The sequence below is a fragment of the Tenebrio molitor genome, chromosome 1, assembly GCF_963966145.1.
Source record: "Tenebrio molitor chromosome 1, icTenMoli1.1, whole genome shotgun sequence".
Taxonomy (NCBI): Eukaryota; Metazoa; Arthropoda; class Insecta; order Coleoptera; family Tenebrionidae; genus Tenebrio; species Tenebrio molitor.
This window is the reverse complement of record NC_091046.1, coordinates 10,554,002-10,665,081: the sequence shown is the minus strand read 5'-3', so window position 1 is coordinate 10,665,081 and position 111,080 is coordinate 10,554,002. Positions and strand designations below refer to the sequence as shown.

The window sequence follows — 111,080 nt, the reverse complement described above, 5'->3', positions numbered from 1 at the left end:
AAACATTCCGTTTTAGCGTTTTACTAATGTCCGCAGTTATTTTTGTACGTATAAAGTAACATAATGCATTTTTGCATTTTTTTTATTACTCTGTAATCATGACCTATAAGTTGGCTTCCGAATGTAAACATCGTGATATACGACCAATATAAAATATTGCGATATGATATAAAATTGTAAAACTTTCCGCGACGCCTATGGATAAAATCCAGGGTTCTGTTATTTTTGCAAACTTAGGTTGGCGATCGTGATTTGAAGTTTGCCATTTGACGCATGTGTACAGATCGTGTTTTGTCCGTGTCCGTGTTGTGTCTAGTGGTAGGCAAATTTTATGAATTTTGTCGAAGCACTTCCGACAAAAATTACAATCGTGGCGGCAAGCTCTCGTTCATAAAAAAAATAACCAACTCATCAAGATGGATAACAGGTCATCGCCGTTGTGGGACGGTAATCGTGAGACGCCGAAAGACCTGCGACTTCCAAATACACCGCCAAGTCGTCTTCTGAAGGAAGAAAATAAAACAAACACGAATACCACAGGATCTACAACAAAATCCACAAACGTGACACCACAGAAAGATAACAATTTAATGAAGTCCAGTTTATCCGTCGATGCGCCAGAGTTTTATCCCTCGTATTATAAAACTTCAACCCCAGTAAGTAACACCACCAGTTCGATACAAGAGAGATTAAAGAGACACAAAGTGGCGGAGCCGAATTCCGTTACCGAGCCAGTTGCTAACGACTTTGAATCCAACTTCATTGGCTCCTCGGACGACAATCGCCTCAAACATCTCATAGACACTCTTACCAAAGACCCGGGACAGTTTAGTGACTTACTGGACATATTTATGGACACGTTGTGCCCCTATTTCGAGGACATTTTCGTGCTTTCGCGCGCAGCACTACTTCTAGTCGAACAAGTAATTTTTGTCCATTACTTCTTCTACATTTCATTGTACACTGTGTGTTGCAGGCCATTGACCATCCAAGTTTTAGATATACAGCGGCAAGACTGTGTTGCTACATTGAACAATACTGTCCAAAATTTAGAGCCGAATTACATTTGACTTGCCAGAAGGAACTGAAAAATCACTCCAACAAGTCTGGATTGCTCTTATTTGTGGCAGAATTGTACACTCAATTGCATCACGAAAATATTTATGGCAATTACTTAATTGACGCCTACAAACATTTACTTGCAATTGGTGGAAACGAAAATGTTAAATCTATTTGTCAAGCATTAAAGGTAGGTCATTGAACTGTACATAGTGTAAATCATGACTGCACCAAAGTAATAATTTAATAATCAGTCATAAAATTAAAACGTTTTTCACAGTTGACAGGGTTCTCACTCGAGTTATACAATAAGAAAGCGCTAGATGAAGTCTTTTCTAAATTAAATGAAGTCAAACCTACCGTAACTGGAACTGCCTCGAGCTTAATTAATTCCGTCATTAATTTAAGAAGTTCACAATGGGGTCACGACAGTCCAGTAAACTCTAGGTGAGACGCGTGCAATTACGAGAAAAAATAACTCAACGTTTTTTCTTCCAAGTTCCAACTCCGAACCGGAAAATACGTATTGGAGTGAACCTCCACATACAGTATTTTACAATGCGGACGGGTCAAAGTTCACATCGGAAGAAAACGACTTTTTGGCAGCAAACATGCACTCCACCGAAGAATATCTAACGTATGTGTAGAGGTTTCTGTTGGGAAACGGTGAACATGAGATTGTTTGCAGGGACGTGTCGGATCCGGATGAGCTGTGCGACCCTGAACCGGAAATGGACGAAGAGATTCAAGCTGCATTTAAAGATTTTGTCAAGTTGAGCAAACGATAGTTTCTATAAACTTTCCATATTAAATGTAACTTACTGAAAATTAAGGACGTAAGTTTAAAAAGTTTAGCTCCCTGTATATAAATAAAACAACAAAAAAAGTCTATATGCTGGTAGAATAAGAGCCAAGCAAAAGCCTTAATTGTAAAAACATTCAGCTTTCGAGACGCGACGAGGTGGCCCATTGTGTAATTATCTATTTTCTGTACAGGCGGGTTACTGTCGGAAAGTGGGGGTGTTGCAGACCAGGTGCACGATTAAAATACGAACGTAGACAAATACGTTGCTGCGCGCCACTTGATAATTTCTTGTTGAGAGGTCTGTAGCAGCCAGTGTTTTTACAAATAAGGTTATTTGTATTTTTGAGAGATTGTATTGGAAGTGTTTATTCTCGAATTACGCAGGTCAAGTCGCCAACTCGTACTCCCAATTTATGAAATGAATTGGACCAAACATAACTTGTCTAGTTGTGTCATGTTTTTTTTCCTGTTCATATTACTGACTAAAAAGTAGGTATGTAAAATGTAATTTTTAATTTGGGAAAAAATATTTAATGCAGGGAATTTGTAATGCTTTGAGTGAGGGATTTTTTTGCAGTGATTTGTTAAAAGTGATGATTGTCAAGTTGTTAGCATCGTGAGCAAAGAGAGCTGTCTTTAAACGTAGGTGTTTATATTTTTGTACCTCATTTAAAAGACGGCCACCTGCGTGATTCTAATGCGAAAACTCCCGGAAGCTTTTTGTCATATTAATTCATATAAATAAAATATATGTTAATTTATAGTTATTGCATTTTGAACGATCAATTCTCGTAACAAACAAGGAAACATGGAACGACGAATAAAATCAAAACGCATTTTATGAGTAGTAATATATTTTCAAATACGTTTACAAATGGTAGTATATACTCGCATCTAAGCACAAAACATCTCTGTACATAAACTTAAAAAAAGAAAACAAAATGCAAATCATATTTAGGTTAAACGCCTTAATTACAACAAATCAATTTCAAGATCGAACAAGTATAACAGAAGTGCCAAAAGATGAGAAATTTAGGAAATAAATAATGCATTTGCGTCAACAAAAAAATCTATATCTATGAAATATTGAGTAAGGTTAACTATTGCATTTGTGTGTACATTTATCCTGAGGAATTTTTAATCTAATTATAGAGATTACAGTACTTCCATGTTGTAGCCCTGAAAGTGTTCCAAAAATCGACCGAGAGAACCGCCAGAATACTCAAGTTCGTGTGAAATTTGTGTTGAAAATTTTCGAAATGTTTTCGTGTAATACCTTAATCTCTACGTTCTCTACAATTTTTGCACGCGGCCCTATTTACCCAACTATAAAGTGTCTGTTAGTGTGAGAGACGTTTCTGTAAAATGAGGCTGAGCTTTGTATCATAATAACGGCAAAGATGAGCAGTTTAGGTAGCGATGAATCACAGTTAATGTTAACACGATAAATACGGCCACGCGCACATTTGGCAAAAACTTGACAACAAATTTACTCTTGTATAAAACTCTGACATGAATTTGTACCTTGCAAACAGCACTATTGTTATTTAAAAAATATTTTACCATTTAATGGTTAACCACTTTCTTTATAATGAGGATAGCTACATCTGTATTTACATATTGACAAAAGACAAGAACCACGTCGGTTTAACCATCTACACAAGATTGTTGTATATAACATTCATTATTACTGTATAATGGTATGTATAGGTAGTGAATAATTTGTGCAAAGAATGTAACAAATTATCGGTCCACATTACTAATCTAATCAATATAAAAAATCTAGCTATTACTTTAATTTTGTAAGAAAAATTATTTCAAATCAGTCTTAATTTCGCACCAATTTTATATTTCCAATACTTATTTTATTTTAATGTTTTCCTCAACGCGCAAATATACCAAAACCTCGAGCACAACAATTAACAACTGCATTCTTTTCTGAACATCGCCATTCTGAAATTGAGGTATGAAAGTTTACATTGACAATAAATAAATTGAGGAAAAAGGTGTCGTGTCTATATGGAAATCAATCGTATTTTTACATTGCTAACTTTGCTACGTAACTGTACAACTTAAAATTATCATATTACATGATTAGAATAACTATATATTATTATGAGTATACAACTTTAACCACTTAAAAATATTCTTATGCAAACTATATTTTGTCAATCTTTTTTAAGGTGCACCTTAATGTAGTAGACACTCTTTGTTTTCTTTTTTATTAATTTTTTTCGCAAAACTAAATATGTTAGGCTCACAACAATTACATATTAAATTTTTATAAATATCCTTAAAAATATAGTTAGCACAATTAATTTCTTATACACGTTAAAATTACAATTTCCTGACGTAAACTTAAAAGTATATTTACAAATCAAAAATATGCAACAACTATGATAAAACTTTTTACGTTTTATTACGTTTACACGCTTCCATTAGTAACTAATAACAAAAGATAACCGAAAAAATATTTTATCAAATGTTCACATCCACTCATCAACGAACGGTCAAGTGACACGTACTCCGGACACCGGACTACGAACACCACTCCGGAAAATGAGTGAACGTCGACTTTTGTAGGAACTACGAAATTTTTTCATACCTATCTACATTCACGCTTGCACACCGTTAGAAATATAATCTTGGCAACAAGGCGTTCATAAAAATTAAAAAAAATCTTTAAACACGCCGCTAATCCTTGATAAAAATTCTAAAGTAAAATGTCTACGTAACGTCCCGATAAAACTTTTTTTTTTGCAATATACAGTTAAAACCAATTTAAAAAATCACACCAATAGCACCACCAACGATAAAAACGTAACATAATAAAAAATGTGGATTATTTAAAGGACCCGACATTTTTACTTTCCTATAAAGTTGATATAAAGAAACAATTTATAATCTGCCTGATTAACTTGAATTTTACAATTTTCAATTAATTATTTAAATTGCAAACTTCGTAAAAAACGAATTCGTCGATTGATTCATACAGTTTTAGCTTATATACTTTGCACACCTACAGGAACAATCCGCAGAACTTTTTGACAGCATGAATGAATGTTCCATCTGCTCAATCTACGACTGAACTGTTACTTCTCGGGACCAACCGAACTGTCAAATCTTGTCATACGTTTAAAATTTTCCGTCGACACCAAGATTTCTTTTTATCAGCATGAACACCCCGCATAAATAAATTTTAACCGACTGTACTGTTTTGTTACCATCAAGTATGTAATCAGTTTTATATTCTGCACTATTGTTGACTAGTAGAGCTTTTCGACTTTTTTTTAACTGAACAAAAACGACATGAAAATAAACCGGAAGGCATTAACTGAAACTACTCAACAGAAAACAAGAAAATGTACAATAATTACGTACTATGTATCTACAATATGTATAAAAAAAAATCTCCGCCTGTAGGATCACCGTGTCAGTTCGTCCGGAGGTTGCGCATTAACAATTCAATAAAAAATACTGTCTTTTTTAACTCTATTACTTTGTTTGTGTAAAAAATAATTGACATTGTTATGGCTTTGGCATGTCGGCAGTCAACTTGAGTGAAGTGCTGAACGAGCGCAACCGTCCGTACGACTGGAACGGGGACGGCATGCGGCATAAACGGGAAGGATCACATTGTGGTCGAACTGTACACGGAAAATAAACTTGATCAGGAAGAAGCTGTCGATTGTTATAAACTATGGAATGAGTGGACAGGCAGTACGGTATTGTGGATATGAACTGAGCCAGGCAGTGGGCTGAATATTTTACACGTTCATGCAGACCTTTCTCGCTAGTCCCGTGAGACGTTTCGATCGTTAATAAATCGAAGTGATCACACAGGATCGATTTACACTTGTAATACTCCAAAGTAAATCACTGTAATATTAAAACGACTTAGCATGTAATAAAAATGTTCACGTGAACGTTCTTCTATCACTTCACACTGAGTTTAGCACACCTGGAAAAATCTAATATGTATTACATTAAAAAAAACTAGAAACTTATCGCAATTATAAAAGCACATTGTCATTCCGAGTTAAGCAAAAGTCAGTTTCTGTATTTGTTCTAACTCGACATTATGATTAATTAATCCAGCTGAAACTTAATTCAAGTGTTTAAATGAACTTCCCCTATGTCTTTATAAACTCAAATCCCATCTTACAAGTACCAGTTTTGTCTTCTTTGGAAATATAAGTCCGTCAGAATTTTATATGTACAGTTAGGGACACGGAATTTCGGGCATTACTGTTATTTCAAAAAATTGCGATCTAAATCACTCTTTATTGTCAACGTAACATTTAAAAGTCAAATTTTGAAATTTATTTTTTGTTCACGTCAGTCGCATGTCAATCAAAATCGTGGCAAACGGTAAAATTGAGGTTAATAATGTTAAGCCAATTTTACATTTTTTGACGGTATATTGACAGTGATGCCCGAAATTCCGTGTCTCGAACTGTAGGTACGGTCGGTCGACAAATAAAACTGGGACACTTAAAATTTAAGCTATGTATAGTCGAAATGTTTTGGATATGGATTGTCAAACTCAAGGTTGCTTAAAACTTATGATTGAACTGTACATTAGTAAGATCTGTCATAAATTCCAATAACCTTATTGGCGCGTTTAGTTACTTTTGCTGCTGGTGCCAACTGAACGACAAGTCCCCAGTCCACATCCATAACGTTCCAGCTATAAATCAGACCACTGAATTGTCAATATATTTGTCAGTGTCTCTATAATATGTCATACCAAAGTTAACCTATTTGTGATAAAACCGTAATTAAACGATGCAAATTTGTAAATGTTGACTTATGTGATTGTCATTTTTGTCCCAGTTTTATTTGTACATCGACTGTAGAAGTAAATAAAAAGGAATAATCTTGATTTTAACTAAAAATTACTCCCGAAATGTTAATTTCACGTAAAATGTGTTGTAATTATATTTTAAGAATATGAAATTTTCTCGTGAAAGGAGAACTGAGGGAGTACCTACTTAAGAAATTCTATTCAATTTGTCTTAACTTTATGAAAAAATGTATCTAGTAAATAAAATGGGTTGTGGATTAACAATTTAAAATTCAGAATCAGTTTTACATAAAGGTGTTTTTGAAATACACAATAATGTACAATAAAATGGGTATCGAGAGCCATATATCCCGTCCACATTCTAAAATCATTTGTAGGACGAAATATCTTAGCAGAATTTCTCAGAAAGCCCTTATTATAAACACCGTTCACGTTGTTGTGGCCTAATAGACCATGATTTATTTTTTTTTTAATGTTGGACACAGTGTTTGATTTCCGTCACCAAAGTGTCTGACATGCGGACCTAAGTATCAAAATGAACATAACATATTGCTAAATTTTCGGGGATGTCCGAGTATTCTTCTATTGCAAACTAGTAAAACTGACAACCACGACCTGCTGGAGCGCGTTCCTAAACATTCCGAGTAGTGGGAACAGTTTTCCAAACACAGTTCATAAATTAAAATTGGGGGAATAATCACGCTACCCCAGATCGTTCACGAATGTTTAGAGTGATACAAGGAGTGTGCCCATGTTACCGACGTCAGATTTGACATCTGTCAAATATCTGGCCGCAGTGAAGTGGCGCTTGACACGGAAACGCTTTTGAAATTGTCTGTTGGTTAACCCCGGTACAATCCGTTCAACACATCCAACAATTTTTAAAGGTTTATTCCTTGTGCAACCACTTATATCCTCTTCTTGCATTGAAACCGGTGGTATAAAAATTAAATGCAAAATTTCCATGGGTTCCCAGTATGCCAAAAAAACGTGAATGCATTTTACGATGAATGTGGATAAGGGGTGGCTGTGATTTATTTTCATCATGTTGGATAAACTGACTCAATTTTTTGCCAGTGGTGTGATAAGCTAAATGGATATAATAGGACTTGATTTTCCTTTAGATGTTTGATTTCTTAGAATCCCCAAATAACTCCCAATTGTTTGTACATGTATTTCGATAACACCCCGTATAGGTATTTCACCTAAGAATTATAGTTTGATTTTATATAAAAAAAAAAGAAAAGGTTTTCACTCCAGAACACAAAATAAATACCTAATATGTATGTACGTGAAAAAGGAAAACTCACAAGTTTTCATTCTCGTTCTTCAACTTTCGTAAATAAAATATCGATAAAATATTATGGGTCTATATCAAATTATTTAATAGTATACGATGTTCCATTTTATGTCTGGAAAGACCTTTAGCAGTGTTCAATTTGATTTTTTAAAACCAATTTATTTTATTACCCATTAATTTTACTTTGCAAAAATAATATGTAGGTATACTCATAATCTATTTGGCGTCGCTTACCTTACACATACATTCAACAATTTCACATTTTAAGTTCCTCAGATGTTCTGAAGTTAGAGAGTGTCTTTTTAATTCTTAACGCTGTCAGCCTAGCTGTTGCATTGTGATACCAACACTCTTTCATCAATTTTAACATGACTCTGAGAGCTTCGCAACTCTGCCAGCGATTTGGTATATTCGGTCTCTGTTTGTCCACACAAACAACTCTGAAAACGCACAAATTTCATATTACAGATTTCAAGCCCCAGCTACCCACCTTCTCATTTCTTCTATGGTGGGATCAGACGGTACCGCATCGTAGAACGGTAACTGATACTCGTCGTAGATGCCACCGACGTTACATCTCCTTGCGATTTCCCAAAATATTAGGCCCAGGGCGTAGACGTCGGCCCGTTTGAACGAATCGAAATGATTGACGTTCATTGTCTCGTCCAGAACCTGAACAATAAATGGAATTAACGTTAAGTGTGACAGGTTGCGCATTTATTACTTCCGGGGCCATGTATCTCTTGGTGCCCACCCGGTTGTTTAGTGGGATGTCGACAGTGTCGGTGGTGGCGTCGTGCCTCACGGCCAGTCCCAGATCACCAATGGCGCAAGTGAAATTAGACTTGACCAAGATATTCTTCGACTTCAGGTCACGATGAGCTATGGCGGGCTTACCTAAGCATCCAAATATGTTTTAATCTGCGTTCAAACATTTCCGATGACAAACCTTGTGTTCCCATAATGTCCATGTGCAAATGCGCCAAACCCGTAGCGATGGACAGAGCCATGCGGATCATGCCGTTGGTATCCATCGTGTTCCTGCCCAAGAAATCGAAGAGGGAGCCGTACTCGTGGTAGTCGGTAATAAGCCACAACTGAGTCCACGTCCCGTTATCTATAAATATAAAAATTGATTGGTGAAAGCGTCTCGTAAAATTTCGTCAAAAATATTTAAATAATACTAATAAAAGTTGATGTGGAAACCTTTATTATCGGCTGCGATAAATCCCAATATATTATCGTGCCTCAGCATAACTGTTTGGTATATTTCGGCCTCGCGAAACCATGACCTCTCCTCTCTCGAGCTGAATATTTTAACGGCAACATTCTCGCCTCTCCAACGGCCCCTCCAAACTTCGCCAAATCGGCCTTGACCGATGATTTCAACTAGCTGGATTTGACGCGCTATGCTGCGCTGCACCAACAGAGGCAACCCTAGAATAGAAGCAAAACATCGCTACAGAACTGTACAATTTTTTACAAAACTTCAGAAAAAAATATAACCGACGCAATTAATAAAATGATCACTGGTACTTCCATGGGTGGTTAAAATATTTTTCCAATTTAAGGAAGGCCCTCCGAATGATTTAAGTTTTTTTTTTATAAGTTACGACACATAAGACTTATTAATAGGAGAAATATTAACTCTAAAAATGTGAGAAAAACAAAACAGAGAATCCGAAAATAATTTAAATTTCTGGAACGGTTTGATGGATTTCGCCGAATAAAATATGTTTTAATTGGTCACGAGCCGTTACTTAGAAAGTTAGAGGAACATCCGAAACTAAGTGGATAAGAAAAAAATGTTTTTCTTCAATTTTTTTTTTAATCTAAATCGCCTAGTACCGCTACCGCTTCCCAGAATCTTTTGACGTCATTCCATAACGGCCACCTTTTAACATTTTCCTCTATTTTTATTCAGCGAAATTCATCAAGCCATAAAATTATTTCAGAGTTTTTGATTATTTATTTTTATTCTGCAGTGCTTACTATTTAGAGCTAATACATATTTCTTCTACCAGTAAGTCATAAGTAACTTACAAAAATTCAATTCAACTTAATTCATGCCAGGGCCTTTGTTATCGGTTTTTGTAACAGGTGTTGCATTTGTATTAGTTAATTATTGACTATTTACACTTCAATAATATTTAAAAAACCGTGGATAAAAGACAGCAAAATGTTGAACCTTGGGAGACAAACTTATGAAGTGATTTTTCCTGACAATTTTCAACGAGTTTATGTACGAAAAAATGTTTTGAAGAATCTCTTGCACATCTGACGAAGACTGTCTCTTTGAGAACGATTGAATAATCTCATTCGGTCAATGAAAGAATCGTCGTTGTTTTTCAGTCAACGGAAAAATAGTATTGGATCAACAGAGGACAGTCATAGACACCTGATGTTGATACTTGCTAGCTTCAGGTTCTTGAGGCCTTGAAAAATCTCCGTCCGCGATCACGGATAAATACTTGGCTTTTTCACCACGATAATCACCCGGGAAAAAAATTGCAGAGACCAATATAAAAAGAAAAAAAGTCATACTCCCTATAGCCCCAATCCTGTGTCTTGTGACTTCGGTTTATTTCCTTTTGTCAAGGAAAAGTTGAAGGGACATCCTTTTTCGACCGAAAAAAAATTGGGAACAAATATTTAATGATTGGTTTATACAGAGTTGGAAAACTGTAAAAAATAAAACTCTACGACCAAACCTTCCTAGTACCCTTACGTATGTACGTGTTTTAAAATAATGAAGACAGTTTTAGTAACTTGTCCTCCTTCTTTTTTAAATTTAAAGTCTGTTTAGGAACGACGTGATCAGCCAGCACAATAATTCCAAGTTTCACTTCTTAAGCCTGTTTGACACGATGCTAAATTTATGAGAAAATTTACTAGTAAATGAGAGAGGACCAATGAACGATCAGGATCTGACAAAGACAGACTATGATCCTGATCGTTCATTGGTCCTGTCGAGGGTCTCTCTCATTTTCTAACAAATTTACTACGAAATTTAGCATCGTGTCAAACAAGCTTTAGTCAATTTTTATTAAAACAACAATTTAAAAAATATTTCCAACGAGAAAGAACATTTTACAAAACTACTTTTAAGTCAATAGTTCAGTGCAAAACCACAATCTACATTACGAATGATACTTCTGAAAGTTTATGAAATACAAGAGTTGGTACTTTCGAAAAATGTCCACAATGTCACGTTATCTGATTTTGAAAACCGTTTAAGCCTGGTAAAAAAATTCAATTTGTTTATTATTGTGTTATGTCTGAACAGTTCTCATAAGTTTATTTAATCTAGATAGTGTTTGACCACACTCAATACTAAGGACATTGAACTACATTGAAAAGCACAAAAATAATTTAAGAGAGGTGCAAGATACGTCTGCATGCTGTCTCTCTATAGCACTTACAGTTTTCGAGATCTAGTTAAAGATAATTTTCGTTCTGGTTTTACAAACTCGGATAATTTGCGCAGATCTGCAGTAAATTTGTGTAAAGGTTGTGGAGATTTTTAACACCCATTTACACCCAATTTGTGAAAAATAAAAGGATCTACTATTGCAGGCAAAAAAGTGGGACATCAAATTTCTGTCAGTTTTGAAAAATTCGATGTAGTTCAAGCTTCATTGTCATTTTTTTTGACACTATTCCAGCTGACAGTTTAAACATTTATTTTATACTCCTATTTTCGTTTTCCAAATGCCCTCTTCTTTTGATAAAGGTAGATTTTGATTGGAACTTTGCAGAATAATTAAAGTGTACCGTGTACTAAAATGGAAGTGAAATAACACTGCCTTTACGTAACGTCGACAAAGTAAATGGTCTCATTATCTTCGTAGCTAAATTAACAATAACATAGGGTCAGAGTATGAGATTAACACCAAAATGGAACAACAAGATTATTACCTTTTTTTTAAATGTGGTTTAAATTTGTCACATATTAAGTATGTCGAAAATATCATTAACAAATTGGATAATTGAAGAAGTAAATATGACTATGAATCAAAATATGTTTGGCGTCAAAAATTTGAAGATTTTGATCATTTTCAGCAAGAAAGAATGAAATATTTTACTTATATTAGCATAATAATAATAAAAACAAGCACAAGACAAAAGAAGATGTGCTGGTACTATAGACTGAAGTGGTGCTTGTCAACATCCGATAAGTAGACAGAATAGACAAAGAAATGATACCTACTAAAAGACATCGATAAAATTTATTTAAAAAATTTGGTCGCCCAATTTTTTACTGATAAAACGTGTTTGCATGGTTACTTGAAACGTTCTCACAAAGTTCCAGACTTGTTAAACCACCCCTGCATGGAAATTTCACAAGAAATGTCATCTAAATCTGGTATTTGGTGTTTATCTGTGATGATGAGTTTTAAATACCGGGACATTTTTTTAACTCTGAACATAGCTCATACTTATTCCCTATGTTCAGTTTTAAAAAACACAGGTCAATGCATGTATGTAATCACGTAACCAAGGCAACGAAAATAAGTACTTGACACTTTAACAAAATGGTCAAGTTGTTTGAAGAAAAAATACACATAATGCAGTTATTCTATGCCAATCAGAGCATTAGAAATGTGCGTTACATTTCCAGTGCAACACATGATAGACCAATTCCATCAATCGGAACAATTTTTAACATTATTTCAAAATCCCTGGTGTTCGGTATAGTTAGTTGCATAGCAACTCACAATGCATTGATCTGTGTTTTTTAAAATTGAACATAGGGAATAAGTATGGACTATGTTCAGAGTTAAAAAAATGTCCCGGTATGGCAACTATGACATAGTCTATGTCTAAGTTGCCATATTTATCCACAATAAATTTTGAATCACCCAATAGATGACAATTAACAAGAGATGACCGTTCTGAACTGTCTCAAACAATATCAATAGCATTTCCATCAAATGCTAGCTTTACATAAAAGCTCAAAAAAGTAAAAGAAAAGGGACAGAAAATTTACAGAACTCTATTCCGAAACTACCGCCTGAGCAACAATTACTGTTTGAGTTGGCAATAAAACTATGGTGACTTCTTTGCATCCCTGTTGGCTCAATTTGTCAAATTAGGTTATGTGTGGTGCGAACAAACGGTTTATAGGGGATTCCAAAAACATTCGTGCTGTCAAGTGTCACAATTTGTGAAAATTTATTATTCGCAATGTACCCGGCTGAAAGTTGAAACACAACTTTTGCTTGAAGTGTACCATGCTTAATTTTTTGTGAGGTTATCTATGATTTTGATGTTTCTGTCAAATTTCGGTCAGATCAAAATTTATTTTGGCTGTTGTTGGGTTGTTTAAATTTAAAAAAGACATGAAACATTAAATAGAAAAGAAATAGCTTGCTTTTCTCTGGCTCTAAGTACTGTTCTCTTTTGTTTTTCGAATTTTTTCGAGTTACTGATAAATTGTAGTAGTCATAAAAATTTGGCGGGGTTTGTATTGCTGCAGGGTGGTCAACCAAATACATTGAAAAGTATTAGAACTTTGATAGTTCGGATGTTTTTGAAATTCACTATATTGAAAAATGAGGAGTTTTAAAAAACAAACAAGTTATAGCGAGGAAGAGACATTTAATTAAAAGGTGCTGCTCCAAATGACTCCAATTATTATCAATAAAAAATTACAAAAATCAAGACGTTTAAATTTGAAATTTATGTCAGTTGTCAATAGTGACAATGAAACAAACGGAAGTACGTAGGTACAATTCAGTCTTGCCAATTTCAAGTAAATTTTTTATTACCCACTCAATCAGGAACTGATGCTCACAACGTCTACCACCAAATCTAATAATTAATGATTGATATTAATCAATCCGAAAGATGAAATTGAATAACAAATAGTTGATAGGCGTCATATTTTGCTGCACACCTGTGTCTATATCTAATAGTCTATGGCGATGAAAAAAATTAAATCCTTAGGGCCGGTTGCAGCAACGAAAGTTAAAGTTAACTGTAGGTTACAATGCTTTGTTAGTTTAGTTACCTATTGTTATAACAATGTTTTCGTATATTTTAATCTGTAGTTAAATTTAACTTACGTTGGTGCAACCAGTCCTTAGACAAATAACTGTTTCAAAATTCATTATTTTTTTTTAGTCTTTAACTGCAAACGTCTCGCATATTAACATTTTTAATTGCAGCAAATATTCATTACAAAGATTGGCAACGTTTATGACTTTATTTGACGTTGCCAACGCTCTTTTCTTGTACAATTTAAAATTTCCTCACCTGATCCGCTGCCACTAGTTGTCATTTCGAGCATGTGTTGCAAACTGACCCCCTTTAAGATGGGGTGATCCGGTGCTTCAATGCTGTCTTCGCCATGTCGAAGATGATGGTGTGTTCCACCCCTTTTACGCTTCGTCATTACGCAATAGCACAAGACGCTTCCGATGACAATAAGCAGTATTACGGGAATGGAAGCCAGTAGTAGGATTTCGAGTGACGAAAAGCTCGAATACTTGGGAGCTAATCAACGACAGACAATATTAATGAGATTGTTTTTAAACGATCTTCGATTAGTATAGTGAGTATTCAATTAATTGAAAAAAAAACTGCCTGAAGACTTACCTTCTCATATTTTTTTGTTAATATGTAATAGCAAAGACACACCAAAAGCAAAGCAAATAGCAAGCAAAATATGAACGCAAAATATTTTACGTGTATTGCATAATTTTTGTTCATTTTTGCTTTTGCATCCACAACACACATAGAATTTTTTCCGTTCAAAGCAAAAAGAAGTTACTCGACTCAACGTTACTTCATGTTCGATTCTGTAAGACATACTAAAGCAGACGTCACAATACTTTGAGAGAAAAATCTGATCTAAAATTAGTTTAAAGATTTAAAAGCCAGTTTTCTAAGGCTAGTGTTAAATATAAAATATTAATGTGATTATTTTCTACAAAAAAAAATATCTATTGCTCTTTTCAATTTACCAAAAGCATTACTGAAATTCGTTAAATTGTATGCACTTTAACTGAAAACTCGATTCTACCAATGATTTTTTTATAATCGTCATTTAGTTGAATTCTTTGACAAAATCTATAAATTTTAAGTTTCAAGATAAATATATACAAAAAAATGCACCATCTCATGCATGGAAAAACTGGACTGCACTTGACACAATGAAATTCCCACAGTTTATGACACTGAAACAATGAAACAGAACATATTTGCAGACCAGAATTTTGATAGGCCCAATGAATGTAAGAACTTATATAAACATAAATCGAAGCCCTTTTAATTTTGTTTAAATATCTAACCTGGGGTGTATAAAGTGTCGTTTGGTAACTGCAAAGTTAAATTAGCATTACAAAAGTCCCTATCGTTACAGCAGGATGATGCCATTTTGGTAAAATCGGAGCGATTTGTAATCACGCTTTCGTAACAAAACCCGGTTGATATACCGGACGATTGTACTATGTCGGGTATATTTTTTTTGTGGAGACATCTATAAACAAAGAAAAAAACAATTTTAGAACTTTGACATAAAAATTTGATTGCTGGTAGAGAATTTACAGTCAATGTTTAAAAAGAAAAAAATTTGAAGTTTTTTAAACTTTGACAGTAGCTCAGGCCAGTGGATTTCTGAAATATCGTAACTTCCATACAGAGCATGCCCATATGATTACGTAAGCGAGGTTTGCGCAACTGCCACCTGTTACTAAGAAGTCTGAAATTAAAAAATAAACTAAACAAGAGTGTACCACATACGTGCATGTTATCACTGACTTAAATATGTGTATGTGGTGCACCCTTTAAGACATCGGTTCTATCTAGAATGTGAGTCGCTACTTCTAAACAATAATTACTAAGAGGTGAATAGATCAAAGCGAACGCTAATTACAGCAGAAGTGACTGCAACCTTGTTAAAAAAGAAAGAATAGGCGTATTTATGCTAAATAGTGCTGCTGAAGTAAAAAAAAAGTTGGAGTAAAAAAAGTAGAATGTCTGAAGGGTGGCACTGCACATTTTACCTTGGGGCTTTTGCATTAGTTGGGGTGAAAGGCGTACATTGCAGAAATCTTCGTTTTTGCAGCACTCCATGACAAATGTAGTATTGAGGGGGTTCTGCCGATGGCAGAACAAAGGATTATTATGAGGAACTTGTAGGACTCGATCCAGGCACCTAAATTTTATTTCAATGATCAAGTAGTGTGTACAGCCAATTACATAATCACAGATGAAAAAGTTGAACACGTCCTTCGCCAATTTATTTATGCTAATATATTTTGTAATTAACACATATCCAAAAAAAAAAACAACATTTTTTAAACGTTTCATTTTCATTTCGTAGCCACATATTCGAAGAGATATTTTTACGTTTTTTTATTTTAATTTGCACAAATTTTGAGACGTTACGCTGAACTTTCTTCTTGATAGCCAGTCTTGGGGAGGAAGGATTTAGGGATGGATTCGGTAAGTGGTCGAAGACTAGCGCTATAATAAAAAGTAATACCAAAAATACTAGATCACTCTTGTCAATTGCAAAATTGTAAATCAATACATTGCAACTGGCAAACGTTTCGTTAACAAATAAAGAAAAAAAAAAAATAGAAAAACTGTTAGTGTGAAAACTTGCATTTAACACAGAGGTTAAACCGTTAGCTGTATTATAATATATCGGGAGTTTGGGATGACCACACTGTTACCTGTACGAATGATTTCGTTATTATGAGGCACCATTGCTAGTTGTGCCTCGAGAACGGCATTACAAAAATCCCTGTCACGACAGCACAGTTGAGCAGATTCTGCCGTGGGTCTGCTTCGGCACCACTGCGGTTCTTCAGGTGGGAAAAACTGGAGTTTGTCTAAACAGCTGGCGTGGTTTTTGACAGCCCGTTAGTAATTTAGCAATGCTTATAAGAGATCTTCTTTACAACAAATTGTTACAATGAACATAATTATCAAATGGAATATGTTTAAAAAATACACGCTCCAACAGTTTAAAGAGATAAAACTGAAGTTAGGCATGGGTATCGACCGACAAACATACCAACCACTAATACTACACAATATCAAGATAGCTTAAAACGGTTTCAATTGTAGGAAATTCCAAAGGTGAGATAAATGCAACAGTTACTAGAGTTATGAACTTATGACAATAGTTTCCTCGAGTCTATTCTGTGATCAAATCCAACAGATGTTAGGAAATCAATTGTCTCTCGAACTCTAAAGGTTCATTTAAACAACTTGATAATCAGTCTAAAAAATAAAATACGTTTCGTAAAATATTATTTCATTCATTTAGTTTTAATAAGTGAACGAGAAAAGAAAGAATTTTCTTGTAATAAAAATAATTCATAAATGAAAAAGTTCGTCGACCCAATGCCTTACGCAAAGCGAACTCATCAAACTGTTGAGTGATTTTGCATTAATAAAAAATAAAAATAAAGACCTATGGGATTTCAGGACTGTTTCGGTTTGTGGTCAATACTGACTGGCTACCAGCTTATTATTATTTGATATTACATTCGAAGTTTGGATCACAAAACAATATAAATTCTAAAAATAACAGTTACAAGCACGTTAACAAACCTTTCTAGACAAAAATTGAAAGCAAACAGCTTAGCTGCTGCCCTATACGGTTTAATATATTTTTTTAAATAAATATAAAAACGGGACCGTTAGCAAAACGGTATTCAACGATAACTACGACCATTTTGTAAGGTTATAGTATACTCCGTCTAGGAGGAGAGATTGGGACATTTTAAATTGTACACTTGTAACCCAAGATTAAACAATGCACTAGAATACATTAATTAGAGCATAATTTCAGGGCGAAAAATGTTACTGCTTGAAGGTAAATAAAGAAATAATTTACGCTAGATAGTAGGTACTTTCTAGTGATTTTTATGTCAATCAATCTCTCGCTGGACAAACTATAGAAGGTTCTCATTCACATCAGTATCATTATTCATTACCATAAGTATCATATTTTACAATTATTTATTATTGGTTGCTCGTTTGGAATTTGACTTCTCTTAAAGAAAATATGACCCTTTTATTTGTTTTTATTGGTTTATTGAATTAGACACATTTCTAAAAACAAATAATTCTTATAAAGAACAATTGCTTGTATACAAATCTTTTAATTTTCCATCAACATTGTACGTTCTTAATCCACAAAGTGGTGTCGCAGGATATTTGAACGCATGGTTTTCTTGGTTGCAATAATTTATAAATTCCTCTACCCAGACCCAACACACACATAAACCAGTAAGAGTTTTGTGTTTTTGACGATTACGCTTCGTGCAATAATAGCGACTTGGGATGTGCTGTAGTCCCACAAGATGAATTTTTTCCTTTTATTTGAGGAAAACTGTCTACATTTACGCAAAAAACAACTCAAAAGCGTACCCGAAACTTTTATGGAAGAGAGTAAAGTTAAAACAGAATGTTTAACTTGAAAAAAAAACTGTATTCCCAAACGGCGACATAACGTACAGGATAGGAAAATTTAATTAAATCCTTTAAAGTTGCATAAAAATGGCAAAATTAAAAATGTTTAATGAAATGTTCGGCTTTCTCAAGCATCTTTTTTAATAATAAATAAATCAGTAGTTCCTGTTAAACTAGCCGATCTAACAAATTAATGAATAGCTTTATTGAAAGAATTCTTTTAAGTAATTTCCAAAAATTAACATTTTTTTAAACGACTACATAATTATTTTGTTAATACATATTTGAAATATACCGACTGGTACTTGGAAATATTTTATTGATATTCAATAATACAACCATGTTTTGATAAAAACACCAATTAAAACTTAAATAATCCACTTTTCTACGGAATACTCAGCTCCATCTCATGGAAAAAATTCTTACCACTATAACAATAATACCATCGTATTTTATTGTAAGAGACTTTTATACAAATCTGAAAAATGGTAGCCTAATCAATCCAGAATCAACCAACTCTTCTCCATTAGTGCAAAAACTCAATTCAGTTTCTTTAACTGAAATTATTTGTCATATTCGCTGAGGGAACACCGACAAACATAGAAGACAGTGTAAATGTATTGGTCATTTATTAATAGAATGTATTAAATAAGTTATCTGGAATTATTACTTATAAGAAAAGTGTTTTCGCATATCGTATTGTTTATTATTGCATAATTATTTAAAAAATCAAACACTTTACGATAATTCCCCATTGTAACCTACATAAATGTGACGACTCATACTCTTAAACCTTGTTCAGATTTTCGACATAAAATTCTCTCAGGAATGTTCGTGTATTAAACTTAAACAAAATTGGCTTCAGAGTTGTCTATCGTGTATCAACAGATATTAATTAGAAAATAATACAAAAACGTAAAAATATTTTTAAAAAACAACCTTTAGTTTAAAAACAGCTTCTTCAAAAACTTGCACGCTAGCGCGAAATTAATCAAACACGTGGTCCTCCATGACGTAAAAATAATCGCAGCAAGAAGACAAATGGCTCACAATGTGCCAGTTTGATAAAGCTTTGAATAACAAATTTGGTGTATTTAAATTCGCATTAACATAATGTCATGGTTCTAGTAAGCATAAAATATCAAATACTACATTTAAAAATGAAAATTTAATCACGTTTGTGTCTGAACCATCTGCCAAGTTTTAAATTTACAAATTACTACAATTATGCAATTTTAAACAAATTCATTTTAATAGAATTCAAGATTGTAGCATTAATAAAAATTACATTGACAACCAGACCGCGCGCCACTCAACATGTCATGTCTGCACAGACTCGAGTTATTCAATTACAGACACATGTTGAACCAGATTACCCCAGAAACAATTGCTATTTTAATTCAATATATTGATAGTAATAAAACTTGGTCTAAACTTGACTGAACAATTGACACATTACACTTATGGTTTAAATTCTTGCTATGCCACAGTACAGCAATGGGAAATAGTTCTGTAAACAGGGCAGTATTGTGATTCAAACTTATAGGTTCAACCTGTACATTTTGAAGTTAGGTCCAACTTTTTTTATTCTCGTTCCTAATGAAATAAAGATTTAGGGTAGAATGAAAAAGGACATACCGATAATTGTGTTCGATGCCTCCTGTTTTACCAAAGAAAGTCGTAGTAAAACAGTATCCATCTGTCTGACAAGTATAGTTGGCCTCTGGACACACATCACATTTACATTTGAGTGATTGAACCCCTGAAACAGGTCAATAAATTACATAAAGAAGCACATAACATGTGAGGAAAGGGACCATATGTGGGTATGTTTTTATTGGAATGAAATATTAATTGTTCAATAACCTTGAACTTGTTTACGAAAATTTGGTGAAAAATTATGTAAACGGTCTCCAAACGTTGTGTTGGCTCATCGAGGGTTTACGCAACGGCAAAATCGGATTAAAGGTGAGTGATGAACAGGAACTGTGGTGATGTTTTGATGTAAATGGCCAAATGTCAAAAATACTAGCACTTACCATTAATAAATTGGCCCAGCCAAAATATACAACAAAACACAAATAACGCAGTTCTAGACATGTTCTGCTGTGTTCTAGGGTGCATTATAAACAACAAAAAGTCTGTTCCAATTACAATTCACGTGGATTAGCATAATTATTTACATGTTCGCAGAAAAAAATTCGGCGAAAAACCACAGTTGTCTGCCATTAGGAGGACACTTCAATTATTTGATAATTGTTTACACTTCCACTTTGTACTTGTCGTTGACATTATGTATGTCTGTTATGCTGGACCACAGTGCTTGTACAAAAGCATGACATCAACAAAACACCACTTTTTTTAAATAAAATTAAAATCATTTAAAAACTAGAATGACCGAATCAAAAATATCAGCCATGTCAGTCTTGCTCTTCACCACTTGCTACATGGTACGGACAGAAGAGGGCGCGCGCAAAAAACAAATGTCAAATCGACGCGCCAAATTAAAAAAAATGGAAAGTGTCATCCATCACACTATTTTTAATTTGCCTTTTCTATTTTTTGCTACTTCTTGTTTCGTCAGTTTTCTAAAATAGGTAATAAGTGAGACGTGAGAATGAGTTAAATTACACCATTACCACTACAAATTTACCATGATAAAAGAAAATCTATCTGTATATTTATTTCTTTTCGTTGTTAAGTGATAAAAACATTAATTTTAATCTTAAATTCTACGTTCTGAGGTCTACAAATTAGGTGAATTATACTTAATTAGAAACAATTTTTGGAGATGTAGTTGAAATTTCTTTTTACTTTCAAAATATTATCTTGAAAACAAAAATTATCTATCCATTGAAAACTGAAATAAACCTGAAAGGCGATTGACAGATATTTCTTATTCAAATTCGTTATTTAAAAGTTTCAAGAATGTTTCAAAACATGTTAATTAAAAGGTGCATATTTAATCAACTCCGTCCACTCATATCTTTATTCAGCCATTTTAAGAATAATCCACGAAAAATTAATTACGTCCATAATAATTTATTATATCAATTGCACTTTACACATTATGTTTATAAAAATATTTTCGCTTGAATAAATTCTTATTTTAAAATTAAACAATACTGGAAATAATACATAAAATAATAAACTTTATAATATTGACAAAAATATGGAAAACCATTGATTTTAACTATGTCTTTATAAATAACATTGTAAGTTGTTCCCAATACTTAATCACTTAAAAATATGTGCTACGCAGAAGAGGGAGTTTTTGTAGATTTTTACGAACGCAATGAAAGTACAGTACATTCTGGGGCCTCATCAAAATCATAACGTGCAAATACTCCCCCACAACTTAACATTAAGTATGCTTAATATAATTGTTTGTTAATATATTGTTTAATGTTCTCAACGGCACTACAGTCAATAGTTTATAGGAAGTGTTTTACGTTGTTTTATATTACCATAGAAAAATATACTTAACAATACTGAATTTAAAAAATACTTGGAATACTAAGTATTGATATATAATTTAATAGAAATTGTTCTTTAAAATCGGTTAAAACGAATTATAGATTGCACAATTATTACAACTACTACATTTATACAAATTATAATTTTCACAGGTGATATACATATTTGCATAAAATGTTTTTATACAATTTTTTCAAACTTTACTTACTCTGGAATAATGATTAAAGCTATTTAATAATAACAGGTAAATAAAAATATTTATACAGTAAATCTAAATCGTCAACGTTGCTCAAATTTATAGTTACATAATTACTCAATCAACAAAAGTGTAATTAACTTTTACCAGATGATTTTATTTGTATGATTACTCGGTTTTCAACTATATTTTTTTCATCATAATAGTTTTAAAAGCATTTACGGACGACAATATCCAATAAAGAATGTTTTACATCTTATTCAAATTTGAGCAACATGAATGTACTGGCTAATGTAATGATTAAAATAATGTACCGGACTTTTAAAGATGGAACTTCTTAAAAAACCTTCCTCAGTCTTGTAGATGACGTGTTAGTACATTGACAAGTTCATATCTTTACAAAATTTGGCCTGATACATTATAAAACATAACTATATTAATGTTATTTTAATTTCTTTTCTAAACAGTGAACATTAAGTTTTTATTGACATAGAAATAACGGTCACATGATTTGTCAAATGAATCAATTTTTAATTTTTAAAATAAAATATAACTCATTTATTGGCAAGAAGTCCTAAAAGTTTTTTTTAACGTCAACGAATTCATGTGATGTTCTAGATAACACTCTCGGGTAAACGGATGCTATTAAAAACAAATATTTAATGCATGCACGAAGTACCACCACAAAACCTTGTTAAAAGAGGTCTTTGAAGACATTTTCCGATAGTTTGAACGTGGAATCCTAGATCGATGAGTGCTTTATGGTCCAAAATTTTCCGGCCGTCAAAGATATACGCCGGTTTCATCATTTCGTGGTAAATTTTGTGATAATCTAATGTCTAAAAATAAATAATAAATACATAAAATATCATCAAAACGTCCACTCACCTTAAACTCGTCCCACTCGGTACAAAGTACGATCGCGTGCGAATTCTCGCAGGCCGAATACGCATCCTGATACACCGTAATCGCTTTCTTCACTTTTTCAGGCGACTCGCAAACCGAAGGATGAGTCAAGTCGCAATAAATCTGCTCTTCTTCCACTTTCGGATCGTAAATCTTCAACGTGGCACCTTCGTCGAGAAGAGTTTTTGCCACGTGTATCGCGGGAGTTTCTCGGGTATCTCCCGTGTTTTTCTTAAAGGCGAATCCTAAAATCGTCACCGTCTTGCCACTCACTGTATTGAACAGAGACTGGATGACCTTTGCGGTAAATCTGGATTTTTGGTACTCGTTCATGTCGACCACTTGTTGCCAATAGGCGGCCACTTCCGGCAAGTTCAAGCACTCACAGATGTACACCAGGTTGAGGATATCCTTTTGGAAACAGCTCCCGCCAAAACCAATAATTAAAAAATTATAAATTCACAGCAAACTTGGATCGTGGGACAGTCGTGGAAAATAAAGACCACAATGAAACCTAGCAACACGAATCTCGATAGGTCATCTTACATAGTTCGAAAAAAGTTCTAGGAATATTGTTAACAATTTACAATTGTAATGTTTTCTTCTTTATTTTCCATGAAAACGTTAACAGCTGTCCCATCACGGACAAATATTATAAAAACGGTTTTACATTTCTTTCCGCATTCCAAATTGCATCATTAATATTTTTTGTCATTAATTTTGTTGAATTTAAAGACGTAAACATTTATAAGGAATCTTCCGTTCTACTGAAATTGCTTGTTAAAAATAATGAAATATTTATTTGTACAACATTGGAAACTTGGAAAGATAAAAATAAATTTTGATTAAAATGTTTAAATCCACTAAGGCAATGTTGTTAATTTTGTAATTTGGAAGACAAGAAAAAATAAAATTCCGTCATAATGGGGTACATCAAATAAACAAATATTTGGATAGGTACCTATGGAGGCTTGGAGAAATTTGGAACCAATGCGAGAATCCAAGCCAATAGCGGTGGCTACTTCTGATACGTCGGCTCCAGTGGCTTCGCAAACCGCTGACAAGGAATTTATGCTAGATATTCGCTGCGCCAACATGGCATTTGCTGCCTGAATCACAATAAAAAAACAATATTTGTACTGGATTAACACAATATTTTGTCATTTGAAAGAAATCATAAAGTCTGACCTCCTTTTACATTGTCCTCATAACAATAAGCCATAAAGAAAAATGTAATGGAATGCAATAAGCAACAAAACAATATACTCATAAGTTATGTAATTAAAATTTACTATGCAACTGTTACAACGCAAGATTTATTACTTACTAGTTTTGATAATTCAGAAGACCACGTGTTCGTCGTAAAAATCTTTTCTCGTGGAATCCAGTGCTCGTAGATCGAGCACAATTCTTCTATGGCGGCTTGTCCAGCGGGACTTTCCTCACCACCGATCAACACTCGATCGGCGTTAATCAAATCATTGATTGCGGTTCCTGGAGACGGACAATTAAAAAAAGAATTCGATTAATTTCAGACGGGGATGCGCTAACCTTCAGCTAAAAATTCTGGATTTGAAAGTATTTGATACGATACTCCTGGTTTCTGATTGGCGCTTAAAATTTTCAAAATGCTTTCCGCCGCTCTGACAGGAACTGTACTCTTTTCGACGACTATTTTGTCGCTTTGCGCGATCTCCGCGATCATTCTCGCAGCACCTTCAACATATTTCAAGTCTGCTGCTCTTCCCTAAAATGTCATTCGTCAAAAATTCCACTGTCCACATTATCGAGTATTAAAAGCGTTTACAAATCAAACGAGAAAAATATACATAGTTAAAATGGTCTGAATTCGTCAGTAAGACAAATAAAACGCGATCAAATGCAATTTATTTCTTCTGCAACTACATAGATTATAAGTTGTATAAAATAACTTTTTTATTTAATTAAATTGTTTCTCCTAATTCCAAATTTCATGATTCTCTAAATTTGTGCTAATATTCTTTACTCCTCTAATCTTTTAAGCGTGTTTATACGTCAAACAAGATTATGAGAATCAAAATTTCCTGAAATGCCAGAAGTAATTATTTATGACCGAGTTTATGACTTAGCTTAGTAATAAGTTGATATTAGTCACTATTCTTTCTTGTCAATAGTAATAGGAGTAACTGTCACTGTTGTTAGACAATTATGAAAATGCAAAATGTAACTTAGATCTTATTTATTTAATTCAAAACAGTTAAAGTTCTTGATTTTTTTTTCATTCTTATAAATAATTCTCTATTGAGCTCCATTGAGCAAACCTTCATTATACACTTTTTTTATTTTGTAATTGATCAACAGCAAAAATTAAAACATTGCACAATTGTCTCATCAAAAAGATGAACACAGACATTTCATCATTGATTTTGTGGTTATTGAATTTAAACATAGCTTTCAATGTGGTCAAGGTAACCAATACTCACCTTTCCATTCCCTATTGTTTTTGTTGGTGTGTTCACAGAAATAAATATTAGATCAGCTTCTAAAATTGCGGTATTTATATCTGTGGAAAAAAATAAATTTTTTCCTCGACAAGCCTTAACTACATTATCTAAGCCAGGCTGTAAAATATACAAAAATGAAGTAATGGAATTTTAACTATTTTTACTTTAAATATTACTTCATAAATAGGAAGTTTGTCAGAATTCCATTGGGCTATCCTGTTTTTACACAAATCTACGACAGTAACCTGGATTTCTGGGCATTTTAAAGCAATAACACTGCAGGTAGGACCCCCAACATAGCCGGCTCCAACACAACAAATTTTTTTAATCACCATCGTTTATACTTATATTTAACTGCAAACAAAATAACTTAGCATTACATTGGCGATTACAACTAATAATGTTCTTTTTCAATTTATAAAATAAAATTTACAAAACATTAAATTCAAAAATGTACTTGACAATATAAAATTAATAACATGCATTTGAAATTAGAAACATGGGTAATATACCTATATTCTACCTTAAACTTACGTTTTGTCAATTCACGACACGTCTACAGCTATTAAGAGTTCTCGGAATTCCTATCGGGCTTAAATCTTGTAAAAACTTAACCTTTTTGCACAACACGGATAATTGTTGGTTGCTTGGATTATACACAGACTTCGAATGCGATACTATACTCGAAAAAACTACTTATCTATCCTTCCCCTGCTACAAACAAGAATTAAAGACTGTTGAATATTGAGGATTTTACTACAACAAATAAACAAAACCGGAACGGGGAGCTCACGTCAGTTTGATTTTCCGATACACGAACACGATAGCCAACCGCAGAAGAAAACTAATTCGGGATCGAGACATTAAATTTCTCTCTAACTTGTTACTAGATGTCATTACCGTCAGTTAACAAATGATGTGGCGGGTGATGCAAAATTTGAAAAGGTTAACAGCAGGCTCGCTAACGCTAGGAGGAAATAAATTGCAATTTATGAAGTAATACAGTTTCATTTACAATGTACATATTTAAAAAACTGTGTCTCAGAAATAAGTACTATTCCGGACACGGAATCTTGGCTACGACTGACATTTAACTGACAAATATGTGTGAACTGGCCTTTATTGAATATAACCAAAGTTTTGACTCGATAATGACATTTCCCTGCTTTTTTGATGTCACAAGAAAAACTTCAAAGTGATTTTTAATAATTGTCATTTATTAATGACACTAATGACTGGTTTACATATTTTTTTTTAGAAATGTCTAAAAAAATGTTGGCCAAGATTCCGTGTCCGGAATAGTACATTAATTTTAACCAGTGACAGTTCTCGCCAAGAACAACAAAATTTTTATGTAACATTTTTTCGAAATATAATTTTCATTTTAATATTTTTCCCCTGCATAAATTAACGAGCTGTCTATTTACTCGCATTTTCTAGTTATTTAACTATGACAGTGACCGTGAAATAATACTTTTGGTAAAATCAACGCAACGTGTTTTTAGAATACAGTTTTTCCGCTCTGCGGCCGAGGTGTAGTTTTTAGTTAGTTTTGTCCGACTCCACAAGGCAGGTGTTTATGTGTTGATTCTGTGATTTAAGCTAAAATTTTGTGAAAACGAGAGTTTATTTTCGAGTAGTGAATACTATTGCGATCATTAAATTTTGGACATCATTTTTCTGTCATATAAAAAAAATTACTCTAAATCATGCTTTATTGAAGTTGTCACACATATTATACAGTCGCGAACAATAAATTTTGGTCGTCAAGGTCATTCTTTGACTCAATCGACAATGCTCCATTGTAAAACAGTCGTACATATCATAACCTATTATCATGTTGTATGACATTAATTGTCATTTTTTTCTCTTTTTTTTTGACACTTTGTTGACATGGGCATAATTAGGCAGCGAAATTTTTTAAATCTGTGACAATCTAACCAAATTTTGAAATGACATTGACGACCAAAATTTATTGCTCGCGACAGTACAAAATACTTTGGTCGTCATTCTTCTGTCACTTCAAAACAAATTAATGTAAACCAAGCATTAACGTCAAGTCAATAGTGATGACAATTTCAAATTATTGACTTTTCTCTTGTCAAAAATATGACACCTTCCACCATTCAAAAATTTAGAATCATCTCCCTTGTTTTTGGGGGATTGTCCATGGGCCAAATTGCCTTGTGGAAACCTTTTCAATTTTTCCTCCTAGGAATATTTCCTTCAGTTGTCCATTTTTCGGTATTTAACATTTTGCAATGATGAGTTTGACAGTGACAGTGGTTGACAGTAGTAAAAAATATGGTTAACCGTCCTAATACTTGCTTTACAACTTTATGTCAGTCAACTGACTTTGACGACCAAAGTAATTTGTCCCCAATAGTACAGTGGGGAGCACGGAATTTCGCACACCAATTTGTATGTCATTAAAAATAACTATCTAGTCTAAGCTTTATTGTCATTATAATCAATCATGATATATGTGATCATGACTGATGTTTCACCTAAACTGTCACAAAACTGCCGCGAGTAGTATCTCATTTTAATAAAATTATGTCAGTGAAATGTCCAATGTGTGCGAAATTCCGTGCTCGCCACTGTACATGAATGATCAAATTGTTGTCAGATTGATTGATTTACAATTTGTCAATATGAGCGATGACGAAATATTAAGTTTATAGTTTTTATTTGTTTATTTTCTATTTTTTATTAATTAAAACCTCGTTCTATTCCATTTGTCTTATTTTTAAAACTTCTTGAATGTTTTGTCGGTTAATCTGACACTCACATTTTGAAAATAGACACAATCAAAATTAAGGTTATTAATACATAAAGGTCGGTTTAGAATGTATGACAGCACGATGACACTAGTATCCAAAATTTATTGATCGCGACTGTACATATAGATATTGTGTTGGTGGTGCATGATGAAGCGTGCTCCTCGGGTCTAGAGACTTTCCGTGCTACTTCTTTTTGTGGGGATCTTATTCCGAACACGGAATCATGGCCAACATTTTTTAAACATTTCTAAAAAAAATATGTAGTAAACCAGCATTAGTGTAATTAATAAATAACAATTATTAAAAATCACTTTGAAGTTTTTCTTGTGACATCAAAAAAGCATCATCATCAACATCAAAAAGCATTATCGAGTCAAAAGTTGGGTTATATTCAATAAGGCCAGTTCACACAACACACCTATTTGTCAGTTGAATGTTAGTTGTGGCCAAGATTCCGTGTCCGGAATAGTACAGTTGCGGAATTAAAATTTCGGGCACTATTTTTCTGTCACTTCAACAAAATCTCCGTAAAGCACATTCTACTGTCATCATGACTGACATTCAAAAATTAAACTTTTCTGTGTCAGTCACCCAATCAATTTTGAATTTTGAGATTTCAGTTAGTTGCACTGAGTGTAAATCATCGCTTTGATATGTTGCCTACCCGTTATTATGCCACAAATGACCATTTTTTAATGCCAAAAAGACAAAAACATGACAAGAGTAAAAAATAATAATAATGAAGGACTTGGTATATTCGATCGCAATTGACACATTTGAAGAAAACGGGTGGAACATGCTGCTTCAACAATTTGCAATAACAAAGGAATGCTGGAAAGAGTGGAAGAATCATTTCGTCGGCGCCTTCATTATTGTGTTGAGTATTGACAATAACGGCGCTCACTTTGAACACTTCTTGTAACGGTTAGTGATGTGATTACTGATTACTCTAATTACTTCATGAGAATTTTTACGGATTAATACACTAATTTTAGGAGACATTTTGTCATTATTTTAGTTATGGGCGATTCATTAGGGTCAGTTTAAAATATTTATTATTAAAATTGCTTTCATTTAATATCTACCATATGATTCTCTTTTTTCTCTTCCACCCTTATCATTATACAGCGTGAATTCGAAATACGTCACAATCTTGAAACCCCAGGATCTTCAAACCATTTGTAAAAATCCCGTGCATTCAGTTTTGGGCTATAGATCCGCATAAGGGCAGAAAAGCCATGTAAACTTCAACCACAAAAGTTGAGTACGCCACTGATATCACGTTAGGACTAGCAAGATTTATAGTATTTAACATTACTAGCATGGTAAAAAGGGTTTTTACTGGCGACAGAAGGATATGACTGGAGAGCCGAAGGCGAGCCAGTCACCTTCTGAAGCCAGTAAAACCCGTTACCATGCGTGTATTGTTGAATATTTTATTTGTTCCTCACTTGTAAATAGTTATACAAACTATTAAAAATTCCGGTATTTGAAAAAAAAATCGTATGACCTTTACACGTATTGCTTTGGAAACGCACATCACTCATAGGTATGAGCACGGGTGTAAAATTTTACTGGCTAGCTAGTAAAATTTTACATGCTTGCTAGTATAATTTTACATGCTAGCCAGTTAAGAGACATTTTCAAGGTGAATACAGTGACTTGATAAACTGATGGGTACAAGTAGGGAACAAATAAAAAAGTTATCGAGTGCAACGCAAAAAAGGTGCAAAAAGTTTTGTTACACGGGTGCTAGTACCGCTTGCACATTAGTTGCGTTCAGTGCGACCTTCGGCTATTATTTGTTTCGAATTTTGCGTCTCAGTGTGCCATTATCATGGAAAATTATACCAATAATGAAATAACCGATATGGTACTTTGACAAGCTTTGTATCGCGAAAAGTTTCCGGCGCGTCATGTTCCGCATTCGCAAACATTTCTGGCTGTTGTCTACGGGAAAATGGTACTTTTCGATTGTAATTGTCAGCAAGAGTTTTGTGAGTGATTCAAATGTGCGTCGATCAACCTGATTTTATGCGAATAGTGTTGTTAACGGAGTTTTTAACACCCATATTCTCATATGCATCAGCGCAAATCCCGGACGATGCAGCAAGTTTTGTAAGGGTTAGGGACAATCTACATCGAAGGGCACAGGCGTGTATTAGAAATCACGACCAACATTTTGAACATTGTGTCTAATAATTGTAAGTACGGTAGTTGTGGTTTTTGCTTTGACTTTTCCTTTCACTTGGTTTTCACTCTTACTCGTTTTTGCGGCTATGTGTTTAAAGTGTTTTTCGGCTAGGTATTTCATTAAAAACAAGGTTTTGTCACTCTCGGTTTTTAAATCGTTTTTGCGGATACCTATTCATGTTTCGATTTATTAGAACTTTCAGAAGCGTCTCGTTCGGGATGGAATTAAGTTAAATTGGACTTTATGAATTTAAAATGTTTAACCACATTTTCGGTTTATTCACTTCCTGAAGATCCTGGGGTTTTAATATTGTGATGTATTTCGAATTCACTCTGTATAAAAGTATAGGTATATTTCAAGGATTTTACCGTTTGTAAGATAGTTTTTTTTTTAAGTAACATTTTCAAATACTTTCCCTTGCTTTTTAAGTACCCCTCTATATACTGGGTGCCCCAAAATTCGCAGAACACCTTAACAGTACGTTGTTAAGTAGTCATTACAATATCAGGTAAAAATGTTTAAAAAAGCAATCTTCTTTTTTGTAGAAGATATGGACCTATTCATTACATTAAATGTGGCAACATTTAAAAACATTCTACAGTGCATTCACTTTTGTTTTAGACCAGAGTAGGCTATGGAAATTTGGCGAGTTGTATGGTAAGACTAAAACGTAGTGTATGGAAGGGCTAGACACATTTTAAACGAGATAGGCCCGATCTAAGTAATGATGCGATTATTAACAGATTGATGGATATCCTCAATGTGAGAACAATGAATTCGATGAAATCCTGAACTGTATAATTAATTTATAGGTGGGAAGATCTGTTATATATTGCATAATTACAAAAAAGGATCTGGAGGATACTAGAACTACAAAAAGAGGAAAATCAGAAAAGTGGAACCATTTTTTAAAAGAGATCTGAACGAAATTATTCGTGGGCTAAACATTAGAAGATGATTCGGAATCTAATGATGAAGAGAATTCTGAAGATGAAATAATGGAGGAGGTTAAAGTGTAGATGTCTTTTAAAAAAAGTGATTCCATTTTGGAGAACTTCCGTTTTCTGCTTGTTAAACTAAAGCAAGCGTTCTTGAAACTCATTCAACGACTAAAGCCTCCACCAGATGTTTACATTTTGATTTGTCTTTTTTTTCAATTGCTATTTTAATAAAAAATGCTGGGTTCTCTATTAATTTCTTGTAATACAGTTTGAATCGATTCGCAAAAAAGCGGAACATAAGTATGGCAACACTGTGCCTTCAAAATTTTCAAAATTCCTAACCAAACTTTTATTCAGATATACAGGATGAAATCTGTCAGATTGTCATGGCCAAGCATCGTTTTTTTAAAGTTGGAATACATTATATGTATCCCAATAGCCTGCAAATATTTCATTTTTGTTGTATCCATGGAAATAATAATTGCAAACCTCATCGTCATCACAATCGTTCAGAATTATTATGCCACTGGCAAGTAAAAGACAAATAGTCAAAATCTTTTTTAATATTTATTTAAAATAAATGAGATCAAAGCAGCACCTTTTGACCCCCCATATCTTCAAATCTAAGAGGTGTAGAATGTTTTAATTATTTTTCTCATTATTTTCTGACATGACATTTTCTGACATTGCCCCATTGAGTTATTCCGCGAATTTTGGGGCACCCAGTATATGTATTAAAAAAGTAAAAAGTTTAAGGCATTTTTTTTTTCAAACATAAATTCATGTTTTTTTTCAAAGTTTATTACAAAATATATTTTCCACTTATTCTAAAAAATGTATCAAAAAACCTTATAAATATAAAAAATAAGTAACTTTATTCCTTGAATTACGAAAAGAAACCGAATTTGGGTTATTACAACCAGTGGAACGGCCCGTGCTTACGCACGCAGCAATATAATATTGAAAAATTAGGAGTATTTTATTATTATTATCTGAGTATCTGACATCTCTTCTTCTTTCCTGTGACAAACGGCTTCTTTCTCTACGTGTCTCTCTTTCGCTATCACTTTGCTGATAATTTAATCTTCTACCACGCTCATTTTGGATGTGTCTTTCTTCTTGGCTTCCTTGTTCCCGCCTACGTCTTTGTCGTTCTCTATTTGCTGCTCTTTGTCAAGTTCGTCTAAATTAACCATTATTGTAATATTTTTCTTATAAAATTAATGACAGGTTTTACTGTCAAAAGGGACGTGTCATAGCAACACTGTTTCGTGGGTGCCGCCACTGCCCACATGTTGTAACACGAAACGGACATCTAAACTAGGCCAAAATGAATAGGGAATTCCACAATTTTTCTTGGAAAGCAAAATAATTGCCCCAATCCTCCTACGTAATCTTAAACACTGGGTAAATTTAAAATGTTACAGGTACTTGAAACATTACATTTAATGTGTATATATTTATATTTCTAACACATTTCATTACAAATTTAAAACTGCATTTATAAAAAATTCAAAAATGCAAAAATTCCCTATTCATTTTTGCCTAGTTTATTTGCATTTATGGATTTTTTGCATTAATTATACGCTTGCCCGATGCCCGATATCGTTTTCTGACGATTGCCGCGCCACCTCAAAATTCCACCTGTCTTGGTATGTAATATCACTCATTAAAACACAGGAATTTTTAACATTTTCGCATTCAATACAATGTACAGTCGATGGACAAATAAAACTGGGACAAAAATGACAATCACATAAGTCAAAATTTACAAATTTGCATCGTTTAATTACGGCTTTATTACAAATAGGTTAACTTTGGTATGACATATTATATATACACTGACAAATATATTGACAATTCAATGGTCTGATTTACGTAGATTAAATTTTAAGTGTCCCAGTTTTATTTGTCCACCGACCGTACAATAAATCATGCAAATAGACTGACCGGCACAAAAAACGACTCACTTTGAATTTTATTAATATAATTAAGTAATTCATTGTCTTAGAAAAAAATTTTGATATCATGTTGTATTGATAAGTGTTATTTAAGTTATTCTTTGCCAAAGAATATCCGACAAACAAAACATTAAACACAGCAAATAAAATTCTAATGAAAAAAAAAGGAATTTTTCAGAAAAAAAATTGTTATGAAAAATTGCCAAAATTTGAACAGCATTTTGAATTAGTATCTCGTATTGTCACATTAAATCTTTTAACACGTAAATCAACCGACAAAAACACAACGTGGAAGTAACGCAAATTTTCTAATAATTTATTTAAACGAAACAATTCGGTTGCCATGGTGACCATAGCGCTCCCGATCATTGAAAATATCCCAATTTAACTATAATAAAGAAAAATAAGCACAAATATAATTTCAAGATAATTTATTGAAGAAATCATAATGAGTCGTTTTTTGTGCCGGTGAGTGTAATAATAACTTGCGGCTTTCAGTCGATTGATACGAGCTGTTTACGGAAAAAAACTTGTCTAAAGGTAAAATTTTCGATTCGGAATTTAGAGAAATGTTGGGGCCTCAAAACAGTAATAAATTGTTGCTATACAGGGTCTCCCAGAACTGGCGGACCAAAATAATACGGTGAATTCATCATCTTCTGGGAATAAAGGGAAAAATGTTAAAAAAAATCTATCTTAAATAGTGATTAGGAAAGAAGCAATTTAAACTGACCAATGCTGTTGTTGATGTTAAGTTACCTACTAATTAGTTTTCCTGCTTTATTTGTAACTATGGATGCATTTCAAATGATGCATAGCATTGTTGGGTATCCGCATTGTTCGTGCAATGACGGACGTTTTTAGGTTATAGTATTTTTCAGGTTATAGTATTTCTGCTAGGATGTTCCCTATTGGGAAAACGAACTGCGTACTCCTGAGGAGCAACTGTGGCACTCTCATCACACTGTCCATAGAAGAAAAGCATATCAAAATATTCTGAAGCGGTAAACATTACGCGTTTTTAATGACTTGTCAGAAATAATTTATTATGACATAATATTCAATTATAATGTCTGCAACAATCAAATTTGTTTCGATAGTTACCAATATAATTTTTTAAGGTAATTTTATATCCACACGCGATTGGTCAATTAAAAACGTTCTTATTTTAAAATCCAATGAGGATGGATGGATGGATGGATGGATTTTTTAAAATATTTTTCCTATTATTGCCAGAAGATAATGATTCCACCGTGTGATTTTGGTCCGCCAGTTCTGGGAGACCTGTATTTTAAATACAAATGAGCAAGTTCAACGACAAAATTTCGATTCGGAACGTTTTTAGTGTGATTTTTGAGATTTGGTGATATAAAAAATATTTAAATAGTATTTGGAACATTCTCATTGCCAAAGAGCAATTTTATGCACAAAATTGAGATTTTTTTGTCTATTTTCCTAATAATTATTTACATAATTAGTGGGATAAAAGCAATATTACAGGACTCGAGTGTGAAGATTGCAGATGACGGGCGTTAGCCCAAGTTTATCTGTAATCACACGAGTTTTCTGTAAAATGCTTTAGCCCACATGTTATGTACAAAATTTTATCTAAAGCTTGTTTGACACGATACTAAATTTTTGAGAAAATTTACTAGTAAATGAGAGAGGACCAATGAACGATCAGGATCTGACAAAGACAGACTATGGTCCTGTCGAGGGTCTCTCTCATTTTCTAACAAATTTACTACGAAATTTAGCATCGTGTCAAACAAGCTTAAGACCGCCCCAAATTAAAAAAATAAATCTTATCTATTGATTTTCGCCAGTGAAATAAATGAGTTTCATTACCGCACTCAGTGGGATAAGAATTTACTTTTCCCGCTGAGTGAGGTAATGAAACTCATTTATCCCACTGAGTGCGGTAATGAAACTCATTTGTCCTACTGAGTGCGGTAATGAAAATGCGTGAGGTAATGAAGTTCTTATCCCACTCAAAATTAGTGGGATAAGTATCATTTATCCCACGGGATTAGATAAATATTATTGTGCAACGAAATAAAAATGTTATGATAATAATTCCTAACATATAATGGTTCTGCTTCACGTACTTTGTCCAGTACATACCTATATTATTTAACGTACTAACATTGATCATGTAAATTATTAATGCAATTGAAATTAACTGCGTTATGCGTCAACTGTATATTTATTGTATAAAAAGTAACAATTAATTGTTGTTTTTTAATTCTCATGAATAAGAGGTTCTTTGTTGTTAGCAAGTACGCATGCCAAATACATTATTAAAATGTTAATTACCGATTCTTTTTTTCGGTATTTTTGAACACAGCAAACATCTCCCCGATTGATCACTCTTTTTTTTTTTTCTAAATAATTTAAATTTCTTACTTTCAAAAAGCCGATTTTACACGTCGTTAAATACGAAACTGTTTGTTTACAAACCGAAAAACGCCGCGCTCCGCCGCTTGACGGCGCGTCAATCGATATCGGGCAAGCCTATAAAAACATATCTGTGAATATTGATGTGGAGGACTACTCATTAGCAGCGATTTGGGAAGATCGACACTACGATCTTCCCGAATCGCTGCTCCCCCCCGGGACTTGGATTATTGCTACATACAGAATGAACAAAACATAAAAATACATTCTTATACATATATGTACTTTCTCACCTCAGTTGTAAAAATATAGAGACTGCAGCAACGAAGTCCATTTTTCTTTCTTCGTCTATAAATTGTAAACATACATTTTCCGCCCTCTCAACAAATAGTGTTACTACTAGAGGTATTGTATCATCAAAACCTGTAATGTCCTTCCGCCATTAGAGCTGTAGAAAAAAATTGCAGCCCCTCGACCATAACGTTTTCTAACTCCGGCTGAGCCCCCTTTTAGTATTTAACCGTATACCTCGACATTTTGATTTTCAATAGCTTTGCTTTCTTTCGTTCACGTTGAAACTGACGAAAATCCGTTATCCGTTTTTTCATATCCATTTTATCTAAAATAAAAACTACCTACTTACTGGTTTTTATCATTATACTTTAATACGTACTAACAAGGTCGTCGGTTTTAACTAGTCACAGACCCATTCTCTCAATAAACCTCAACTCCTCAACCATCCTCAACAAGAGGAAAGGACAAGACTACAGATACGCGCAGTTGTATTTTTTATATGTACGGGGTCATTATAAATGTTTGTAACAACTAGTGGGCGTAGCGGCGCACCTGAAACTAAATTCACTAGATATACTTCGATACAATACCGTTTGGATATTAATTAGACAAAAAAGAAATTAAAGTAGTATACTGGGTGATGCAACTTAATATTCCTCTTATTAAAAAATATTTTGGTTATATAAATGGAAGGCACCATGGCTATAAAATTGAAAGAGAATGGAATATCTACAGTTTGTTGCATATAAAATGGAGAAGAAATTCTATTTGATCGACAAAAAAAAAAAAAGATGAAGAAGTTGAATTGTTATGAAAAATTGCAGTTATTTTACCCACAAAATTATTATTTTTGCTCTTTTATATAAATGACTTATTGTACTTTTTTAAAAAAGATAAAGCGATTTCATACGAAGATGATGAATTTTCAAATGTTATTCAATATTCATTACCCACACATAGGTGTACTGCAGCAATTAAAAATTTTACTAAACAAAGTACTAGCCAGAGGCATCCCGTTGAAATCGACTCCCTAAGTTTTGAAACTGATTGAAAAATACACTTTGCAGGAAACAAAAATATAACATGAAAGTTTATTCTCTTCTTTCAAAAAAATTAAATACATTTTCCTAAACTATTTTAAATTCTTCATATAACAGTAAATATAGAGGTTTCATCAGAGATAGAATGAAATAAAAGCAGTCAGTCAGAGAAAACCTCTTGTATAACAAAAAATATTAGATTACCTAGTTAATGTTGTAGTAATCTTCTTAGTTATAATGATAATGTTAATGAATCATATTTAACGGCCCTAAAATTAAAAACACTGTAACAAGTCATATTATTTTAAATATCTATCTAATTACCTTTATATGTAAAATTTTTCCAGGGCATTTTGCATAGCCCATACTTTAATTGGTGTTTGTATGGGCTGCTCAAAATCCAGGCGGCTGCATCTACAGCAAACTACGTACGTTATGACTAGGGCCCGGATTTTAGGCAATTAAAAAGTCGGAAATAGGTGCCTAAAATAGTCCCTTAAACTACTGCAAATAGTCCCTTAAAAACTGAAAATAAGCCATACTAGGTCCTTAAAGTTGTGGTTAATTAAATTAAAAAATGTGTTTTTAAAGTTTTAAGTAGGTACACACAACAAGATATTTACTAATTATTTTTTATTAATTAATATACAATACTACAAGTTTGTTAGTTATTTACATTGTTACGTATTTACATTGCATACAAGATATTGCTCTAAATTTTCTACTTTAAAACATTGTCGGTTATCCACCAAAATGGACTTATATTTTGAAAAACTTCTTTCTACCTCGCAAGAGGTAATGGGCGCAAATTTGTAATAAATTTCTTCCATTTTGGTGTCATGTTCCGGCACATCTTCACCTCTAAAAATTCTTGCCAATTCTAGAAGAAATTTGTATCCAGGATTTTTTTCAGTAACATCTTCAAGTTTTTTTAATGCTACTGCTGCTACAGGGCCTGGAGATTTTTTTAGGGAGGTAAATACGTTTTCAACAATTTTGATTGAATCGGTTAAAGGTAACCCATTTTTTTCCAATTGAGTAATACTTTCGCAGATTATTTTAAAATTACTGCGAACATAAATTAATTGGTTTTTTATTCCGGGTTTCTTCATTATAGACTGTGCTTTTTGAATAGCAACAGCAGAACTTCCATCAAAGGACATGACAACCTGTGAGTAGTTAAAAACAGTTTAACAATCAATTAATTTGCTTATCTTTTATATACTTACTTCTTTAATGGAATCAAAGTGTTCGCTGTAAAACATAGCAGCCTGAAGCCATGTTCCCCATCGTGTTAAAATTGGCTGTGGAGGCAGTGGCATTTCTTTTAGTTTTTCTTTGTACATTTCAACTCTCAAAGGTGCCTTAACGAAAATTTTTTTCACGTTCGAAATTAAATTATCCACATCTTCATATTGATAGCGAATTTTTTCAGCCACTAGATTTAAAGCATGCGCTAAGCATGTGACATGCACAATTTTTGGATAAAACACCTTAAGGTGTCTACCAGATTTTATCATATATGGTGCTCCATCCGTTACAAACAAAAGAAACTTTTCAGCAACAACTCTGGTACTCCACAAGATTTCTACGCATAGAAATTTTAAATCAAAATAAATTTAAAAAAGTGAAAAACCCTTACCTAAAGATTGATTTACGAATCTAGCTATTGTCTCATGATTTGTTCTTTCTAATTGTTTAGACGCCAAAAGATAAGATTTTCCAGGTTCATCTTCTGAAAGTTTCCCAACCAGACAATTCGCCACATATCGCCCAAGTGCATCTGTTGTTTCGTCAACTGAAACCCATATGTTAAAAGGATCCAGCTCATTCCGAATGCGGTCAATAGTCTAAAAGTGAAAATAATTTTAAATTAAATATTAAAAGATAGTATGTTCATACATCTTTGTAGCATTTTGGTAAATAATTTTTCCGTAAAGTAGACTCATCCGGAATTTTTCTACCACAATATTTTGTCAGAAAATTCTGAAACGCAGGATTTTGTAGTTTGTGCCATGGTATATTGGCAGCTAAAAAGACGTTACAAAGTTCCATATTGAATGTACTATTTGCCGATTCCTCCAAGTTCTGTGTCAGCAACGTTTGCCGAAGCGGTGTCATAATGTTCTCTTTATGGATGGCCGTTTGCTCATGCTGTTGCAAGTGACATTTTTTTTCGCATATAAACTACAAAAAATAAAATTTTCAAATAAGTAAAAAATATAAAATGACATATTTTTAATTATGCTTAACTTACCAGTTTACCACAAGCTTTACAAAACATTTCTCGGGTTGATTTTATTTCATATAAATCTTTCTTGCTTGTCCACTGTAATATTTTTTCGCGTAAACTAATTTTTTGTTTCGGCATTATGTTCACTTTAAACAGGTTCACAAGAAACACGACCACTGCACGGAGATAAAGTAAACGAGAAATGACAAATTTGTAATGCTTATATTTACGTCTCCCACCAAATTTCAGAGGAGATGGTTAATTTTATATTTCTTAAATTTTTAGAAAATGACACCCTTAAGGTTTCTCTTATTGTTTCACTTCGGGATTTTAATTTTCGTTTTTATGGCAAGGACCATTTTATAAACGTTAAAGCTTCTAACAATACCTAAGTATCAGAAAACATTAGACCGCGTATACCTGCACCCCTTCGAACAGAGGCAAACAGATAAACTCTGTAATTTATGCCAGTCCAGTCTAATGGTTTGTGGTACTTAGGTATTGTCGGAGTATTTACCGCTGACATCATGGTCCCAACCGTAAAAGCGAAAAAGTAATTCCTGTATTGTACTGCACTTTGTACATTTCAGTAATTACATCTCCTTAAATTTTAAAATCATAAAGCATTGTAAATTTTATTGAGGTACCACTTTTACATTTTCAATACCGTAAACTTCCCAGAATTCGAAAATTGGGAAAAAACCGCAAAAATGAAATTGATTTTTGGTCATTTTAGGCATGTTCAGGCAGTTGAAAGGTAAAATAGGTATTTAAAGGGCATTTTAGGCCGAATAGGCAGAATCAAATATGGCTCTAATTACTCTAATTAAGCCAGAAATCATTTATAGACAAGTTTCATACATGTGCCTTAAAAAATAAAAATAGTCCATTTTGCCTAAAATCCGGGCCCTAGTTATGACGATACATTGTGGTGGTTCTATATAATCGTCTACTATTACAGTATTCGACGGTGAATATTTTTTAATCCGATCGACCAACACGCTTAATCCATTTCCTGTTGGTAGGTCATCACCGTTGTCAAAATTATATTTGACTACGAAGTAGCACCCAGTTGTTTTTCTCGTATAGTTGACTTCTTTTACAGAAAAATTTTTTGGTAAAATTCTGACAAAGGGTGTTTTTTTAGTATCCTCATCTTCTTCCCAAGTGCAGTCAACCACATGATCATCTGAAGCGTGTAAGGAATAAAAATTTAACCAAGAATGTTAATTATAATGATCACCGTTTAGAAAATTGGGGTAATTCTCAAGTATTTCTTCGATATGGCGATCCATCTATCCAGGAAGCAAATGGCTCTATCGGTGTCTAGCCTACTTATTTCTTTCTGTTAGTTCCCCCGACCCCGTCGTCCGTATTTAGCGCTTTACCTGAAACATAGCGCACAGCCACCTACGATGGTACAATCATTTTTAATGACCCCATTTAAATACAGTGTGGAATAAAATGATTTACATCTAGTTACCTTTGGAATTTTTGCACATGTAAATTTTCCTGTAGCGCTTTACTTTTTTTTTCGAAGTGCCGAACTATTGGTTCTGTCAATAAATGTCATCAATCGAATTGACAATTGTTACAATTTACTAAATTGAATTAACAAACGTTGGTCGCCACTTTCAGCACTAGCTGTGACTTGCTTTTGTTAGCTCCTTTTTAATTTCAATCTCAACTTTGCATTCATATCATCCCTTCGCAATAAATCACATTTGGAATTTGGATATATATTTTGAGATTAGGCTTTCTTTTTTTTTTGTAGAGCGGCATTTCGTATTTTTACAAGGGTAATGCAAAAGTAACTAGATGTAAATCATTTTATTCCACACTGTAGTTGAATACGTTGCATGCAGGATTATATTATTATTCCCCTAATACATAATTATATTTTAAGAAAGTTTTTCTTGTTTTTTCATTTCCACATAATAATAATAGGTAATAGATTTATTGACGGAAAATTACAAATTAAATATTAAACGGTGCACAAAGGTTTTGAAATGTGACATAGATATAGAATTTTTAAAAATCTAAATGTTGGCTATAAGGTTAATTTTTTAAAAAGTTAAAATATCAAGGTATTTTGGATAATTTCAAGGCATTTCGATCTGTTTTTCAGTTTGCACTGTGGCCTGTTCAGTACACAAAACCTTTTTTCCACTACTAGTCTCAGAAGGCTTCATTATTGACTCTCGAACCTACCCCAGAAGTAGAATTTCTCTCCCAAGAATATGGCAGAATATAGCCTAAGGGAGTCCGTTTCGGCTCAGGGACGCGAGGGTCGCGGGTTCGATTCCGACCCAGGGCGGAAAAAAAAGGCTATATTCTATCTCGTGATTCGGAAGTCACGTTAAGCCATTGGTCCCGGTCTATTGAGTTGGTCATCACGCCCCTCATAGATTTGTAAACCAGTCCTAGACTGTGTAACAACATTTTCATTATTAACCTAGGTGAATAACAGCCGTCACCTAGCAACGAAAGATTTTCGTTGATTTCATTGGTTAATGTAGACGATTTTCATAGCAACCGTTGAAAAATGAGAACTCGGATCGTCGCATCGGACAATAGTTATTTACGAACCAAGTGCGGGGAGACGATGTTCCCGCATGAGCGCATTTTTTAAAGCACGAGCGACGAAGGAGCGAGTGGTTTTAATTAATGCGCGAATGAACGGAAGATGTCTTCACGCAAGTGGTTCGTACAATATTTTTTGTACGAAAATTAAATTAAAATTTTTTGTTTTAATACATTAAACATAAACGAACATAAAACCAAGTAGGCAGTGATCTTTGGTTATTGGAAATAATTGCTTCACTTGATATTTCAATTTTTGCAAAAATTTGTGAATTTTGTAGGAACAATTTTCAACGATTATAAATCTTTCTGTAATTTTTTAATGGAGGAAAACCCAGGGAAGTTGTATTTTATGAACTAAATTTTATTATTATCAAGACAGATTTTTTTTTGAATGCCTCAAAGGGCCAGTGTTTTTTGCAATTTTTACATTCGAGTCGACCGGGAAGCACTCGTTTCGGAGCGAGCGTTGGATGTTGGAAGCGTTGCTTTCAAGGCTATGAGTACAAAAAATAAATAACGTAACAGTACCTTAAAAACAAGGCAAAATGATTAAAAAAACAAAGTGTTCTAAAGGGACTCTATTAGTACAAACTTCAAAACAGGGTAAAATCTTTGAAAAATGTAAATTTTAAAATATACCTTAAAAACAGGGCAAAATGATTAAAAAAACAAAGTGTTCTAAAGGGGCACTGCTAGTAATCAGTGTTCTATTTTAATAAAACAACAAATTTACAATGAGAAGGAAAACATACAAACGTGGAAACTTGGAAATACGTAGAATTAATACAAACTTCAACCATGTGATCATCCACTACTTCTATAATCAAAATTACCAATAAACTATGCAGAATGCGAAGACAACACAGCCATTTCTCAAAAATAAGAGTAAGTGCATATTTTTGAACCAAATAAAGGTACAAAGGGACCAGAAAATTGGATTGAATATTTTCCATACAAGTACAGTTTTAAAATAATTTCAAATGACTAATGCCATAAAAGTGCTGTTGCAAATGCAAAGTGGTTTTTTGAAACTTGAGTCAACTTTATATAGAACTACAATCGAATGTTGATTTGCTGTCCGTTTGGTGCTCCAGAAACAAATTGCTTCTGAATAAGGACGAGTGCATTTCTGTTTCGTATTCGCGTAAGCATGACATTTGTCGATTTAATTGCAGGATAGACAACCATACTTTGTCTAGTCGTTCTTCCACCAAGGACCTCGGTATTTGGTTTGATTCCAGGCTGGTTTTTGATGTGCATATTAGCCCTGTTGTTGCTGCATCGTTGAAACTTCTCGGATTTCTATTTAGATCTTGCAATGAGTTTCGTTCCGTCAAATGCTTAACTACCTACGTTGTATTTCTCGCTCGTAAGATCTCGTTTGGAATATGGTTCTATAATATGGTCTCCGTATTATGTGACATATATTAACTCTATCGAATCTGTACAACGTAAATTTCTAAAGTATCTCTCTTTTAAGGAAGACGGAATTTATCCGCCGATTGGTGTTGATTATGATTGCTTATATTCCAGGTTTAATTTTACCCCCCTCAAAGTACTTGTATCAAGATACTTGATACTCACTCTTTAAATTATTCCATAATAAAGTAGACTGCTCCAGTCTTTTGAATGGTCTGCTTATCAGTGTCCCTCAGATTTCATCAAGATCGCATAGATATTTCCATGTTCCTAGAGCTAATACAAATATTCTTAATAATTCTCCTTCGTTCAGGATGTGTTCCATCTTTAACTGTTTTAATGATATTTGTGATCTTCATGCTATGCCACTTCCGAGTATACTCGTTGTTATGTTGTGTAATTTGGATCGATTGCATCGGCTTGCTTGATAAACATTATACATGGTTTTCATTCAGTGTTATCTCCCGACATGGGACAGCAGTAATTGTAGCTGACTGTTACTGAATTCTGTTCATGTTTTTCTTGTTTTAGTCAACTTTTATTTGGACAGTAGTCTGTTAGTTGACTTATTCAATAATAATAATAATAATAATATATAAAATTAATTAATTAGGCAGAATATAGCCTAAGGGAGTCCGTTTCGGCTCAGGGACGCGAGGGTCGAGGGTTCGATTCCGACTCTGGGCAAAATTAAAAAAAAAGGCTATATTCTATCTCGTGATTCGGAAGTCACGTTAAGCCATTGGTCCCTGTCTGTTGAGTTGGTCATCATACCCCTCATAGATTTGTTAAAAAACCAGTTCTAGACTGTGAAATAAATTACTTGGTATATTCAGGTGTCCCCAAAAAGGAAGAGGAGTCGATAACTGTCTTATTTATCGGAAGATTTTAATTTTAATTATTTGTACACCAAATTAAATGGTTACAAAAGGGCCTACTAAAAATTTGAAAATTGCAAATTTGAATCCTGTAATTTTAATGTAACTGCAGGAAAAGAAAAATAAATAAGTGAGTTCATGTCCAATTTTTTTGTGATCCGCCTAAAGATAAAATAGTATATATCATTCAGAGTAGAAGGTCTTTTTGTGCTTCGCCTATTTGCCGACCTCGACTTCTCTGGGCCCATAAATATATTTCTTTATAAGGAAGATGGAGCAAGTGTGACTGAAATCTTTTAATTTAGAGAATTAAAGGAACGGAGATTTACTTCTCAATTAAAAAAGGACCCACTTTATTGTTCACGTATTTAAGAATTTTGCGAATTATTCACATGAAATGCACATCTTATACAATATGATCTACAGTGAAAGAGATAAAGGGCAGCTAGAGAAATAGTTATTTACATTACAAGCTGCGAAAGTTTCCTTTATGTGCGAGGTTATTTAAAAACTCCAAGCACGTGAAAGAGCTTTCGCAGCGAGTAATGTATTAAACTTTTCATTCTCCCGTCGACATTTAATAAAATACAATGATTATAATAAAATTAGTATAAGCTGGCTTGTTGTTAACGTTACTTTAGTAACAATACAAAAACATTATTTTATGACATTTATCAAATATCGTTGTCGTTGAATACTTGGTCATAATTTAGTTTTTTCACTACTAGTCTTAGAAGGCGTCATTATTGAGTCTCGAATCGACACCAGAAGTAAAATTTCTCCCCCTAGGTTAATAATTTTTTATTATTAACCAGTAGTCAATAATGAACAGCCGTCACCTAGCAACGAAAGATTTTCTTTGATTTTATTGGTTAACGTAGACAGACGATTTTCAATTTTCATAGCAACCGTTGAAAAATGAGAACTCGGATCGTCGCATCGGACAAAATAATTTAATTAAAAAAGAATATAGCAGAATATGTATAGCCTAAGGGAGTCCGTTTCGGCTCAGGAACGCGAGGGTCGCGGGTTCGATTCCGACCCAGGGCGAAATAAAAAAATAAAAAAAGAGAGTGTGTCGTACAGACGCACGATAGAAGTGAAACTTTTATATTACAGGAAAATCAGAATATTGTAAATTATCACTGATAGGTGCAAGAGGAGGTGGCTGAGCTGAGGTGCTAGTTGCTGGTTCATTGTCTGTATTATTTACACCGTTTTTTTCACATTCTGAAATCTCACTTTACTCGTACGTTTTCTCTCACGCCACGCTGTTGTTCTTTCTGCGCCTGACTTAAGCATATTTACAACAAAATTGTATATTTTAACGATAACACTAAACAATATCGAAATGCATAACTCATTGTTCATTTTTAATTAAAAGAGAGGACATTATCGATAAATGCCGTGAGTGTGACAAAGACAGAAGTATACACAATTTTAAGGGATGTTTGTATCGTGTCAAACAGATTAATTTACATAATTAGACTCCAAATTAAGTGAGATGGAAATATTGGCGCAAACCGTGGAGGGAGAAAAGACTGGAGATGGCACTAATTCAAATAAGTGTACCGGCCCGCGAAAACTACAGAGTCATAAAAGGTTTCTGAATATAGACGCTAGGCCAATCGCTTCCTTCGCCTTCCTTCCAGGCGCATTGTGCTTCTTTATCTAGCGCATTGTGGACTGGGTCATAAAAGGTTGTTGCACGTGCTTTTAGAGGGTTCGGATTTTTAACATGGGAAGCATAGGAAATGCCATCTCCAGTCTTTTCTCCCTCCACGGCGCAAACGTTGTGCGAGACAGTGTTTACCCCCACCACTTTTCGTCACACAAAAAGGTTGCCGATCAGAATTTCAAACCCTTCCCATAAAAAGTTTCACTTCAAAAAAAAAGGCTATATTGTGTCTCGTGATTCGGAAGTCACGTTAAGCCATTGGTCCCGGTCTATTGAGTTGGTCATCATGCCCCTCATAGATTTGTAAACCAGTCCTAGACTGTGTAACACATTTTTTATTTAATTTTTATTATTATTAGAAAGGGTTTTAACGTATCTAGTAGTGAAAAAAATAATATATACACCACGGTAGAGAAGACAATTTTAATCCTCGCTTAAAAAAATGTCTTCTCTACCTTGGTGTATAATTACTATTAATCTGTAATTAAATTCAACTCACGTTGGTGCAACCGGCCCTTACTTAAGAATAAGAAAAGATCGATTTTGATATCGTAGTGCAGGTATAATAAAAAATAGCGTATGATACACGTTTATAAGGGCCTTTAAAGCACTTGCGACATGCGACGTTAAAAGCACTCCGCTACGCGCTAGGGTTTACCTGATGAAAATTTCAGAATTCGTGTAGTTTGGGTTGCATTATTTGAAATGAAATAAACGGCTTTTCAGTTGGCCTACTTTTACCAGAAATGCGTAAGTACCTGCCAGAAGGTGTAGTTAATCAGCAAATCTCATTACTAAGCTTTTAGATATTTTCGTCTCCCAAATAATAATCCTTCAAATGTGATTTTAGTGGTAAAATCGTAGGTACGTATATTTATGTATAATAAGATCTGTAATTTTTTGGAAGCACGGTGATGGCACCAAACGCTTTAAAATTCAATTTCCGAAAGCCCCATACTTTTTTTTGTTAATTTCGAATTAGGTTTTAGTGTTACAGCTTCCTGCATAGTCCTCAAATTGCAATTTATTTTATTGTTATTTATAACGAAATCGAAAAAAGAAAAGTATGGGGCCCTAGAGGAAAGACGTATCTTTCAAATAAAAAAGGACCTTACCTTCATCTGTTGTGGTTTTAAAGATATGGATGTTTAGAAACCACCGTTTTTCGACCATTTCAAATCAGGTAAACCCCACCCTTTCGCGCATCCTTATAAACTTGTATCATAATATACCGAGCGATCCAAAAGTGAAAAGTCTTTCTATGAAGTGAGCCATGACATTATTATAATTACACCATAAAATAAAAAAAAGGATACGGACAGACTAATAATAGTATATTATGATACGAGTCTTATAAGAAGCATTTTATCGCACGCACGGGTTTAGAGCACGACGAGCGTAGCGAGGAGTGCCCTAAAGGAGTAAGTGCGATAAAATGCCTTATAAACGAGATGTCATACAGTATTTTTTTCTACTTTGCCACTTTTTCAATGAAAAAAAAATAAATTTTAAAACCGTTAAAGTTGAAGGATTCCACCCAAGGTCACCTCTGCGGTCTGCTGCGACACCACAGTATTCGTCAACATAAAAAAATTAAATTTCACTGTTTTTAGTATTATTATTATATCACGCCTTTTCCTATTACGATATCGCAAAACAGTATCGTAATAGCATCAGTACGAACGCAAAGTAGAAAAAACATATTTTTAATTTTCATTTAAATATGCGCCAAATATGCTGCAGCCCAACGGCATTCGTTTCCACTGTCATGACCCACTTGATAGAAAGACTTTTGGATCGCACGGTACTAGAGGTATTTCATATTTGGTGGCGGAAACAAAACACTGAGAAATGTCAGAAAATTGTATTGTCAGTGTCAAATTTCTCATAAACGCCCTACAAAGGAATGTCTAGGTGAATTTAAATTTTCACTAAATACACTGCGCCGCAAAATTAACAAAAAATAAATTCTAAGGAAACCAATTTTTGTCAGTGCTCCAAGAGGAAAAGTTATTCTCATATAATCAAATGTATTACAAATTATTTCTCTAGTTCAACGACGAATAACTTTCTTATCGCCAATTTGCTGCATTTCTGTCGAAATTACGAACGTCTTTGAGAAATTTGACACTGACAATACAATTTTGTGACATTTCTCAGTCTTTTGTTTCTGCCATCAAATATGAAAATACGTACAGGGTTATTATAAATGTTTGTAGTCGAAGTAGGCGTAAAAACTGAATGTAAAATTTATGGTTGCCGCTCCACATAGAAAACATCAAAATGATGTGAATAAGTGAGTACGGTGTATACACATTTAACGGTGTGTTCACACACAGGAATTAAATTGGGTGCAAAACAACTCAATATTTTTAGGATTCGTTGCAAAACAACTTAAAATTTTTGGATTCAATCGTTAATTAAAAAACCACACCGCACTTTTCATCTAAAAAATGACAGACAGCGACAAAAATTGACAGTTCACATGAAAGCGGCAAAAATGTAATAACATGGGCATGGCCTGCTTCGACTACAATCATTTATAATAACCCTGTATATTATGCACGACTATATTATAATTTGACAATTATGCACACATTTTCTTGACATAAACGTCTCTTTATGACCCACGGACCAATTTATGCCCGTTGGCCATAAAGATGTCAAATAAAAAATGTCATTGAAATTTATTGAAAACTATTTTGGAAACTGTATATTTAGAATGCAGTTACAACAATTATTTAACTTTATTTCGTACACTTGCTTGGATTTTCCAGACAGCAAGCCGCGTTTTCTGCCGCTTTCTCAACCTCGTTCATCATTTCGTTAATGAATTTATAACCGAAAATTGAAACTGGCAAAATGGCAACTGTTGTTTTCACTGTTCCCAAGGTTACGCGCAAAACTAAAAATTTGCTGGGAGCAACTACGCAATGCGATGCGAACATCCGTGATGTGGGCAGACATTTGTTTATTAATTTTAAGGTTTTAGGCTTTAATCATGCATAAATAACTATAATGTTAGAGGTAATTAATTTTTGATTAAATAATTCTGTTGCCCAACACCATTTCGTCGTTTTGTGTCTTGTGTGCCAGCAAACCTCGACCTCCGCAAAATTGATATGGCGAGTTCGGATGTTTCTTCTTCTACTTTTTCAATAAAACAGTGTTGGTTTGAAAAGAGATAATTTTTACTGTAGGTACCTCCAAATATCACATCAGCCAGCCGAACTGTTGCCACATAAAACTACAGGTAAATTGCAAATTGTTTTCAAATTGTTTCAAATAGAGCATTTTTTTAGGGCAATGACTGAAGATTCAGATCAGAGAAGGCTTTTTGTTTGCAACATTTGCGAGAAAATGATGACACAAAAAACGTTTATGTGTGAAACAGGTCACACGCTTTGTAGAAACTGCAACGCAAGAGTGAAACAATGTCCGTATTGCAAGAGGCCGATGACATCAACACGAAATTTTGATATTGAATCAATTCTCCTGAATCACTTACTGAATCAAAAAAAGGTGCAAGAAAAAAGTGAACTGGACGAAACAATAAGTATAAAATGTCCGCTTCCCCGGTGCGATTACAAGGCCCGAGACTATGATAAAATTGTGAAGCATATTAACCGAATACACACACAAAACATTTTCCAAATTCGTACTAACCAGAGCCTTACGATTTTCATCGAAAACAAGAACAGTGGTAGCAAGTCATTCAGAAGAGTCGTCGGTTTCCACAAGCAAATTTTTGTAGTCAGAGCAAGAGTAAACTATGACAATAATAAAGTGATGGTCGCAGTTGATGTGATGAGCAACAATACCGATTTTGAATGTAAAGTGAATGATCGTGATCACGTACAAAGTGTAACAGCCTATAGGAATTTTGAAAATGGGCACAAACTTGAAACATGCCTACACACTTGCTCGAACAATAAACTGAAAATATATTTAAGGTCAAAACGTCATTAAGTGTTATTATGTACGACAGATGTGTTTTTAATTGTTTAACTATTGTTCTTAATTTATTCAATAAGAAATAAAGGATTTTAAGGTATTTTTTTTTTTTTCAAAGCCGGTGCCTGAAAATGTTGATGAGGTAAGTATCACTCTACTGTTTTAAATGAAATTTGATAAATTTCAAACCAAACATATTGTAACCAAAGACATTTTGCATTCATAATCTGTGAGAAAATGTAACATGATGATTTGCAACATTTTCATGTAAAAAATACAAAGCTTCTTGTGACACGAATCATTTATGAATATGTAATATGTAATTATTAATTGTGTACAAATGTGTATAATGTGTTGCATAACCAAACACAAAACTTCATAATGATGAATTAATTTATCTTAAAAATTTAAAATTATCGAAAACATTGCTATTACAGAAAAATAAAAACCTGCATATTCTAAAATTATTAATTTTCAATAACTACAAACATTTGACAAAATTTTCTCATCTTTCTTTACTTTAAATTTGTCTAATATTCATATTCTACCTTTGTAATACTAAGCAGAAATTTAATATTTTAATGAATTTAATTGGCGTTATCTAAGAAACAAGCAAAGCACATTGAAAACCATTTTAAACATTTTCTTACAAGATTGCGTTTTAATTTTAAAAATAAATATATTCATCTTTTCATGTCTACTTTTTATCAATGTGTATCATAATGATACCTTTGAGTTAATTAATTCTGAAAGTTAATTAACATTAAACATTCTTTTGCAACTATGTCGTCAAACTCGGTCTATATCTTACTTTGTGCACTAATTTAGACAGTAATTTCTATCATCGTTATTATAAATTACGACTTAACGATCATCTTGGTAATGAAAACCAAACTGGAGAAAGGCGCCAATATTAATGGCAAGTAATTTAGGGTATTTTTGCAATCTGTCATGGTAATTCAGTGATTAAAACGTGTATTTTTTTATTTATTTTATTAAACTTATTTTACACTTACAACAAGTAAATAACTCTCAGTAACATATACTGCTAATCTTATAGCAAATTTTTAGCCATTTTATACAATAACGAAATAAATAAGTAAGACTAATTAACAATAAAATAAAACTAAATATAGTACATTTAAAAAAATCACGGAATATATTGGGAATTACCAATACGTCTATCTATAAAGTAAAGCTTTTAAAGCTGTTTCGTTTACACTTCACCTTGCATGCAGTGCATTGTGGATTCTTGTGAGAGATCATCTAAAGCTGATTCTGTAAAAGAATCGAACGTTTAGTCTCTCAGCGACAGACACTTTTGTGTAACCTACCAGGTTGTCCAAATAACGAGGATTTAGAATTAGTTTGTTGTTGAAAAGAGTACGTGAGATGAAGATTTATGTGTCTCCCGAAGCCATTGTCGTCTCTGGCGTTGTGCACTGTAAAAAACAAAATCAACCCTATGAACCCCCTGAATCAGACTCGATCCATCAAAAAACCTACTTTGCGTTTTAATCTTCCCGGTGTGCATGTGCTTCTTTTGTCTCGCTCTTGAATTCTGAAACCAAACTTGGGTCACCCTCTTGCTCAGTCCTGTAATTTGGGCGATCCTCTCCAAATCCTGACCGTCCGGATTGGAATCTAACTGGAAGTTAGCTTGCAACACTTGCAATTGTTCTTCGGTAAACGTGGTCCGCACCCTTTTCGCTTTGTTTTTGTGATAGCCTTCCGCATCGCACCCGTCTGGAAAATCTGATTTTCTCATATCGAAATGGAAGGGAAGGTTTAGGGAGTGCTACCGTCAGAGGAGGTCGTTCCGCCGTCTAGCGTTTCTAGGTAATGGGCTTTGCAGAGGACTCGGTCCTCGTGGAGGGCAAATTCTTCACCTGTGGAGAGTTGCCGATGGCAAGCGGCACACGCGAAGCAGGCGAGGTGGTACACGTGGTCGCGGGCTTTACGAACCCAGTCGCTGGAGGAGATGCCTCTGGAGCACACAGAACACTTTGCTCCAAAGCTTCTGCAACAGAAAATTTCAAAATAAAAATAATAATCTGATTTGAAACAGAAACTGTATGTACAGTACAGTAAAACTTATACCACACAAACTGTTCGGAAGAACTAAAGAATTTTAGGTGTCTGTATCAAAGAATTAAGATTTCGATTGGATGAGTAAATGTTTCTTTACCGAATCTTGTGAAAAATTGCCACGAGTTTAATTATTATCTTTTATGCAAATACATTGCGGAATAGACTATTTTTGCACCAACAGTCATTCAATACCAGTGCAATTAACAATAGTGTATAGCAAAATATATGTATAACAAATAGTGCTCTCAAAGGAATTATCATTACTTGATAGAAATATCCGTAATGACAAATTAATTCAGCTTCAATGCTGTAGGTACCCCCTTTTTTTATAGTATAATAGATATTTTAAGTGATATAAACCATGCCCGTGTAAACAGATGTACATACTGTTGCCAAATTATTTATTTATTATTAAGTAAAAAATGCACAACAGATAGTTAGATGAGAAGAAATTAAGAATAATTTTAAAGGCGAATATTTGTACAGTTCCTTATTTATTAACAAGGGTTAAAAATTAAATAAATTCTAAAAAAACTGTTCAATACTCTCGTAAGTCGATTCAGATGGATGACTGACAGGTCATCGACATGTTAACCTTTTAATGCTGTTGCAACAGTTCTAATTCAAATGACATTTTCATCTATGCATTATATGTAGATTATTGCAATAATTCAGTTTCCTGCAATAAGTACATATTTCTGACATTTTTGTCGATGTTTAATAATAAAAATAAATATGTAATTAATAACTTTAATAAAAATTCAAGAGAAGCTTGTGACATACGGTCTGTGCCAAAATCACAAAGCGACCACCTTCTGAATTAGGTTGTCAGATAAAAAAAAATACTACAGTTACTAGACTACGTCCACTGATAGAATGCATTTTTTTAAATATCCTTAGATAACAAAATCCCCAAACCATAAGATTAAAATATTAAGAAAGTATCATAGATTGTGTTGGTAATATCTTGAAGCATTCGCGCCATTGATTCTCATTGGTTGTTATGAAACCCATGCGAAAAATAAATTATATGACATTTCAAATTTGAAATTGTCAGTTCTGTCAAGTGGTTTAAGCATTTAGATTTGCGATTTTTCATCTTTAGAGCTTTGTTTTGCGATTCTCTGGCTTTAAAAGTTATTCGTTTTGATCGTGTTGCTGTTTTGATCTGTTTCGTTGCGATTTTTTGTTGATTTTTTTTAAATTTGTGAAGTGAGTGCGTGCCTCAAGAATCTAGCATTATGAACACTTTAAGTGACATTACAAACATCGAAAATGATACAGAGGTAATTTTTTTTCATGCATTAAATAGGAGTACTATTACGATCATAAAATTTTGGACATCAAACTTCTGTCACATTAAAAAAATTACTCTAAATCATGCTTTACTGAAACTGTCACATGAAAGATGAAATTGTTGTCAATTTGACACCGGTTTAAAATATAATTTTTTTAATATGCGAGTAGATTTGGGTATTTGTTTTATATTTTTCATTAATTAAAACCTCGTTCTATTCCATTTGTCTGGTTTTTACAACTTTTTGAATATTTTCTCGGTAAATCTGACATTCACATTTTCAAGACACAATCAAAATTGAGGTTATTAATACATAAGGGTCGTTTTAGAATATATGACAGCACGATGACATTAGTGTCCAAAATTTTTTGATCGCAATAGCACATATTAAATAATCTCTTGCTGGTGTTTAGCCATTTCCGAAAAAAGCTGGATATTTTAATTTCAATAGCTAGCTTTTTCGGAAATTCGAAAATGTATTGTGGGTTGCATTTTTTATTCCGTCGGGCACATTATCACTCGTGAAATACTCTGTATGTATTAATAAAACCTAATATATTACTCCTACTGTACTGAAGTTTTCTTTCGTCTTTCCTAAGTGCCAACAGGCAGATTAATAATAAAACATCACGTGTAAACCTGCTCTTTCCATTTTTTTAAATTTCGCGCCGGATCTATTTCTTATAGCGTAAGTGAACATTTTTAGTAACATTTATGTCAAGCAATCTATGAGTGGACAAAGTTTAACTGTCGTTTATATAGTTGGTTTGGCGTTTTCAAACGTAAAACTTTTGATAAAAAGGCTCGGAGACAAATAAACCCAGTCAGTCATACTTAATTTGTAATAACTGATAACCACTAGCATAGTTTTACAACCTTACTTTTTTCATTTCCCACTAAACAGTGTTGGCAATTGTAATTCTGGATTACAATACAGTGCACATTGTGTGGTGGAAAACAAGAACGTCATTAAAGAATGAAGCTCTAAAATCTGTGTTTGAAAAATGAATTATTGAAGTACTTTTTCACGTTTAAAATGAAGCAAAATCCATGAGAACCATTTTTTAAAAGATCTGAAGGGTCAGACATTTACACTAGCTACGAGTATTAGCTGTTCCAAAAGAGAGCTCTCACTCTCAGACATAGAGTATTGAAAATTCAGTTGCAGGTCTCGTCAGAATAGTTATTTTTATGAAAAGAGTGTTTTTTATGCATGAAAAGGTCTTTTAAGCCGAGACGCAGGTCGAGGCAGAAAAGCCTTTGAATGCACAAAAAACATCTTCACGCACGACATATAAACAATATTTTCATTCAAATTTTTTGAAGGAAATCTGAAGTATATCAACCAGTGACCATGTTGCTAGGTAACTATGTAATAAAAACAGTGCGTGAAGTGAAAAACAGAAAAAGTCATGTGCCTATTCTGTAACTTTTAAATTTAAAATTTCAAGCCCTGATTGGTCATTGCTAATGACAACTTAATTTAACGGCCAAGCAGTTACAGAATACGCCCCAGAGTTATGTAGGTCAAATCGCATTTCATACAGTGTTATGTATTGTTTCTATAGTTACTATAGTACCTACCTACTAACAATGTAAATAAATACACCTAAGAAAATGATCCACTTCACGCATGGATAACTATGCGTGAATATCAATTTTTTGAATCAATTATAGAAAAATTTAATTTTTTCGAATTTATTTAAAATTAAATTATTTCTTAGCAAGGTGATTAATATTCTAAATAAAAACGAAATTAAAAAGAAATATAACTTTGACAAAAACAAGTTGTAGTGAAAAAGAATGGTCCGCAAAAGTAAATGCAACTACCACTTTTAATACATTTATACATACATACATACATTTTGTTATTATAAAAAAAAATTGTTGACCTTATGTAATGTAAGACTAAACGACTAAAGACCAAATGACCAAAGTTTTTGAAATAGTTACGCTTCCAAAAAGAAATGTAGTTAGTCATGAGCATGACTATTTTTTTCCATATTTTTTTCATGTACATTTAAACATCCTCGATAAAGTAGTAAGTAGTAAGTGCGCCATTTTCGGGACACCTGTATACCCACACTAAATGATTAATTGTTTTTGACAACGTTTTAAATGAATAATTATTAAAGTAAATAATAATTAACACAAGTCAAAAGATCTGATCTAAATATGTCTTCCCAGATAAGTTCAGAGGATATTTAGATCGTATAAGTAGGTTGTTGTAAACCAATGACTCGCCAGGTAGCGCATAGCAGGTATAAGAGATTAAGAAGTGGGGTAGGTAGGTATTAAGAGAGTAAACATTGTTGTGTCAGTTTTATATAGATTTAATCATCATGGTGATAATGCCAATTTGGTTGATGAAATGTGTCAAGAGTGTAAGAAGTAAATCACGAAAAATCTCTAATCTTACGTGATTATTATATTAAGTAGAATATTAGTATCTATTGTTGACAAAAATTGTTCAATTAAACCTTGCCAATTATCAGTTGCCAACACGCTCATTACTTACCCACTGGAAAAATTGTCTCTTCCGTAATGCTTCTTTAATGAATACACAATGAGGTGATAAACGTCAAAAATGAGAACTGACGGTTATTGTGGAGGTATCGAAGTTACTGCAGCACACTTCAATCGTAAAGTTTTTCGATTATAAGATAGATTTTGAATGGACAATAACAGCAGATTGATATAAATAAATCTTGTGAAGAACAATGGTGAATATCTTTGATTGTATTAAAGTAATTGACTGTATAATCACAGTTATAAGGCTATAAATAGTTATTTAGCGAGTACGGTGATTCGTAACAAGGGAATCCGAGAATAGAGGAGCATTTAATAATAAGTTTATATTGAATCTTCCTTCCATAGCGAGCGCGTAATTAAAATAATCATAAATCTTGAATAAGCTTTGCGTATGTTTATACGATAGACAGATAAGGGGGAAATATCCCAACAACTTGAAGAATCTACCACACACACGAACAATAAACCGTGAGCATATTGTATCTGAGTGACTCGCACTTCTTGCGTTTTCATTTGTCATCCGTCAGAGACGGCAGTGACATCTGACCAGCTCATCTCGCGCATTATGATGGCCAAACTTCCAGCTCAGGTTCCCAGCATTCCCATGATAATACACTATTATCTCGCCGGCCATACCCTGGTGCTTTTTTATCAATAAATCACAATGCCACAAGGACCAATTAAAAACACCAACCGTTATTAAAATTCGTATGTGATTTGGCCCCGGGACAGATAAATTTAATTAACGGTGACCGGTTCAAATCTCTTCGCCGATTTGGCTTATAAATCAGCTAATGTAAACGGTTCCTTGGGCCAAGTGATGCCACGAGAAGATTTGCTAGCGCTCTCAAGTATCGAGTGATGACTATATTAAAAAATGTCAAAATACTTATTTGAAGATTTGGAGACACCAAATGTTCAAAAATGTCGCAACATATTCAACGAATAGGTAATTCTGTAATGAAAGTTGTTATCACATGTGAACTGTTATTGTTGCAATAATTATTATTGATTGTCGGTGTTAGTAAATAATTGTTTGGAAACCGAATTTTCGGTGAGACACTAATTAAAGTTTTTTTTTTGTGTAAAATAGGAATTCTAGTGCTACTCTCATTTCGCATGAAATGAAATATACCTAATGAAACATAATCATATACGAAACCATTACTCTACCGTCAAAAAAATGGCGATTATGTCAATGTGCGAAAAATGCAGAGAGCGGGAAAAATTTTTCTTACATAAAGTTAACCCATCCCAGTTCTTATAGAAAGCTCAATGGAAGGAAAATATCGGGTCTTCATTTAAGTTTATCCTCAAAGTTGGTGTTGAAGGGTCAATTGTGAACGCACAACTCGTTCGTCTGCAGAGTAAAAACACAAACAACAAACATTCAAACAACGCATAAGGTGAGGTTAGATTTAAACAGCTGATCCGTGATCTGTAATCCGTGGTGCGTTCTCAATGGACTCTTCAACGCTAACTTTGCGTTTAAATTTAAATGAACAGCCGATACTTACATTGGTTCAAATTTTTGGCGTTGACTGTATGTATGTATGCTCCGTTCACTGAGAGATGGGAGATTTTAAATTGTTGGTTTGTAACTCAACACTACAAAATGCACTAGAATACATTAATTAGAGCATAATTTCAGGGCAAAAAATGTTACTGCTTGAAGGTAAATAAACAAATAATTTACGCTAGGTAATACATACTTTCTTTGCGTAGAATTTAGTGACTTTTATATCAACCAATCTCTCGCTGGATAAACTATAGTAGGTATGTATAAAGAAATTTAATTTCGTAATTTTAAGAATTTGATCAGTTCTCATTATTTTAATTTTACCTAAAGTGATGCTAATTAAAAAAATACTCTAACTGCAAAAGAACAAAATGTTTAAATGTGTCCAATCGAAAATTAAAAAAAAAATAATCAAAGTTAAGGTGGCTCAAAGAGGATCTTTTGTGGTGTTGTATTTAAAAAAAAATATGTTCCTTAAATTTGCATTAACAAAATTAAGGGAAACTAAAAAAGGATTTCACATCGTCACGCACGATTTATTTTCAACGATTTTAATCGGCTGAAATACGGTAGTAAGAAGACATCCCAGTCATCCCACATCCCAGCGATATTATAAAACAAAAGAACCTATCACCTTATTTCGGTTCGTTTTTAATGGTAACGACATTTTTCTAATTTAACAGTTAAAAATGTTTCTACAAATTGCACGATTATAAAATGAAAAAAAAGTGAAAAAATCATTGGGAAGACGTACCTCATATAAGGAAGCAATTAGTAAGTCGGTCCCAAAAAAATACAGTTATCAAAAAGCAAATTCACTGGTCTTTGTTTACGGATTTAAATCTTACTTATTTATTAATTTATGAACAAAATAATTTTTTCTTCAAACGTCCGTAGATTATAACATTATCCTGCTGCATTGATAATGCTAAAGTGTCACTTCATTGTCATGGCATCTAACGAGCTGACGAGCGGCAGATAAAGTTATTATCTCCGCTGAGAGCGGTAGATAAAGTTATTATCTCCGCTGAGGGCGTCCGTGAAGTTATTATCTCCGCTGATGAGCGGCAGTAAAGTAAACTAGCTAAGGCCCGGTTTCTGGAACGGTCCGATAACTTAACAGCCGGTTAAATCAAGCGTTACTATAGAAACGCTAGAAAGTGACCAATCACATTACATGATTTTTGTATTTATCGGAGAGTTAACTAACTGGCCAAATAAAATGTTTCCAGAAACCGGGCCTAAGTAATTTGAAATTCCTACCTGGTTTCTTAACATGTCCTAAATAATTTGTTATGAAGGTTTGAAGAAAAAATAGTATATGTTATTATATTAATAACATAATTACATAACATTTTTGTTTTATAATAGATACAAAAATTTCCGATAATATTGCGAAATCTGGAAAAATGCCCCGAATGATTAATAATGATTAATAATCTATGATGATGTGACTAATGAAACCAGAGCAGCACGTTGAACTCATTCTACCGACTAGTTGTTGGCTCTAACCGTTTGAATCTTTGGGCAGGACTTGGTAATAAAGTGTATGAATGAAGAAGTTGAAAAACGGAACTACCCAAACGTAGAATAAAGAACATCCAGAATGTGAAAGACAAGAATCCAGAATGTGATACTCGAGGTGCCTGAAAAAAAAAGGAGGAAGGTGGACAATTTGTGATTTTAAAGTAGGTAGTTGATGTTTTTTTTCGAATAATTTAAACTTATCATCTAACTATATGTTCTAAAAATGATTCCAAATGTTTGGAGTATACAATATCATTAAAAATTTCGTCCGTTTACTTTTACATTAGACGTTACTGTAACAGTGGAAATATTTAATTAAGTATTTAACTCATTTAAAAAATTATAAAAGTCACAAATTATCTGGTGTTCATTTTTAGTAAAATTAAAGATTGTACTGGTTTTGCTTAACTATTTATTGTTCAAATGAACTGAAGATAATTTTTATTGTAATAAAAAATTAAATTTCTTTCTTAGTTAAGATACTTAATATTGGTAAGTATTAGTCCCTTCGAACGCAGTTGACTCTGTTCGATCAATTCATTAACCACAAACTACTTTATTACATTTAATTTTTTTTTTGAATAATGTATTTAATTACTTCTTTAATGAACTTTAGAAAATTTACTTAATTAATACTTGTTATGCACATCAAAGTAGGCATAACAAACTTCATAATAATAACCCTGCCATAATAATAAAGATCGCTGCTTTTTCATTTAAATTTTAAAACACCAATAATCCCATTAAAATATATAAAAGATGATCAATATTTTAGAAAATGGTATAATTTTTAATTTTTTCTCATTAAAATAACTGCCTCCAAAGACTGTTTTACTATTAGACAGTCATAACTTGGAAAATTTATTAGATGTTTTCAAATTCAAATGAATTTGAAATCGTAAATTAAAGTTTGGATGGGCGTTTTTATCTGCAGACAGAACATTTCTGTTTTATTATGTAATATTATACAATAAAAAAAGTTGTTTATTTTATTTATTATTCCTGTTTAACTAAGCTTAATTATTGTTCTTATTATCTGAAGAAAGCGTTAAATTATATAGATACCTATGGTAATAATAAAAGTGGACATTGGGATTATTTCGTCATATGCAAATCTTTCCTTGGATTAGATTCTTTCAAAAACGTGTTAAATCTTAAACAGTTTTTTTCTTAATGATTCCCTGGGTGTTAATTATAAATTTAGTTTAAAAAAAGATAGATTGTACACAATGTGCATTAACGATTGTTCTTGGGATTAAATGGAAGTAGATATTTCTTCATGGAGGTCTACTAGAGAGAATGCACAAGTCATCGTCTTCTGCAATATCGATCCTCCATACATAAAATACCAAAAAGAAAGATCCGTTCACTGATATCATTGATATCATATTGTTCCTAGTCACATCTACGGTTATATGTTTCACCAAATTTAATTTCTCCGCAACAGTCAATGATGCATGATGATGCAGTAACGTGACATCAATCATTCATCCACTATGAGAATAAAGGACGATAAAAAACAAACGAAGGTATCTTATCCTGTTGCCAATTGTGGTAACTTTGGCGTGTGCAAGATTAGATTTATTTCAGATAAATGAGTTAACGGGAGGACATCAGCAATTGTTTTTATTTCAGATTTTGTATCTGATCACTCAAACTAAAAATGTGCATTATGCAATTATACAAATCTTAATTTATTCAATACATGGGTGACACATGATTGGTGCAGTATATGCAACACTTGTTAGTTATATTTAGACATTTAGATTTAGATTTAGACATAATAAATAATCTAGTCAAACGAGATGATTTAAACCACGACCTGCTAGATAGTCAGAGTGTCTATAGCGGCCTGGGCGTAGACCGAAAAATCCTATTGTTCTCATGATTCTGACATTTGGGGTTGTTTTTGGGGGTTGCTGTTAGCAACTAACTGTCATGTTATCAAATGTGTGACAACGTCATGTGCATCGTGACAATTTAGACAATATGCAGTCCACACTCCACACACATGTATCTGCATGATGCATGCAGTCATGCGTAGTTGTCCAGTGAAAATTGATTCTTTACTTTAATTGTAATTACAGTTTGGATATTCTAAATTGGCAGAAGCAAAATGTTGCGCACTGGTTCGGTTGCGCGGAAGAGACAAAGTTTCGGCGCCGCGTTTTTTGAAAATATCTTGGTCAGTGGCGAGTGCAAATTCATAGAATAATAATTTGTCCAAAATTATATAATTACATTCAAAACTGTACAAAACTTAAAGCATACTTTCCACTCATTTCCGTCAAGAATGGCACGGATTAATTAAGCAAATATAATTGTTTTGTTATGGACCCATCTTTATCTGAAATGACCATCTTAGGAAATAATATACCTACTGCAAATCCAAGATTGAGATTATAATTTGAATATTATTCCAGAAATAGGTTTATAACTAACGGAACTTGTTGTTGCTGCATTTACCGCAATATCAGTTCTAATATGATAAAAAAGCCAGTTCATAAACACTAACAGCAAAATACTAAAAACCAGAAACACCAAACAGAACTAGCATCAACTAAATTAATAAAATGTTTGTTATTAAAGTTACTTTTAAACTGTGAGACTCTTGACATTGCACTTTGACAACTTCACTGAATTCATTACATTTGTTTGTGAGGTTATGATTATTTAGTGACATTCCCCCCTAAAGTGGCGCCGTGGAGATCACAGGCACTAAAGCTTCGCCCAGGCAGATGTATAGTGAAATATGTCAATCATCAAGACGGCGGTGATTTAAACAATATACCTATTTAATATGTAGTAATACCGAGCGATCATTTAAAAAATAAATCGAGTTTGCTTTGGAGCCTATGCTATAGCATGGGTTGCCATAGGTAACACGCCGACCCGATTTATTTTTTAATTAATCGCACCGTACATAAGAGCTTTGCATGGCGACGAAACGTGTGTCAAATTTGATGGAGTATTTATTACAAATACTGCACCAGTGTTATAATGTGATACTTTACCAGACTGGTGCGGTAAAGTGCAAAGTAAAATTTTTCTATTTCAAAGTTGCAAATGCCACACTTACTGAAATTTGATGAAATACTTTTTTAACCTGTATTGTGTGTATTGTTGTAATGGCGACAGAAAAAAAACGTCTCTAGCCTACTATTTCTTACAATACTAATTTATTGATAGATAAAAGGTTGTACTTTATTCGTATCGTGATGTTATGTAATGATACTTGACAACCCATCTCGTATCGTAACATGAACGTAACGTTACAGTAGGTAATTCTAATTATATTATAAATAACTATTATCTGACATTTTTCTAACATTGTTGCTGTCTTTTGGTTAATTAGTTTATCGATTAAACTCTGATTTATATCGGTAATTAATTTTTTAATTGACTAATTAAAGTGATTAAAAATTAAACCATGATGCAGCAATTGCCAGGATAAAAAGAGCATTTCAACAAATTGAAAAATATTACCACATGTTATTATAAAATAAAAAAAAGACACACAGTTTAATTAACATTTTCAAAAAATGTTGAGAAGCTCGAACTCATACAAAAGCGCAAGTTGTAAATGATACTTTTGTTGCAGGATTTATCAATTAGTTAATACAAAGACGAAGCAATAATTTATTTAATAGCCCCAAGTAAACGTTGTTATAACAGCAACCATATGGCCTGTTCATTCAAAAAAATTTATCAACTATAAGAGTCCATCCAGCATTAAAGAGCTAGAGGCTGTCGCTACTGGAATGTCATCCTCTAAATATGGATTAATTAATGAAGAAGACTACTCAACAGGTCAATAAGTAGTATTAAATGAATTCAAGTTATCAGTATTGATGTAGTATGTGTAAATAATGTGATGGGTTAGTTTCTTGATTTTTTTTAGGTTTTAGAGGATATCAAAATACAGATTGATTTTGCAGGTTGTGCAGATATTTTAACTTGAGGTAGTAAGTACGTGTTAAAAGAAGGCAAAATAACTCAACTAGCCTTATACAAATGTTAATGGTTTAGAAGAGAATCAGAGGAATAAGTATCAAAAATAGTGCAAGAAAATTGTTTCGAAAAGTTATAACAATTTAAAATTTTTGGGTTTATCCTTTTCAATATCCAATATCATAATACATAGTTATTTACGAACCGAGTGCGAGAAGACATTTTTCGCACAAATTTGAATTGTCAAAGAGACGCTTCAAAATTCAATACAAAATATGAAACGGTGAGTTAACAGTTGTATCCAAGCCGGGGGAGAACACTTTGAATATTTTCCATGATTGTCAGCTACAGGGTTATTATAAATGATTGTAGTCCAAGTGGGCTTAAAACTGAATAAAATTTATGGTTGCCGCTCCATATAAAAACGTGAATAAGTAAGTACACACCGTTCACGCGCCAGGAGTTACAGTGATTGTAAAACAACTCAATATTTTTGGATTCAATCGTTAATTAAAAAAAAATAAATAAAATTCTCATCAACGCACTTTTCATCTAAAAAATGACAGTGACAGAGACAAAAATTGACAGTTTACATGAAATTGGCAAAAATTTCATAACATGGGCATGGCCTGCTTCGCCTACAATTATTTATAACCCTGTATAATAAATATCCCAAGGGCATTGAAAATTACGAAATAATTTTATCACAGTTTCGAAAGCACGTCACTTGGTATACTGGGTGCCCCAAAATTGGCGGAACAACGTAGTAGTACGTTGTTAAGTAGTCATATGTCAAGATATCAGGTAAAAATGTTTGAAAAAAAAATAGATTTTTTGTAGAAGATATGGACCTATTCGTTACACTAAAGGCCAGTTTACAGAAGCGAAATTAAGTCAATCATAATCAAATGCGAGATTAACTGAACACGTGATCAGATTGAACCAATCGAACTCTCGGATTCATGAGTTAATCGCGCATTAAAATTTAATTCGAATTAAATATTTAATTCTCTTTCTATAAACTGACCCTAAATGTTGCAACATTTAAAAACATTCTATGCATCCCAATAGTCTGCAAATATTTCATTTTTGTTATAGCCATGGAAGTGAAGGGGAAAAATCAAAGCCATGTTGCCGTACGTTATTCGAGGTAAAACGGACATAAAATTACTACTTGGAAATGCTGGAAATAACGAAGAAAATAATTGCAAACCTGATCACAATCGTTCAGAATTATTAGGTCACTGGCTAGTAAAAAACAAATAGTCAAAATCTTTTTTAATATTTAAAATAAATGAAATCAAAGCTGCACCTTTTGAGCCCCCATGTTTTCAAATCTAAGAGGTATTAAATTTTTTTATTATTTTTCTCATTATTTTCTAACATGAGTTGACATTGCCTCATTGAGTTGTTCCACGAATTTTGGAGCACCCAAAAAGGAAGATAGATCCATAACTCTCTTATTTATAGGAGGATTTTAACTATTTATAGGTACACCAAATTAAATGGTTGTGAATAGGCTACAAAAGGGCCTACTTAAAATTTGAAGATTGTAATTTTAATGTAACTGCAGGAAAAGAAAAATAAATAAGTGAATTCATGTCCCACTTTTTTTTTTGATCCGCCTGAAGATAAAATAATATTATATCATTCTGAGTAGAAGCTCTTTTTGTGCTTCGCCCATTTGCCGATCTCGACTTCCTCTCGATCTTCAATCTCTAGGCTCATAAGTATATTTCTTTATAAGAAAGATGGAGCAAGTGGGACTGAAACCTTTTAATTTAGATAATTAAAGGAACGGAGTTTTACTTCTCAGTTAAAAAAAAACCCACTTTATTGTTCACATATTTAAGAATTTTGCGAATTATTCACATGAAATGTACAATGGCCGGCAATAAAAACTAGCCATCACTTTTCTGTCACATCAAAATCCAAATGTGTAATTAATGCTTTAATGACGCTGACGTTTAAATGATGGCCACTGTACACTGACGGACAAAAAAATTGTCGCCAAAATGTCTTTCATTATTTTTATTATTCACAATAATATGTCATAAGTGACAAATATTTTAAATAATTTAAAAATGCCACGTCATTTGACAGACGTTGACTAATCTCAAAGTTAGAAGTATGACTTACATTAATGAAACATTAAATAAAATGACAGTGCCGTCAAATGAGTGACGACAATTTTTTTGTCCGTCAGTGTACATCTTATACAATATGATCAACAACGAAAGAGATAAAAGGCGGCTATGGAAAACGAAATTACTGAAAACGTGCGGCTTAATTTATCTGTCACTTGCCAATTTTGAAATTCATGTGAATTTTATGATTTAAATGATTTTCACTTGAGAACACAAATAATTAATTCATGCCAGAATCCTATTTTTAAAATAGAAACGAAGAAAATAGTGACCGGATTTACACAACTTTGTTTTTTAGAGTTTCGGCAAAACCTGTCTTCATCATGGATCTTAGCATGATCAAAGCTACACCCTACGTTTTCACAAGTTTTCTTTCCGATAGCCGCCCTTTACCTCTTTTTTTGTTGATCATATTACAGAAAATGCAACGAATGACCATTTGTTAACTGCAATATACCGTGCGATCAACAATTATTTAGATCAAAGATGGCTCTGTGATGTTGGACGTATTTCCACAGATGCTCTGGAATGCATTGAAGTATTCCACTTGCATATGCCTGTTTCAATTTAAATTTGGAAATTTTTCCCGAAATTCGGTCAAACAGGCAACAGCGCTGTATGTCCATTCTCCGTTATTGAAAACACCATTACGAAAGTAAGATTCAATAATGAATGTTTTGTTCTTAATTAAAAACTATTTTTGCGTTAAAATTTGATTCATAGTGACAGTTGTTTGACGTTTTTTAACTGAGTTAGCAAAGTTATCTAAGTAATTGTTGATCGCACCGTATAACATATGTCAACAAAGTTAACATTTGGTTAAAAATTAATTAAAATCCCAGGTCTAAGTACGTAAAAAGGACTCATCGCAAGAAATTTATGAGGATATGAGTGAAGTGTTAGCACCAATTATCAAGTTGTTAAAAATTATGCAAATATTTTAAACTTGCCAGCAAAACTTACTTACCTACTTAAGAATAAGAAAAGATCGATTTTGATATTGTTGTGCAGAATTAATTTTTGCAGCTTTTACAGCTTTTCTGTAGGTAATGTAGAAGCACATTCTACAGCTGGACCTGATACAAAAATTAACCAGGATCTAAAAGATTTGTTACAGTCGCTAAAAATTAGAGGCTACTTTTAGATTTATTAAATATTAGAATGGAGGGAAATCATGTTGTATAATGGTTTCAGCAGCAATTTTTTTTGAAATTCTGATATGGTGGTTTTGATGAATTTTTTTGCTGCCTGGCCAGAGCTTTTATTTGAAACTTCTTAAATGTTTGCATAAATATCAGTGACAGTAAATAATCAACCACCTTCACATATTAAAAAAAACACTGTACCAAAGAAAACCCAATTTGAATTTAAATCTTGTTTGGATAAGCCAAGACGATAGGAGCGAACGAAAAACAAAAACGTTTTTAATATTTCGATACAACTCCTAGGCGTGTTATCTCCTGCTGAATATTCATGAACCGCTTTACAGCATAGGTCGATTCATCCCACACATTTTCGGGGGCAATCACAGCATGTATCTTTTAATGAGAGTTCTAATTCTCCCTAATTTAGTGATTTTTATTCGAACCGCGCTTCGGAAGACACGCGAACGGCCATGTCCCGTAGGGTCTGCGCACAACTTACATTGAACTTCAATTTGGAACGTTTTAAATTCATGTTTTCGAACACCACTGTATCGTAAAGAATGTCCCTTGCTTCATTTCGGTATTCGGTAATTGTTTCATTAACATTTTACAATTTTTGGGTGGGCGTTTGGTGATTTTAATTACACGGTAGACGTAGAAACGTTCTTCTGAGCTCCGAATCAAATTGTTTTGCTTCTAAAAAATGACCCGAACAAATACACATATCGCAGAAATCTGGTAGCAGTCGAGGACTTACTTCGCGTAGTCTGCTTTACAATAGATTGCTCTGTCCCGGATGAAGCAGGAGGGTTGTCGGTCCAGTTGTAATTGACAAACGCAACATCTAAGACATCTCGCGTGCCAACTTCTGCCAGACACTTCTAAAAGGAATTTGTCACTAATTGGTTCACCACATGCTGAACATAGTCTGTACTCTGTCTGAAAAAAAAAGAAATCAAATGATAGAGTATGTCTAAAAAATACTTTAAGTAAAACAAAAAGTAAATGATATAAATTTAAGAATTAAAGAAATATATGTATTTATCATAAGATTTATGACTTATGAGCATCAAGGTGAGGTTATATTATGTCATTGCTGCACATACAGGGTGACCCAGAATTGATCTGCAAGATTTGAACCACGAGCTACTGGCTTCATGTAGAACTCGGAAAATATATTTTAAAAATTATGTGTCAAAAAATAAAAAATGCGGTTTTAAAGCATATTTCCTAAGAAGTTACTTCGCATTGGTGTACATTTTATAAAATATGATATACAAGGGTGTATTTTTAAAATGTGCCGAAATTTTACCTACGAGGTCGTGGGAAAACATAGAAGACTAAAAGCAATTAAAAAAAATTGTACCTTAAAAATTAAATGTCATTTTATTTTTTGACATAGAATTTTTTAAATGTTTTTTCCGAGTTCTACATGAAGCCAGTAGCTCGTGGTTAAAGTTTTGCAGATCCATTCTGGGTCACCCTGTATATTCTAAAATATCAACTTAAATAAATTAAAACCATATGATCAGGATTAAACATGTTTGATCATCGTTTGATTATTGGTGAATGCGGGTGGTAATATTAGCTTCTAGAATAAAGAAGAAATCTACGTTTGTTGATCATTCATTTGCAACACGTTTTGAGTGTTGCAAATTGTTATTGGAAACTAGAATGATGAAATTGGCAATGTAGCATTTGCTCAAGTGAATAATATTATGTCTGTTAATGTTAACATTAAAAGTAATTTTAATTTTCCCTAGTGTGTTATATAAACTATACAACACTTGCGTTTTATAAGATATAAAACACTAGTTACTTATGAGTCCCATACCATAATGCATCTAAAATCAGTAGATATACAGGGTTATTCACGAGAGGGGTATTTCGGAATTTCTTTTTGCCGCAACCCATTATACACATTGCAACAATATCTTGATTTCAAATTTTGAAAATAATTATAACTGAATCCACGATGGCTCTTAGTCCTGTCTCTTTGACGTTAAAGCAAAAAATCTTTGTCAGTTCGAAAAACTTGTTTTGACAATAATGATGAAAAAACTGACACGCTTCTTCTCATTTATGGACAGTGTGGAAAGAATTCTGTCGCCTCTGCGGATGTTAACAAGCCGATGGTACACACTTCGAACACCTTTTACATTAACTTAATTTGTTAATTTATTTGTTGAATTTTGATTAAATACAGGTTATCTGCCAATCTGACATTTCTGACAAATTTACCCAACTTACTTTGATTTCTAATTTAAAAGAAATAACACATTTGATTTAGTAGTTACTGCCATTGGTATTGTTGGTTGCGGCAAAATAAAAATTCAGAAGTACCCCTCACATGAATAACCTGTATGTAAGTAATTATGCCTTCATAATGTATGGGTTATGGATATAGTTATTTATGCAACGAGGTTCTGTGTAAATTGGGCTTTTCTAATTGCCCGAGAGGCCAGATTGAAATATGAGCGTAGCGAGGCCTTGCACAGAAACGAGTTGCACACAAAATTTTATTGTTTGAAACGACGTCCCCAAAGCTTCCAAATCTATTAAAAATGATTTCGCATTTGCTTTTGACACTTTGAATGTGTTGTCTAGGGCAACGGTTGGTTATCTACTATTTTTTTGCTTTAGAGCAGTTAAGAGGCAGTTTACAAAGGAGAAAAATGAGAATTTATGACAGCTGAAAACAATAAAAATATTGAAGTTATATTTTGATAGAACAATTTTAACTGACATTCATATTAAGCATAACAGACCAGACATTATAATTTTAAATAAACAACAAAAGCAAGCATATCTTTTAGATATAGCTGTTCCAAATTCACATAATATAACACAGACATATAACACAAAAATTAATAAATATTTAGAGCTGTCCGTTGCTATGAGAAATCTTTGGTGTTTAGAAAAAATTTCGATTTTACCACTTGTAATTTCAGCAACGGGAATAGTACCGCAATTTCTTTTTAAAAATTTAAAAATTCTGGATTTAGATAACACATTGGTAGTTGAAATTCAAAAAGGTATATTATTATACTCATGTCACATCGTGAGGAAGTTCCTTAACATTGACACAGAACATAATACACAACAAAGTCAAAATGCGGAGGCGAGACGCCGGTAATTATGTTGATAAGCACTGCACTATTACTTGATAGTAATATCCGTAATAGTGTATGTACTCCGGCAAAATTGCCGTGCCGCCGGGTGGAGGTGGGATAGTGTTGAATAACACAAACGTTTTTTTTTTATTATCTCACTCAACAAAACTAAAATGAATTAAAGTGGTATATTGAGTTTTTTTTTATGAAAACAGATCTAAACTTGAAAAATTAATGGTTTTAAATTAGACTTCAAAGTTTTCTGTTTTAAGCGTACAAAAAACAGAAAAATTGACCATAATGGTAATAAAATATGTGTGTAATAATAAATAGTTACGTCGAGTGTAGAAATAAAAAAAGAAAATGTGTCAGTTGAAATGCACCTCTTCAAGTTGGATTTAGTCAGAAAGACGTCGGTACAAAAACAAGACCTACATACATCTGTAGGTACAGTTAAGACCATTCTTTATTTTGATAGAAAACGAAGAGTCATCGCTACGAAAACACTCCGTGTGTATTTTGGATGTAAATGTCAGTGATGGACGGCAATCCGTTGAAGTTTGGCACAAATCGCTGTGATTGAGCGGTCGAGAAGATACGCGGTGATCCAACAATATAACGTAATCCTCACATATCATTACGTTAATAAGCTATTGATCGTCGAAGCGGTCGAAATGGAACCGTCCTTATTATTTTACAATAAGACGATGATATCTCGGTCTGAATTTAAATATTGTGAGAGCGGTCGAAGAAATCAATCAAAACAGAACAATAGTTGTTTGATCAAGTGTAGATGACGTAAAAACGCGCTCGGCACTTGTACAAAGAATACTCCGTGGACCAGCAACCACCCACGACGTAACCTTTCACCTTTTCACTCCACTCGATCCCTCTTTGATTCCGCACCGAATACCACCGAGACATCTCAATGGCCATCTGATAACCTATCAGAGACCAATCGGATGTGTGGCCGGGAGCCACTTAAAATCCGATTAGAGTCAAAGTGTATGGGCACGAGCACCACAAAAGAAAAAGCAGTTGACAATCAGCTTTCACGCCTCGGTACGGTCTCTTTTGGGCAGTCCGAAGCGTGTCCCCGAACCTTGTGAATTTGTGAAAAATATATAACCGGCATTTGTGTTTCGAGAGGCTTTTCTATTGTGCGAGGTTTATATTGTGCTTTGTTGGAACAGTGTCGCTTAGGTGACGAGGAATCTTAAGTTTTTGTTATGGCCAGAGTCAATTGTGCGGTTGAAAGAAATCGGGTTTACTAGATACTTTCCATTCAGACGGTATTTTTGGCTGTGGACCAGTTTAAAAGATCCAATAACATCGGCGGGAAAACAAATTTATTTTTGCCCTCAGCTGCTAAGGGTGCAAACGCCACTCAAAATCTAATGGATATTTTGTTATCGATCAAGGGACAAAGATTAAATTTTATTTTCAATTTGTTATTTGTTTTATTATCAGATATTAAAACAGCAAATAAGTACATACTCGTAAGTCCAGAAAGTTGTAATAAGTAATTATTAATTTGTCAACGCCAACTGGACAATACAATGATTGAACGTATTTTTCCGACAAATTAATTGTTATTAATAGATTAAAAAAAAAACACAATAAGGCTTCATAAATTTTTTAAATGAAAGGAAGACCAGCAAAAACATCATTTTCGTGGTATTCTTACGAATTTAAGACAACAGGAATTTGGAAGTGTGCCAAGGAGATATGTAAAGAGTGTTTTTTTTAATTTGGCGCCGAAATTGGCGTTGAGGAGTCGATTCTGAATGAGCCATACTAATTTTTCAAACTGCATATTAAAAACACGCAAAAAATGAGGTTAAATTTAAACTGCTGATTAGAGTTGTAATCCGGTGGTGCGCTCACAATTGACTCTTCAACGCCAACTTCGACGCCAAATTAAAAAAAAACACCCGTTATAAGAGCACGTAACTTGGTATTATTATATCACAATATTACTCCAATCTCTGCCCCCACTTCAAAATTTTAAATGACCAGAAATATGCCCCATGAACACCCGATATATTTACGAGTACATACCTAAGTAGTTATTGTGGAAACGTTTCAAAGCTACCACAATTTGAAAAATATTATCATATTATACTTGGGCCAACCAACAGATATAGTAATAAAAAAAAAGGGGATGTGGCCTAGTTGTGTAGAACGATATACGCCGAAGCCTGTTTCACAATGAAGCAGGTTCTTTGCCATTTGTCATTCTTATAAGTCTTGAAAAAAACTATTTTGTAATACAAATCGAAAAATGCCAAGGAAAACAAACAAACATAAACACGTGGTCAAACTCCCGAAGCGAGGTTAAAACAAATGAGATGCCGGATGCCGTCAAGTAATTTTTGTGGATGTATATCAGGCTTTCGAAAATCTGCGCACGTTTTGAATAAGCCAATTGGAAGCAATATTACTATATCTGTTGGTTGGCCCAAGTATAGTCACCTAGTTCTTCACAAGTAAAGGTTTCTATTAATGATCTTCTGCAGAACAGGGTAGTTGTGTTTTCTCAAGTAGACCACGCGTTTGAAATCTATTTACCACCTGCAGCGACTACTCATAAGTTAATAGATAAATAAGCAAATGTGTAGGAAATTTCATCATCCTTCAAGCTATCAACAGTATTATCTGGAACAATTATTTAAATAAATATATTAGCATTATATTAAATTTTTAAATTATTTAATTTTATTCTCTGCTTTCAAATTTGAAACATTTATCCACTTATGGATATGTAATATAATATAATATGCACTAAAATGTTAGATATATTTATGTTTTTGTTCTTAATTCTTATTTCCATACAAACGACGGAGTAATGTAAATAATTTACTTGCTATGATGTTGCGGGTTCACTAACATCTACAACGTTATCATCATTTTCCTGATGCCCAACAACAGAGCATGACTGAAAAACTTGGAAAAATGTATGGAAATTAATTTACCTACATACCGTGATTCTACAAGAAAATGGTACACTACATGAACAATATTTTGGCCACCCACGAAAATAATTTTCATATTTATTAATTTTTGAAAATGGTCAAAAATTTTATTGTCGTGACAACGACACCAAAATGTAAACTGCTGGATATTTAGTTAGGATATAAACATTTTTCGGCCTTCGTCTAGAAAAACTGATTTTCCATCGTCTAAATCGTCTGGAAAATAGCATTTTCCTGCCTAGGCAAGAAAATCGAAACAGGAATTTTTGATGAAAGATTTTAGGTTGGCAGCACAAAATGTCAATGTCATGGGGAATTTTTGTACAATTTTTAAAGTGTGAAATATTAATGTCGGGCAAAGTTGTATCCTTTATCGCAAGCTGTACATTGTGTATAGCAGTAGACGGGTATCAAGCGATGGGTTAGGGTGTTAGGAATAACAGAAAGGACGACGACCGTTTTGAATATTTGAGGAATTGGTTGACTTTTGTCGTGACAGTCGCTCCTTGGATCCTTTATGTTGCCAATGGAAGATAATACATATTTTAACAAAAATTATTATATTTTGCTTTAAATAAATTGTCGACCAAACAAGTTTTGTGTATTTACACGGGTACACGGCTAGAAAATGTTTTGCAAGTGGTGTCTCGGCTGACGCCTCTGCTTCACAAACCACCTTGCACTTGCAAAATGGCATTTTCTAGCCTTGTGATACAAATATGTAACTATTTTATTATCGTCTCCCTAGCGTACAAATTATTTCTAAAATTTTTTCCGAGTCCTTTATTTCTGAATAACAATAAAAGCACGAGAGCAAAGGCAGAAAAAATTTACGACTCGCGTTTCACCCGGCTTATGTTTATGCATTACATATTAAAAAAAAAAAGTTGTTGGTTTTACGGTTTTTGTCATTATTTTTTAAGGTGACTCAAAATTTTAGTTTATTTATTTCACACATTTTGTATTTTAGTTCTTTTGTTTGTCTGTTTTTATTGTTGTAGGAGTGCTTTTGTAGATTTAGAAAGAATATCATCTACCGATTTTAACATCAAAATATGTACTATGTATTTAACTTACAAATGTAGTCTTCTTTTGAATCTGGAAAAGTGCCTCGAACGCTTGCAGCGTTTCCATGTTGAATTAATTAAAAAAAAAAGAAAAATTGTCACAACTGCCTCTACAAAATAAACTAGAGAAAATGGCTCAGTAGCTTTAGCATGGATGATGGCTTCACACCGTCTACCCATGCTGTTAATAGTGGACAGGACATCTGCTTGGTTCAGATTGTCCCAAATAGCGATTATCTGCTCACCAAATTCAACCAGCGTAGCAGGAGGTGACTGAAAAGCCCGGACTCGTCGCCCCATCATGTCCCACACATTTTCTATCGGGTTAAGGTTTGGACTCCTTGCTGGTCATTGCACAGAAGCAATACCGACCCAGATACTCGGACACAATTCTGACACTGTGCGGTCTTACATTATCATGCTGGAAGATGAAATTATCTCCGATAAATGGGGCAAATAGTACCACATATTGTTCCAGGATATCTGTTACATAAACTGTGCTATTCATTGTCTCTCTGGGGAAAACATGCAAATCAGTACGAGCCGTAGACCATAGGTACACCACCCGAAACCATAACCGAGCCACCTCCGTAAGACTGCCTTCCAAGAATGTTGCATTGGGGATAGGTTCATTTGGTCGTCGAATTATTCTTAGACGTCAAAACGTCTGTCAGATGACTGTAAGCAAAATCTGGACTCATCTGAGAAAAATACTCGTGTGCATTCACTATCATTCTATCTGGCAGGGTTTTCGGCAAACTGCAGACGTGCTTGCCGATGAGCTGTTGTCCAGTAGCACGGCGTCAGATGTGCAAGTTATCTTGTAGAAGCCGTTGGCGAATGTTAGTTCCTCGGGCTAGCTCCATTTGCAGACGTCAAGTATTGGCTGGTGTGCTGGTGTTGTGGCCCGATGTCTTCCATGTCCAGGACGCCTAACATGGCCTTCAGTTTCCCTATAACGTTGCATGGCCCGAGAAATGGTAGACTACGAAACACCAAACCTTTGCGCTAACGCACGATGGGATATCACCGGCTAATGTAGCCACTTCAACGCACTCATCACGGCTTAGAATTGCAAGAAACTCGGTTCATTGTCACCAAAACTTGTGATTTTTTTTACAAATCCGTTAGCAATACAATACAAATTATGATACAGTTCGATCAAAAAGGACAACTATTTACTGTACGTGTTAACATCTTATCTTTTAGCATGGCTTTTTTTGACAATAAATAAGCAGAGACAAGCTATCTACGAGTATTTTAGTTTTTGCACGTATGTACTTTTTTAACAAATCATAGCATCCATGTTTGGAATTTTTTGTAAAATTTTCGATTATTACAAAAAATGTTAATGATGCGTTAATTTCTGGAAACAGTGTTTTTGGTTTTAGGCCACAACGTGGAAATAAATGGAAACATGCTTCTGGTTGGTTTTTTCGGCACGCGTTACAACAATTTGTTTTGTCGATCTTATTTTTAGTCATTTTGAAACAATAAATTTCAATTAAATCGTCGTTTTGTTTTAAAAACACAAACCACTGAAATGAGCCACCGACTTGAGTATGACTTTGTTTAGTTCATACAATTCACATCGGATGTCTCACTGATAAATGTATCGCGAATACATCTTTTTAACCCTGTGTTAAACGGGTGCTTGACAGTTATATACACGAACACACGGATTGGGTCTGAGAGACCCAAAATTGATTTTTTTTTTTTTTGCAAATTAGATGATGATTTTTAAGTTCGGTTACTGTTATATTGTTCATTAGGGTGTTTGTCTTTCTCCACCTAATTATTATGAATTTTAAACTAAAACTATGTTTTGCAATTTTATGTTAAAACACTGCATTTTTGGCATGTTTGTTTATTTATGTTTAATTCCAAACAAACATTTTGTGATATCCTGTTATTTTTTTTTTTCATTAGATAATACATTACACTCTTCTCTTAAGCCATCAAAAGGCATAAACAAAAATAAATACAGAAATTCGACAGGTTCAAAAATCACTGACAAAATTATCCTTGGAATATAAACAAAAGGCAACAGTGTGTTCTAAACATAACTGAGCTTTGCAAAATTTACAAAAATATTTTGTTTTACGATCTTCCCATTATTTATAGGGTCCTAGACTATTTGCAAGTTGATCCGGGTGCTGTTATTTCGCAAGTCCAATGAAGCGATTTGCTGATTCTCGAATGCTTCGTTTTAGGTTTGGATGATAATATATTACTAAAGGTCAATGTCTAGTGTTTATTATTTGTTATTTGTTGTTTTCTTTGTTAGTTGTTATTTTGTTTATTTCAAAAATAAGAAGAAAAAAAAGTTACACGATTACACGGGTTGGGTCTCACAGACCCAAATGCCCTCCTGACAAAAAACGGCTCCGGAATATTCGTACAGACTAAAATACACCAAAAGTTGAGAAGGTACTGATGAGCCCAATTGAATTACTTAAGGCATAACGAAAATATAGCATATTTTTACATGGTCTGGGTCCCACAGACCCAACCCGTGTGACGCTGGGTTTTAAATTACTAAATTTAACAAAATCATGTACAATTTTTTATGACAAACAAAAAATGTTCTATATATTTTTTAAATCAAATCAATTTTTTGGATGAAAATTTGTTTAAAAAAATGTTTATCATTATTTATTTGTACATAATCATTATAATCATATATGTTTGCATACTTTTCAACTAAACAATAAAATTTAATCTGTTGTTTGTCGCCTTCAATCCTTTTTTTAAAAACTGTACGTTTTTGTAAATGGTTCAAACTTGAGCTGTTTGCATTGCACTCGGTAATTAATTCTTCACGAGGTATTCACAATGTGACAATGTGAGCACTGGTGCACAATTAAAATTAAATTTCCGCGTTGTTAATAACTGGAGGACACATGATATATGAAGATAAGCCTTACAAATGCAATGGGTTTATTTTGTAATTTGGTCGTGAAAAGCTTCTGATGGTGTGTGTCAGAATGAGGTATGCATGTTTTGACCTGGACTTCAGGATAAACGGTCAATCCCTAGCTGCCGCAGTCAATAATAAACTCCGTAAGTCACTGCAGCTGAATGACAGGTGTTGTGTATTGGATTATTATACAAATACATAACAAATATATTTTGATAAATGATCGGAATGACAGCACACGATATCTTTTAGGCATTTCTGTCGGCCGTCTCTCTATCCGGCAATGACAGCGATTTATTTACTCACTTAATCAATTATCAAATCTCACAATATCGACAACTATTAAGCCGAGATATAAAATGGGACCTGATTGACGATTGTCTCAGCGGAAAAATGTGCATCAAGGCGAGCGCATGCCGTAAATATTTTCCATTGAAAAAATCCGAAAGAATCCGGACTCGGATAAATCTGTGACTTAAAAAACTGACGGAAAACAGCCTTGGAGCTGTGGAATTACTCCGCGTATTGTTTCTTGATGGGCCCAGCATTGTATTCTGAAATATTTGTCATTATTTATTTGTGTAGTATATTAGAGTTAAGTTTTTTAATGACGGATTTATAATTCAGGGAGTGTGCGGTTTGAAATATAATCGGATTAGGGCTTACCAACACTAAACGTGGCGGCGGCTTACAAATTGAACCTGGTGCGGAATAACATCTTCACGCCGCGGGAGTCACACGGGACCCAGAAAGCCATTTGCATACGCTCAGATCAAGATGTTGATTTTTTTTATCTACCTGCATGACGTGTCATTCAAGACAAGCGAAGACTCTTCGTGACACAACGTTTCCTACAGAACCGTGCATTTCTGCATGCAAACCCAGCAACCGAAAGACGAAATGGAAAAATCGTGTGGGAACGAGGCGCCACACCGGATTCTGCCGATAATAAATTCGAGATAATTAAAGTCTGGATGTTTAAAACATTCAATTTCGAATTTGGCTTTTGGACGGTTCGCTCCTGAAATATGACGTTAGAGAAAATTGCTTTCCACCTCTATTTGGAAATAAATAATTAGATTTGACTAATTTATTTAATCTTGGGCCGTGTTAGAAAATTAAATTAGAATTATGGCACTTAGTTCAAAATTGGAAATTACCATTTAAGATACAACTGGTATGCCATTTGCATAAAAATCAAGTTATTGCTTTTCTTTATTAGGTCGTAACTCAAAAAAAAATTATAATGTTGTTTTTGGTAAATAACATACGACTCCTATTTCTCAACACATCTAAATTTGAAATTCATGCTGCAAAATATGCTCTTACGACTTACGGTTACTTGAAATTATGATAATGTATTTAATTTACAGATTTTCAACAGGATTCCCCACGTTAAGAAAAAAATTGAAAATAGCAGTTCATAGAATTGTTTCTCAAGAAGAAAATTTTCCCAATAGAGATATTAACATTCCACATTTGAACGTCTCCATAAACCAACAAATTTTCATGAGTACTGAAAACAAAAAGCTCATTCTAGAATTCTCCGATAGAATGAAATTATGTCTGTGGAAAAAGTATGGTATTTTATTGGCAACGAAATTTAGTTTCTAGCTTGAACGGTATTCAAGAATAGTATATTATGATACGAGTCTTATAAGAATCATTTTGTAGCACGCACGGGTTTAGGGCACGACAAGCTTGCGAGAAGTAAGTGCTACAAAATGCCTTATAAACGAGATATCATACAGTCTTTTTTCTACTTTACACCTTTAAATCATTTTTAAGCGAACATTAACAATTTTTCAAATTTGGGGAATTTTGTTGTGTTTGGTAAGAAATGTCAAAAAATGTTGTGGACAGCAATCTAACTGGCCAACACACGTTTAATGTTTGCAACAATGGTATATTCCACGGAAACAACAACTTAAATTAAAATTCATTTTGTTTTGACTTTTATTTTGACATTTCATTTTCGTCATGCCAATCTTGAAAAAATAAATTACACTAGTCTGTTTCGATACGCAAATTTCTATTATAGCAATTGTGTGTCGTAATAGCTTTCATATAGACCCAAAATAGAAAAAGGAACTTTTTGTGAAACTGTTTTTACGTTTTTTTTTATACGTATTACGTTAGTATAGCTGTAATAGCACGCTGGCCGGCGTCCAGCATCTCTAGCGAGCTCCTATTAACATTTGAAATTTGACATAAATTTCACAGAAATGCCACCATAACTCATACCACACAAAAGTCTGTAGATTATTTCATAATTAGATTTTTGAGTTTTTATGAAATTAATGCGACCAAAGTAGAAAAAATAGTATATTACACTCGTTTTATAAGACGCACTGTGACACTAATGTCAAGCGTCTTATAAAACTCGTATAATAATATACTATTCTCCGATTTTGTTTTCTGATGAATCAATCAAAAAAGTTATTAAATTCACCAGATTTAGTTATGTATTCAGATAAAAAAGGACTATAGTTATTTGTTGTTATACTTCCATTGAAATCGAAGCAAAAATATGAGAAGTACTCGTAGGATAGAATTTTTAACTAGTGGAGAAAAGATAACGTTACTAAGTGGAAAAGTGAAAAAAAAGAAATCTGTAACTTCCCTTTACTGTTTTTTATCGATCAAAGCCGCTCTTTTCCATTAAGAACATTAAAATTGTAATTTTATTTTACGACATAATGAATTATTTAGTTTCGGGTAACAAAAACTAAAATAAATTAATATCAAAATTATTTTTTATTACTTGCGGATTAGCTAATGCATAAAATGTGTCTATTTGTTTATAATAGGATTAAGATGTTTATTATCATTGACTTTCTCAAACCACAAAAGTTAAGTAAAACATATTTTTAGTTCATTAAAATTATTTACTTAACTGTGTTAAATGACAAGGTTTTTTTTAACAAGTGCTCATAAATTAACCAAAAGTTCTATTTCGGTACATTATCACTTGCATTATTTAAAGTATTTACAGGTACCGATAACAAATAAATTTTAGTGCCAAAAACTAACCAGTTTTAAGCAGCTAGAAGAGTTCTTAGAGGTAATCTAGAAATTTAGGAACTACAGCTAAATTTTTTGTAAAAATGAACTGTGACGTAAGGTGTTTAGACCCATTTTGTGATTAAATAAAATAAATAAATTAGCTGTTTCTAATATTATTTTTGTAAATTTTAATTGTTACATTTCTTATTTAATTCTACCATTACATTTATATCTGGTGTTCATTTAAATTTCTCCTCAAAGTTGGCCTTGAAGAGTCGATTGTGAACGTACCACGGATGACAGATCACGGATCAGTTGTTTAAATATAACCTCACTTCTCACTTTTTGCGGTGTTTGTGTTTTTATTCTGCAGACGGACAAGTGGTGCGTTCACAATCGACTCTTCGACGCCAATTTTGAGGATAAATTTAAATGAACACCAGATACAGGTGTCCCAAAAATGGCGTACTAACGGTGCACTACGGTGTAGAAGAGATGACCGTAAATGTCAGAAAAATGTTTAAAAAATTCTATTGGACTTATTTGCTGATTTGGCGGTCTTTGAAAGTGGCACTTAACAGGACAATTATTTTGAAATATATGTATGAAATTGTCATGACAGCTACCCCTAATTGTACATACATATTATCACAAAGTACAAGATCACTCACTACCAATATCTAATCCTGCATAATAGAGAATTTAGAAGCTTTGGAAATCGAAAAAATTATTTTAAGTCCACTACGGTAACATTGCAAGGTAATGATGTACGAATATATCTTTGTTTACATTGTATTACCGTTAATAATAATAATAATAAAAATAATTGATTTTTTTGTCGGAAACATTTTTTCCATATTTTTTTCATGTACATTTAAACATCCTCGATAAGGTAGTAAGTAGTTTGTACGCCAAATTTGGGACACCTGTATGTAGTTGCAAAATTTAAATCGTTTCTTCTTAAAAAAATATGTAAACATGTTTATTACTTTCTGTTATTAAGTAACATTGTTACTTTCTTCCTTTACTCTTTTCCAACCAAACAATAATTTTGACAAAATATATTTTTTTTAATTAACATTATTGAATTCACTTGTTCTAACAAATTTCAAACATCGATCACAGAGTTCATTATCCATTAAATTCAGTTTACATGTATGAGGATGTACACTTCTATTAAAAAAAAAAGCGTACAAGTAGCGAGCACAATTTTGGCTAGATTGCCATATTGTAAACCTATCCTTTAATTGTTGTTACTTAGAAACCTGTTACAAAACCCATGCTGATAGCCGGATTGTATCGATGTATTTTTCAGAGATTTTAATGTGTTTAAATGTTTTGCCTTATTTATTAGGCAAGTATTACCAATTACTGAATTACTACAAACACAACTCAAACTTTTATTCGTAAATTTATAGAAAAAGGCACCTCTCAACAATCTAACAACAATTTAAAAATGTATAAAAAGCAATTTTCACACATTTGACATACATACAAAATGTCAGTAATACCGTAATACGTTTTCTTGGAAACGATTAATTAATTTTATCCCCATTTACATTACCTCTCAATACGTGTACGCTTTTTTTTTTAATAGAGTGTACATAGTTGTTATTTTATGATATGTTATTGTTTCATCAGTATTTAATTTTTACAACACAAATTACAAGCATTCGGGGCACTTTTCCGGATTCCGCAATATTATCTCTATTTTTTTTTTTTACAATTTCAAAAAAAATATATTTTGCAGTCCAGATGCATATTTGAAAATACTGAAGTTAGCAAACTGTTGAACAATAGGCATCGCAATGTCAAACGACAGTGAATGAGTTGACAAGAGTCTTGTTGTTTATTAGTCAGCTTGAAATCCATCCACCTCCACCTAGGCATACCGAGATAGAAATCTAAATCATGCTGGATACTCATAATCTATTTAACATAATTAACTGCTTTGTTGTGAGTTCTTTTTCGAACGGCACATAAGCTGCTTTGAAACAAAACCCCCTCCAAGGCTTAAGATATTACATTAGTGCCTATCAAACTTCAGTGCTCATTATCCGAAGACGAAGCCCATACCATCGACTTACAGCACATGAATGTGTTTTGTGTTCGTATTTCGTGTTAATCAAGTTCGTTTCTCTTTTTAACATCACCAGTGCCATTCAATAACGTATTTGTTATTAATAATATGGCATACGAAACAAAGGTGTCGGTGTTAATGATCCGAATCGAAATAAAACATTTTCAGGTTGGTGTTGTTGGTAAGTAAAAAACAAAGAACCGACTTATATTCATTTAATGGTGGATAAGATGAAAAGTATCCCACTGGTTAAAATAATTTAGCTGGATGGGATTTACGGAAGTCCATCATCGGCGTGAACCGCGAGAGAAATCTCTTGAGTTTATATACCACCAGTAAGCGATCGGCGGTGTTGTTATAAATTAGTTAATTAACACCGTAACCTCTGTATAGCGCCCCTGCCGACAGGTTAATGCAATATATTGCCAACGCAGTCCACGTTCGTCCCTTTGCGGCCATTGACGTTCCATTAACGCCGGATTTTAAATGATCGTAAAATATGCAACGCTGAACTAGTTGTGCACCACCGGGTTATGGCTCTTCGACACACAATCCGCTGCTGTTTTTACAAATCCAACAACTGAAAGCAAATAAAAGAACAAAACTGCACCACCACAAATGGGAATCCATAATTTACCAGTTTTGACACTGCACTTTTCACGCGCGTACAAAAAACAAACAGAAGTTAAAAATAAATATAATGGAAGAAATGGAAGAAAAAGTCTTCTTACTCGTATTTTACAAATACATAACTGTAAGTTGTCGGTAGGTAGGTATAAATGGACGAAATGAATTATTATTTATAAAAAAAAATTAGAAAACACCCGTTATGTTCATATTGTATTCAGAGGTGAAAAGTTTCGATGCAATTTCTTCTTCAGCAATGACTTCACACCATGTATTTATATTTATTCTTCTTAAATTTAGGAGTTTCATCATCAAAAACAAGAATTTTCTTAACTTTAACGCCATCTCTCTAATTTATTCTCCATTTACTCTCCATTGTAATGGAGAATCAATTTTCTACCTCTACCTCTTTTAATACCTAACTTCTATTTGACTTAAGTGTGTTTATAATGTCATTTGTTTCAGTCAAGGATAGTGGAAGATTCCTTTAAAATTTAATAGAAATAAAGCTATCTGAGTTCTTTTTCCAGACATTGGACAATTGTGAATTTCTGAATGCAGCAAAGTTACAATTCCCACATAATTATTATTTTTTAATGGGCGAATAAAAATGTACTTACATCACTGTTCCAAATAAATGAAATCGCATGAATCTGACAAAATCAAAAAGGAGTAACTGGGCTAGTGTTACAGCACCATTAGCAAAAGCGCTCACCCAACAGCAATCACATCCAGTAGCTAAAGCTGCTGAACTGGGACAGATGTACAGACTAAAGTGTCATTTTTACAGCTCCACTGGCGATTTAATGATATCATATTTGCAATTTTTGTTTCAATTGGGCAAGGTTTTGTTCTAAAAAATTACGGTTTGATTTTAAATTTTTTGTATTACGTATTACAATCATTTTGTATCCCAGTTGACAGGAATTTAACGTGTTAATTAATATTTTGGAAAAATGACGTTGTACCAGAAATAATTTTAATACTAAGCAAGTACAGGAAGAAAATCTCTTAATCGGATTGTTTTGGTAATATGGTCAACTCCGCAAACATTCACATTGCCAACAATGCTTTTGGCAGGAGAAGACAGTAAAGAGCGCCCCACCATGTATATCCATTATGTGATAAATATCCGCAGGCTCACACCCTTGTAAAGTCAATATGTTTAAAAGTGGGATATAATAGAGTGGGCTGCCACAATAGGTGTCATGTCAAGCTGGGGGATAACCTCTTGCACATACAGTGCGGTTGCTGTCTATGCCATACACGACCACCATACCATGAGACCTACACGCATCATTACACATTAACGGATTTCAAGATTTTATGACAGGCATTGTTCGATTACTCACAAAAATCCGCCGTGTTAGCTGCTCGTTCACATCGTAAAAAACTTAACGTGGATTATCTGGTTAGTCCTGGAAGTTATGAGTGTCCTAATTGCCGCCTACTTCCCGCCACAATAACTTTTTTCCTATCGGTGGATGTAGATCAAGTGGTAAAGGCCGAGAATAGTGTAAAACTGTTTTACTGCTATACCCATATATCGTGCTTACAGGACTAGGCTGTGATAATCTGTATATTTACAGCAGATTTAAGCACAATCCGAGTCAATAAAGCACGTTTACTGCCACTCTGTCCACTTCACGGCACAGGCTCAACTCCAGACTAATAATTTAGTTTGACCACGAGCCCATTGCTGTTTACACCATTGTATTTCCTACCATTCGTTTACCCTCCATACGGCGCACACCCACTGTATATTATTGTAGTTTTGCAGAAGAGAAGAAAGGAATGCTTTATTAGCACGAGGAAGGTGTAAAATACTTATAGTGTTAACGGTTGTTCCATGCCGAGCTCTTGAGGTGACGTTAATTTATTTTTTGGTCGACAGAAAGCAATAAATTCTATTGACAAGCTCCCGACTTGGCGTAAGGTCGGTTCTTCTCCATGCAAAATAGTGTTTTAGTGTTCTGCATTCCTACTTTTTTTCCACATTCACCATAAACAAATTTAAGTTTATAACAATTATGTGAAAAGAATATTTTATCCAATAATACTAGAATATTAGTACTGTTAATATGCACATTTATTTATTGCTTCCATAATTTGAAAATGGTTACAATGTAACCTCAAATACCATTTGATTCAATAAGTTTTAGAAAATAGCTTTTTATTCAACTGCATATTTAATTAAGACAAATCAAGCTGCAATTCCGAATTATAAATTAGTTATAATTGGTTTTAAAGGAATATTCTGATGTAATAAAGTTAGATTGAGAAATACATTTGCAGTTGAATTTTCGATACAGTTTGGTAATTATTTTTCGTTGCTCAAAATAATGTTAATTCAACTTGAGAGAACACATTTTAAAACATGATGAAACAGAGAAATACAGCTAAAAAAGTAAAAGTTACTCTAAAATTAAACAAAATGGCCATATTCTCGTTTGAAAAGGTTTTTCGTTTTAAATTTAATTTTCATTTTTAATTTCTGAAAATTTATAAAGTATAATCCTTCTGGCAGTTAGAAGTATTTTGCTTGAAAATGTTCATTGAAATACCTAGGTTTTTTTTCCATTCCAACTAAATAGATATCGGGTGTTCATTTAAATGTATCCTCAAAGTTGGCTTTGAAGAGTCGATTGTGAACGCATCACACGTCAGTCTGCAGAGTAAAAACACAAACAACGCAAAAAAAATGAGGTTAGATTTAAACCGCTGATCCGTGGTGTGTTCACAATCGACTCTTCAACGCCTATTTTGAGGACAAATTTAAATGAATGCCCGTTACTAAATAATTACAGCAATATTGTGAACTTTAGTTTCATCCAATGTCTGTCTGTTCGCATGTTTTTGTTTAGTTAAAGACATTCATTTAACTGTCAAAAATGAAAAGGTGATACGGGTCGATTGATTAAAATGCTCACTCGAATTTACATTTTAACACTACAAATAAGAATATAAATAGTTTTCCAGACACTGTTGTCATCCACGTTTTAAATTTATTATTAATTTATGGAACCAAATATATAATTATGAATAAAATATAGAAAACCAGTTTCTGAAACTTCCTCATAAAATCACCTGCTTCCGTATTATTTATTTAAAAATTTTGCTATGATGAAACAGTAAAAAACAACGCTACGATGAAGTAAATAAGTTGAATGAACTAGATACACATATTTGGTACTTTTCCAAATTGTAATTTCTAAAGTGGATAGAAAAGAACAAATTTGAATTCGATTTTTGAAGCTTGTTTGGTAATTTACCTAATAGTTATTCTAAAGTGGAGATAAGTCTAACAGTGCACATTTTTAAATGTAACAGTTATTTACGTAACAAGTATGGAAAGTGATAGTTTACCTACTGAAGAAGCCTGCTAGTTCAGTAACGACATTTGCCATAATAATTAAAATTCATATTTTCCATACTAGTGCTGAAAATATTTTCTGATGAGTATAGAAAAACCTACATTCTGTGATGGTTGTAAAAAAATAACTTTGTAAAGTGTTACTACTTCTTCATCTAAATCGAAAAACTTTACCGTCTTATTTTTTTTATTAGGTATAGGTTAGGATTAACAAAAGTGGATTACTTAATAATTTCACGTATAACTTTCTTATTCTCCTGCAACATAATGAGGTTTCTGGAATATAAAAATAATTGGTAGGTAACCAAATTCATATGAGCTATATTTAATTATTTTTTATTTACCCTATTGAAAGCGTTGCCTGTGTACGTAAGGTTAAGTACATTGTAGTTATGATTAATGATAAAATAGATTAAAATCAAATTTTCAATAGAAAAGATCTCATTCTTTTGAAAATGAATAATTTTATTCTGCTGTCGATATTACAACCTTGACAAGCTAACCTCGGCTCGATTTCCTCAGCCACAAATTTCTTTTCACAAATTCGGATATTTGCCTTGATAAATCAATGTATGTAATTAATTAGGTATGTGTAACAGTGATACAATGTAACAAATCTTGTAATTGTAATTTTATGAAAAAAAGAATTTGTCAATCTTGTCTAATTTTATTAGGAAAAATTGCAAATTTTATGACTATAAAATTATGTCGTTAATTGATTATGCTAAAACCAGTAGTCACAAAAAGTACTGAAGACGCCGTGGCGCCTTACCACCGTTATTGCTACGATTTTGCGGCGCCATGAAAGCTCCGGTTTACTCATACAATATCTTTGATTTTCTCACCTCTATTCAGACATCTTACGTTACCGTTATTTTATGTTTGTAATTCACTCTCATTCGCCCGGAAAAATATCAATCAGCCTTAGTACCTACATGGGCGGAGCGTCATTATGTTGCTCAGCATAATTGCACCAGTTGATTTAATGCGATATCTACTGGACGGATGATTTTACACGGTGGATGAATAACTAAATTATTAGTGAAACCATTCAACATCCGTCTTGCTGTCAAAACATAAGGACGGTGAAGAAACATTAAATAACTTCGTAGCTCGTACTGCACAAAGGAAACTCATCGGTGTTGTGGGACCCTCATACGTCTTCAAAGATGGAATTGCTCAAGATAAAAAAGTTTAGGTAAGTATGGTCAATTGTAAATTTTTTTTTTAATTTTATAAAATGCAACAAGTACCTAGTACTTATTTAGTGGAGATAAGTTGGTAAATGTTACCGAATAAAATTTTATTTTCTTGAGGGTTGTTACTGTAAAATTTAGCTGGGATAAATATATTTAAACACGGTTTTTATATAAAATGTAAATATTCTTTAAAAATTCCTAATTTGATATTTTTTTAAATTTCAAATAGAAGCAAAACTTACTTCGACAGATCTGAAATATGTTAAGTTAGATGGAAATTTGATTTACTTTGTGTGTTGGTCGTCTTACACTGCACCCCTTCGAGCAAGAAAACGGTATTAACCGCATGCAAATCAGATCGATCGAATTTTAAGGGATAGGCTTAAAGTAATTCGTTGTAACATGTCTGAAGCCTTCTCGGATGTCATAGCCGTGTTTGACATGAAAGTGAGTAACGAGGCCGCGTGCATATCAAATACGTAACACGAACCGTCTTATATTAGCATACAACATGGGCATAGCCCAGAAACAATGAGACGGGCATGTAATGCCTGACCGCGTTCAATCTGACATGTACCATAAGCATAGGAAGAAAAGTGTGAACAGTCAGCTGCCGGAGTGCCGGCCCTGGCTGAGATTGGCCAGAGGGGGTCCCTTTGTGTGTTAACTGCAGGGGCCGGGCCCTAGGGCGGGACGTTACATATGTACATATGTTATCTAGGCTCATTGTTATGTAACGCTTCGCGTTTCATGTGCGGTTCGACGAAGTTTTGCGGAGAGGGAAAGGTGGCACCTTGACGTGGGGTGGCGATTTTTCCCTTTTTGCCACTTTGCAGTCTGAACAAGTAACACAAAAAAAAAACAAAACAAAAGAAAACGGCAACTACCACCATACAAGAAACAAGATATTCTTGAATAGCTCCCGTTCTAATTGAAACTGTAAATTGTGCAAGCTTGGAACAATTTGCAAAATAAATAATCAATTGTGTGTTAATATTTTAGCAGTTTAAACAATGATTGGTTAATTTTTATGTGAATGGTAATATTTACTTCCATGTTCCGTAAGGGGTCCAAAAAACGTGTTCGAGATAAGGTCAAATTCTAATTGTCCTATCCTCAAAACTTAAAAACGTTTTCCGCATGGCGGCTGTGTCCTTCTCTCTGTCTGTGGAATTTTCTTTCGTTCACTTCTGCAAAAATGCAGAGATTTGAATGTTTCTTTGTGGAAAGAATTTGTTGAAATCCTGCTCGAAACTGTATGGGCGCACACACAGATAAATAGACAAATAATAATGTTAAATACATTTTAAATTTTAATTCTAAAATAAGTCATTCCCAGTAGAAAATAATTTTAAAATCAAACTACTGGTTTTCCAATGCTTTTAAGTACAAATTGAGACAAATAAAATTCGAATTTTTTATCCATTACCTTGGCAATAATAGTATATTATATTATGGGGAGCAAAAATGAAGTTTTATGTGCTGCGGCTGGTAGATTGGCTGCCGAACGCAATGAGGCAGACAAACCAGCCAAAGCACATAAAACCATTTTTGCTCCGAATAACATACATATACTATTTTTTCTTCAAACCTTCATAACAAATTATTTAAGACGTGTTAAGAAACCAGGTAGGAATTTCAAATGATTTAGCTAGTTTACTTTACTGCCGCTCATCAGCGGAGATAATAACTTCACGGACGCCCTTAGCGGAGATAATAACTTTATCTGCCGCTCGTCAGCTCGTTAGATGCCATGACAATGAAGTGACACTTTAGCATTATCAATGCAGCAGGATAATGTCATAATTTACGGACGTTTGAAAAAAAACTAGTTTAATACAAATGAAGATTAGTTAACAGAGTAGAGCAACAAAACAAAAAATAAAACAATTTTCTTAGGTACATTAATTTTTATGGAAATATGAAGCATAAGCCCTTTTTAGAAATTTTTATCAAATATCTACTTAAGTACGTTTTAAAACAAGCAAATAAAAAGAAGAAAATTAAATAAGCATCATTTGCTTTATGAACATTACGTATTAAGTGTGAAGCATGTTTCATCAGAACAACGTTGTAAACTACCTGACAAAAATTAAAACTATCAAAGAGAACATTGAGAACATGGTCTCAATATTTCACAAATTTTATAAAAACAATCTTCGAACATTTTAAAGGACAGTTCTGATCTTGATATTGTTCAGTTGGGATAGTTTAATTAAAGATTACAGACAAGAACTCAATTGATTTGGTCCTCCCTAAAACGTCAAAAATTGAGGTTATGAAAATGTTTCAAGTACATAATTGACTATGAACAGAAAAGAAAAATCGTATCTACATTTTAAGCCGACAAATAAAAAAAGCTCAAAAAATCCAAGAAAATGAATATCTCTAATCAAAATTCCAAATTAAAATGTGGAAAGCCCTAAACTCCAAAGTCTCATCCCCAATGAGTGTACCCTCTAGCTCTACTGGCGCCAGTTTAGTTGCATGTGAAAGCACGTTCACTCAATAAGGCGTGACGTTATACGCCACGTGCTTGCCGGATCTCGGGAAACCTTTATTAATTAGCATTGTTATGGAATGGTAATGCTTTTTTCTGCGTTTATAGAGAAAATGAGAAACAATTGAAAGTAGTTTTCTACAAATTTCGGTATGAACTTTGTACGGTCATGTTTTAAATAGAAACAGTTTTAAATCAAGTGATTTGTTATTAGTGTAATGGCACTTCAAAGCTCAGCATGTTTTTAAAGTATATTAAAGCTTAACATTTTAGGTAAGAAATTTTGGCCATAGTATTGTTAGCAAAGTGTTAAGAAATAAATTATTTTAGTTAAGCAGTTTAGTGACGTTTAGTTGCACCAATAGAAAAGACAGGGAAACTGATAACAACTATTTTTCTGTTCCTGAAGTGCGAGAACAAGATGTACAGATATTTCTAAAGGCTGTATGACACGATGCTAAATTTTGTAGAAAATTTGTTAGTAAATGAGAGAGGACCAATGAACGATCAGGATCTGACAAAGACAGACTATGATCCTGATCGTTCATTGGTCCGATCGAGGGTCTCTCTCATGTTCTAACAAATTTTCTACAAAATTTAGCATCGTGTCAAACAAGCTTAAGGCTATTAAGCAGTACGGATCTTAAATAAAAGCCACAAAAAGAGCTAATTTAATTGCAGATAAATGAAAAAATACTGAACAAGTATAAAAGAAACATTCTTAAAATGAAGAGATTCTCTTGATTGAAAAGGTCCTAAGCCTCAGCAGTCCTTTTGTTTCCCGCCAGCATAAATTCAATACTTAGCAATTTACAAAATAATACCCATTAATTAACATGTAGTTAGAAAAGTCCGTGGTGGAAAGTTCTTTCAGGCATTCCCGAAGTCCAGGATTACACAGTTTTTCCTCAGGCCGAATCCGAAAATACGGAAGCCTAGGACTGCGCAGTTTTTCCTCTGGATGTAGGTCATTATCCAATTAATACTTTCCTATCCTAAGTCTTGAAAGTTGAGAATAATTCAAAGGGGCAAGTTAGGAGAATATGCCGGATGTCCACTAATTAACTTAATTATAATATTGAAACCTGAAACTACACTATTACCCCAAAAAAAAAAAATAACTGTCATAAAAATATTTATCTAAAACACTCAAAAACACCGAAAGAATAGTCAAGTCCAAATGCAACTCTAACATAAATTGGCCAGAATTAGGTGTTAAGGGTGAAATCAATGACGTCATCGTGACGTACTTGAAAAAGCTTTACCGACACCAGTAATCTTTGTGCCAGTAAAATAACAAGCCGGTGAATTTTTTGGCGCCAGCTAAGCTGGATAACCAGGTGAAAAATGAAAAGAGGATAACATTTTTTAATGACAAATTTCCGTGCAGGCGACAAGAAATTCAAGTTGGTTGGGCTAAGTAGCAAATCGAAATTTCGCTTTCGCTTCTTAACAATTTTTGAAGCTCGAAAGACAAAATAATACACTACGACATCAACATTCGCACGAACTATTTTGCTAATTTACACAACTAGATCAGATTTAAATTTTATTGAAATTATTATTAATTTATTAAAGGTACAACTTTAAAAAATAGATAAGTAGAAAAATATATGACTATGAAAGAAAAAAACATGCCTCAACTGGCCCAAAAAAAAATCCAAGGGCGGGATTAAGATCTTGGGGGCCAAGCAATAAAACATCTATCAGGAAATCTTCGGCGATACTGACTAGACGCCTGAAGACCGTTACCAGCATACAGATAAACAATATCTGCATGTCCAACTACAACGTGATCAAGAATGACTGAATCTGTTGGTAACAATGAAAATTTGAATGATTTTGGTACCACTGTAATCTAAACGCATTTCCGGTTGTCAGCTTTGACAGAGTTGACAGGCGATTTTGACGTTTACCATCAAAGGGTCATTTTTGTAATAGCATAAGTGGCATAAGCATACCCTACATAACCTAATTTTTTTTAATGTCATGTCAGGGTTAAAACATCCGGTCAGTGCCAATTACGAAACAGAAAAACACCAATATTTTTCAATTGTTTCATTGCTATACCTAATTATTTTACAAATTATGTTGTTTATTTCCATGGGCATTAGATTTTCAAGTTGTACTTTCATAATTATTTCAATAAAATTTAAATCTGATGTAGTTCTATAAATAAACAAAATAGGACCTATATTCATATGACATTTTTTTCTTAAAATGACTTCCCGAACACGATGTCAAAGTTTTTTAAACCTATTATAAATCACCCTGTATGAAAGCGAAGGGATACGGACAATTTGAGACCATCAGTCTTTACAATTTCTCCGAATTCTTATGAAAAAAAATTTGTTTATCGAAAAAATAAATGTATGTTGACAAATGAGTATGTCTACTTAAAATCTAATTCGTCGGTAGGCAATTTAAGTTCGATGGGAATTAATTAATTAACTGAATATGGCTAATTTTTTTCAAATTTGTATTGAAATTTTGTTCACAAGTTTATAGTTAAATTACGGTTCTGTTTCAACCTTGATCATGATCAGTATTGCTGTCGTGTTCATGTTTTTTTTCTGAAACATGCAACTACTCTAGAGACCGAATTGTTATTTATTAATTCATTAACGAATTAATATTTTACTTGAACATTTTGTAGCTTCATCGTGAATCATAAATAAGGGATTCTTCACGAATATAAAAATATTACTGAAATAACGGGTGTTCAAATGAAAAGTTCATAAAGTTGGCTATGACTTTTTGATGAAAAAAGATAGAGGGAAAAAGGATAACTTTCGTCAAATTAAGAGGTTTTGTATTCAATGTTACCAAACATGTAGCCAGACACATGTCCTGCTGTAATTATAAACCTTTTTGATAACCTAGTATTCACATTACATACATATAAAATAAATTTAGTCAAAAATGTGACTTCTTAACGTGGTCCTAAACTAACTTTTATCACTGATCTTCTAAGAGACATACTTCACAATGTTGTGAAAAATTCAAGGCTCCTTGATGAACTTTTCAATTGAACATTCGATATTAGGATAAAGCTTGTATGGTCAAACCTAATATTTCTTTAGCTTGCCGAGAGATGCACATTGCACAGTGTTGGAATAGGTAGAGGCCGTAGTAGAGGCAAAAAAAAATCAATCAACAATAATGTTTACCGCTGTATACAACTGTTATGGTATCTAGTTTACGTGTGAAAAATTTCGAATAAAGTATGTTCAAAACTTGTGGCAGTGCGGCACCTACATTAGAACGAATCAGATATGGAGTGATTTAAATTCAAAGGAATATTGCTAAATCGACCTATAACAGTCTTTTGAGTGAGAAGGCGTTTCGTATACCTACAAACAATTCCGATACAATTTTAAAGAAGTATTTAACAATCCATTAACTTGGCGTGTTCATTTCTCATCTAGTCGCATTCTATGAAGGTTTATTCAAATTTAATTACCGCACTGATCAAAAGGCATGGGCATCCGGATGAATCTAGTGGTGGAAACTTGATCAAAACAGCTACTTTTGTAAAGCTTGTTACCATGTCTAGTAACGATTAAGGTAAATATGGGATCTTTAGTGCATTACATTGGTAACAGATACAGAAACAAATTAAAAGCGTAAAAATATTTTAATTTAAAGTTTGTCTGCGCAAGCGATTTTGGAAAATTAATGCTTTCGGAACAGGAAATGCCAAATACACTTTAATTAAGTAAATCATTCAAACTAATAAATTTTTCACTTGGTTGCCTAATTTAATTCTATGTAGTTTTAATATTAAACATGCTGTTAGCTTAATTAACAAAACGGTGTTCATTTTAGTTCAATTGTGATTATCTCTATGATAATTTTTTACTTTGGCATCTTAATTGCACTAAATTTAACTTTTTATGTTTGAGTTACCGTGGGAGAATAACAGCATTGTCTGAATCAGATTTGGTATTGCTGCTGCAATGTCTAAGCCAGACGTGTTCAATTTGCATATGTCACACTGCAGCCGATATATTATTGATTGATCCTTCTCAGTTTGTAAACCTATTAACGGGGTGTGTCATTTGAATTCAACTTTGTTGCCTCCACTGCAACTAAACTACCTAATTATTGCGCTCCAGAAGGACTTGCAAGCAAATACACTCTGATGCGGTCACTTAACAAGTTCTAAACCTGGGAGGTGAAAAGATGCAAAGACATAAAATGATTAATTTTTCACAACGAACCAATTAAAATTACAGGTTTACAATGTTTCATGGAGTAAATAAATATCTCTTACAAGCTAAAGTACGAGTATGTATGTGTAAAATTGCAAGTTAGATGCAGAAATATTAATTTTGTTTAATATAAATCTAAGGGTATTCAGCTATTTAGGCAAAATATTATACAATATAAAGGGTGAAATCGATATACATCAGAATATTAAAACTCCAGGATCTTCGGTTTTCCGTTATAACTCCGCATAAGGGCAGTTTAAGCATAAAAGTTGCGTACGCCACTGACGTCACGTTAAGAAGAATAGATTAAAAAGTTATCGAGTGCAACGCAAAAAAGGTGTAAAAAGTTTTTCGTTTTCATTCTTGTATTCTTGTATTTAAAGTGTTCTTCAGCTATTTCATTCATAATAAGGTTTTATAAATCTCTGTTTTTAAAGCGTTTTGCTACTAGTATTCATTTTTCAATTTATTAGACCTTCCAGAAGCGTCTCGTGTGGGATAGAATTAAGTTAAATTGGACTTTATGAGTTTAAAACGTTTATCCATATTTTCGGTTTTTTCACTTATTGAAGATACCGTAGTTTACATATTATGATGCATTTCAATTTCACCCTGTATAATAAAATAATATCAATTTAGTACAATTCTCAAATTAAATTTAATAATACATTAATAAAATTCAATTAAAATTCAATTCTGTAGAAATTCTGAAATGTTAACATGGATGTTTACCCTTTCTTCCAAGCATCAGGGAAACGTCAAAAGAACTTAATTTTGCAAGTGCTCTAAATAAAATTCAGATAACAAAATCATCAACGCAGTGGAATCCTTTGGAAGTCTTTTAAAACTCGATGCACATTTAGTACTAACGGGTGACTATTAAAATTTTCACTTGGAGTTGGCTTTGAACGAGTTTTTATTTTTTTTGTTACTTTAGACACACGCAAGAACGAACGACAAATGTCAGTCAGTACAATTGAAACATAACCAAATTAAGAGAAAAAACATTTATTGAAATGTCAAACTTGTCAGTGTCAAAGGTGCAACGGAAAACAAAGAATGATCCATAGCCAATACTAAGTGAAAATTTTAATAGTCACCCGTTATTTAAAGTAATGAAAGTTTGAAAAACGCTTTAGAAAAAATATGGTTCTGCTTTTCTAAACCATACTCTCAATATCCTGATAATGAAATTTACAGTTCCTTAAAATTAGTTTATATCTCTCCACCACTCCGCGGCACGGCAATTTTGCCGGAGTACATACACTATTTATTACGGATATTACTATCAAGTAATAGTGCAGTGCTAAAACATAATTACCGGCGTCTCGCCTTCACATTTTGCCTTTGTTGTGTTGTGTTTTATTATTTATGTTTTATTAGATTATTATTATTATCATAGGTATTGATAAGTCTCTAGCCTAGTGAAAAGAAAACTAAATATGTATTTACGAAATAATATTATTTTATTCAACATCATCACCCATCAAACCTATAAACTTAACGCAACGGTCATTACGTAAGTCTAACCCATTAGAAAAAAAAATCGAAAACTAGGTCTCCAATGCCCCCCATACACGCCCCGGAACTCCTCAGAGGAAAAACTGTGCAGTCATGGCCTTCCGTATTTCGGGAGTTTGCAGTCCCAAACGTCAGTAGGTATAACACTCAAAGGGGTTTCGAAAAGGAGCTCTTTTCGATACGCGTTTCAGGTTTCAGGAACATCTACTTAAATTTTTAATGTTGGCAGTGACTCATAGTGAGTTGTTGCTACGTGATCACTGCACTTCACAACACTTTAAATTCAAAACTTACAATTGTTCGTCTATTTACCAGCGTTACCAACCCTTATATTTGGCAAATATAATTTTCCTAGCATTATGTTTTGAACTTTTTTTAAATTTAATGGGCAAAATAGAAAAAATATTGTACTATACTCGTTTTATAAGCCATTTTTTCGCACTTGTTTGTTTAAAACGTGTGCGACAAAATGGTGTTTTATAAAACCGTATAATAAATTACTATTACCCAGCTTCTTTTAAATTGAACGCATCCGTTGGATGAACACAGGTACAAGGGTAGGCTAACAAAAGTTCATGGAGAAAAACGTTGCAATAAAACACTCGTTCCACATTTTTGGGAATTTCAATTAAAATCAGGGAATAATTAAATTAATGAATTTGACGTTGCAAATTTCAAATTGAGAGAAACACCAAATTAATGTCCGCTAGGTTAACGGAGTTTTTCATTATTCCCAAATTTTGGTCAAATGTGTAATCACATCGCAATCACATCAATTGCAAACTATCTAAATGCTTCATCGTAGAAATTATCTAAAATCGTTTGCACTTGTAGATAAAAAAATCCGTGGCGGAAACTTCATTCAGGCATTCCCGAAGTCCAGGTTTTACCTCTAAGGACTTCCGGAGCGTGTATGGGGGGCTTAAAGAATCGATTACCACATCTCTTGATGTAGGTCTTTATCCATTTAATACTTGTTTAAGTCTTGAAAATTGATAATAATTCAAAGGGGCCAAGTCAGGAGAATATGCCGGATGATTGGTTATTTTTAAACCGATTTCATTGTATTTTTGAAGGGCAACAACCAGGTGCAGTCTTGCAAACATAACTCTAGAAAGTTTTCCATGAGGTGTTTCTCACAATTTTGGCTTGAAGTTTCCTTAACACAGAACAATAATAAACTCCGCTCATCCATTTTGGAGGTGAGTACCTACTTTTTCGGTAAATCTTCTGCTCGCAAAATTTGTTGGGCCAAGAATCATCATGTTTCTATTATTTTAGCATTTCTTTGGCTTTCAGGGTATCAGGGTATTGTAGTTATGCGGTCTAACTATTTTCAAATTGGCTGCTGGATCACCCTCATTCGCTGTTGATCAGCATTCAGGTATTGGGGTATCTTGCTGATAATTCTCTCACACCCTATTCATGGTTAATACAATGATATGGAAAACGCGTTTATATGAGATGTCCAGTCCCTGACAATTGTTTTATAACGATTCATCGATTTTTCATTATTATGTCATCAATGTTGCCTATCGTTCTTCCAGTTCTCTGATCGTCTTGTTTTGACAGTAAAAGAAGAAAGACAATGATCTGATAATGTGTTCAACATATTAGCAATAATTTCTTTGGCACTTGGTGACCGAACGCTGCTTCATTTTGTCAAAATTTAAAATTCAAACCGAGATGGCTTTGTAAAGAAACTAAAATTAAAAAAGGACACATCATTTATACTTAATTACCATGATAATGGCATTTGCTGTTGTTTATTATTATTAGAAATGACCAATGTATCAATACCTCCTCGTAAATAACTAATTTTCCGAAATTAATTCGTGTTCTGGGCATTTTTGAACGTACATATAGTCTGTTTTTTAATTAAAGAACCACGACCTGTTGATTTAGGTTTGCAAACATAAAATTTTACTAAATGTAGGGAATTTAATGATATCTATTGGCTATTCCAGTCAACGTCTGTCATTTTTAATGTCCTTGCAAGTACGCAAACTCCCAATTAAAATTTGAACGTGTTATTAAAAATGCCTCGCAAAGTAAGACATTTATTAAACTCTCAAATTAGTTGTTATTAGTTGTTATTAACTTTATTAACATGCTGCGCTACTAATATCTCTAATAACCTCAATTTTTATATGATGAGATTTTTCACCCTATGTCAAAAGTGTACAATGTTGTCAGCTCTATTTTGGGTGTAAATTGCGGTGTTGTGGTTCTTTGATTAAAAAATAGACTGTATGTCTATTTAAGATGTAGTCGACGTTTTGTTCGTTTCATAAGTTTAATTTTAGGTTATGTAAATCAAATAACGACAAGCCATAGCCAATTCGAAACGTGCCAGTTTGTGGACACTTTTATAATAAATTTCGGTGTTCATTTAAATTCCTCCTCAAAGTTGGCCTTGAATAGTCGATTGTGAACGTATCACGGATTACACATCACATCACGGATCAGCTGTTTAAATCTAACCTCACTTTTTGCGTTGTTTGTGTTTTTATTCTGCAGGCTGACGAGTTGTGCGTTCACAATCGACCCTTCAACTCCAACTTTGAGAAGAAGTTTTAATGAACACCGGATATAAACACATTAGGTAGATACCTATAACAAAACAATTATTTAAAAAACGTACAAAAAAATAAAAATCAAACCAACGGGGTTTTTAGGTAATGTTTCATTGCGCAATATCTTATTGGTTGCTTAAAATAGAAAACCAAATTTACAGACCTGAAAAAATTGTGTCCTCAAGCGTCGGACCACCCTGCCCAATAAAATAATGTAACTTTTATACAAATGCGGAGATTGTCCCATGATAACGCTTCCTAAAATATTTTTCCACAATTAATAATAATTCTTGGTGGAGTTCCAGTGTCGGCTCGCGTAGAAGAGGCGACACCGCCGTACCGACAAAGAAATATTACGATTTGTAAAAAATAACAAATTTAGCATTTTCATTTATATGCATATTAGCGATCGCCTAGCGCCTACTAGATCCAAGTAGCCGCCTTAATGAAAAATACCGCCCATACATCAAAAAACTTTTGGAAGTGCGTGTAATACGAGGCACACAACGTTTTACAAATAAAGTTATTAATCTCAACTATTATCAGAAACATCTCCGGTAATTGGTTCTGTGATAGGTATAAATCGACACCATACGTCATGCTAGTTAACACCGGAAAAATTCCAGGGAATTGCGGGCCCCGTACCTTATGGAGATGTTCCCTTCTTTATCAATACACAAACATCATTAAAGTAACACTTTCATTTCATTTTTCTATTACCGTGATTAATGCCATCGGATCTGTTAAAGACGAGGGATCGTAACTTTTCATTTTTCTAATAACTATGTAAATTAAGGCGGACACACAAACAGTTTTCATATTAATATTGACGAATGGATAATTTATGAGATGTGTGGTTCATGTAAATTCGAAAAACGCCCCGCTCGGTCAAAGGGTAGATGTATAAATCGGCTTGTTTTACACGTTCTTCCCAAAATGAGGGACTTTAATGCTTAAGTCGACGGAAGATAAGGAGCAAACGGGAAAGCCGCCGTCTTGGACTCGTATGATAAATGGACTTCGAAATTCCTCTCGGATTCTTCACATTGTGTTCAGAAGCTATGAGTTGCTGAGCATCTTTTTTTAATCGAAATTTATTTGCCGCGGATCGTAACACTTGCTGGCTCTAAACTAAATTATTGCAAAAAAATCAGTTTCACGACTAGAAAATGGGGCACTAGTACGTCCGATGAATGCATTTTTCTCCTATTAATATGCGGCAATAACATCTGTCTGTCAGGTAACCCACTTGTACAACACTGTATATTCAATAAATGTTGTTAATTTGGTCATTAAAACTGACACAAAAGGTTATTGCAACCATCCGGAATCTCTTTTCTTCCTGTTGGTGCCAATTAAATACAGATGTCTGTAACAAGCTATGGTAGATATTGCAAATGTTTCTTTTTATCATCAATATTTTATTTATCAGTTTTGAAGTCTATTAAATAAATATGTAAACTATTTTTTTTTTAAGCACTTTCGGACTGACTGCGCTGTCTCCATAGTCATCGCAGGAGTTTTTACGAGTATGTCATTCAGGCAGAGAAAACTTAATGACACTAGAGATACTAAAGACAAAATATTGCATTTCCGGCGGATAACGTGCTATAATGAAGGAAAAAGTTACCAATTTTTAATAAGAAAAAAATGTGGGTATTTTTATATGACTCCCTGTAAACAGGTGTTTCTGTTCCGAAATCTCGATTTTTAAATTTTTAATGAACTACCGATATACAGGGTGTTTCTGAAATAGGTGCATTAATTTTAACTGGTAATAGAACTCATCAAAAGGAACAACTTTTCTCTCTGCCATTTTGGCGAAAAACGTTGCGTAATGGCTTAAAAAAATAGGAAAAATTTTCCTAAAACCGTTCATATCTCCAAAACTAAGCTACCTAAAAACGTGAAACAACCAGATTCTTACGAAGTGAATTTTTTGCTATACGGGTAGATTTATTTGATTTTCGATTTCGGCGTTAAAACACGTTTTCTGAATGAAAATGGATGTTTTTTTCATATTAGCGCTGATCTCAATTAGCCATTGCAGTATTTAGTAGCGTGGGGCTATTTTAGTGCAAAATCTCTCCAATTTTTTTTTTTTGAATTAAACATCGTTTTTCGGCAAAATGGTAGATAGAAAAGTTGTTCCTTTTGACGAGTTCTATTACCAGTTAAAATTAATGCACCTATTTCAGAAACACCCTGTATTAAAGTGCATAAGAAATGAGTTAGTAAAATACATTTTCACTTATAATAAATATCCCAAGTGCATTGATTATTTCTCCTCGTGTTCCACTCGGGCTAAGTAATACGTTTTGGAAATGCATTCGAAAAAATTTCCGGATATTAATCAATGCACGAGGGCATATTCGGTAAGAAAATCAAAACGACACGGACATTGACATTATGCTTCTTAAATTATAAATTTCTGACAAAAAAAATCAAGTTGTATAACAGAATTATCCTTTACAACGGAAAAAAAATGAGATTTTTAATAAATAAATGATTTTGATTGGCTGAAAAAATTTCCACTTATTAATTTCATGTGGGGTTAGCTAGGTGCAAAAAATTTCTAGGAAATCTCTATATTCTTATATCGGGCTTTCAAATGAAATCCTGGGCTGAGTAGGCGTTGGAAAAATTAAACCGTTTAGAACAGTGTAAAGTTTGAATTTCCCGCCGTTTGACACGAATGACATTTATGTTTATGTTTAATCGGGACATAATTGAACAGGTTTGTTTTTAGCAAAGGGTGCTCTTAGATATTTGAGTCGAGAATAGGAATCGTTACGTTATTCTATTTTTGATGTAAAACATTGCAAAAAAAGAAAAAAAAAAGAAAAATGTTTTGGCTCTAAATTTTAGGCAAGCTGTCAACATGCTTCAATTAATCTACGCTTTAAAAAAGCACAATTGACGGTTTCCAACGCCTTCCCAGCCCAGGATTTCATTTGAACGCGCGATAGAAACGACACCGAATTCTGTTTTTCTATTGGCTATTTTTAGGTGTCGTGCGATTTTCATTAGTATCACTAGATAGTACGAAATTGCCGGAAATTTTCGATCTCATCATACGAGTATTTGTTTCGACGACAATTTAATTGTCTAAAAAACAAATACGAGTAAAATGAGGAGAAAAATTTCCCGCAATTTCGTACCATCGAGTTCTATTCGGCATGACAATTCCACGAAGGAAAATTTCATTTTCAAATTTTACTAAATTTTTTTAATTTATACGTATTCTTATGACTCAAAAGTTAACATAGTTGAAAACAATAAAAATTTTACTGTGGATCAAAAATGAGTTTATCAAAATTCGAAGAAGGAGGAGAAAATTACAGCGATAATTTTAGGAAGGTGGAGATGATTACAGCGATAATTTTTCGATAATTTTAGTACCATGCTAAATTATCGGTGTAATTCGTTTCTAATTATAAAATAAATAAAATACCGAAATTTCCAGAAACAACAAACAATATTATAAAGATCTTTGGAGGCTCCTATAGCCTATTGTTGCTACTTAGACATCTTGGTTTAAATGTCAAGTAATATTAAATGTCAAACTTCCTAATTAAATCTATATTTACTCTAGTACATTTGCAACTAAACTATTCTTGTTGATGGTGTTATTACAGTTCGAGAGTAAAGAAAAAAAAATCCTTAAATTTATGTCATTTATTTCCAGTAAAATTCTTCGGACGGGTCAGTTTGTATTATCTACTATCTACTATCTACTATCATCTACTTTTGTGGAACCTAGATATTAAATATCATTTTGTCAGACATAATAAGGGCATAACGTACCTAACGGGTGTTGAAAAATATGTGTGGTCAAGTGGTCTGGTGATTGCTTTTACATTTTTGCTTCCTTTATTGTACGGCGTCGCTTCATCAGCTGTCAAATATTTTGTAAAACAGAAAGTATAGAACAAAAGAGTGGAACCTGACGACTGTCAATACGAGTTGCACAAATTGTTTGAAGAAATGACCCGAAAACTTTAATTTGTCTTTCATCACAACACATGAAGATGTGATCAAAATGAGGTTATGCACGAATTTGTCAACTAAAAAGAAGACCTACGTTAGAAAAAAAGAAAGAAATCTACGGCCTGCTTGACAACGAATTTATTTCAATCCTCGTTGCACTGATGTCCTTTCAGAACTATTTTCTTGAATTTCTCGTTAATGACGTCATAGAAATACTCAAATGTAAAGCTTTACCCAAAAATCGTTTTTGTAAAATCGTATCAAAATGAAGTCATTTATACAGTAATTTGCGGGCGTAAATAATGCCTTTTGCGCCCTAAGGCCTAAAAGAACAACAATAAATTTTAATAGCTTTTTTATTTGTTGGCAACCAACAACATAACTCTTGATTTTTGAGAACGAATCATTTCACTTATTTTTTCAAAGCTTTAAGGTGGATTTAAATGATTTTACAAAAAATAATGTTTGCATTTCGGGCGTGAACGGCGATTTTGGCCCTTTGGCGTCTTATAATCCCTCGGCCCTTCGGGCCTCCTGCTTATAATTCCGTCGCCTCCTTCATGCCCTTAATACAAAAATATCTATTATACCCTTTACATTTTGAGTGAACGTATAAAACTCAAATGTATACCTAATAGAGATCTTTATCATCCACCAGTAAGATAATCCACACTAGTACTGTTAGATGGATGAAGAAACTAGATTCTAACAAAATTCAGCAAGGCTCAACCAACACGTGTTCCCCAGCCTAACATTCATGGTTTATTATATCAAAGGTAGTATTTTAAGAGGCATAAGCTACGATCTGCCGACGCATTTTTCACGCTTTCTGCTGTCGCGGTTACTGTAATAATTTATGGGTGTGCGGTGCGATAGTGGACCGGTGAATAGCAGGGGGCCCAACCTGGCGGGTGTTCACGCGAAGAAGTAGCCTGCGCGAGGCCCCACGGGGCTCATCTCGCCACCCCGACACTATTAATGGGTTTATTAAAAGCTCTCTCCTACCAAACTCATTTGGCTTTCCTGAATCTCGAGCGACTTTTCGTAGCCACCGCCAAAACTCTCCGTTTATCCTGAGAAAGGTCAAAGGAAGTAACGTCAAGGACGGAATGATAAATTAACAATACGGAATGAATCGAAATGCACTAAAGTGACGGATTGTTTGTTTAATTTTTTGCGTCGTGTTGACTTTCAAGTGAGGATTCGGTGCGTCAGGAGTGTGCATTGTGGTGGTGCTGCGTCCAGGACTCAAAGAGTTAAAAAATACAAAGAGTAAATTCACATGTCACCTTCTGAAGAATAAGCATTCTCGGGGATTCATCGTCCCGTCCTGTGTCATCGGGAAAGTCATGTGGGGCTGCTTTTGAATCGAGACTGATTGAGATTGTTTTCTTTGGATTAAAATGTGTTCGATAATCGAGTCACAAGAGACAAAGGGAAAATGTTTAAGAATGCAGTATCACTTCACCAGCACCGTATTTATCATACAATGCTAATTTATCATCACCTAATTTTTGGACTCGATGAAATATTCATACAAGAAAATTTGAATACTTTTATGAAGAGTACGAAAAAAGTAATAACATTTTTTTGCATTCTTCACTAGATGGTACAAGTACAAGATTAGCAATTAGATCAGGAAAAATTATTTAAATACTTATCGTCTCTATGGGAACCATACGAAATCACAGTTCAGACAGTTAAGTACACGTGTTGCTTGCTTATAAATTAATTATGAGCATGTAGAATTTGAACATATTATTATATGTAAATTAGATCTGAATCTATTAAAAAATGACGCTCTTCAACAGTTACAAAAGCTACTGCAGATAGATTTGAGTGTATTCTTTCGTTAAAAAATTCAAGTGGTTGCGTTCATTGTAAAACGTGAAATAATTACTTCTGAGAGAGCTTCAGAAGTGATATAGCACCGTGCCACTGGTTATTAAAAAGCATAAAATAAAACAGATTTCCAACGGAATCTTGTGTAGGGTGTATAGAAATCGACACACCTTTGAATTTATAAATTATTATAATGTAGCTATCTTTGGATCAATTGTGTAGTTGTATTTCATGTTTCATACTTTTATTATCTGTCTTACATTTATAGATAATAAAAATTATACGTTGTAATGTAGCACTAATTGGACATTCAAATCCATAATTACACGTATTCTTACCTTAATGTCAACTAAAAATATTTGCAATACAAACCAACTACAGGGTATCTATAAATGATTATCGGGTCAAGCCACCTTTTTGAAACAGATGCCCAATTTTAATTCATTATTAACGGTCATTTCTGACATTGAAGTTTTGTTTGCTTTTCATACCAATTCCTGAATACAGGTACACTCTGGGGCGATATGATGGGGGGGATGAGTGTTCCCCCGTTGATGGAGGCGATATTAAATACAGAGATATATTCAAGTTAGCGAGAGCTAAGCTGGTTAAAAGCTAACAACCTAACCTGAAAATGTGACATTCAGTGTGGAATTTATTCCACATAAAGCGGCACATTCAAAATTTGACAAGTTTTCATAGCAAGCTGGACCAGACAATTGGTACCCTGTACTTTTTTAACGCCATTGTTTGTGTGATTTTATATTTATAACATTTTACTTATTATTCTGTTTACAGAATTAATGTCAATAAATCTAAGAAGGTGAACATAAATGTCGGTGATGATTAAGTTCTTGACCTTAAAGTCAAATTATATTATCTTGGTAGGTATGTTCACATTTTTTCGTCTAGTAAAATCTTGAATGGCCCAAAATAAATAGATGAAATTATAGTTAAAACAATGGAAAACGTACATCAAATATAAAATTGCTGCATAATTTAGTATAATCATCATTTTTGGCGAAAGAGGATTGAAGCATTAATTTTTAATGCTCTAAAGTAAAAATCAACTTGTAAAAATTGTAAAACGCAATGAGACTGTTCAATGCTTAATAAAATCCTAATTGATAGTAATGTCATTTCAAATAAGACTTTAGATGATACAGTCGTTTTTGTTTTTCATAGGTAAAGTTGATAGCATTTTTTAAATCACATAGTCAAAGTCGACTACAGCAAATCATTTTCCCGCCGAAGCAGGCGACCATTCTTATGACGACGTTTACCAAGTCGTAAGGAAAACTGTTGCGTTTAGAAAAAAACGGAAATGTTTAAAAAGAAAAACCGGTAGCGTAAGACCAAATAAAAGAATAGCGGAGGTAGTAGATAATGCGGGGGAAATTATGGAAGCAACCCCATTCACTTCCATTCGAAGGCAAATAAAGAAATAAGTTAAAACATACGTCGCGTTGTTCATAGCTTACGTTTACTAATTTTTTTTTATGGAATCGTATAATAAATTTAATATAGTGTATAAGAGCATTTGTGGAATGCTTTAATAAAACATTTTATCAGTTAACTTTAGTAATGTCTTAGTTGATAGGTATATCCAGGTAGTCAGTCTTGAGAACACTCTATTAATCTTCTAAAGATATTAGTGATATTACATATTATGTCAGTGCTAAATTATCATTTAAATTGTAGTAGCAGCGACGTCGGGAAATATTTGAGAATTTAATAACATTTTCTGAATAGTGAGAATGTTTTCGTAGGACCTCTCTCTTAAAAGAGGGTCCAACTTATTCGTTGTTATTTATGTTCTCGAAGATAAATTACGCCTACTAAAAATTAGGACTCACTCCACATTCTGTGATATTATCGAAACAATAAATCTTTCCTAAATATTTAATTTATTAACCACTGTGCATAATAATATTTAGGTGTAATATATTGATTAAACCCAGTTTCATCGGTAGATTTTTTTTTGTTTAACTTTATTTATTTTAATTTATTACCTACTTAATTATGAGTTTAAATAATAATTAAGTAAGAACTTAATCCTAAATACTGTGTACATTTAACTACTTTTTCCAAGGTGTTGACTTATTGCTTCGATACAGTACCTATTAGCATTTTAAAAATTACCTATAATTAAAAGAAAAAAATATTACTTTATTACTTACTTCTGACAAAACGTTCTGTTGTATGTATGTACCGGGTGATCAAGAAGGACTGTTTAAGTTGGCAGTACAATTAAGAAAATTTTCTAATTCGGTTATTTATAACACTGCAACCGGATATGTTTTGTTGGTTTATTTGACAAATATCTGATGTAGGTATAGCATTAACAACGACAAGCCATCAACAACCGAAAGTTACTCCTGTTATACGATTTAAAATACAATTCAGTGTTACCAACTTAAACAGTCCTTCTTGATCACCCCGTATCTATCTCTAATGCAACAAAAATGATAATATTTTTTAAAATTATATTTTACATACCTACTTATATCTAAAGCAATTTTATAAGAGCAAATGTCATGCGGTACCTACATAATCTGTGTAATGCAAGAAAAATTATTTACCATTTGATTGTTGTTCTCTTTGTGTTTTACCAATTTAACAAATTATATTTGCTACAAATGACAAACGAAAAATGCAGACTCGACAGTAACAACGAAGAAATTGTTACGATGAGCTAATAATTTTTTATCCGTCGGATTTTCCTTGAATTATAAGTAGATACCTACTTATTTAAATAACTACTTTTTAAGTAGGAAGTGGGTTTTTTTGTCACCCTCTTGTATTCGTAAAGGAAATGTGTCATTCCCTAAAAAATATATGAATGACATATGAAGGTTCAGCGTGCAGGTATGTAAAAAATAATAATGCATCTCAAATTTTCTTCAAAACGAAACACTTAAAAAATTACCCCAACGTCCAACTGAAAGCAAACTACAACTTCTTTAAGCAATAATAATAATTATTCCTCTCAAAAGTAAACATCATTAATAAAACACGCCCAGTTATTTTTGCAATAATTTTAATTAGAATAGATGTTAAGAAATGAAAGTTCTTCAAGTTGCAAAAGATGAAAAAGACATTCAGATCGGAGCAATTTTTGTAATATGTCTTGTTTCGCATTAATTAAACAAGAATTATGACATTGATTCGTGCACCATATACGGTACATCTTGACCATTTCAGTAACACCCATATTTCAGAGTCAGGTATTTAGGTTAACACAAAATAATTTTTTAATTAGCTCCGCGATAATTATACCGGCATTGAATGATTCCAACTTAATTCAATTTTTTCTATGTGCATCGCAGACTAATTTATTATGTCCGCAAGGCATTAAATAATTGTATCTTCTCCGGTGCACACTGTTAGATATGAATTTTTTATATTCATTTACGAGGTATGCACATCTTTGTTATTAAAAATGCAATTTACCTAAATCGTTAAATACATTTTTTACACGTGTATTTATCGCTCCACACACATTTTATACGTTTGTGTAGCTTACATTTTTTGTTGAACAGTCTATTATTTACATCTAATTTGAAGATAAAAATGTACGGATCTTAGAATACATTTACTACAGTATTCACAAAAAGAAGAACATATTACCTTCATTTTCAAAGCTGGAGCACTTTTCAGCTGCCCACATGCACACGAGTCCAGTATATTGCACCAGAAAGTCTTTCTCTGCGAAACTAAACGAGGTTGTCCAAATTCATGATGTCACTCAGTCTCTGCCCGGGGCACAACCACAACACATTGGATTTTTTCTTATTTAACTTGGACCCGAAAAAACCGCCAAAAAGGGTCCAAATCTGCAATGTATGTTTTCGAACATCCAAGCATACCTTCGATGTTACCCATGCAAGCGTGCGCAAGCGACTGCCCAGTCAGCCCGGAACTTGCTACTAGAAATCCGATGCTCCGGGGAGTCCTCTTATTGGTCGACGGTGAAAACCGCCGCTGTAGTCTGTCCTGAAATCGGGCGGGCTTTCAGGCTTAGGACCCGCCTAGCCATATAATATTCAATATGATCGTTTGCGGTTGCTTTTTGTTTGTGATGGAAAGGTAACGTAATGCCATTGTGAAATCTGACATCGCGCGCAATGTCATGTGAAATGAAAAAATGGGCTGTTGAATCGGAAAAGGAGCGACGGTGCTTGAAAGCTTGTGCGAAAGGTAGACCTTTAAAATCACTTACCTAAAGTACCCTAGACTAGAATTTTTAATGACAAGTGCCTAAACTCCAAAAATCACAAAATCCCAAAGTCACAAAAAAAATTGAATGGCTAACTCTCACGTTTTTCCTTATAAATGTTAAAATCTCTACGTTTACTCAATAAATCAATCGTAACCTCTTTATTATTTTTGTTTAACTTCCATGTTCCCTAAGGAAACGGAAGTATGGTAATGGGGTTAAAAAATTGTGTCCGAGATAAGATCAAATTCTGATTGCCCTGTACTCAAAAATGAAAGAAAAGTGATTTTCCACATGACGGCTGTACATAGGTGTCTGTCCGTATGTGGAATTTTCTTTTATTCATTAAGTATAAGTTCGGCAAAAGTGCACCGATTTTAGATTTTCTTTTTGAACTCATAGCCTCAAAATCGGTATTTCCCGGATGTCTCGGAGTGCGGAAACAACGATTTCCCGCACGCCGTGTTTTTTACTTTGCAACAGAAACAATGGGAAATCGCATTCTAAAGTTGGTATTTAATAACGTAGACAGACGGAAACGTCAATTCACTTTAAACAAAATGGACGTTTTGTCACATTTGCAATTGTAAAATTAATTCTCTGCAACACAAAAAATAAGTAATTTGGTTATAAACCAAATAAGAATACAATTCAAAAAGGTAAGAGTAATAACAGGGCCCAGAAAATAATTACTGTTGTTTTTCAAGTGAAGAGGAAGAATTTGTTCAACGTGTGGTGTGACGGCACCGGCGCTTTATATTTAAAAATTTAGTAATTAGCGCGGAAGGTGCTACCAACCCAATAGTAAAAAATTACCAATGTATATAAAATGATTTACTTTCTTAATTTTATTTTTAAATATTTTTGAGTTATTCGTTACAAAAAATATTGTACCTAACTTTTGCGGGAAGAAATTTCCCGTGTTCGCACTTCGCATTAATGCCGGCAGTCTTGCCGCAAATAAAGTGCTCACACGGAAAATTTCACTTCCCGCATACGCTAGGTAAATAACTATTACAAAATGTTTGCCTCGTAGGGGTGTAAGTCCTATTGATTTTGGTGCCAAGTGGTTTTGGAAATATGCGCATTTTTATGCAATTTTTTTCGTTTATACAAAAAACATTAATTAGGAAGTTTCTTTGTAGAAAATGTTGATCTGTTATGGTTTAAGACTGACTACTGACTAGCTTTGGTGCAGTTCGGATTGATTCTTTTGAAAATATCCACAATTTTACATTTACCTACTGGGTGTCTAAATAAAAATCCCGTTAAGTATAAGGTGTCACAAATTCTATTTATTTCCCCTGTGCTGTAGCTTATGAAACTTGTAGCTTGTAACTGTCACCACCTGCTGTTACTGTCGTCAAGTTTCACTTCTAATTTGTTCATTTCGTGCTCTATTTTTTTTTTCTTAACCAACTGATATTTAATATTACAAAATGGTTTAAACTAAACAAAAGGTATGTACGGCAAAAAGTTGTTTTCTCAACGGTCGCAACATGAACGGTGAATAATCGTTACAATGGTTTGTCACTTAGTTAAAGGCACAGATTAAATGTAACATTATTATGCTGGACGTGCATTCATAATTTTCTTGAAAATGTTCTTCTATACTTAGATTGATATTTGGACACCCGATATCTATAATAATCTAAGTATCACATAAGGGCTTTCTGGCAAATTCTATCTAATAATAATCTTCCGTTAAAAATTATTTTGAAAAAAATATTTTGGAACATGGTGTGATTCTCTACAGTCCACACCATTTTGTCTGTTTCTGTACAGACAGCGACAAAAATCGACAGTTTACATGAAAGCGGCAAAAATTTCATAACATGGGCATGGCCTGCTTCGACTACAATTATTTATAATAACCCTGTATGTCTAATATTACATATTAATTATGACGGACAACAATATTACAAAAAAATAATAATTCACTATTCAAGTCCTGTCCTTTTGAACACCCCAGAACAAAGACCAGCCCTTAACGATCTGTTTGTTTACACCCATTACCAGGTTTTTGTTAAGCTATTTAATCTTTTAAGGTTGTCTACGGTATAATATTGGAACACATTATACAGAGTGATCACAAAAAAACACCCCAGCTTATACACGGTGATTTTTAAAAATTTTCAAAACGCTGTAGCATCTTTATTTATTGTCCAATTTCAATAAATAAAGTATCAAATAAAATGGCTCCTAAAAGACTATAAAGTGTCATATAATTATGTATTTTTTAAATATGTAGTTAAGTCTTAGGCGACATTAAATTTTCTTATTTCAAATTGTGATATACAGGCTGTTTCTGAAATAGGTGCATTAATTTTAACTGGTAATAGAACTCGTCAAAAGGAACAACTTTTCTATTTACCATTTTGCCGAAAAAAGAAGGTTTTGTTTCTAAGGCAATCTGCAAACAACTACCGCCATTGCAGTTTGTGTGCGCAAATATCGCCAGTTGTGTTGAAAAAGAAGCAGTAAAATGAGTGATATTAGTGATTCCGAAAACGAAGTGGATATTGTAGAAGAAACTTTGAATGTGGGGTGCGTCACAAATAAAGAATTTTTGAAACTAACGACCTCAACGTGTAATTAAGAAGACAAGGAAAATTTGTGGTATGAAAATTTTGATAATACTAATGTCGCGGCAAGTTCGCTAATATTATTTCATTGCAGCGGCAAGGAATGCCGACCACAAGAGCCGTGTGAGTTTCCAGAAAGTGCTAACATCTTGTCTTCAACTTCTGTCTACATAAATCAAGAATTTTCGAAACCAGCGAACTCAATATGAAATCAAGAAGACAAAGAAAATCCGGGGTATGAACATTTTGACAATTCTAATGTCGCGGCAAGTCGGTCACTAAAATTGTTTCATTGCAGCGGCAAGGTAGGCCGACTACAAGAGCCGTGTGAGTTTCCAGAAAGTGCTAACATCTTATCTTCAACTTCCGTCTACATAAATGAAGAATTTTCGAAACCAACGATCTCAATTTGTAATCAAGAAGACAAGGAAAATGCGGGGTATGAAAATTTTGACAATGCCAATGTCGCGGCAAGTTTGCTAATGCTATTTCATTGCAGCGCCAAGGAAAGCCGACTACAAGAGCTTTATGAGTTTCCAGAAAGTGCCCCCACATCTTGTCTTCAATTTCTGTCTACATAAAAATTATTATAATAATCGATTAATTTTGAATAAACTTTACTTACCGTTCTAGAACACCAAAAATTACTTACCATCGAGTTTATCGTTAGCAACGAGTAAACAGAGCTTACCATCTTGGAAACAGACGTGGTAAACAACCAAATAGAGTACAATCGCGCAAAAAATACTGCAATGGCTAATTGAGATCAGCGTTAATATGAAAAAAAAAATCCATTTTCATCCAGAAAACGTGTTTTAACGCCGAAAAATCCACTTCGTAAGAATCTGGTTGTTTCACGTTTTTAGGTAGCTTAGTTTAGGAAAATCTTTCCTAGTTTTTTAAGCCATTACGCTACGTTTTTCGCCAAAATGGCAGAGAGAAAAGTTGTTCATTTTGATGAGTTCTATTACCAGTTAAAATTAATGCACTTATTTCAGAAACATCCTGTATGTTTTTTTTTTACTTATCTTTAAGATCAATATTTTTCTAAACATTGTATAAAAATAAATAAATGAATTTCTTTTAATTTTAATTTTGTATGTTAGCGCCATTTACCGGTCAGCCTGTACAGCACCGCGGATATTCGAAACCCAAGACGAAGGTCAACGCCAATGCATGGGTTTGCAATATCGAAAACGGGAACAGGGGAGGCAGTGCGAATTCAGATGCTTGAGACGT

At 33.4% G+C, this 111,080-nt stretch overlaps 5 protein-coding genes and 3 long non-coding RNA genes across 18 annotated transcripts; 4 read left to right on the top strand and 4 right to left on the bottom strand.

The window, feature by feature from the left end:
• Positions 1-258: 258 nt before the first annotated feature.
• Paip1 (Poly(A) binding protein interacting protein 1) lies at positions 259-2,627 on the top strand. Its single transcript, XM_069062211.1, has 5 exons — positions 259-923; positions 977-1,249; positions 1,340-1,506; positions 1,559-1,696; positions 1,748-2,627. The coding sequence occupies exons 1-5, from the start codon at positions 417-419 to the stop codon at positions 1,845-1,847; spliced, it is 1,185 nt and encodes a 394-aa protein (XP_068918312.1). The 5' UTR covers positions 259-416; the 3' UTR covers positions 1,848-2,627.
• Positions 2,628-2,698: 71 nt separating this feature from the next.
• On the bottom strand, positions 2,699-20,866 carry babo (TGF-beta receptor type-1 babo). Of its 4 annotated transcripts, none has more exons than XM_069062204.1 (10): positions 20,445-20,866; positions 20,044-20,167; positions 16,656-16,822; positions 14,230-14,469; positions 9,178-9,408; positions 8,921-9,088; positions 8,696-8,868; positions 8,462-8,643; positions 8,206-8,411; positions 2,699-5,825 (listed from the first exon to the last, which is right to left on the bottom strand). In XM_069062204.1, the coding sequence occupies exons 1-9, from the start codon at positions 20,527-20,529 to the stop codon at positions 8,228-8,230; spliced, it is 1,554 nt and encodes a 517-aa protein (XP_068918305.1). In that variant the 5' UTR covers positions 20,530-20,866; the 3' UTR covers positions 2,699-5,825; positions 8,206-8,227. The 4 variants fall into 4 exon arrangements, with proteins under 4 accessions (XP_068918305.1, XP_068918304.1, XP_068918303.1 ...); XM_069062203.1 differs by lacking the exon at positions 16,656-16,822 and adding an exon at positions 15,267-15,454 and having other exon boundaries at positions 2,699-5,835; XM_069062202.1 differs by lacking the exon at positions 16,656-16,822 and adding an exon at positions 15,267-15,454.
• Positions 20,867-21,380: 514 nt separating this feature from the next.
• On the bottom strand, positions 21,381-26,324 carry sgl (UDP-glucose 6-dehydrogenase sgl). 5 transcript variants are annotated; one of them, XM_069062208.1, is made up of 9 exons: positions 26,231-26,324; positions 26,002-26,178; positions 25,644-25,821; positions 25,447-25,584; positions 24,536-24,731; positions 24,312-24,478; positions 23,947-24,093; positions 22,967-23,422; positions 21,381-22,917 (listed from the first exon to the last, which is right to left on the bottom strand). In XM_069062208.1, the coding sequence occupies exons 3-9, from the start codon at positions 25,800-25,802 to the stop codon at positions 22,738-22,740; spliced, it is 1,443 nt and encodes a 480-aa protein (XP_068918309.1). In that variant the 5' UTR covers positions 25,803-25,821; positions 26,002-26,178; positions 26,231-26,324; the 3' UTR covers positions 21,381-22,737. The 5 variants fall into 5 exon arrangements, with proteins under 5 accessions (XP_068918309.1, XP_068918308.1, XP_068918311.1 ...); XM_069062207.1 differs by having other exon boundaries at positions 26,002-26,181; positions 26,231-26,313; XM_069062210.1 differs by having other exon boundaries at positions 22,967-23,413; positions 23,944-24,093; positions 26,002-26,299.
• A 5,859-nt stretch (positions 26,325-32,183) lies between these two features.
• LOC138128759 (uncharacterized) lies at positions 32,184-40,229 on the bottom strand. Its single transcript, XM_069044940.1, has 9 exons — positions 39,335-40,229; positions 38,980-39,264; positions 38,720-38,927; positions 38,307-38,665; positions 37,402-38,246; positions 37,282-37,346; positions 36,417-36,595; positions 36,037-36,362; positions 32,184-32,568 (listed from the first exon to the last, which is right to left on the bottom strand). Exons 1-5 carry the CDS (start codon positions 39,446-39,448, stop codon positions 37,758-37,760), a joined length of 1,455 nt encoding a protein of 484 aa, XP_068901041.1. The 5' UTR covers positions 39,449-40,229; the 3' UTR covers positions 32,184-32,568; positions 36,037-36,362; positions 36,417-36,595; positions 37,282-37,346; positions 37,402-37,757.
• A 5,986-nt stretch (positions 40,230-46,215) lies between these two features.
• LOC138128775 (uncharacterized) lies at positions 46,216-49,925 on the top strand. Its single transcript, XR_011158901.1, has 2 exons — positions 46,216-49,124; positions 49,174-49,925. It is a non-coding gene; the product is annotated as an uncharacterized lncRNA (long non-coding RNA).
• A 146-nt stretch (positions 49,926-50,071) lies between these two features.
• Awh (LIM/homeobox protein arrowhead) lies at positions 50,072-107,391 on the bottom strand. 2 transcript variants are annotated; one of them, XM_069044954.1, is made up of 6 exons: positions 106,668-107,391; positions 66,792-66,973; positions 51,628-51,845; positions 51,332-51,580; positions 51,160-51,267; positions 50,072-51,103 (listed from the first exon to the last, which is right to left on the bottom strand). In XM_069044954.1, exons 1-6 carry the CDS (start codon positions 106,671-106,673, stop codon positions 51,042-51,044), a joined length of 825 nt encoding a protein of 274 aa, XP_068901055.1. In that variant the 5' UTR covers positions 106,674-107,391; the 3' UTR covers positions 50,072-51,041. The 2 variants fall into 2 exon arrangements, with proteins under 2 accessions (XP_068901055.1, XP_068901064.1); XM_069044963.1 differs by having other exon boundaries at positions 51,332-51,571; positions 106,668-107,386.
• Positions 53,589-64,330, top strand: LOC138128777 (uncharacterized). 3 transcript variants are annotated; one of them, XR_011158903.1, is made up of 4 exons: positions 53,589-57,521; positions 58,636-58,952; positions 62,393-63,025; positions 63,841-64,330. It is a non-coding gene; the product is annotated as an uncharacterized lncRNA (long non-coding RNA). The 3 variants fall into 3 exon arrangements; XR_011158904.1 differs by lacking the exon at positions 53,589-57,521 and having other exon boundaries at positions 58,346-58,952; positions 62,393-62,669; positions 62,730-63,025; XR_011158902.1 differs by lacking the exon at positions 53,589-57,521 and having other exon boundaries at positions 58,346-58,952.
• Positions 107,392-109,617: 2,226 nt separating the features above from the next.
• LOC138134546 (uncharacterized) lies at positions 109,618-110,580 on the top strand. Its single transcript, XR_011160756.1, has 3 exons — positions 109,618-110,076; positions 110,140-110,280; positions 110,341-110,580. It is a non-coding gene; the product is annotated as an uncharacterized lncRNA (long non-coding RNA).
• Positions 110,581-111,080: the final 500 nt, after the last annotated feature.

Bases quoted from the DNA above. Each gene is read 5' to 3' on its own strand.
- sgl (XM_069062208.1), bottom strand. From the start codon at position 25,802: ATGGTGATTAAAAAAATTTGTTGTGTTGGAGCCGGCTATGTTGGGGGT. The intron at 25,585-25,643 runs GTAATATTTAAA...TATATTTTACAG, and splicing joins ACAAACTTCCTATTTATGAA to CCTGGCTTAGATAATGTAGT. The intron at 24,732-25,446 runs GTGAGTATTGGT...ATGACATTTTAG, and splicing joins AAACAATAGGGAATGGAAAG to GGAAGAGCAGCAGACTTGAA.
- Paip1 (XM_069062211.1), top strand. From the start codon at position 417: ATGGATAACAGGTCATCGCCGTTGTGGGACGGTAATCGTGAGACGCCG. The intron at 924-976 runs GTAATTTTTGTC...TGTGTGTTGCAG, and splicing joins CACTACTTCTAGTCGAACAA to GCCATTGACCATCCAAGTTT. The intron at 1,697-1,747 runs GTATGTGTAGAG...GATTGTTTGCAG, and splicing joins TCCACCGAAGAATATCTAAC to GGACGTGTCGGATCCGGATG.
- babo (XM_069062203.1), bottom strand. From the start codon at position 20,529: ATGCACCCTAGAACACAGCAGAACATGTCTAGAACTGCGTTATTTGTG. The intron at 20,168-20,444 runs GTAAGTGCTAGT...GACCTGTTTCAG, and splicing joins GCTGGGCCAATTTATTAATG to GGGTTCAATCACTCAAATGT. The intron at 9,089-9,177 runs GTTTCCACATCA...TTATATTTATAG, and splicing joins TATCGCAGCCGATAATAAAG to ATAACGGGACGTGGACTCAG.
- LOC138128759 (XM_069044940.1), bottom strand. From the start codon at position 39,448: ATGCCGAAACAAAAAATTAGTTTACGCGAAAAAATATTACAGTGGACA. The intron at 39,265-39,334 runs GTAAGTTAAGCA...TATTTTTTGTAG, and splicing joins GTAAAGCTTGTGGTAAACTG to TTTATATGCGAAAAAAAATG. The intron at 38,666-38,719 runs GTAAGGGTTTTT...TTCTATGCGTAG, and splicing joins ATTCGTAAATCAATCTTTAG to AAATCTTGTGGAGTACCAGA.
- Awh (XM_069044954.1), bottom strand. The intron at 51,846-66,791 runs GTAAGTCCTCGA...TTTCTGTTGCAG, and splicing joins TGTAAAGCAGACTACGCGAA to AAGCTTTGGAGCAAAGTGTT. The intron at 51,104-51,159 runs GTAGGTTACACA...ATTCTTTTACAG, and splicing joins CTCGTTATTTGGACAACCTG to AATCAGCTTTAGATGATCTC.